The sequence below is a fragment of the Acartia tonsa genome, chromosome 6 (assembly GCF_053477335.1).
Source record: "Acartia tonsa isolate MP-2025a chromosome 6, ASM5347733v1, whole genome shotgun sequence".
In the NCBI taxonomy this organism is placed as follows: domain Eukaryota; kingdom Metazoa; phylum Arthropoda; class Copepoda; order Calanoida; family Acartiidae; genus Acartia; species Acartia tonsa.
The window spans coordinates 44172530-44316708 of NC_137265.1; the positions used below are offsets into that span (position 1 = coordinate 44172530).

General features: G+C 35.6%; 4 protein-coding genes and 1 long non-coding RNA gene across 7 annotated transcripts; 3 read left to right on the forward strand and 2 right to left on the reverse strand.

Moving 5' to 3' along the window:
- Nucleotides 1-975: 975 nt before the first annotated feature.
- Nucleotides 976-28743, reverse strand: LOC145323119 (uncharacterized). The gene is made up of 34 exons (XM_080165506.1): nucleotides 28656-28743; nucleotides 27967-28030; nucleotides 27304-27366; nucleotides 27082-27121; nucleotides 26477-26604; nucleotides 25876-25948; nucleotides 25163-25230; nucleotides 24723-24790; nucleotides 23877-23952; nucleotides 23058-23138; nucleotides 22613-22754; nucleotides 21818-21988; nucleotides 20951-21034; nucleotides 19990-20040; nucleotides 18037-18181; nucleotides 17443-17534; nucleotides 16865-17142; nucleotides 16566-16638; nucleotides 16157-16276; nucleotides 8293-8671; nucleotides 7842-7957; nucleotides 7063-7100; nucleotides 6821-6879; nucleotides 6391-6452; nucleotides 5799-5926; nucleotides 5348-5408; nucleotides 4777-4885; nucleotides 4359-4431; nucleotides 3795-3884; nucleotides 3303-3357; nucleotides 2455-2520; nucleotides 2001-2121; nucleotides 1791-1827; nucleotides 976-1554 (listed from the first exon to the last, which is right to left on the reverse strand). Exons 1-34 carry the CDS (start codon nucleotides 28720-28722, stop codon nucleotides 1440-1442), a joined length of 3393 nt encoding a protein of 1130 aa, XP_080021632.1. The 5' UTR covers nucleotides 28723-28743; the 3' UTR covers nucleotides 976-1439.
- Nucleotides 28744-45281: 16538 nt separating this feature from the next.
- Nucleotides 45282-49597, forward strand: LOC145322758 (uncharacterized). Its single transcript, XR_013880801.1, has 2 exons — nucleotides 45282-47578; nucleotides 47874-49597. It is a non-coding gene; the product is annotated as an uncharacterized LOC145322758 (long non-coding RNA).
- A 5479-nt stretch (nucleotides 49598-55076) lies between these two features.
- LOC145323394 (glucoside xylosyltransferase 1-like) lies at nucleotides 55077-90200 on the forward strand. 2 transcript variants are annotated; one of them, XM_080165816.1, is made up of 18 exons: nucleotides 55077-55286; nucleotides 56147-56245; nucleotides 63763-63897; nucleotides 65628-65731; nucleotides 65915-66005; nucleotides 75256-75305; nucleotides 78217-78298; nucleotides 78709-78792; nucleotides 79283-79366; nucleotides 79942-79980; nucleotides 83027-83088; nucleotides 85440-85500; nucleotides 87145-87258; nucleotides 87375-87398; nucleotides 88052-88129; nucleotides 88952-89059; nucleotides 89472-89511; nucleotides 90076-90200. In XM_080165816.1, exons 1-18 carry the CDS (start codon nucleotides 55245-55247, stop codon nucleotides 90135-90137), a joined length of 1359 nt encoding a protein of 452 aa, XP_080021942.1. In that variant the 5' UTR covers nucleotides 55077-55244; the 3' UTR covers nucleotides 90138-90200. The 2 variants fall into 2 exon arrangements, with proteins under 2 accessions (XP_080021942.1, XP_080021943.1); XM_080165817.1 differs by lacking the exon at nucleotides 87375-87398.
- A 513-nt stretch (nucleotides 90201-90713) lies between these two features.
- Nucleotides 90714-109335, reverse strand: LOC145322761 (uncharacterized). The gene is made up of 16 exons (XM_080165017.1): nucleotides 109137-109335; nucleotides 108560-108734; nucleotides 107618-107704; nucleotides 107186-107263; nucleotides 106620-106797; nucleotides 105631-105832; nucleotides 104442-104780; nucleotides 103941-104277; nucleotides 97621-98032; nucleotides 96743-97117; nucleotides 95592-96177; nucleotides 95115-95259; nucleotides 94303-94786; nucleotides 93795-93925; nucleotides 92904-93185; nucleotides 90714-91291 (listed from the first exon to the last, which is right to left on the reverse strand). Exons 1-15 carry the CDS (start codon nucleotides 109213-109215, stop codon nucleotides 92999-93001), a joined length of 3795 nt encoding a protein of 1264 aa, XP_080021143.1. The 5' UTR covers nucleotides 109216-109335; the 3' UTR covers nucleotides 90714-91291; nucleotides 92904-92998.
- Nucleotides 109336-117461: 8126 nt separating this feature from the next.
- Nucleotides 117462-137369, forward strand: LOC145322760 (uncharacterized). Of its 2 annotated transcripts, none has more exons than XM_080165015.1 (30): nucleotides 117462-117710; nucleotides 117909-118051; nucleotides 118423-118520; nucleotides 119233-119362; nucleotides 119655-120048; nucleotides 120352-120432; nucleotides 120862-121239; nucleotides 121504-121866; nucleotides 122407-122559; nucleotides 122970-123098; nucleotides 123693-124049; nucleotides 124504-124626; nucleotides 124881-124931; nucleotides 125155-125274; nucleotides 125456-125619; nucleotides 126043-126109; nucleotides 126423-126632; nucleotides 127254-127344; nucleotides 127500-127696; nucleotides 128035-128137; nucleotides 128434-129014; nucleotides 129224-129394; nucleotides 129699-129914; nucleotides 130273-130396; nucleotides 130703-131271; nucleotides 131539-131704; nucleotides 132079-132180; nucleotides 132416-133565; nucleotides 134537-134758; nucleotides 137145-137369. In XM_080165015.1, exons 1-28 carry the CDS (start codon nucleotides 117510-117512, stop codon nucleotides 133306-133308), a joined length of 6375 nt encoding a protein of 2124 aa, XP_080021141.1. In that variant the 5' UTR covers nucleotides 117462-117509; the 3' UTR covers nucleotides 133309-133565; nucleotides 134537-134758; nucleotides 137145-137369. The 2 variants fall into 2 exon arrangements, with proteins under 2 accessions (XP_080021141.1, XP_080021142.1); XM_080165016.1 differs by having other exon boundaries at nucleotides 132416-133560.
- Nucleotides 137370-144179: the final 6810 nt, after the last annotated feature.

A 144179-nucleotide genomic window follows, 5' to 3' on the forward strand; every position in this document is an offset into this window, starting at 1 on the left:
GAAATGAATATTGTCCATCTCAGATATGCATAATGCATGAAACAGTTATCAGGGACACATGGATAAGAATATGGAAGATAATATAATAATGCTTACAACAACTATATTAGAAAATTGTGCCTATTGTTTTTCGTTATTTTAGTAGTGATTCTTTTAATAAAATATGTCTACATCCTTATAATAAAGTAAATGGATCTCTGTCTGTCTGTCTGTGTGCACCGAAGGATCTCACAAACCACTATAACGATTTGGTTCTCCTTTACAGGAAAGTTTTTAAAAACAATTTTGGGGAAGGTACCATCACCCTCCCAAAAGAAATCACCCCTAGAAAAAAGTCCCCCCTAAAAAGTTCTTTTTTACTATTTTTTTTTAAATCTAAAATAAAAATTGGGTTGCAAAATCAACCAAGAGGCCTCTAGGGGCGTAGCCGCTAGTAGATATGTAGAGAATATAAAAGAAACTCGAAGGCATGATATAACGTTATATGATTTACCATAGATGTCATAACTCTTAATGCCTGAATTTTGTGACATAATGGCCACAATTATATCCGCCAATTAAATAAATCCGTCATTTTAATTTCATATCAGGGAGGAAAGGGAAATTGCTTTTGAATATAGCTCATATCCTTTTACAAACGTAACAGGATGTCTATCTGTTTGTCTGTCTATCTGTAGTAAAACCGATATGGTTCTTCTTTAGTTTAGAAAATGTTTATAACTATTTTGTAAAATGATACCACCACCCTTCAAAGAGAAAGATTTTTGTAAAAAATCCCCTTCAAAACATTTTTTACTTTAAAATATATGTTGTTAACAATTACATAATTACGTTACATTGGTTATTAAGAGGCAGAATTATAATATATCTTTTTAATTAAAATTACATAACTTATATTACTGAATTTAAACGCTTGAAATTAAACAGAACAAGTTTAAAATGCAAATTTTTAATTATTTATTAATTTATATTAGCTGTAAATTTATCTATTGTATTACTTTATGTATTGTTCTAAAAAAAATTATTTTCCACTCTATATTATATTTAATAAAAGATGTTTTAATTAGTCTATGGAACATAAAAATCCAGGGAAAATCAAAATCTAACTAAAACACAATTTCGCCTTTTTATAGCAATTAATCAATGTGATTTGTCTAATCCTAAAATTTAGACTTTAAAAAGAAATTTATTGTTTTCTTTTATTGGAATACCCCATCAAAACTGCATATTAATAACATAATAAAATTATCAAAACGTATTAGCATATTCTTAAAAGAAAGCTTTATGTTGATCTTTTTTGATTTTGTTATGATTGTACTTCTTTAACTTTACAATTATACATTAATACTGATATGGTTTTGTTTGTTCGACCAACACATTCATTTTGTCTTTTTGTAGATATAGGTTTTCAGAAGCTTAAGATCTTTAAATCAAATTTATTAATCGTGTTGGCTTGTAGTAGAGGGCGGCCTAGTTGCTGCAGACCCTGGTCTGGTGGCCGCTGACGAGCCAGGTCTACTCATCCAGGTCCCGTTTTCTCCCCAAATGCTGGTTCTAAAAAAAAAGTTTTTTTACTTTAAGAATGGGGTTTTTTAACCCATTGTATTACAAAGGGCTTTCCATGGATATTAAAATAAAAAAAATATGAGATTAAAACGGCTTTTATAATCATAAACTCAAACAAACAAAAGCAAGGCCTTTTATGTAAGAATCAAAGATTCAAGCTTAAAGGGAATGGGCACAAAAATGTAAAAAAAATGCTTTTTTTGGTGCTGTTTCACTTTGACTACCTGAAAGTATTGCTTGAGATATCCGTAGCTGACTGGGCCCTATTCATGAAGCAGCTTATAGTGTCTAATAAAAAATGACGTCATATAATACAAATGACCAATAATAGACCTGTATACTTTTTAACATTGGTCAATTACAATGTATATTGGCCTATTATTGGTCATTTGTATCGTATGACGTCACTTTTTATTAGGCACTATAAGCTGCTTCCCTATTCATATCTGGAGCGAAGGGAGACAGCTGGTGTTGACGAACATCAAGAGGATCTTCAGGTGATAGTTGGTCAGCTTTCCCGTCTTCAGTGTCTAACAATTCTTCATCCATTGCAGCCTAAATAAAGTAAATATTTTTGTGTGTTGCCAATGCAAAAGTTTCTAAATTGAAATCCATCAACAACTTTTGAAATGAAAACAGACAGACAAAGCCGCTAGAACGACAGAACATTTTTTCCAATTACTCTGGCCCCCAAACATTTTTAAATCAGAGTAAATAGAGCTAAGATACTATTTAACTTTTGAAAGGTCCATACAAATAACGAAAAAGCACCTATCAAAAATTAATTAAAAAGGAAAAAATCTGCCTTTTTTTTGAGCATATAAATATATTGTTAACCAGATTAATTAATATATCCCTGTAGACACTCAAGAATTAAAAAGTGATTACCTGTAGAGGATCTAAAGATTCTCTGCTCTTGTCCAAAGGATCTGGTTCCAACTTTTTCTTTCGTAACTACACATTAAAATTAGTTTTCAAAGCTTTTCTATCTTTAGGGTCGGTCCGTCGTAATTCAAAATGTTAGAATTGTCTTATCGATTTCAACTTTGCATAATGATTCCTATAAGAATTAGGTACGTTTTAGGAAGCGCAGCAACTACAGTATCCAGTATTACAGCAGATTTGCAACAAAATTACTTACAATTTTGCTTCGCTTTATTTGGATGTTGTCATCCTTGTTTAATATTTTATATTTTTTGTAGGCTTCAAAATGTTTTTAATAATAGATGTATCAAATGATATTCTACAGCTTTACAACTCACATTGTCCACAGTCACACTTTTTCAATGAGTATAGTAATATGTAATAAATTTTCTTAGCCGCTATTCAAGATCGATGTCTAAAACCTTTTTTTAAGATTAGCACTACAAAAATTAAGCTTCTACTCTAAATTACTCTAAATACTATTTCTACTTTTAACTTTTTTAACTATTCAATTTGTCTTAATAAGATTATTAGCGCCTGAGCCCATAGCATCAAGGGGCTTTGTATTAGAGTGGGTAAAAATGGGGCAGAAAAATAGCCTAAATCAACTCCAACGTTTTTATCTAAATATCAATTATCTTAAAACCATCCCGGGATCTCTGTGAATCTTCCCTAAGAAAGAGAACTTAATAGTTTCAATAGTTATTAAAATCTTCAGACAAAAACAACTTTACTACTTTATACAATAGGATTTCATACAGTTTTTAAGCTTCCCTACTTTATCATCCTTGTTTTTTAAAAATTTTATTTACCTGTGTTTCTATTATATTGGTCAGATCAGCAATTTTTGTTCCTGGAGTGGGCTTTCTAAAATATTATTATGCATTTAAAAAAAGGATATTTATAAAGTCTTAAATAATAAAAATATTTTTAAACATAGAAACACAATTCAGGGAAGAAGGTAAGTTGGACTTTAAATTATACTATTGACAAAAGTTTTATAACCACATTTTCTTATTCGTTAGCTTTAAAACTTCGTATACTTTTAATAAGTCTTAATGCAAACAAGCAGTGTACATTTTTCCAACCAATAAGTTTGATCTACAGAAGGGGTATTTTTGTTTATATTCATTGGGGAACTATCAATAGTATTATCCCATAAGATCCATAAATTTGATTATATATTGATAAAAAAAATATAAATTGCACGCTTATTATCCAGCAATGGTTGGACTGACAGACAAGCAGACAAATTGAGTTTAATAGTTGCTTTTTCTCTTAAAATGTAAAAGAGGATTCTTCACCTGAGTTTAATAACTTGTGGTTCTTGTCGGATATGAATTAAATCTGAATCAGAGTCGGAAATGTCAGAGTTATCTTCAAACCCATCTTCACTAAAATAAAAATAAAATCTTTCACTTAAATCCGTCAAAAACGGATGTACAAGTCGCAGTAATAGCTATATCTACTCCTTAATCTTACGATTTGTAGTTGAACTGCAAAACACAAAAAGATTACAACATGTATTTATTTTTTTTTTTGCGCACAGCTGTTTTAAATTCCTTCCATACATTTTTACTAATTTTTTTTTACTCTGCTAGCAACTGCATCCCTAGCATAGTGATTATTTTGTCTATATTGGAATATTCAAGAAAGGAAAATAGCCTGAAACCTCCCTAAGACTGTTAATCAATTCAGTGGTGAGCGAGTTTATAGTGGATAATTTAAAAGAATCATGCTCCTTAAAAAGTACTTAATAAGAAACATTTTTAAAAACTGTATTGGTATGTTTTTAACTTTGTTTTAATAGTCTTTTTTGTGTTATGACCGTTTGTAGTCTTGTTTTGAAAATAAACATGCATATTTACCTTTGAGTGTCCCAAGCAGATTTTTGTTCCTCTGTTTCTTGTTTCAGGTGTTCCACTTCAGTTTCACTTCGTTCTAAATCATAAAAATATAACTATTTGCTTCAAAAATATCTAAAAATTAGCCGAAAACCATCCATAGTCTTATCTAAAGCTTCTCTGATAAGTAAAACCCATTTGGACAATCAATCTCCAAGATCTTTAGCTTCAGACAAAAAACCTTAATACTTTGTATTATAGAATTACTTTTTTTTTTAATTTAATCCTAGAAAAGTCCTATCTGTGCATTCCCCCCCCCCCTCACACATTTTCAGTGTGACCTTTTCTGCAGTGGTGTGAGGAAAGGAATCAACACCATCCTTTCCCCTTATTCATACCTTCAAAAGAACATTACAGTGCAAGTCACTGATCTTATCTTTACCTGTATTGGCAGAATCATCTAGATCCTCTTCATTAGCACCTTTCTCGGTATGATCATCTTCAGAGCAACTTTCATCAAACTCTTTACCTTTGTGCTTGTCATAGTTTAACTGAATGGATATAAAATTTGAATGTTGTGCTAATATAGTCCTCGGATATTGGTCAATACGTTCCTCCATGGTCAAAGGATGGGTGGGGTAAAGTCAAAAAGGGGTAAGGGTAATAGACAGCTGAGAGAAACATTTTACAAGGGTATGCGAGAATCTCTCATCATATCCACGGTTATATATTTATTTTAAACTAGAATTGTAAGTAATTATAACGTTTAATAGAAGTAAAACTTTTGAACAAATTATTGAATTGTTGTTTCATTCTTTTAAAAGATAATCTTAAAAAAACAAAATTATAAGTTTAAGAGCAATGATGAAAAAAACCTTGTAAAATAATGAGGATTTGAAAGGTTTGGTGATTTCTTTTGTAAAATATACGTTTGTTACAACTTATACTAACGCAAAGTATGTTATAATTAGATGAAAATAGCCTAAAACCCCCATATACATTCTAAAATTAACCTTTGAACTACTTTTCCATTTGTTTGGAGGGCCATCCTTCTTGTACGGACTTTCATATTCTCTAAAAATAAATGTCTAGTTATACAACTACTCAGGGATCTAAAGGGATAAAAAAGTCAATGGCCGATAAATTGATGTAATCCTTAATATTTGTTTATCTACGTTCTAACCTTATTGTAGCCCTAGTCATAATATTATTATTCCTAGATTATTCCTTAATACATATTAACCCATACTCTAACCTTATATTAGCTCTAGTCATAATGATATTATTATACCTAGCCTAATCCTTAATATTTGTTGACCTGTGATTTACAGTAGTCATAATATCATTATTCCTAGCCTAATCCTTAAAATTAGTAACCTGTTTTCCATTCTAGTAGTCGCCCTAGTCATGATAATATTATGTTCATTATCATCTCCCCCTAGTTCGATCCTCAAAATTAGTAACCTGTTTTCCATTCTAGTAGTCGCCCTGGTCATGATGATATTATGTTCATTATCATCTCCCCCTAGTTCGATCCTTATTTCTTCCTCCAAAGCTGCTTGGCTCAAATCACTGAAGCCTTGATCGCTTCCCTAAAAAATTTTTTAAAAATTTCAGAAATTAATTTTAAAGTGAAGCTACTCTACATATATTTTGAATGTTTGAAAACAATGAAATTAGAATACGTGGATATATTGACAGAGGAAATTAGTCGTTAATTAAGGTTGCTAATATGGACCTCATTTAATGGTCAGTTTGTTCATCCAGTAGGAGAGGAGGGTATATGGTTAGGGAGGGTATCGTTATATTAGGTAGCTGGAAGTATTACTTTATTAGAGTACATGAAAATCTGATGCAACATCCAAGTAATCATATATCAATTTAGAAAAACATCCTTTACTGGTAGTGTTGTTGGAAAACTAGATTTAGTAAATTTTTTTTGTGATAATTTCCTTTAGTAAACATTTACTCTATAACTCGCTTTGTCCTTCCGAGAAATTTGCTTTATGTGATATGACTCTGAAATTTATTGTGATGATTCTCTTTTTTATCTTACCTCAAACTCTTGCTGAAGAAGGTGTTGTAGATTTGCTTCAAAGTTTTGGAATGAATCTGATGCTGCAAACAAATGTAATTATCTTATTAAATTAAAACATTGGGGATGATTTTATAAAAAAATAAAGTTAACAAAATGAATATTACCATACATATTGTGTAGCGCAGTGGCATTCTTCAAGGGGGTGTCAACTAGAAAATTATTATTTTGGATCAAGTTAAGCTGAGCATGCCAATGCACAACAAGTGAAGAAAGATATGCCAATATTTCTTTAAGAAAAGCAGAGCATGCCAAAATTTTGAGTAAAGCATATCATGCCAAAATTTAGACATGTAAAGCAAAACAGGCCAAAATCTAAACATGTAAAGCAGAGCATCCAAAACAGAACAACGGCATGCTTTACTTAACTTGATCCATTAATTTTACTTACGTTGTTCTTGTTGAAAGCTCTGGGAAGACGATATTTCTGAATCTTGTTCTTCAATATCACTAGAGGAAAGAAATGTTAGAAGCGAAGTTTCTCTTCGATGCTTAATGTCTGTCTTTATAAAAATTTGGTTGGTATGTTTCTTGTTAAATCAAGCTGACCAGTCTAGTGCCGATATATTGTCGACTGTTAATACAATTCTACATTTGCTTTGTCTGTATTTTTTGCTGAAGAAAAGTGTATACCTGTTTGAATTTGTAGATTCAGCTCTTTTTCTAATAACCTACAAAAAAATAATACAATAAAATGATATTTTCTGGCTTTTGAAGCCTATTAAATCTAATAAGCTACTTTATTATTTACTTTGTCTTTCCGTCCGTCCTACTGTAATGCTATAGGTTAAATGTGATTTTCTCGTCTGCTATTTAAGATAGACTGCTATTTTTTGTGAAGATGTCTTGTAGCTACGTAAGTTACAGTTAACCCTTCCTTGGTCTATTATTCTGTCAGTCATGCTACAAAAGAAATGAATATTTAGTATTTATAAAGTTTTTGGATTTTTATTCTCATCACATATACTCTCTCTCTCTCTCTTTTAAAACCATTCAACCCCTGTTCCATAACTTGCTATGTCCATTTGTCAATCAATATTTTTTATTCTTCTCTAATTGTTTATTTTGAATACTTGTAATCCTTGTTTATATAAATGTTGAAGTGGCTACGCCACCAAGAGGCCTCTAGGGGCACTTGATGGGGAAGGGGGAAAAATAGATCTACCAACCCCTGTTTGAATTTTAGTTTTAAAACGAAAAAGTTGAGAGAAAAAAATTGGGTGGGGGTACATTTTTTTCTAAAGGTTAATTTTCTTGAAGCGTTGTGGAACTCTCCCCCAAAATAGTAATAAACCTTCCAGGACCTATGAGAAGCTACCCTGTAAAGGAGAACCATATAGGTTCAGTGGTTAGCAAGATCATTTGGTACACACACACAGACAAAGATCCTTTTACTTTATTATAAGAATTACCTTTTGTTGAAAGGCTTCTGCTTTGTTCTTGTTTTTGTTAAGTTCTCTTTCAATAATCTTATAAACATTAGAATCTCCGTATTCATCTTCTTCATACAGATTTAGGTCATCTTTATCTACAGAGGGGCATTACTTAAATCAAGAGACGTGCAAATGAATATAATATTACTTGGATAATGCATTATATATTTTCCCTTACTCTAATAAAATGATACTTCCAGCTGGCTAATATAACCATAACCCCCTCTCTTTAATGCTTAACTCCATCCTCTTCCCTAACAATGGAGGAATGCATTGATTAATAGCTGATGACCTAAATTGTTGATAAAATTACCCTGTCACAATATCCATGTATTATATATCCATTGGATTTTAGAAAAAGTAATTAAAGTAAAGCCTATATTATGTTTAATTGAGGCCTTTTGGAATTTTAATTATTTAAGTAACGCACCCTGTGTGTTGACATCAGCATTTTGTGATTTGTAGTTTGGTTCTTCGCTCCTTGGCGTTTCATGGTAGACATTTTCAACTTTTGTTTTATTTTGAGGCCCTTCAATAATATTTCCACTTACCAGAGAATTACTTGTAGCTGTACTGCTGCGATGTTTGGGGGGTGATGGGGCTCGAACCTTTTTTAATTTTCTCTCCTTTTGCATGGGATTTTTGGGGACCTTGATGCTTTTGCGGCTAACCTTTTTTATACTGCGAAAAAGGTTCTTGCGAAATGAGGCAATTTTGTTTCTTACAGATGGTCGTTTTGATGTTGAAAAATTAGCAAGTTGGTCCACCTCATCCCGGCACTGTTCTCGTAGCTCATTCAGGTGGGTTGGCTGAAAGTAATACAATCTTAGAAAATTATTAGTAACATAAATAAGGATGATAACATCCATAAGTAGCGAAGCTCAAAAATTATGGACGGTGGATATCCGTAAAAAAAAATCAGCTATAGAGCAGTTTCATAAAAAAATATTGAACTAGAAAATCATGAAACCTTATAAGATTTATAACATGAAAATCTAGGAATCGATCTAGCACCTCAACCAATAAGCTAACCTTAATGAAACTGTATAAGGTTATGTAAACTGTGAACTTATTTAATACCTTAAAATATCAGCCGTCTATCTTGAATAGGAGTAAAGAAAATCTTGAAAATTTTAAAATCAAGGAATCGAACTAGCACCCTAACCAATAAGCGAATCATGATAAAATTTCATAAAAGTATGCAGAATATGAAAGTATTTAATCCCTGAAAACTTCAGCTGTCTATCTTGAATAGAAGTTGAGAAAATTACCAAAACTTAAAAATGTAGGAATTGATCTAGCACCCCAACCAATTGACAAATCTTAACGAAAATATGAAGAATCTTAACATAATTAATCCCTAAAATTTCAGCTCACTATCTTTTATAGGAGCCGAGAAAATCATGTTTTCCTCTTTCTGTCTCTGACAGACAGACGGACATTTCGAATTATAGAGTAGTTTTGCTACTAAAACTTATCTAATTGAGATATATTAGATTAGCTGTCAAAGCTGGAGTAGTAAAAGAACCTTAATCTCTGAGTATGAGGTTGATTAAGAGTCCCACAAATCACATCTGGGTACTAAATTTCTATCAAGAGTAAATTTTTAAAGAAATTCTTGTAACCCAAATAAACAAAGAAGTCAAAAATAACTAAAAAAAAAAATTATTAACTAAAAGATACATTAAAGAAATATTTAAACTCAATTAGAACAAAAATTAAGACTAAATATAAAAGACTTATTTTTGGATTTAACAGGCCACAATGACAACCACTTAGGATAGTAGTTTAGTTATTTCTCGTATCGTATTATAAACAGTTTTTCTCGGATTCGAATGAATACGAGAATAGTTATTTCTCATATCGTATTATAAACGGCTTTCCGCGGATATAGAATGTACAATTATAAGATTAAAACTAGTTTTTTTAGCCCCGTGGTGCCAAAGGCCAAAGGCACCGGCTAAAAAAACTAGTTTTAATCTTATGATTGTACATTTCTATATTCATAGAAAACTGGATACAATACGATGATAGACATAGTTTTTTCGTATTCATGAAAACCGGTTCCTATCCACCGGATTCAAATGAATACGAGAAAAGTATTGCCAAATCTGGCATCTACACCTTTTGATAACATTATTAAACTTAATAATACACACTGGTGTCCTGGATAGGAAACAGGTTTTTGTTGAGTTACGTATGACAAGACCTATATTTCTATGACCGGACGTGTATGACGGTTCAGCACATAACTTTCATTAAATCACAGCTGATCATTTTTGTGGATTTTTTTCAAAATTACTTTTTTATCCAGATTTTCATAGTTTTTCCCCAAAAAATCACAATGTTCTCATGTTTACAGCTTAGTTAATCTAAATTTATTCAAAGAAAAGTAAAATAGATGACAGCTGACTATGTTATTATCCATAATTAGATCTTTCAGAATCAATTAACTAATCTAAGATTTGTAGTCTAGAAGTTGGGTAAAAGTTATTTGAAGTTGTTATTTGAATTAATGTCTAAACAGTTAGACAAAACTTAAGTTTGTTTTGGTAGTCAACCCAAAACAAATACTCACTTGTTAAGTCCCTCATGCATGCCTCATGAATTGTTATATTATAGCATAGTTCCTGGCTGTAATAAGATGTCCCTCTGAGGTTCCACCAACGAAGTTTAAACTAACATGCTTCAGAATCAGCAATGATTCTGTATAAAGTTTTCCTTGTAATATTGACAAGCTTTCTTGCTTAATATTGGTTCCTTGATGACTTGATGTCTAAATAGTTCCTGTGTTATTGATTGTTCCTGCTCATCATCATTGGAAACAGTAAGTTCAGTATTGTGGCTGCCTTTAAAGGTTTTGATGGGTTGTGGTTGCAGTTGAAATGATGGTGGTTGTGTGAAATTCTTGCCAGTGTCAGACACAAACTGCACCAGATTCTTGTTTACTCTGGCCTTCAGGTATTCAGGTAAACATTGAAACCTGAAAGTATTGGGACAGGGTGGTTTTTAGGCGTTCTGGGTAATGAGTTTGGATCTACTGCAGTTCATGGTAAAATATTGCTGGTAACGAATGCTTCCTGGTTCATGATGTGACAGTAGATGGCTGTTCTCAGAGCAGCTTTTCAAGCAAACAGTAGGCTGTCCCAGCTGGCATTACTAAATATGGAACTGTATCAGGGACTGGCAAATTGCTTTTTATGTATTTACTATGGCTTACTTTTCTTTCCCTCTGGTGGAGAGAGATTAAAACATCAAAACAGTTTGTTTCTAGGCTTCTTAACAAGATTGTCACATGTAGCACCTAAGAACTTAGGATGTCTGACTTATGGTACTGTTTCAACAATGACTACAGTGCCTGCTTCATTCGAAAAGGTGGTAAAGACTATTGTAGATGATTTGGCTGAAGAAATGACTGGGTTCTGACTTTTTAACCAATCATTAAGAACTGCTAAGTAAGCTTTTATGTCCTTGAAGGATAAGTAAGGGACTTATGCTGTTGGAGTTGTCAGCAGAGGAAATTAGATGTAATTAGAATGAGGTGTTGGCATTTATGAAATTTACAGTTCAAATAGTATATGGTATAGGACCCCTCCTTGTAGGTCAGCATGTTTGGCAGATTTGTATTCATATTTAGATCCTCTGATAACAACAAATTGTTGTCTTCCTCTAAGGTATTCACATAAAAACGTTACATGTACTCATTCAAGTCTAGTGCATTAATATTATGCAGTAGAACCACATTGTTTATAGTGTCAAAAGCCTTTGAAAGATAAATGGCAACTGGCACTGCTCTGATAACTGGTTTCTTATTGTTTAGGCTGTTGTTGATTAAGGTTTTAATACTCTGTATGGCAGTGGTGGTAAACCTGCCTGTGTGAAAGCCATAATGTTGGTCTGCAAGTTGAACAGCATCATTCAGGTAGGGACGAATCATGCAGGCAGGATAAAGAAGTGAGACAGGGCAGTAGCTGGAACCCTATTTATCAAGTTTCCCTGGTATCAGTAATGAAATAATTTTACCAGTCCTCCATATGCTTGGTATCTAGAAGTGATTTACTTGTCAATACTACAATGAAAACATAGTACAAAATCATTGCTGATTCTGATTTGTTTAAACTTTTTTGGTGGAACCTCAGAGGAACCTTGTATCACATCCAAGATCTATGTTTTACCTACAAATCTTAGAATAGTCAATTGAGGTTATTGATCTTGTTATAGCTGTCATCTATTATACTTTTTTGCATGAATTTAGAATAACTAAGCTGCAAATGTGAGAATATTGTGATTTTTTGGGGGAAAAACTATGAAAATCTGGGTAAAAAAGTAATTTTCAAATAAATCCACAAAAATGATCAGCTGTGATTTAATGAAAGTTATGTGCTGAACCATCATACACGCCTGGTCATAGAAATATAGGTCTTGTCATACGTAACTCAAAATAAACCTGTTTCCTGTCCAGGACACCGGTGTACAGCCATTGGCACTATTAAAACTCATACATATGGTTTTAATCGGAAAAAATGCAGAGCCAGGGGCACCCCTTTTAAATTCCTAAGGTTTCTCAATGTGTGGAATGTTCCTCCCAACCACAATTGCATTTGCTTCTTTGGAACCATTAGAATAATGTATATTGGGGCAGATCAAGTAAAAAGGTGATTTAATTGTCTAGAGCCCAAATTTCATGTTTAAGATTTTTTCAGTAGAGAAGCTATCATATTTAGCTGTTGGGACCCTTCAAAGTGTTCCTTTGTCATTTTTAGACCTTTCATATATGCAAAGTTCTGGTTCTGAAACATTCAGAAGTCTCATCATTAGATCATAATTGCTGTTTATTAATAAGCTACTATGTATATTAAATTTTCTGATTTTATCACAACCTTTTTTCTTCATTCTTGTGCCACTTCAGAGTACATGCCTAAGGGAAAGTTAGGTGCCCTGGTTACTTGGTGGGAATGGAAAATAGTTATACAATATACATGTACTCCTTGAGGCACATCTTACCAAGGAAAGGCATTCTTTATTACAAAAAGGTTTTGAAACAGAAGTTTCACAGTTAAGTGGCTCCTGGCAAGAAATGGCAACCTATACTATTTAAAGTCTATGGATTACCTTAGGATGGAACTGTGGGTGTAGGATTTGAGCAACTTTGTCAGCATGCTTCAAAAACCTTCTCCCTGTGTTCCCTGCTTTGCTGTTGCCAGAGCCCACTTGTTTTGGTGTGTCAACTAGTATACCAAGTTTGGTAAAAAGCTCTTTTTTGTAGTTAACTTGAAATTGAAATACAAAATAAAATCTGGATCAATTTCTGACAAAAATAAAAGGAAAGATTTGTGTAAAAATTTACCAGCATTATAATCTAATGCAAAATTCTGTCAACAAAAATTGCAAGAAACAAACCTTTAGTAAACTGTAACATTTTCTCAATTTTTATCATACTTAGCGCTTTCCACTTCCATTATGGATAGGTATTCACAGCAGTATGAAGTTCTTAAGAGCACTGATGCTATTTGAAATGATTTGGAATTGCCTTGGGCCTTGTTAATTACTTCATCTCTCAGATGCATTATTTAGTCACTTGTGTCACATCACTGAAGATTTCGTCAGACATGTTCCACATGCTGATGGGATACAACTGCTCTTTTACACTGTCACAGGTGTGTGTTTCTTAAATTAATTTTTAAAATTTCAGCTGAAACACCCCTCTCAGCAGTGATGGGATGACAAAGTTTTCCATAATGCATTCCACATCTCTTGTGGTTACTAAAGCTAAGTTTATATTGCCAATTGTTTTTATCCTTCCTCGTGCGAAAGAACCCCTTTCAATCCTTACTCCCTGAGCTTGACACTCAGCCAGCATCTTAAAGTTGTAAAAAACACAAGCAGATTGAGATATTTTCAGCAAAAAGTTCATTATGATTATTGCTCGCAGAGACCTTAAGGTCCATGGCCATTGCTATCCTCTTTTCTTTATCATTAAAAGATTTTAAAACTGTAAAAATTTCAGTATAAATTGGGCAGTGCACTCTTGGTGTCCTGGTTAAAAACAGAAAAATAATGGGAGAGTTATATCTTCATATTAGCCCTAAATTATGTATAATTGAGCAAACAGTGCTGGGCAACACTTGAAGGTGCTATCTGAGAAAACTTTATTAATCTCTCTTAACTCTTTGTTCATATGCAAACATCAATACACTAGCACCATATGATATGTTCGAAACAACATAGCCAGGACATCCTTCCATAAGAATCAAAATTTTTCCATCACTTTCCATCTGTAGAAACTTCCATTTGGAATAAAATGCTCTCCTTTTAAAACTTGCTGTAGCCTTTTCCTCTAAAAGTCTCTATTCATAGCATACTTTTTCTAGCTGGAACAAAAGTGACACACTAATATCCAACCAATGATGAAACTTGGTGATTTCTGCTTGAGCAGGATTTCCATCAAACCCATAATAGATCCACCTAACACTCAATGATACTTATTTTATTGCTCTTCTACATCTTTGAGTATCAAATGGGGACTTCTAATGTTCTGTTGTAAAGCTGCTTGAGTCTTCTATTACTGCTGTAAATTCTGGTTTTCAGCAACTGCATGCAGTTTTCTGATCAAAAAGCAGAAATTCTTTATTTATTCCTAAACCTTTCATATTCAGCAACTAGATGCGACAGTAAGTAGCATAATTGGACCACAAATTCTTACCCCATAGAGCCTTGTACCATTACTAACAGTGTACATCAAACTTTGATGAAGCTATTCTAAATAAAATTCCAAAACCTAGTCAAGCCTTCTTATCATTATAGCAATTATAGTTGAGAACATCCTTGGGTGAAACGTCACATTGTTAGTTAGTAGATCCTTTAACAAGATTTGGTTGTCATACAGCAATATTAGTCATCCTTGGATTGATTTTAATTTAGGGAGGTGGTTGGTATCTCCATCTAACTTGCATTGAAACTCAGCAGATAAACATTTAGTTATTTGCTTCTCTCTTATGATAAATAAATTAAGCGTTGTCTCAACTTGCTGATGTCAAATAAGTTAAGGGTGTACTTTTCATAACACAAAGATAAGTCAAATGCATAGAATCTAATAATACATCAGTACTCAGAAATGGAATTTCCCCTGGTGCAGGCATTGGAAATCTTAATGCTCCATCTTCATATTACACCACTATCTCGCAGAGATTTAAGCTGCTTCTCCCCCTGTTATATGCTTTTTGGGCATAGTCATTTTTTATTGGCCTGTGCTTGCAACTTGCATAAGGTTCTTAGGATATAATGTCACAAGAAAGGGCCATATATCATCACATCCATTTGACAAATCAACAGCCTTATTTGTAAAGCTAAGTATCCTAATTCTGTAAGTCTTTGCATCTTCGTACAACATCTTGACTCGTGTCTTAGCATTACAGGTTGTGACATCAACTCAATCCTGATAATTGCTATTGGTGCCATCTTTGCACAGTGCCCTCGAAGGTGCTTTGACTTTAGTGTCAGAACCTAAATTGGGACATAGTGCATTTTATTACCCTAGGTTAGGTAACTTCATTTCACTTTTCAATAAAATCTAAAATGCAGCGGTTTTTGAGAAAATTAATTTAGAAAATTTCAAGTTCAATTTTCACCCACTAGGAGTTACCGCATAATCATGACAAGAAAAGCAAAGATTAATCATTTAAAATTTTGAACAACTTTGCTTTTATAAAGTTCTTCATAAAACCACTCCTGAAGTGAGTTAATTAATGGCCATTTTTATCAATTGCTTTGCTAAGGTCACGGAAATTCAGCCGTAAATAAATCATATATAGAGAGGTTTTATGACTGACTTTATAAAAGCAAAGTTGTTCAAAATTTTAAATAAGTAATCTTTGCTTTTCTTGTCATGATTATGCGGTAACTCCTAGTGGGTGAAAATTGAACTTAAAATTTTTAAATCTAATTTTCTCAAAAACCGCTTCATTTTAGATTTTATTGAAAAGTGAAATGAAGTTACCTAACCTAGGGTAATGAAATGCACTATGTCCCAATTTAGGTTCTGACACTAAAGTCAAAGCACCTTCGAAGGCACTGTGTTTGGTGTTGTGAACAAAGTCTGTGCCCTAACTGGTTAGATATGTCCATTTTTATAATTTGGAATATTTTGGCTAAACATTTTTAAATTTTCCCCTTTTATAGGCACTACGAATTGCCTTTATCAAACCCTTGTGAATACCTCCATACTACAATGGAAGTGAAAGAAGCTAAGCTTATCAAAAATTGTTTTACATCTTGCAAATTGTTAGTTTTTGTACCTGTCCTTTTCTGGAAGTTTTTATGATAGTTTTGGTAATATTAAGTTTTTCATCTGAGATAGCCGTCATTTGACTTGTTATATCAAAATTCTCTAATTCTTCCAATAATGCTTCTTCAATCTAAATAAATATTTAACATGTTTTAACAAAATCCATAAGTACATAGTGTGTTAACACAGACAAATTTTATTTTCAGATTTGAGGCAGCCTAAACAGCTGTGTATCACTGACTGCTGGCAAATTAAGTTGACTAATATATAATAGCTTTGCTAAGAGAAACTCCTTTTTTTATGGAAGCTCTAAAATTGAAGGATTTGGGTAGGGAAGTAAAAGAAAAATAGCCTAAAACCACCCAAAGACTTATATAATCTTAAAATAAAATAGCCTAAACCATATCCCTCCTGTTTACCTGTTTACGATATTTCTCAACTGTGTTAGTAGGAGTTTCTTCAACTATATTTTCTTTGCTGTTCAGCAGGCTTCTAAAATTAAAAAAATACAAAGGAAATTATTACTAATTGTCAAAGGTTTTAACATTTAAATTGACATGGCAAAATCTACTTTTAACAGATGTTACGCTGTCCTAACTTACAGGATTAAACAGATCTTAATTAAACAATCAGTGCAATCTGTTATGAATTAAAGACGCAAGTACTGACTGACTATAAATGTAAAAATGCTTTGCTTTTAAATACTTATACGGTATACCTCGGATTAGCATACAAATGCTCATAGGATGCTAAAGAATCTTCAGACATAACTTTGCGAACTTTATCAACATTCTCTTTATTCTTTGCTATTTCTGTATCATCTTTGGCATTAGCTTTGAGATTCTTAGCTGTATTTTTAATGTTCTTTCTTTCAGGTTTGAAGGATTGTTTATTGGCATTGATTTCAAGCTTTTCTTGCTTGATTACATTTTGATTATCCATTACTATTTCAGACTTTAATTCTTCGGTTATACATGAAATGTTATCATAGTTATCCTTGATATTATTATGCAATCATTTAAATTGTCCAATTATCAAAACAAAGATACATTACAATAAGAATTATTTACACCACAAGGGTAAAGCAAATTTTGTTTTGAAAAATGTTTAACCTATTAAGTGTCTTAATCTGTCTATCCCGAAGGATCTCACTAACCACTAAACCACACACACACACACACGCACTTAAATTGCCCCTAAAGGCCTTAAGGGGCGACCACTAGTCTTTAAATAATCTGAATATACTTTTTGTTTAGTGTACTTTTATTTAAAGATAAGACAATTTATATGACCAACCCTGTAATTGTTTTCCGAATCATTATTGGATAAATTTAGATTTTGATAATCTTCATCGTGATAAGATTCTCTTGTCCCATCCAACACATACTCTGAAAATACAACAGTAACAACAACATTAACAGCAAAGCTCTAAAATTAGACAGTTAGAAAAACAAACATTAACACTTGTAGCATGTCAGAACAGAATATTAATTAACAAGTCTAAACAAAATTATATACGAATTTGTTGCAAATTTGCATAAATACTGAATACTGTTTAAGGAAGATTTTACATTTTAAAGACTTGATTATAGAGATACTTTGCATAAAATAACTAGTTGTCCTAAGAATGCTTGTTCTAAAAATCAAATAGATTAATTTTATCTTTTAAGACATGGTTCTCATAAATGTTGAAATAAACATGCTATAAATATACTATCTACATTCTGGTAACAATTAAAGAGTTGCTAAGATTTATAAATCATAACTAACTGTTACAGCAATCATCATGCAAAGTTTAAAATTGATAGGACAATTCTAACATACCTAATTGCTTTACAGCTAGAAACATAAATCTATATTTCTATTTGCAAGAAATCCAAATTCATTTACCTAAACTCTCTTCTCTGCAGAATCTAGCATTAGCATTCAATTCTTCATCTTCTTTGTCAATTATGAAATCATTGGCATTATGTCTTTCATCAATAATTGAATCTAAGTCATCTTTTCCTTTAAGTTCCTGGTATTCGGGGTCAGCCTTAAAAAAAATCATATTTTTCAGTATGGCTTCCAAATTTCATAATGTCCGTAGGATTAGAACCGGTTCTCAGCCATACTGTAAAATCATTTATTGCATTGTATCAAAGACAATTTTCCACAATAAATAAAAAAATTATTTTCTTTCATTTTAATATCCGTGGAAAGCTGTCTATATTACAATGAGATATATAACTATTTATTTTTATATATGCCAATAGATTCATAACCCTAGATGGACTGTCAGACACAATAATTAGTCCAAATTAACATTTTATGCTTTATTCTAACAAAGCTTATCATAAGAAATTCAACTATTAGTATTTTTTAACAGACTTATCATACATGGATGAAATAAAAGAAAAAGCTACCCTTTTTTTACCAAAATTTTACAATTATAATAAGGCCATATTGTTCCTACATTGTGTTCTTATTGGTCAATTTACTAATTAGGGATCTAGGTTGACTATTTTAATTGTCTAAACTGACCAAGCTACATTTGCTTGATTCACTTCACTAAGAGAATATAACAGTAACTCAAATTTCCTACAAATTAGGTATTAAACCGGATTTTCATTGAAGTTTTGTGGATTTAATTTAAACTTTAAACATAGAGATAGATCAAGACTCTCTGTCTCCACAACCTGGTCCTTCAAAAAGAATGTAAGATGATGATTCGAATTTCATCCCATCACAATCCGAAACAGAATAAAGAGAAGAATTTTAAAATGAAACTTTAGAAAGATTATCCAGCATAGTCAAGTCGTGGTTGAAAGAAAGCCTTCATATTTGTTTCAAATTTGCAAATCTTGTAAAAAAAACAAATCTTGGATTCTTATATAGAAATTAAAAGGATTGGTATATACAGAGGTTTCTGCGATTTGCACAGAATGCAATTTTCCGATTAACACTACAGCATTTTTAATTATTTGTTTTAGTTCATATTGCAAATAGAAAAAGTATTGGGGAAAAAAGATTTTTTATGCCGTTTTTAGTTCTGTTTTCTGTATCTTATATTTGTATTCCTTGCAAAGTCTTGAAATTTTGATCAAAATTTATAGTGATTCTCGAAAAAGTTAAGAAATGCTCTGACTGTAGTATGGCATTTGATAATTGTCCTTATAAAAAAGTAACAGGATATTTTTCAGTGCCCGCTATTTTGGGGTAATATAGAGTGTCGATAAGGTAATGTTTTAATCTCAACCCAACACTGTGTCATAATTAAAGACATAAAAAATTATTCCTTTTGAAGTCAGAGACACTAGAGTAGGGGGGATGTCTTGGCTTAAAACCGGCTCAACTTATTATCATTCACAGTTAGGGCTTTCAGACATAGGTTGTGCAATCAAAGGGTTGATGTATGAAGGGTGTTGACCATCTATAATACAAAGTAGAACGATGTTTGTTTGTCTGTCTGTCTGTCTGTTTGTTTGTCTGTCTGTCTCATTGTTTGTAGCGAAGGATCTCGCTAACCGCTGAACCGATCGGGATCTCCTTTACAGGGTAGCTTCTTATAGGTCCCGGGAAGGTTTATAACTTTCTTCTTGGGGAGTGGGACACTCCTAATCCCCTCAAAAAATGAAAAATACCCCCCCCCAAAAAAAAAAAAAAATTCTTTGTTTTAAAATCTAAAACACAAAAAATTAGTTTGATAAAACCTCTTGGGGCAAAGCCCCTAGATGCTAGGGCTGAAACCGCTAGTGTAAACATAAAAAAAAACAAGATATGGTTCAGAGATACACTTAAATATGATCTCGTGATATTTAGTTCTTATAGTTCTGTGAAAGGTTTTAAATTATATTCAATTACCTGTAAATATTGTTCAACATTGCGCAACTTTGGAAAATTTACTGCCTGTTCCTAAAAATATTTCACAATCACATAGAACCAATCTAATAAACAAGGATGACAGCATCCATAAAAGCGAAGCACTGAAACGGTAGGACAAACGGACATTAACACTTGTATAGTGTTAGAACTTAATTATCATAATATAAATTTATAAGAGTCAAAGCAAAATTGTAAGTAAATTTGTTGAAAAACTGCTTAATACAGGAAAATTTTTATGGACATACTTACATTTTTAGGACTTGATTATAGAGTTGCTTCGCTTAATACATTATACTTTGTTGTCCTAGGAATCAATATACCAAAAATCAGATCAATCCGATGATTAGATCACATAAAAATTTGTTGTTAAAAAAGTAAAAAAATCAACATGTTTAAAATGGACGTACGGACATTTTGGTAATGATTATAGAGTTGCTACGCTTTCTAAATCGTACCTAATTACTAAAGGAATCACCATGCAAAATTTGAAATCGATAGGACAATTCTAACATGCCTAAATTAACGGAAAAAGCTATCCGTTACGGACGTACGGACGGACGGACGGACCGACCCTAATTATAGAAAAGCTTCGCTTTTAAAAAAAGTATGGTGTATGCATATTTGCTACTTAAGGCCTCTAAAATGGTTTCTCCATAGAATTGATAGTAATATTTAGTCGAGATTCGAACCCATACCCCCAGCAACAAGCAGAAGTGTTGTATTCTACAAAGGAAACTAAGAGTTACTCAGGGAGGGAGGGGACAATGGGAAATCTTACTTATACCCAAAGTTTTATAAACACGTTCTTACACTCATATAATAGAAACTAGTTAATGGTGTTCAAACTTTTAAAGCCAAAATTTTAATCTGAAGAAAGGGTATTTGTAATTTTTATCAATCTATCGCCCTTTGTCTTATCCCTTAAAATCCCTGGAGGTACCTGAATTTCTTGTGCATCATCACTAAGAACTCCATCATTTGATTGAACATCATGATTATCTTCAGAACTAGTTTCTTTCTTCCTCTGTAATATTTTAGAAATGGATTTATTATTACTTGGATGTTACATCAGATTTTCATGTTCTCAAATAAAGTGCTCGCAGCGAGCTAAAATAATGACACCCTCATCCACTCCCAGTATCCTCTACCATAATCTCATACTGGATGAACGAACTGGTAAATAAATGAGATGCATGTTAGAGTAACTTTACAAAGTATCTCAATAATCAGTCATGTGACGTCATAAAAATGAGGGAGTTGAGAGGAGGAGTTGGAAAGAAAACCCCTAAAAAAAGAGATGGATAATCCCACATCTTTATAACGTCTCATGGCTGATTTTGAGACACTTAGTAAAGTTAACATGTTAGCAACCTATATGACAATAATTTTTCCCCTTTCATAATATCCACGTATTTTATATATCCATTATTATAATTATGAAGAAGCGTAGCAACACTGTAATTGTTCTTTTGGTCTTCCAAACTTTAATTAATTTTTAGACATGAGGGTCTTTTATATACTTAATCATCCCACCACTCCTTGCATACACACAATAAAATCCTATTGTTTCTAACTGTTATTTTTATCAAAAAGATTGTGCGCTTGTTATTGCTGAATTCTTATGCATCTACGATTTGGTGGTAATTTTTGATGAGAAAAGAATAGTATGGGGTTTCCCACCTCCCTGAAATAGCTTATAACCCTCATCTAACCAGTAGGTAAGATCTCTAAAAAGCATAACCAAATCGGTTCAGTGGCTAGACGGACGGACAGACAGATACACATCGTTCTATTAATTAAAAAGTACCTTTACTTTTCTCCTTCTTTTTCTCTTTTTCTTTCTCTCTTCTCTATCCATTTTATATTGAATTTGATCAAAAATATCTTCTTTCAGAGATTCGAATCTTTGTTGAAATTCAGTTCTTTCCTGTTCTATCAGTCTTTCATAAGATTTTATTTGGCTTTTCCAGAATTTTTCCTAAAATTTAATTGTCTTTAAAAACTATCCAAATAGTTCAGATAATCTCAACCTGACAAATTCTCTACAAAAAAATGGATTTTATGTTGTGGCCCTAAACTAAAATTATTGGTTGAAAAGTTTGGACACTACTGTTCTTAAACTAACTATGCAAAATACAACAAAAGTAACAAAAAATCTTAGTTATAAAACTTTACATATATCCATTGTCCACTCCCTCACTGGGAATTAAGAGCAAAGCTAACAGAACCTTGGCTAACATTAGATCCTACAGATTCTAATGATGAACATCTAGAACTTTTGGAATTATAGAGTAGCTTCACTACTTTTTTAAAATTGGAAATTTCTTTCAAAGTGCCTTGTTAAGCAAGGACATCCCCTTATTTTTTGATAAATTAATTAAATAAAGGGGAAAAGTAATTATTGTTTTTTTGTTTCTTACATTATATTAAATTAGTTTAGTTTATTGTATACTGGATACCCTGCAGGGTTAAGGGACCGCAGGTATAGGTCCCTTATGGGTTATATATAGGGAAAAAAGCTTTATTCCTTATTTTCAATTTAATTTAAAAATAAAGAGTAAGGTTTCAGTACTCAATAATAAAAAGATTTGATTATCCCTACCTGGGCTAGAAGTTTACCCTCCAGATTCATAATTTCTGTTCGGCTGGCTGAATACTGCTGAGGCTGTGGATAATTTTGCGGTTGTTGGTAATTGCGTTGTTGTTGTGAAGTGTTGTGCGCCAGTCTAAACTCCTCTTTAATACTAAAATTGGAAGGAACTACGAAAATGTAAATCATACCACTGATATAAAAGATATTTTTGGGAGGGGGGTGTTTGGGGGGGAGAGAGAGTAATGAAAAAAATTTTACACCCAACCCTCGAAAATTAATTACCCTTCATTTGATTTTCTACTCCATCCCCCCCCCCATTCCTCCTCCATTTAAAATAGAAGTTTGGCATCCCCAACTTCAAGTAAAAGGTTCAGAGGATACACAACACATACAGACAAACTACATCTTTTTTTTACTGCGATTTCAATCATGAATTTTAAATATAATATTTTACCTTAATTTTTCTTTTAATAAAAGAATTTCAGTTGTTAAATTGCTTATTTCTTGTTGAAGGGCGGAATCTTTCGGGTTATTCCTTAAATCATTAAAAACAATATTAAATATAAAAAGTCTAGATACCCAATCTCTGTAGGAACTTTAAAGAAACGAACCTGATATAATATAATATTGATTTGATAACTTCTGATTCGATTGAGTCCTCATTTTAGGGAAGCTTAGCATAGGTCCTGGGATGATTTTAGGCTATTTTATCATTTATATTTAAGTTTCGGGATGGTTTTTAAACATATATAGATTACAATTGGGAGGTTATCTTTACAATCTTAAAATCTATAAAAGAAAATCATGAAACCTTTTTTAGTACTTCAGTTTATGGCTAGTTTTAAAACAAATCTTTAATCTCTATGCTGTAACTAGGGTGCTGCCACTTCTACCACTAGCAAAAATATAGTCACTGTGTTTTTGACACAAAGTAGGTTTATTTTGTCGATTTCTGTTTTTGCTGCATTATTTGCAATATCTTTTTAACAACTGTCAAAATTACACCTTTACTGTTCTTATAAACACAGTTTTCTTGTTGTTGTTACACCAAAATACGCATTTACTGTATTTTTGTCATGCCTTCTAAAAATGCAGGTGTAGATTTGACAAAAAAAAAACTGTGTTTATGACAGTCAGATCACTGTGTTTATGACAGTAGGTTGACTGTATTTTTGATAGTCGTAGATCCGTTACAGTTACAGAGATCTTATAATACAAACGGACAAACACACTACATCCAACTATTTTATATGGTGAATTATCTAATATCTACCTTTGTTTTGCATTGTTACATTCTTGTAGATGTTGTTGAAATTCTAAATTCATGCTGGTCAAGTTGACACTCTTTCCTATCATAAATATACTTTGTAATATGAAACATTTTTACAAAGTTTCTGTTGCTTCTTACAAATATTAATTTTAAGATGCTTTTCTTTTTTAAATTTTTTATGTTACTATAATAGTAACTAGAGGCCTCTAGGGGCACTTTGGAAGTGGGGAGTTGAATTCGAAAACACAATTAAATTTTTTTTTTTTTAGGGGTGATTTCTCTTGGTAGGGTAGTGGTACCCTCCCCTAAAATAGTTATAAAAGGTCCGGGACCTTTGAGAAGCTACCCTGTAAAGGAGAACCATGTCATTTCAGCGGTTAGCCTTCGGTACACACAGACAGAGATCATTTTACTATATTAAAAGGATTTATCGCATCTTATTATTGACAGCATTCCGCGGTTAGAAAAATAAAAATTACAATATTAATTCCAGTTTTGTAGGCCCTGAGAAACCGAAACAAAAACTCTTATTAATTCTATGATTTTTATTCTGTATAGAACTGTCTTGTCTAACACGATACGATAAATGTTTTCCATATGACTCAAAAACCTGTTAATAATAATCAATATAACCAGTTCCTAAAGTTTTATTATAACATTTTCTTATTCGTTGGCTTGAAAACTTTGGAGACTTTGATTAAAGTTTGATTGTTTGGTTGATAAGGTAAGTATCCAAACGTTTCCTCCACTAATCGTAACCTTCAGAACGACAATTTTGTGTCTCATCCTTTGGGGGTGTATTTCAATTTATCGGCCATTGTCTTATCCCTTTAGATCCCTGGAAGTTACCTTTATGTGTGGAATAAGCAAGAAACTCCCTCCATTGTGCTTCGCTCATTTTCTCAACTACTTCAGCACTTAATAATGAAGTTTTTTTATAGTGCCTTAAAAAATGACGTAATTCAGGCCTGCCATTGGTAATTTATTCTATGTATTGGCCTATTATTGGTCACACTTACCCAATGTCAATACGTACTGACGAACAGGCAAAGTGAATTATAGAGTAGCTTTGCAACTTAAACTGGAACTACTAAGTTCCAATAATAAGATTTTTTATCTATTTCAGCAAATTTTAGTTTATATTTTACATACTGACTTTCTGGTAATAACTATAAAGTTGCTACACTTATACTCAAATGTATCATTGAACAAAGATAAGAGTTATGAAACAATGGATGTAATGGCGGACAGACCGTATATTTATGATTACTAAAGAAACATATGTCTACCTGTGTCGTCTGTTGACATGACCCACAAGATAGCTGGCGTTCACAAAACTTTTGCCACAGAACAAACACTAAAATAATGGATATAGAATATGACAGGAGAATGTTTGTCATCAATTTAGGTGGCTAATATAGTCACATATTAGTCAATACGGTCCTTCGTGGCCAGGGGAGTAGATTAGTTAGTCATAATGGGGGTTGGAGGTTATGGGAGCTATTTTCTGTTAGTTTAGCCAGATGTGATAATAGTTATTTCTCGCATCGTATTATAAACGGCTTTCCGCGGATATAGAATGTACAATTATGAGATTAAAACTAGTTTTTTTAGCCCCGAGGTGACGAAGTCACCGGCTAAAAAAACTAGTTTTAATCTTATGATTGTACATTTCTATATTCGTAGAAAGCTGGGTATAATACGATGCTAGACATAGTTTTTTCGTATGATGAGAACCGGTTCCTATCCACCGGATTCGAATGAATACGAGAAACATCTTTTATGGTATGCGAGAATCTCTCACAATATCCACGGATCCAAGTATCCATTACTAAAATTAGCCTTACAATAATTCAATTTATAGTAAATTATTTAAGATAGTTTCTGCGGATAGTTATAGGAAACATTGCTGATGGCCTTTAAATTGAATGAAAGTTTCACTTTGATAGAGAACATGACAATCTGGTGTAATATCCAAGTAACAATAAATCCATTAAAGTACCTTTTGAAGTTCAGATGGTTTGACATCTTTAAGCATAGCATTCTGTTGTTCTCCAAGCATACTTCGATTTTTCCTTTAACAATACAATCAGGGATAAGGGATGGGAAACGTAGGAAAATATTATTTTAGGAATATTTCAAGCCTAGCCTAAAAAAAAGTTATGGGATGGTGCATTAGTTCGTTATCAATGCTAATGAAATAGCTGTAGCCTGTGTGTGTGTGTGTGCAGATACAGTATAGAATAAAATTCAGGTAGCAAGTCTTAAGTAAAAATATAACTTTTTTATAAACCATTATTATATTAATGGCTTTTGTTAAATACAATAACAAAGCATCTCGGGGCTAAAAAAACTGGTTTTAATCTTATAATTGTACATTCTATATCCGCGGAAAGCCGTTTATAATACGATGAAAGAAATAACTATTAATAAATATTTCAGCTTGTTATCTTCAATAGCAACCAAGAAAAATTGCATTTTCAACTTAGCATTATGGATTATATGACAGACAAGTAAAATATAGAGTAGTTTCGATACTAAAAATACTACACTGTAAAGATTCAAAATATGTTTATTGTTTATTTTCAAAATATTTTATTTACTTGATTTCTTTTCTCAGAAGTTTGTTTTCTTTAATGAATATTTTCTTTTCCCCAATAAGATTTTTATTAAACTCATGTTGTTCATTCACTCGAGTAGTTAGCTCATCTATGCTCCTCTCCAAGGCAATCTAAGAATTTAAATAAATGAAAATTGGGGAGAGGAATGGGCAAAACAAGCATAAAAGTATCAGAGTATCAGTATTTGTTGCAGAGTATTATTGACAGCTCACCGTGAATATACCGAGGGAGGGGCATGGGCTAACAAAAAACATTTTTTAATGTTATGATTATTCTTTTTCTATTTGTAGGAAAATGTCTGTAATACGATGCTATAGATATTATGGACAGGGGAAAAATTGTCGTCTATTTAGATTGCTAACATGGACATCACTTATTGGTCAGTTCGTTTATCCAGTTATAAGGGATGAGGGAAAGGGGGTGGATGAGTGGATCGTTAATTTAGCCAGCTCCAAGTTTCAATTTATTAGAGTTCTAATAATCTGTAAGATCCTAGTAATAATAAATCCATTGAAATTCAAATGTGACCTTTTATAATATAATTATTATAATTATAAATATTTTTCTATATATTAAAACTTGCATACCTGATTTTGAATTTGTTGTTGTATTATCATTTGAGATAACCTATAAACAAAAATATTTTTTATTCTTATATTGATTTTTAATCCTTTTTTATAAGTCCTGTAATGGTTTAAAACTGTTTTTCATATTAGGAGGGATAAATTATGTTGTCAATTTTAAAAATTCAACTTAGTTTCTACATAGATGCTAGGGTAGTGTTTTATAAATTAAAATTTAAATCTTACTTGAAGAGTTTGGCAATGCCAGGTAGTTTATCCAGATCCTGGGAATCAAACTCATCTTCCAGCCTGGAAAATTTACATATATTTAATTGCTTCGCCCATGGCCTCTAGGGGTGGGCGGACGAAGTCAGGAAAATACTCTAAAACCACCACATTACATTTTGAAGTCTCGCTGAAAAGTACAATCGATTCGGACCTGCAGTTTTCGAGATCTTTACCTTCAGTAAAATATAAGATAAAATCTAGTCCTATTCATCATAAGCGAAGCTACTCTAAAATTCAATATGTCTGCACGGCAGTCCGTCAGCCAGTAAGTTCGTAACGCTATGTGAGTATATAATTTTCTCAGCTGCAATTGAAGATAGACAGCTCAAATTATCAAAGATTCCTATGACATATGCGCATATAGTCTATACTTTGTTTTGTTCGTCAGTCTATCATTCATCTATAATACAAACGATACAAACAACTGAACCGATTGGGCTCTACTCTTCAGGGAATATATCTACTGGTCTTGTGATTGTTTTAAGCTATTCTCTTAGGGGTTGAGACACAAATAAGGAAAAATTAGGTTGATCAAACCTCTTGTGGCAAAGCCTCTAGGGGCGAAGCCACTAGTTCTTAAAAAGAAACAAACACTTATTTTACTATCCCCTGGAATATTACCTAAAATGAGCTATGCTGGAAATAATGGAATCAAGCTTGTCCCTACAGTCGGTCGGATCCTCAACTAAAATAATTTTAAATAGAGCACATTAATAGGATGTTTGACAGTCTAAATGTCTGTCATCACAGTGTCTGTCTGTTTTTTTGTCTGTGAGTATGTCTTTCTGTCAGTCAGAATGCTAAAGTATATATTTTTTTGTTAATGTAATAATAATGAATATGTATATCCATCCATTTATCCCTCTCCATGAGTATGTACATTCATTTATCCATATGTCTATCCATTTTTACCTCTTTTTTTTACCCTCTTTCCATCCTTTTATCCATCATTTAAGTCTGTATGTCTAATCGCCAAAAAAAAATTTCACTTCATGTTTAAAGACTGTTACCTTATTATATGTGTCATCATTATTTGACCGAAACTCAGTCAAAAATGATTACAAAATAGACCTAAGATACTCAAATAGTTTCTTTATAAGCCCAATCAATCAGTTTTGAGATATCTCCATATATATTTCAAGGAAAATTGACAAAAAGGCAAATTCGGGTGTTACCTTTTATAGGAACAGATACCATAAAATCAATAAAACAAGGATGACAACAACTTCTTTTTTAGCATTTTTGACTGAGTTGTGGCTAAATAATGATGAAACATATAATAAGATAACAGTCTTTAATATAGTCTTTACCTAAAATGTTTGGTTCTAGGGAAGCTATTTTCTTCCAATCTAATCTCTGTATATTTTCAATCAACATTTTACAGCATTTTTAATTTCTACAAAGTAAATAACAGTTATGTCCATAAGAAGCGGAGCAAGATTAAACTATAATAATTTTGTCGATTTCCCTCAAATGCCCTTGTCGAGAATTATATCCTCTTATATTTTCAAACAAAATAAATATAAGGAGGGAGGGGGGGGATTAACAAGACAGGTCAAGTTTGGTCACATTATATTGAGGAACTTGTGAAGTTGGTAGCCCCGCAGGGATGAGGCTTAGGAAAAAATATACTTCCAGACATATTCAGTTCACGTAATGTAAATGAATTTTTAAAATTGCGAAATATGATTAATTAAACTGTAAATTAACAAGGATGACAACATCCATAAAAGCGAAACACTAAAACGGTAGGACAAACGGACATTAACAATTGTTTAGTGTCAGAACTGAATAATCATAATATAAATGTATAAGAGTCAAAGCAAAATTGAGAGTAAATTTGTTGAAAAACTGCTTTATTTAGGATAATTTTTATGGACATACTTACATTTTTAGGACTTGATTATAGAGTTGCTTCGCTTATTACATTATACTTTGTTGTCCCAGGAATCAATATACCAAAAATCAGATCAATCGGATGATTAGATCACATAAAAATTTGTTGTTAAAAAAGTAAAAAAATCAACATGTTTAAAATGGACGTACGGACATTTTGGTGATGATTATAGAGTTGCTACGCTTTCTAAATCGTACCTAACTATTAAAGGAATCACCATACAAAATTTGAAATCGATAGGACAATTCTAACATGCCTAAATTAACGAAAAAAGCTATCCGTTACGGACGGACCGACCCTAATTATAGAAAAGCTTCGCTTTTAAAAAGTTAAATTAATCCCAACAATACATAGACGTACAGATAGTTTGGCATACTCTGATTGTAGAGTAGCTACAAAGTTTAAAAATCACTAGATATCCAATAAAAAGAAATAGCGTAGTACCATTAAATTTTACTCTTCCGTCGTATTGCTACTTTAAACTATGTGCTAATCTTTGCAATGCTTTATGCGGATGTATAAAAATACCGTAGTTATAGAGTAGCAGTGCTATTAAAGAATTATAATCACTATTCAGTAATAATAATAAAAATAAAAATTAAACGTAGTTCAATATCAATATTCCCCTCCGTCGTACTCTTATGTTTAAACTACCGGCTCTGACTAATCCGAGTATTTATAATACCATTCAAAATGCGGAGTAATATAGTGTTTATACAATTATACCAGTAAAAACTATGAAGAAGATAAGGTCCAACGGAATTGATGTGAACTGTCTAAATTAAGAGTGAGAGAGAGAAAGAGAGAGAATGAGGGAGAGAGAGAGAGAGAAAGAAAAGGAGAAAGGAAGAGAGAGAGAGAGAGAGAGAGAGAGAGAGAGAGAGAATAGATAATAGTTATTTCTCATATCGTATTATAAACAGGTGGCGAAGACACGGGCTAAAAACTGGTTTTAATCTTATGAATGTACATTTTCATATTCGTAGAAAGCTGGATATAATACGATGCTAGACATAGTTTTTTCGTATTGATGAGAACCGGTTCCTATTTACCGGATTCGAATGAATACGAGAAAGAAATTTAATTTAAAAAGAAAGAATATGAAGGACAGAACATAATATAGAAAAGAATTACAGAATGAAAAGAGACAAAAGGTTGGACAGACATGAAAACATTCACGTTCATTTACAGAGTAGCTTTGCTTCTAAAAAACGTCTTAAATTTGCTTATTTTAAATAAGCTTTGAAAATATATTAGTTCACCTTTTTCAGGGATAAATGTTTCTTCAATAGAAAAAAAAATAATTAATATAGATTTCTTTGTTGATAACTCTTTTAGCACTATTATATTTTATTTGAATTGTAAGGTAAAAAATATAGATTACGCCTTATAGTAGTACACTTCTTATTTAAACAACAGACTCGCTTTTCAAAGTATACTTAAGATTACTTTATTTTTGCTGTTATGAAAATTTTGCGTAATTATGTGGTATCCGCCGAGGATCAATGGCAGACACCGGAGTTCAATTAGATTACGGCAGTGTGACAGACGTGGACACCTTACTATAGAGAAGCTACGCTTCTCTAGCTTTCACTAGATAATGATCAACATCTACTTTTAGTTGTCACTTTATTGAAGGCTTAAGATATACTGGAGTTATATACAACAAACAATAATTACATGGATAGGAATAAATAATCATAACATAAAAGCATAAATAATATATGTACAATGGTCAGTTTGGGCAATAATGATTCCCCCATCCCTGGAAAGGGTGGGGGAGAATTAAGAATACAGTTAGCCATAATAAACATGACAGATTCAAATCATTAATCCTAAGCGTAGGGAGGGGGTCACTAGACCCCTTCCCCAGGACTCGGGGGAGGGCCATTGACCCTCCACCGAACCCCAGATCAGGGGTGCCATAGACATGGCTCACGGTTGCCGAATACCACAACTCTCCCCTCGGAAGGCTGGGAGATGGTTTCCCTACCAGACTTCCGACAGTGGTTGAGGCCTTCGGCCCGCTCCTTAGGGCTAAAATATATACAAACGATAATGATTCAATGGAATCCTAGTGGTGAGTATCTTCTTAGGGTTGATGGGCTCCCAATGTGGGGTAGAAGGCAGAGGCTGCCTTGGGTTGGATACGTTGGTCGGCGCCGGCAGGTATCAGGTTTGGTGGTGGCACATTGGTTGCTGGAACGGTCAGCAGTGGGACCTGCGGGTTGTTGTTGGCAGCGGCTGGGGCACTGGCTGCCAGGTTGAGTGTCTGAGCAGCGGCCTGTCCTCCTGAGGGGCCGCGGGGTCTGCCAGAGGGCGGTCCTGGTCTACCTGGGCGGTCATGCCCGCTGTCAGTGGATTTCATAGACACCATTTCCTCGGCTGCTTCCCTGCCGATGGGGATGGCATCCCAGTCCACTGAAAAGTCCCGGGACTTGGCATGGTTGAGCCTGGCTCTAGCCATCGCCTTCTTATACAAAGCTGGGTGGTACAGGAACACTTGTGATATCGCATTCAGGGCTGCCCGGACTCCTCCTTGTGCTGCTGCCAGAGAAATGATGGTGAGGTCCCCCAGCAGTTTGAGGATCAGCAGCAGCAAGCACAAGATGGCGGCGCCATCTCCCCACTCGTGGATGGCTTGTCTAAATCCTGCCCAGACATCCAGGGCTGCCTCTCCTTCCTCCGCCAGTCGGTCAATGTTGTAGGACACTATCCCATGGTCTCCTGTGGCCGAACAGCTGCCTTGCTGAACGCAGGAGCCATAGGATAGGCCGGTCAGCATGGCGCTCTTGTATGCTGGGAACGCCAGCAGCTGCTGCCAGTCGTTCAACTCAGCCTGTGAATACAGACCACCTGAACTGAAGTCATCTAAGGGGTCTGTCAACAGCTGCTTGGGCGTATCCAGCGGGGGTGGCCTCTTCTTGGGAGCAGGGGTCAACTCTATCCAGCCTTCCTCTGCGTGCACAGTCAGGGGGTAGGTGGAGGAACAGGGAATCTTGGTGGCGTGCTCACTGTATACCCGCGTCACGGCGTCTACAAAACCTGTGGGCTCCACTGGCACTTTGTCCCAACACTCCTTGTGTTCGCGGACAACATACTTGTGCCTTTGGCAGGTCAGCTGCAGCAGGATGTCTCCCCTCAGTACCGAGAACGTGCTCCCCTGGACACGCACCGGGTGGGCCGGATCTAGTTGCTGGAGCTTCCAGCAGTTGGCCGCTACTTCTTCTGCTGCAGTGCTCCTCATGCGTGTTTCCAGGGTGAATCCAATATAACCTGCATGGATCTGTGCTTGGAGGGGAACGTCAACATCCCTGGCCGACACTCGGGGCAGCGCAGTTGCGGCTGGGTCAGCTGCCACAAACAGCGCTGGATGGTTGGTGGCATGGGCCTCGAAGTCGCAGTTCACAATTGAGGTGGGGCTGGTCATGTTGATGAAAAACTGGGCCTGATGGTCAACCAGATATGCATCCCTCACCAGGCTGGGCTGGAGGCTGCGGATCAGCCTCAAGGGGCAATCTCTTCCCAGGTGGTCCCACACGTAGGTTGCTTCCCCAGTGATACAGGACAGCTCAGAATGGGGACAGTCGAGGGTCAGGTGGTCAGACTGGGACTCCACCCGTCCATCCTCCACCACATAGGTCTCCTCCTTGACCAGCAGCCGCCGCTCCTGGAGCACTAATTCATTGCGGTAGAGCTGGCCCTCAAAGTGGACGTCCTCCCCCTCGCAACCCACCCCCTCGGGGCTGTTGACGAGGGCGCCCACTACATCAACGGTGAAGAACAGGGGGTGGTTCAGCTGGAACGTCAGTGGCTGGGTCTTGCCTGGCAACGTGTATACTCGGTTCCTGGCCAGGTCTCGGCACGCTTCTGGGTCTATCTTGGTTGGCCTCATGAGGGTGGGGACCGAGGTCACCTTGAGGTGACCCCATACCCCACACCTGAATGTCCACTGGGACACGGTGAGCTGACAGCTGAACCCAGTGGTTTCCCTCACCTTGACTTGCTGCAGGACGTGGATGTCGTGGCCCAGGGGCACCTCCTGGTGTAGGGGCTCCGTGTCACACATCTTTTCTTTGTTGTAAGACGTGACATGGGTGGGGTTGGCACAGTCCCACCCCACCAGGACGTAGCTGGTTGTAGGCCACACGGCTGCCAGAAGGAGGCCCCACAGGACCATCCACCAATGGGAGAGGCTTCCAGGTAACCATCTTCCTCGGGCACGCGGCTGGGGATCTCCGGTTCTGGTCACGGCTGCTTCTTGGGGCTGGACAAGGCTGGGCTGCTCCTGGCTAGACACAAATTTCCATTGAGCGTTATCTGTATGCGGCCGAGGCACCCCGATACCCTCCCCAATGACAGACTGGCAAGCGACTGGCACTTGCCTGGGTGTCGGCTCCCCTAGCCCTAAATGCTCCCTTCCCTGGTCCAAGGCATGCCCAGTGGCATGGGGCTGAAGTGCATGTGGCACAGGCTCGCCCTTACTCAATGCCCTCCCCTGCCCTAGGAACTCAGGTGCATGTGGCACAGGCAAGCCCTTATTTTCCCAATTTTCAATCTCCCCAGCCTCAAGTGCAGGGGGCACAGGCAAGGCTGGGTATTTACAAGGTTTTGGATTCAATACATTTAACAAATTCAACTTATCCTGATGGTGAGCCGCTGGGTTCCCTTGGCTGGTAGAGGGCTCTGGATGGCATGTAGCTGGACTCTCCCTGCAGGCTGGTGGCGCTGGCTGGCATGTAGCTGGGCTCTCACTGCAGGCTGGTGGCGCTGGCTGGCTGGGGGTGACGGGTGTCACCCCTTCCTCTGGGACCGCTGGCTCGTTCCAGGACTCAGGTCTCTCGGTGGCGGCGACGGGGGTCGCCCCAGACATCAGGTTGGAGGCTGGCTCGTTCCAGGATCCAGGTATCTCGGTGGCGGCGACGGTTGTCGCCCCAAGCACACGGTGGGAGGCGCTGGATAGCACCCCCCCATCATCCCAGGTGGCGACGCCGGGTGGCGTCCCATACATCGATGCAGAGGTGCTGGCTAGCACCTCCTGCCTCTCTCGTTCAGCGGCTGCCAGGGCCTCCCCATACACCGTCTCAGGGACGCTGGGCAGCGCCCCTCCACTCTTGCTGGGTAGGCTCGGTCGGGCAGGTTCCATCATATTGAGACTGAAAGGCTGGGGCCTCAGCACCTCTGGCTCGGCTATGTTGTTGGGCTGTATCAGCTCTGGCCCCAGATGGTTCAGACTGAAGCCTAGGCCAACCCGGTTGGGCTCAGCCGCGCCGCCCAGTACGTTGATCCTAGCTGGGACAGTCCCAAACTGCGGCATCCCATCGGCTCGGTCCGCAGCTCTGGAGGCGGCTGCTTGCGGTGGTGGTGCTGGGGGCGCGCTCCCTTCCATATGGGCCACTCTGCTGGGCTTCCCTGGAGGGGCACCTTTGTCGGCGGTGCGCCTGCGGCTGGCTACCTGGGCCCAGTCAGCTCTACACTCGGCCGCCGTGTGGCCGTCATAGTGGCAACGCTCACACTTGGCAGAACGGTCACGGCGTGGCTGGGTGCGCCTCTCCTCTAGGCTAACTTCCATAGGCGTTGGACAGTCTCGAGCTCGGTGGCCTCTCCCCTGGCAGCGGTAGCAGCGGCCTGGAACCTTGTCATCTGGAGCGACCTTCCCCATCTGGTGGAGACCCGGAGCCAAGGAGCCAATCTCCATTGGCTCCGACTCGTCATATTGGGGCAACTGGATGCAGGCAGATCCAGTCAGCCCGTCGGTCGAGTCCACTAAGCACACACCCTCCTTCAGTTGCTTAGTAACCATGGTCACGGTGAACATGGCCTTGCGAGTGTACTCAGGTACACTCGCAATTTCATGGTTCATCATGAGGCGTTTTACATTGGCGTTACGAATTCCACGGTTTAATTCGTCCACCAACAATTCAAGATCCTCATGATTGTAGGCGTCCCTATACAAGGCGCACTTTGTTGATATGTACGCCTGTATAGGTTCTGTCGAGTGTTGCTTGTAGTCCCTAAACGCTTGTTTAAGCGTTTGGGACTCAAAAGCAGGACGAAATAACAATTCACACTCGGTCTTGACCTGCTCGTAGGTCAAGGCTTGGCCTGCCTCGCCAAACAGATGGGACGCCATTTCCGCCGCTTGCCCTACCAATGACAGTAGTAGGGCGTTGCGGCGGTTGAGGGAATCATGAGGTGGCACGCGGTAAGCCGCCCATGACATTTCCAGTCGGCGGATATGTGCCGACCAGGACTGCTTGGGCGGCCCTCTATACTCCGGCAGATTGCTCAACATCAGCTTGCGGTACTCGGCTGGTGCCGGCTGAGGGTCATCCTGGAGCCATCCTGGGGCTTGGTCACCTCCTGGGACTTGATGCTGGTCCATTGGGTCAACGGTGAAACGGCGGGCACAAAGTTATACAGGAATACAATGAATGGGTTGTCACTTGAGGCTTCCTAGCCTAACAGCCAACACGGTTTGTATCACTAGGTTGGGAGTTTTAGTTGCAAAGGTATAACTTAGCTGTACTTATCAATGGTTAGATGTTGAGGTAGATAGATGTTGAGGTAGATAGATGTTGAGGGTCTGAACTGCTGTCAGGAACTGATTGGGTTTTCCCTTATCACACTAGAGCTAGGAGGAAAGAAACTTGCAATTCTTTATTTGCTAAAAATACCCCTGTTAGATGCTATGGAGTAGCTCTGCTCTGGTGTGAAGGTGTGTGTGTGTGTGTGTGTGTGTGTACGTGGAATCTTCTGTCCTTGTAACGCGCGTTCGCGCCGTCAAATCCGCGCACACGGGGAAAACGCGCTCTCACCCCTCAGCTCGCTCCCTCATTGGTCCGTTTCGTCCGTTGGATTTATGATGTTTTCCGCACTTTGTTGCGCTACCCGTGAATGGCGCTCTGTATATCCGATCGCTAGCTCCACACTACAGACGGACTTGGCCTAGTGTGGGTAGGAAGGGGGAAGCGCGTGAGGGGACGGGGGTAACTCCGTCCGTTCCCACTGTGAGGGAGGGGGTAACTGTGTGTTGGTGTAATGGGGCCTCTGCTTCTTAATCTCAGGCTTATCTGTTATATAACCCTGATTGTATTTGTCTTCAAATGGAAAGGGGCCCCCTCCCCTTCCCTTGGAATAAAGGGTGTATTTGTTATTGTGCTGTGGGCTTGAAATTGTTTTGATTATATTACATCTAACTTTTATTGCTGTCCTTATCACAATTACATAACAGATTTGTTGACCAACTCTGTTCTATTTTTAGCTGTTATCACAATAAACAGTAATCCAAGCCTGTTCTATTCTTAGATTTATCACAACACAACAATTTGTTTGCCAAGCTTTGCTCATAAATCTATTGTTTGGTCATCACATTGGGGTGGTAATCCCTGCAAATGTGATATAATATCTGTCTTCTAGATGGGTGGCTGCGTTGTAGCTTCTCAGGATACTCGGGGTTGACGTAGTTTTTTCTCTGTTCTGGTGCACTACACCCGTATGTTAGCTCGCAGCTTGCAGCTATGTGGCATGTTTCAGCCTATCGGCGGCAGGGAATGTCCCGTCCTGCTAGCGCCACTGGTTCGGATCCTGCTATTTCTTGCAGTAAAGTTGGCCTATTTTCAGCCGTCTACACGTATTTGGCTTGTTTCAGCCGGTCCGCAGGCCTGTTTCAGCCCTTTTGGCGCTCAATTCTCCGTTAGATATCAGCGCTGCTCGCGGTTATTCGTCAGATTTCGCTGTTTTGCTTCCACAACTGCCGGATGCAGAGTTAAACTTTGCTGTCCAGGGTGGGTAATTCAGGTTGCTTGCGTCAGTTTTGCCAGATTCACTGCTAGGAGTACCTTAGCCTCAGATGCGCGTCTGCTCTACACTTGTGGTTCGCCGTAATCTCACACAGCTGTCACCAAAGTTGTGGTATCCGCCGAGGATCAATGGCAGACACCGGAGTTCAATTAGATTACGGCAGTGTGACAGACGTGGACACCTTACTATAGAGAAGCTACGCTTCTCTAGCTTTCACTAGATAATGATCAACATCTACTTTTAGTTGTCACTTTATTGAAGGCTTAAGATATACTGGAGTTATATACAACAAACAATAATTACATGGATAGGAATAAATAATCATAACATAAAAGCATAAATAATATATGTACAATGGTCAGTTTGGGCAATAATGATTCCCCCATCCCTGGAAAGGGTGGGGGAGAATTAAGAATACAGTTAGCCATAATAAACATGACAGATTCAAATCATTAATCCTAAGCGTAGGGAGGGGGTCACTAGACCCCTTCCCCAGGACTCGGGGGAGGGCCATTGACCCTCCACCGAACCCCAGATCAGGGGTGCCATAGACATGGCTCACGGTTGCCGAATACCACAATTATACGCATACCATATTAGAAAGGACTACGCACTATTCTATACTTTGCATGGTTTAAAAAGCGTAATTTTTACCTTTATGGCTTTCTAAATACGAATTACTACCTTTCCTTTCCATAGTTAGATCCATAAACCTATGACTATTTACTACTACAATACTGGTAAGGTAGTTTTATAGTAATAACTTTCTAAATACGAAATACAACCCTACTTAGTAAAGTTAGATACATGAACTCACTATTGTTTTCTTATATAGATACTTAGACGGTAATTTTTACCTTAAAGGTTTTCGAAATACGAATTACTACCTTAACTTTCTATAGTTAGATCCATAAACTTAAAATTATTTACTAAATGAGCTACTAGTAGGTTAATTTTATATTAGTGGCTTTCTAAATACGAAATATTACCCTACTCTGATATAGTTAGATCCATAAACTTACTACTGTTTACTAAAAGACTTACTAGTAGGGTACTTTTTACCTTAGTGGCTTTCTAAATATGAAATACCGATATCTTATATAGTTAAATCCATAAACTCAGTGAAAGATAATCTTTAGAAAACTTTTTATCTTAAAGGCTTTCTAATACTATCTCTCTCTATTATAGTTAGATCCATATAATACTGTATGGTCTAGTTGAGCTACTTGAAAGATAAATTTTATCTTAATGGCTTTCTAAATACAATTTTACTTTACTTTACTATAGTTAAATCCAAAAAAATATATTTATTCACTAACAGACAACAATTTATTTCTATACCTTATTTAAATCAGGATTTTGTTTTAAACAGTTCTAGTTTTAATATTATTACAATAAAATTTCCTTTGACCCTTAACGGTCGGGGGGGATGGTGAAGGAAGCAAAATTTGACTTTACTGACCTATAGTCGGAAATTCCTAATCATACAAAGGTCATGCACAAAAAAACTTTTAGCTTTCTACCTTTAATAGTAGCTGACATAATAGTGGGGGGGGAGGGCTCCCCTCCCCCCCCCCCCTATTGACCATTAAGTTAAGATAATTTTGATAAAGTTTTATATTAGTAGCAATGCTATTCTATGACTTACTTTGTCCGTACGTCCGTCTGCTTGTACGACTAAGCGGAAAAATGAATTTCTCGACTACTACTTACGCTCTAGAGGCCTCTAGAGGAACTTAAGGTGGTAGGCGAAAAGTCGACCCCCCCATGTTCAATTATGGTTTTTTAAAAAAGAAAAAGAAATATTTTTTAGGGACGGTGTATTTTTTTGGAGGGTGTAGATACCCTTCCCCAAAATAGTTTTTAAAAACTTTCCTGGACCTATAAAAAGCTTCATTCGAAAGGAGAACCATATAGGTTCAGTAATTAATGAAATCCTTTGCTTCAGAAAAAAAAGCTTACAAATTTATATAATAGGACTAGCGGCTACGCCCCTAGGCTCTATGGGCTTTGTATTCAAAGTGGGAATAATAGCCTAAACTCATCCATAAACTTAAATTAAGAAAAAATAGACTAAACCATCACGGAACCTATGTAAAGCAATCAATTGGTTCAATAGTTATCGAGATCCAAAAAAACCTTACAAGCATAGAAAGCTACCATTGTCAGTGTAAATCCTATGCATGTTTAATCTATATATTGTTTTGTCAGTCGTTATGTCATTAGCACTTTGAGAGTAATTTAGTATATTTTGGGGAAACTTGATTATCTTGGCTTTTATTCAAGCTATAACGCCGAAGTTTTTGGTGAAGATTTATATTTTGTAACTTGTAAGCGCATCTTTTCTTAATATTATTTTGTTCGTCTGTCGGTCTTTAGGTATATTTACAATTTATCATGTCCGTATGTACGTAAGCCAGTAATGCTACAGGGGAGCTTTGAAGGTAGTAGAAAAATATAGATTTTTTTACTTCCATGTGACTCTGAAATTATTTTGAAAAAATCTTTAATATCTACTACAGTACATAAATAACTTGATTTTTTGCTAAATGATTTTTTATAAATCAATGCTTTGCTACTTATGGATGTTGTTATCCTTGTTTGTTTATCATAACAATACCATTACAGACGGACACGCTACAAGGATAGAAAACTTTTGCTTTAAGTAAAACCAGTTAAACATTTATCGCGTAATTTCCCAAATTTCCATAGTTACCACCTAGGTGCGGTGCATGCAAATAAAAACTAGTTTAACATAACGTTTGCACATAAACTCTAATTTTTTTCTACTACAGCAATTCATATTTGCTTTAAAAAGCTTTGGAATATCAGAGAGAGAAAGAGGGGGGGGGGGAATATGTGGCTGTTTATTACACTAGTCCCCAAAGTTTTATAATATCCGTTTGCTTAACAACTTTGGGGGATTTTAATTGGTTGGTTTATTAATTTAAATCTACAGAAGGGGTAATTTTGTGTATTATCATTAGGGATGTAAATCAATTTATTGGCCATTGTTTTATCCCTATAGATCCCTATATCAGGCTGCAAACGTGGCTGCGATTTTGTTTACCTTTATTATTTACATTATCTATGTATATTTTTGGTAGTTGAAAAAATGTAACGTAATACTTTGTTATTTTGCGGTTGTCTGGAACTACCACCTATTAAGTTGATGGGAGAGAAGTGTCCACTCACGTCCGCAATTTATCACATTTTCAAAGGTCTTATTAATCGCCAAAAGATAAAATTTGAAAACCAAGGATGACAACATCCATAAGTAGCGAAGCTCAAAAATTATGAATGGATATTGGGAAAAAAATTTACTATAGAGCAGTGTCATACAATAAACATTAAACTTGATAAAATAGGGAAATAACGAAATCTTTAAAATCACGCAACCTTTAAAATCACAAAAAAAAATAAAAATCTAGGAATCTATCTAGCACCCCAAATAACAGAAAGATGGACAAAACAATGTATAGATTAGATGGACATATGTCAAAGAAATCTTCCATAAAAATTACAGCTGTCTATCTTGAATAAGAGCCGAGAAAATCACGTTTCCCCCAATTCATTCATTACGGACAGACGGACTGACAGACGGACGGATGTTATTATAGAGTAGCTTCGCTAATAAAAAAAAATAAGAGGGACAGCTTGGATTGGAGCAACGGAAGGGATGGAACAGTTTGAGATGTAGCACAATAATATTTAATAGCGGCAATGCCCCCCAGAGGCCTCTAGTGGCCAATGAGGTGAAGGGAAGGGGTGTGGAAGTTAACACACCCCCACACTTTCAATTTTAGTTTTTAAAGAAAAGGTTTTGGCACCCTTGTAGGAAGGGAAATCTGGTAAGTTATACAGTGGCACCGCCTAGCGGGATCTTAAAAATATTTTTTTGGAAGTTTTTCTCATGACCTATGAGAAGGTACCCTGTCAAGGAGAACCATAAGGGTTCAGTGGTTAGAGAGATCCTTTGGTACAGACAGCAATCCTTTTACCTTAGTACAAGTATTGTAAATTTAATGATTGTACGGAAGTGAAGTAACACAGGCAGGGCCCCTTTTTTTGGGATGGTTTAAGTTCGCAATTTTAACTAGTAAAACTAATACTGATTCATTATAAACATTTGAAAAAAAAGAAAAATAAAAGAATGAAAAAGATAGCTGAAGAAATAAAACAAGTGTTGAAAAACGGTGCAACAAAATTGACCCAATTCAAAGAAACTCTGAATTTTGCGGAGCTTCTAAAAGTTCTAAAAATGATTTTTCTTGCAACAGCAGATGTAATGCTACTTTGTAGGTTAAGATATATAAGTTTTCCGGAATTTTAAAGTTAGGGGGAGATTTGAAATCTGCATCAAATTTTGAGGATTATTTATAAAATTCGTTTTTTCTATAATGCTTTATCTAAAAGCGGAAATGCAATTTAAGTTAATTAATTTTGGCATCTGTGATTGGTGGATTTAAAAAATCTGCGCTCTGATTGGATGGCGTACATCATTTAACCAATTAGAGAGCAGGAAGTTTAAAATCCACCTATCCTATTGGTCAAAATTAATTAACTTAAAATGCATTTCCGCTTTTAGATAAAGATTTATACAAAAAACGAATTTTATAAAAAATCCTTAAAATTTGATGCAGATTTCAAATCTCCCCCTAACATTAAAATTCCAAAAAACTTATATATCTTATTGTACGTGCTCGTTTTTTCCAATATTTAGACAGCTATGGTATATTTGTCATTGTGGAGCATATTTATATTTACTTACATTTGGAAGGTAATTATTTTTTTTTTTATGTACCAGGTTGTTTTTCGTATAATTGAATTTGTTTAATCAGTCCTTTTTCATACTTTCTTACAATTTTTGTTGTCTGGTCGGATACTTTTTTTTGCTGGTATGAGACTTAAATTTCGCATATCTCATAAAAGATATGAAAATTCTATATTATAAGGTTCAAATTGTAATTGTAGTTTTGTTTAATATTCTTTCTATCTATAATACAAAGTAGCTGGATGTCTGTCCCTCTGTCTGTCCGTCCGTCTGTTCCTTAAGATCTCGGTAACCAAAGAACCGTTTGGATTCTACTCTTCAGGGAATATATTTACTGGTCCTTAAGCTATTTTCTTGGGGGGTTGGACACCCCCAACCCCCCCCCCAAAAAAAAATCCCCTCATTTATTTAGGCAGTTAATTTAAAATGTGGAAGTCGCTGCACCAGAGGTACCTTTTTTTTAAAATTACCTCTTGGTGCAGAGCCCCAAGAGGCTAGGGGCGAAACCGCTAGTCCTATATTATAAAGTAAAATGATTTTTATGTCTACAACATAAGATTTTAATAACTGCTTAACTCATTCAGTTCTTCTTTTTGGGTAGGCTTCACATAGGTCATAGGTCATGAAATGATTTCTGTCCCTGAGTTACCCCTTTGAAGTCAGAACCCCCATAATGCTAGGGGCGCATCCGCTAGTAAGTTATAAATCACGTTTATTCTTTACAGCATTGACCTTTTATACAAAATCTTTTATGTTTATAAATGTATTATGATTGGACACCTATATAAAAGTGTACAAAATTTACTTGATAAACAGAGCTGGATCTTTAAATTAAATAGATAAAATTGACAGCTCAGGTCTACAATTGAAAACAAATATTTTCTTTGTTTAGGATAATTTACTGGATTGGCTATCTTGGATTATTTTATGGAATGTTGGCCCTACAGTCTACTATACCATGGAATAGCGTGAGCATAATCTGCTATATCTATTTGGATAGCTCCACTTTTCTTCTATTAGGAAATGATTTATTAAATATTTGTAGTAGTTAAGCCACTTTTAAATTGTTCTGAGCATCCAGTATGTGATTTACTTTGACATGTCAGTTATCATACAAAATATATAAAAATCAAAAACTTAAAAATATTTGAGAAAGGTTTTATAATATTTCTCAAAGATCTATTATTGATTTCAACAAATTCTCTTTAAATCTCCTTGTTCGTATTTTTAACCATGATTTTTGTGCTTCGCTACTTTGTTTTAATGTTATTGTTCAAGATGTTCATAAGTAATGTACAATTTGCATCATTTCACTTGCTAAATCGAAGCCTTTCTCTAATTAAGGTCAGTCGTATGTAACAGATAGCTCTTATCGTTCAGGCATGTTTGAATTGTCCCATTGATTTCAAACTTTGTAGTATAAATTAGAGAACAAAATATTAATTCTGTAAGTAACAAATATCTCTTATCGCTCAGGCATGTGGGAATTGTCCCTTTGATTTCAAACTTTGTATGATGAATTAGAGGATAAAATATTTTTTTTCCATATTAAATATTTAATAAATATGCAGGAATGCAGCATCTGACTTTACAGTTGGATACAAAAACCAAAAAAGTTTTAGTATTTGGGCTCATAGAGATAACTGTTTGTCTAGCTGTTCATTTTTATGTGGAAACTCCAGGAAACATGTCTTACCTGCCAGATATATCATCAGTATAGAGTATCAAACCCGCAAATAGTGCACTATAAATGAAGTATGTCTATCTGTGTGTATGTCTACTGAATTAATATGAGTCCCCTTTTAGTCCACTTTACCTTTTTCAGTTCCAGTTAAGGTTATAAGTATTGTGGAGGGGGGGAGGAGGGAGGGGGGGGGGGGTACTTTCACCCTTCTCAGAGAGAAAACCCCAAGAATGAATTACTTCAGAAAACTTTCTTAAAACTAAAATTAGAAGCATAGCCCCTAACATTTGGCATTATCCTCTTAGAATTTTTTTTCAATTTTGAATATTTTAGTAACAATTCACTACTTTCAGTTTAAAATGTTTGGTATTATCCTCTAAGGATTTTTTTCAATTTTGAAAGTTTGAGTAACCCCTCCCTCCCCCCCCCCCCCTAAAGAAATCCTAAAGTAATAATACCAAACATTTTAAACTGAAAGTAGTGACCAGCGACTGTGATTTTTCCAAGGGAGTTATAAACCTTCACCGGTCAGCTAGGGGGGTGTAATAACCACCTAGCTGTCCACTTAAAGGGAGTGTGAATGTAAAAATTTCTCATCTGATTATCAAATCTAAACATTTTCTAAGAACCTTTCTCTATACTGATCAACCAAAAACGTTCTATTAACAAATAAAATAGGATTTAAGCCTTGATTTTGCGGCATTTTGGAAGGAAAAATGGAAAAACAAGGAAAATCTGAACGCTTTTGTTTATTATAGAGTTTCTAGGGATATTTAACTTGTCATATATAGTTTGAAACTATTTACTAACTGTTAATGATTCATTTTATGACTTAAAATTGCCAATTCATGTTTTAAAACATAGTAATTAGGAAATAAAGATACATTTTAAAGAAGCTAAGAAATCTTCTGCAAACACCTTATCCCTGCTTATATAATATATTTGAGAAATTTTTTATGTAGATTTAAAATATGAAATTGATTTTTTAAAATTTTGATTATTTTTATGTTTTTTTTAACCCATTAGTACCGAGCACCACTTTTATGGACCGATCGAGCTGAAAATTTCAGGGAAGCTTTGTTATGGTAAATACGGAATTCCAATTTTTTTTTTTTTGTTGCAAATACACCCGGCTCGGCATGAGTAAAGAAACTGTTCGGCATAGATACCTGTTTTAGGCGTTTTTTGGTGCTTTCCCCCGGCATTCAAGCCAGGTTTTGTCCTAAATATCCGGTTATTTGGCCCAAAAAATTAAAAATGTAATTTTTGAACGTCCAAAGTGAGTTGTAGAGTAGCTAATACTATGATACAATCCATAATTGAAAACTACATAACCTCATGTAATTGATAGAGCTACAAGTAAGATACTAAACGATTTATATCACATTTAGTGTTTTGGCTATAGGTGCCACCCTTTTCGGTTAAAAAAACCCCATTTTCAAGGAGTTTTAAAACTTTGATAGCTAACTGTTGACGGGTATCTTTACTCGCGCTGACCCGGAAGATAAAACTTGCAGGTATCTTTACTTGCGCCAAGGCAGACCTATATAGCACGTAAAAAAACTATACAAAAATCATATAAAAAAAAATAATTTGAATAAAAAACAATTCACAAATGGATGAAGTTGCCAATAAACTTTAAATTTTACAAAAAAAAATCAGCAACTTTACTACATAAACAAAAGTTGAAAATTTTTACATTAATTTTCAATTTACATACATGTTTTATATATCAAATTAATCACCAAGATGGGTACAGCATAGAAATTGTCTTTAAAATCACAAAAACCATGAATTACAGGGTGTCCTAACAAAAATGTCAAAACACGTTTTTGAACTTTTGACACTGGCAGGAAACGAATTTTGCCCATTTCTCGCCTTGAGAGTGGAAATCATCCATTTTAACACATATGAAGTAAATTTGGCGTGGTAACTCCATATTTGGACACCTGAGAAATTTTTGAAACACCCTGTATAAGTGAATTTTGCGTCTGTAGAGCTAAAAATTGGTCTAAATTGATTATTTTTTTCAAATTAGTCAACAAAGTATCTAAGTATGTTAGACCATATTGTTTTCTGACCAGATTAAATTTTTTTTTTTTATTCATGTCCATTTGAAATTCCTTTTGACAAAAATTGGTTAGATGCACAAAAAATTTTACTTCACATGAAATTTAGTATATTAAATTGCCTAAATAAAAGTACTTCAGAGTGATTTTGATAAATCAACGCCTTTTTACCAAAAATGCCCATTAAAACCTCTGGAATGGCAAAAAACGTCAAAAATTCTGCCTTGGGCGAAGAAAAACGGCAAAACGGTTCACGGAGGCAGTTAATGTATAAATAACAAATGATGTGCCTTAAAAAGTTATACAAAAATGAAGAAATAGTCTATTCATGGTTTTTGTGATTTTAAAGACAATTTCTATGCTGTACCCATCTGGGTGATTAATTTGATATATAAACCATGTATGTAAATTGAAAATTAATGTAAAAATTTTCAACTTGAAAATCACGAAAAAATGCCTTTTTTTCATTGTGAAAACACCACAGTGAGAAAATGCGCGAAAAATCGGACTTTAAATGGATTTAAAAGGTTAAAAATCCCCCAGCCCTTAGTTTTATGACCAAATGAAGGGGACTGGAAGTTTTTATCAAAATCTGAGACCTATTTTGAAATGACCTTGTTTTTCTTGGTTTTCAAATTTTGTTGAGCTATACCGGCAAACGGAAGTAAGCAAAACTGCCTGCTCCAGGGGGAAATGAAAACCAGGGTATTAGAGGGGGGATTCATACTGAGAATGATGCAATCAAGAAACTTGGAACCGGTTTATATGGGATTTTTTGTAACCGGGCGATAAAAGCCAGCTCGTCACTAATGGGTTAAACAAAAAATTTAATCAATATATTTTAACAATTTTTTGCTGTGAGAAAAAAAGTTAGATATTTTTTGATTAAATCAGCTGGCTTAGATATTCAGAACAATATTAGGATCAATACTAATTAAGAAGTTTATGAAATCTTTAATTAAAATTTCACAAAATTGCATTAATACTTCTTTCATTTAAATGTCTCTAAGAAAATTTTCAGAAGAGTTCCCTGGTCCTTTGTGTTACTGACATAAAAGTACCTCACTGTCTACAAAGGGTTGAATCTCAGAGGTTATTTAAGATGATAATATTCTTTTTTATTGTGTCGGACAATGCAAACCTACTTACAATATTTAGATTACACATTTATCAGACTGTTTATAAAGAAATATTGCAGCTTTATTATTGAAAAAATTGTAAATCAAAAGTGGGCGAGAGATGGGCCAACTGAAGTTACTTGGTTACTAATAAATAAACCTGTTTTTAGCTTTGTTATTTTATTTGATACCAAATAAAAAATAATGCTTGTTTTATCAATTTCTAAGTTACTATGCATTGGTTAAAGGCAAGCATTATGTTAAAAAAAGGCTTAACGGTTAGTAAAAATAGAGAATGTTAAAAATTTTAGTTTTATCTATACACAGAGAAAAAGACTATTTATTGCACATCTATATACTACCAAAAAAAATCCAATCTTGGATTTATTAAAAATTAGCAGAAATAAACGGTTTTAAGGAAACAAGAGCCCATCTGGCCCTTTCTTTAAGATTATATGAATGAGATGATGTTAAGGTTTGATAATCTTTTGAGAAATTTTTTCGTTCACATTCCCTTTAAAATAGAGGGTTGTCAAAATATTTGGGTGTGCACACCCCCAAGGCAAAACCATGTGCATGCCACTGATTAGAAACTGCACAATAATGCAATAATTTCTTGAGTGGACATGATTGATAACTCTAGGAAATGCTATCATCATTGGAATATTTTTAACATTCTACCACCATCTTGTTGCAATGTTTAATGATGGACTAAATAATTTGGTTTTCTGGTCTTTGTATGGCTTGATCTTCTCACTCACATTCACTTTGGGACTTCCACTGGCAATGGAAGAAAGTTTAAGAACAGAACATTTTATTTTCATAATTTTTAGCTGTGTCTTTCCTGTTTGGGGATTAATCATGGTGCTTTTTTGTGCTTTTCTAAGGGTTAGTTTTTTTTTATATTTTTTAAACATAATTTTTAAAACTGTTCTGTTTTGTTTCTTTTGTTATATGCTCCGCAAAAAGATTATTGATGAAAAAGTTTGGTCTTATTAGTTTGTATCAAATTAGAATTAACAAAAGTCCCCATAGTTTATGAAAGGTAATAAATGAGAGAACATGTTTACAAAACTTTGGGGACCTGCTTAATTTATAAAATAGTCAAACAGATTCACTTTAATAGTCAAAAACAGTTGCCATTTTTATCAGGAAAGTTATCTTACAAAATTCTTTTATTTAGGTTTGCTTTGACTGGATGAATCCAAAATTGGAACAAAATGGAGTTAATGTAAAATTAATCGTAGTGGATACATCCTGTGGTATTCTCCACCCGAAGCCCCTAATTGCAGAGTAACTTCGCTTCCAACTTAAGGGCGGTCCTAGTGATCTCCCCTAAGAAGGAGGTGGGGCCATTAAACCCCCCATGTATTAAAGTATTTATAGGGTGAAGGAAGTTGTTGATTTTAACTATTTTAGGATCTCTTAAAACTTGAATTACCCTCTCTCTTTATTCCTTTCCCTATTTTGTACGCCGTTCTTGAGTCTACAGGTGTTTATACAAATGTGCCAATTTAAATTTTTTTTTTTTTAATGACATCTGTTTAATTTTCCTTTGCAATTAAGCTTTTTTTTAGGTACAGGGAAGGCTTTTAGCTATTTTGGGAGAGCGTATCTCCCCCCTCCCAATTTAAAATCCCCCCCCCAAAATTTTTTTCTCAATATTTCTTATTAAAACTCAAATTAAAAAGTAGAAGGGCGGTTGACTTTTCCCCCTCCCACCTTAAGAACACCTAGAGGCTTCTTGGGGGCGTTCGTTGTCTTTCTTAAAATAAAAGCTATGTCCTGAATTTTTTCAATTAGGTGTTTGATCACGAATTTCATATGATAAAAATATTTTTCTTATTTAATTGTTATCCAAATAAGATAAAAGTTGTGCTTGAAAATTGTTTTAATAGCTATTATTATATGTTGCATTTTTAGATAAACGTGAGAATTATGATCAGAATTGGCGTATCATTTGTACTCTATTGCATAATTGCGTATTTTCAGATTTCTATTACCCTTCATCATTTATAGTTTGACAACCCTATTGTGTTTAATCTGATTTATCTTGCTATTCCCCACCCCTTGCAGGGATGGGGGATAACTATTGCCAATTATTGTTGTTGTACAGATCTATTTAACCTCTGATTTTGATTATTAATTATTCCAATCCATGTATTTAGCATTTTGTTGTATTATAGTTAGTACTTTGTGAAACTTGAATAAATCAACATCTTAACTGATATTCTAGCTGTTATTGGTGATACATAGAGAAGCACAGCTTCTCTATAACTACACTTGTCCACGTCTGTTCACACCGCCGTAATACCCGAACTCGGGCAGCAACTGATAACTGCGGCCGCTACCACAATCCCCCTAGGTGTCCACCCCCCTTTATAAGATTCTTGAACACACTAATACAGCCAAGGGGGGTGTCAAGGTAAAAAAAAGTAACAACCACCTTAAATAAGAAGTGTATTAACAATATTGGCCCGCGTCGCGCGTATGATTATCAATACAAGGTGGCTTGTTTGACTTTATTGTTATTGGTTGGACAACTACCCCCCGTTCAACCACCCTTCTTTCACTAAAAATACGCCCCTCTTTTTATCTGTAATACAACCTTCGACTTTTTTTTAAGGGGAAAGTAAATTTTTTTAGGTGCGCTTCGCACAACGCCCGGAAAAACCCTGTGCACGCCACTGTAAGTAAAGATAACATGCAAATAACTGTAAATTAAAATTAACGAATTTATCTTAAAATTATCAATAGAATTAATGTTCATGTCTTTATGCATAATTTATATTTTTATTTCAAATAATTGATTATCTTGATTATTATTTTGTTTAATTCTGTATTTCCATAGTTTTAATGATATTATTTTTACTCTTATATGTTTTCTAATAAAGAATCAAAGAATAATTTTTGTTTTCTTCTTTCAATTAAAAAGTATAGTAAGAAAAAAAAGGTTTTAATCTTATAATTGTACGTTTTATATCCGTGGAAAGCTGTTTATAATACGATGCGAGAAATAACTATTACAAAATCTATGACTTTTAAGTTTATAAATGTAGTTTTTCATGATTTGATAGTTTGACGAAACAGCAAAATAAGCCCCAGAAGAATTTGCAATGTAAAAGCTTTGCCGCAGTTAGGAGAAAGCCGCACGTTCAATTATTTTTAGTTGTTTTTACTTGGTTTTTCCTACCTTTTATAACTACAAGTGGACAAATAGGCCAAATATGACTCACTGCAGTCAGCTGTTTCAAGGTATTAAATAAATTAATATATGCTTTGTTTATGAAATTAATGTGGAAGTATAGGTGTATATTATAATCCAGACATTTACCTGGCCCAAGTGGTAGAGATCCTTTTTGGTCTGCTAGGAAATTGCTTTCTGTACTTTTGTATGGACTCGGCAGTGTTTATATTTCCGACGCTATTAGATTATTTCAAAGAACCAATACAAAATTGGGATAGGGTCCCCGCCCTGTAGACAAATCGTAACTATATTCTTTTCAGGGAGTAAGGGAGGGGACAATGGGCAATTAATTCAATTTGAGAGTTTTTGAAGAAAGGCCATGAAAACCAGAATAATCCCGAAAATATGGTGGAAATTGTAAAGTGATTGTTGATTAAACCTAGAAAACCATAAACTAAGAAAAAAGTTCCAAGAAAAAAAGCAATCATTTGAAAATAAGATTACCAGTATTACAGACTGACATAACCATTCTGTAATTAATTACTAAAAATATCTCCCTGGATCTCTTCAGATGACAGGGAAAGAGAAAAGAGATTTGGGGGCAAGTGATGTGAACACGGAAAAAAGGGGCAGGCAGGAGTGTAGCTGGATGGGCAAGTATATGACCCGCACGTCTTCCTGCCCCTTTTTATCCTGTTTATTTCCCCCACCTCCCTTCTCCATTTCCCTTTCTCGTCTACTTTTAAAAAGGAGGTGGGGATGAAGGGAGTGAAATATAGTATGGGAGGGGGGCCGTGTATTTATATTTGAACTACTTTCTGTCTGCAAAACTATATATATTCAAAACTAACATAGCGAGTCCCCAAACTCAGTCAGAAACTGCTAAATTCTTGCACATTCCCTTTAAGCCAGTCCCCAAAGTCTGAGACTCCTAAAGATTGAATATTCGATCCATTGTCCCCTCCCTTACTCCCTGTATTCTTTTACTCTAATGGTGTTGATACCGTCTCTTATATCAATTTAAATATTATATCTAATATACAAATATGTAAGTGACACTATTAATTAGTCAGATTCGCACAATCAAAGTTTTTAGAAGAAAAAATTGCGACTTTATTATATCAACATTTATGTATGTAGTCAGAGGCTTTTTTTTGTATCATCATTGGAGAAGTACAACAATTTTTTGGCAAATGTCTTATACCTATAGATTCCTGATAAACATAAATAAGGACGTGCTGAAAATAAATTGCCTATTTCTTGCATAATTTCCAAAGTTGTACAGCAGATAACTCAATTATTGCAAACGCTATTTTCAGCTACTCCGGTCAAAGGGAAAAGCGATATAATATATAAACGATTTTTACATTATACATTTTAAATTTTAATTTTTTTTGAAAGTTTGAAGCATTTTTAGCTAGTAGAAAATATTGAGATAGGACACAGAAGCTAGGTACACTTTCGGAAACTAAAATTCAGTACATCTAAATAAGGTAAAAATTACCAATATTCCTTTACTGTAAATATGAGTTACGTTCGTACGGATAAACAGCTTACAGGTGTTTTTGACTATTTCACTAATTCAAGGGTTTATGATTTACTGTAAATAATCAAATTATTTTTTCAATGCCCCCTCCCTCCCTTTTATTTGCCTGTATATTTTATTGGGGAGGTTTTTGAACAGCGAAGCTTTTCTATAAATAGTTTCGGTCCGCCTGTACGTCTGAAACGAATAGCTTATTTCATTAATTTTAGCATATTAGAATTGTCCTATTTATTTCAATCTTTGCATGGTGATCCCTGTAATAGTACTACGATTCAGAAAGCGTAGCAACTCTATAATCGTACCAGAATGTCCGTATGTAAATTTTAAACATGTGAAATCGCCCAAAGAAAAAAAAATCTTTTTGAATCTTAAATCTTAAAATTGGGCTATTAAATTTAACTTCTCAAGTGCCCCTAGAGGTCTCTTATAGTTACAAATATAACTTTTTTTGACAAAGTGACGAACATACCATAATTATACAAAATCTTCGCCTTTAATGGCATGACGTTTTCAACTGTGCTTAACTTTATTTCAAAATCAATAATTTTATTAGTTTAATACTGGACATGTGGTCCTTAATTTAATTTATTATATTTGATAAAGTTAGTGTTGATTAAGTGTTAAAATTGACATATGGAAAATTTTTCTATGATTAGGGTATGTGTCATGCCTGATCGTTGTGGAACTCAGCATTTTAGTTATACAGTGATTTGTCTTATTCTATACCTTTGAAAACAGATACTCTCAATTTTGTTCCAGGCTAGCCAGCCAGGCAGAATCTTCTACCTGGATTCTATTCTATACTTTATCTTCTTTGCAATTACCAGAAATCTAGCTACTTTAAGGTATTAAACACGAAAAAAGTAGCTCAAAAAAATTCAGACGTCATAAAAATGAGGGATGAGGAGAGTAGGAGTGGCAAAGAAAACCCCTAAAAAAGAGATTGATAATCCCTAATTTTTATGACGTCACATGCTGATTTTTTAAGCGACTTTCTTCGTCTTCTAAGGTATTTGATAGCCCTAAGTCTGTACACCTAATATCATTACGAATGTTGTCAGCCAAGTTCTGAAAGCAAAGCTTCTTTACAATTTGTGGATCGGTCCATATGTCCGTCCGTCTGGAGAGCGTTGTAATAAAATTAATGCTGTGTTAAATTTAAAATATTATTTTTTTAGACCTTCATAACATCCAGTATTTCAAATCTTAAAAATTAGGAAAAGCTATATTTTGTTGATCGTTAGTCTAAATATGAGATTTTTGCTTTGGCTATTTTTATACCTACCTCTTTAAAAGCGAAGCTTTTCTATAATTAGGTCCGGTCAGTCAGTAAATAACGGATGTTTTTTTTTCGTTAAATTAGGCATGTTAGAATTGTCCTATCGATTTCAAACTTTGCATGATGATTTCTGTAGTAGTTAGGTACGATTTATAAAAATTAAAAGCGTAGCAACTCTATAATCGTTACCAGAATGTCCGTATGTCTATTTTTAACATGTTGATTTTCAACTTTTTAAGAACAATTTTTATGAGATATAATCATCCGATTGATCTGATTTTTGCAACAAATTTACGTATAATTTTGTAAAAACTTATATATTTATATTTTGCATATTAAGTTCTTACACTCTACAAGAGTTTATGTTCGTCTGTCATACCGTTTCAGAGCTTCGCTTTATGGATGTTGTCATCATTGTTATTCATTAAATAAGTTTCTTAACAGCTGTGACATTTTAATTAGGCCAAGAAAAGTAGCAGTTAATTCCAGTTTTGACAAGTTAATATGTACGCAGGAGACATTGTAATGCTTGATTAATTAATTACTTTAAATTAAGAAGAAATACACCTCTCTAACTGCTGAAAGACTGCCACAATTAAACCAAATACCAAAAATTTTTTACATAACATGTTAAAATGCCTATTGTTTTTTTTTTGTTATTGAAGCTGGAGGCTTCAAATTTGGATATTTGAGTCTTTCAGCATTTACAGCGGTGTATTTCTTGCAGGCTTCCTTTAATTCCAAGACAGAAACATTTTTCTCGTATTCATTCGAATCCGGTGGATAGGAACCGGTTCTCATCCATACGAAAAAACTATGTCTAGCATCGTATTATATCCAGCTTTCTACGAATATAAAAATGTATAATCGTAAGATTAAAACCAGTTCTTTTAGCCCGTGCCTTCGGCACCTTGGGGCCAAAAAAACTAGTTTTAATCTTATAATTGTACATTCTATATCCGCGGAAAGCCGTTTATAATACGATGTGAGAAATAACTATTAAACATCCCCCTCCCCCCTGCCTTTATAGTTCTACAACTTTCTTTTTACTTATTTACTAAGTATATATGCGATAACTTTTATTTAATGAAATCTTCCAATTTTTAACCTGTACAAAAGGGCCTGCTTAATTGCTTCAAGATCCATGTCAGATCTATATAGGAAATAAATGTCTATAAACGAGCTCAAGTTTTCCAAGGACTATTCGTTGAAAACTCATAGTGCTCCAATAATCCATAATAAACTCTCATTGCCCAGAACGATAAGACCCATTATTTTACTTTATTAAAAACAAATTCATTTTTTTCATTTCATGTTGCTATTTACATTATAATGAAGTATTTAATTTCTAATCATAAAAAAGAAAATTTAAATTTATGATATAATAAATTTAAGAAAACTCTGTTTTAAAAGAATTCGATTGTGGCGACACTTTGTGTGTTCAAATATTGAACTAAAATTGTAATCATATAATAAACCCTTTGGTGATGGTAATGTAAAGAAAAAAATATAATTTAAAAGATCTTTTTAAGATCATTTAAATTATTAAATATTTACTTCCGTTTAAATAGTAATGCCGGGTGAGGAAAATAGATTTATTGAGAAATATATATGCATATAGAAAACTAGCCAATAGGGAGATAGTTATATCGAGCCAACTCTAGTCTTTTAATATGTAAATTAAATTGATATGATTTATGTCATATATTTAGACTGAAGAGGGTGCAATGTCCACCGAAATATATTTCAATAAATAACTAAGAAGTATTAAAGACTTTTTCACTCAGTGAATTTATCACAGAAAATAAACTTGATCCAATTTGTATTTTATTTTTGTAAATATGAAAATTATCGAGCCCAATAAGCCCACTAACATGGTTTTAATCTCTTGAGACAAGGTTTGAAATCTAAAGGACATTACTAACACATGTATAAATTAAAGAAATAAACTTTCCGTTACGGACGTATGGTTAGACCGACCCTAATTATAAAGAAAACCTTTTTTTAAAAGTGCTAGTTGAATGTTTGTTAAATATTAAATGACAAGCCAAACATGATAATGGAAATAATTCTATAAATTTTTAAATGTCAACCTGTCCAACCTAACTACAGGCAATTAGATGTCTGACAATTGTGTTCATCCCGTAGTGCATGCAGCCAGAGATCCAAAGGGATAAGACAATGGTGGATAAATTGATGTACATCCCCAATGATGATGCATAAAATTACCCTAACTATAGATTACAGTTAGTTGTTGAAATGTTTAGACACTTAACTTATTGATCCAATAATAAAAAATTCATTTATAGTCCCCAAAGTTTTTAAGCCAAAAAAAATTATATTATGTCTATTGGGGGAGTGAAGGAATTCAAAACATTTCTAAATCGGAAACCCTTTAATATTACAAACAGAAAGACAATGCAGTGTATAGAGTAGCTGCGCTGCTTTAAAAATATTTACACAAGTTAAAATTATTGTTATCCTAGTTTTAGATGTAAATGACAAAATAATATCCTCCAATAATTGTTATTAATGAAGTAAAATGGTTCCTGTCCAAGTCAACTCTGGAAGATGCTGTGGTTGGGTAAGATTACATCTTTCATTAATAATGTATTACGGACAGACTCAATTGATCGAAAAGTTGAGCTCCCTTATGTAATTAATGCTTGTTAATCATGTAATATAGTTCTGTAATATTGACCATTAAAAGTCTAATGCGTTTCTTCCTCCCTCAATAAATATAAATGAGGGAGGGCTGTTAATTTTGGTTCCCTTCGCCGCTGCCATGTACCTCAAATAACTCGACTATTAGTAGTCAAGTAATTAAAATAAAACAGAGGGGGAAAACGTTGAATAACTGAATGTCCCCCCCCCCCCAAACAAAAAACCAAACCTTTTTTTAAAGCGAAGCTTTTCTATAATTAGGGTCGGTCCGTCCGTCCGTCCGTAACGGATAGCTTTTTTCGTTAATTTAGGCATGTTAGAATTGTCCTATCCTATTTTTTACTTTTTTAACAACAAATTTTTATGTGATCTAACCATCCGATTGATCTGATTTTTAGTATATTGATTCCTTGGAAAACAAAGTATAATGTAATAAACGAAGCAACTCTATAATCAAGTCCTAAAAATGTAAGTATGTCCTTAAATATTATCCTGAATCAAGCAGTTTTTCAACAAATTTACTTACAATTTTGCTTTGACTCTTATACATTTATATTAAGATTATTCAGTTCTGACACTATACAAGTGTTAATGTCCGTTTGTCCTACCGTTTCAGTGCTTTGCTTTTACGGATGTTGCCATCCTTGTTAAAACAATAATTTAAATTGGTAGATCGACTGCTTACTCCACTTCAAGAGCCCCTAGAGGCCTCTATGGACGTAGCTGTTAGTATTATTATAATTTGCTATACTTCTAATAAATCAATTGATCTTGTTTTAGGGAAAGGCATTTGCTATGTTTTTAATAGTGATTCTGCTGACAAATTTGCTCATTGGACATCATGCTTTTATCAACATAATGGATAAATCTACTATACAGGTATAGTTATTCATCACCGTATTATAGACAGCTTTCCGCGGATATTAAAATAAAAAATTATAAAACTGGTATAAATTTTGTGATCTTTATCTAATATTCGTGAAAAATTTCTGTAAGTATCAAGTTATTTTTCAACCTTAGACTGATACTCTTATTCGCAGTGAAGCTACTCTATAATTTGTTATGTCCGTCCGTCTGTCCGTCTGAGACAGAAAGGGGGAAACGTTATTTTCTCGGCTCCTATAAAAGATAATCAGCTGAAATTTTAGGGATTAATTATGTTAACATTCTTCATATTTTCACCAAGTTTTATTAAGATTCGTCAATTGGTTGAGGTGCTAGTGTGGTATTCGGCAGCCGTGAGCCATGTTCTATGGCAACCCTGACCTTGGTTCGGAGAAGGGCCGAGGGCCCTCCCCCGAGTACTGGGGAAGGGGTCAGCCTGACCCCTCCCTATGCTTTAAAATTAATGATAGATTTTGACAGCCTTATTATGGTTAAGCTGTATTGTTTGGTTCCCCCACCCTTTCCAGGGATGGGAGATCATTATTGCCCAATCTGATTATTGTATATGTATTTATATTGATTCTGCTTTAGGATTATTTATTCCAATCTGTGTATTTATTGTTTGTTGTATATAACTTTAGTAAACCTTAGACCCTGAATAAAGGAACATCTGAATAGACTCTGTTTATTATTTAGTGATTGCTAGAGAAGCGTAGCTTCTCTATAATATATGTGTCCACGTCTGTTCGCACTGCCGTAGTCATTTGAACTCGGGTGTCTGCCATTTAACCTAGGCGGATACCACAACTTTTGGTGACAGCTGTGTGAGATTACGGCAAACCACAAGTGTAGAGCAGACGCGCAGCTGAGGCTAAGGTACTCCCAGCAGTGAAACTGGCAAAACTGACACAAGCAACCTGAATTACCCACCCTGGATAGCAAGGTCTAACTCTGTATCCGGCAGTTGTGGAAGCGAAACCTAGCGAAAGACCACGGAGAGTGGCGGAACCCGAGCTGCGGAGAGTAGCGAAATCGGACGAGAGACTGCGGAGAGCAGCGAAACTTGACGGAGAACCGCAAAGAGCGCCGAAATCTAACGGAGGATTGAGCGCTCAAGGGCTGAAACAGGCCTGCGGACGGGCTGAAACAGGCCAAATAATTGCAAACGGCTGAAAATAGGCCAACATTTACTGCAAAAGATAGCAGGATCCAAACCCACAGCGCTGCAGGACGGGACATTCCCAGCTGCCACCAACCGGATTCGGACCCACGGCGCTGCAGGACGGGACATTCCCTGCCGCCGACTGGCTGAAACAATCAAAATAGCTGCGAGCTGTGAGCGAAAATACGAGTGTAGTGTACCAAGCAGAAGGAAAACTACGTCAACTCCAAGTATCCTGAGAGGCTACAGCGCAGCCACCCATTGAGAAAAACAGATATTATATCAGATTTTATGGATTACCACCCTGGTGTGAAAGCTGAACAATAGATTTATGGGCAGGGCTTGGTAAACAAATTTGTTGTGTATTGTGATAAAGCCAAAAATAGAACCTAGATGTAAGATAACAATGCATTGGTAAACAATCTGACCCCAAACCTGCAGCACGACAAATACACCCCCTTATCCCAACGGAAGGGGAGGGGCCCACCATAAATTGAAGCAAATACAATTTAGGTGACATAAGAATAAGCCAAGGATTAAGGAAGAAGCACAATTACCTCACCACCCAGTCACCTCAACCCTGCGGCACCCCCCTCCCCATCTGGGGAAGGACGGCTTTACCCCGTCCCCTCACGCACTCCCCCTTCTCCCCACACTTGGATAAGTCCGTCCACCGTGCGGAGATAGCGACCGGGAGAACGGAGCGCAATTCACGGGTTGCGCAGCGGAGCTCGGGACGCAACAAAAATTCAACGGACAAAGGAGATAAAGCGGACCAATAAGAGAGCAGATTGAGGGATAGATGCGTGTTTTACCTGTGTGCGCAATCTGACGGCGCGTAGGCGCGTTGCAAGGAAAGGAGATTTCACGCACACACACACACACACAGGAGAGGAGCTACTCTATAGCATACAACAGAGATATTTTTAGAAAAAAAAAGACTTGCAAGCTCCTCCCTCCTATGTACAGTGTGATAAGGAAAACCAAATCAGTTCCTGACAGCAGTTCAGACCCTCAACAACTCTCTACACCTACCAGCCTACCTTAAAGCTTAGAAGCTAGTGACAAGTATCCTAGTGTACACCTATTTTAGATCTTTGTAGTTCAAACTACCAACCAAGTGATAAACGGTATTGGCTGCTAAGATAGAAGTCATAAGTGTAAACTTAAAAACTTAGTGTCCCGCCGCTGAACCTTTGACCCGATGGAGCAGCCACAAGCGCAAGGAGGCGACCAGCTCCAAGGATGGCTCCAGGACGATCCCCAGCTGGCTCCAGCCGAGTACCACAAGCTGATGTTGAGTAACCTGCCGGAGTACCGAGGACCGCCCAAGCAGTCCTGGAACTCCCACATCCGGAGGCTGGAGATGTCATGGGCGGCTTACCATGTACCCCCCCATGACACACTGAACCGCCGCAACGCCCTTTTACTATCCCTGGCGGGGCAAGCTTCGGAGATGGCCTCTCATCTGTTTGGAGAGGCAGGCCAAGCCTTGACATACGAACAAGTCAAGGCCGAGTGTGAAATGTTATTTCGTCCAGCCTATGAGTCTCAGACCCTGAAGCAAGCCTTCAGAGACTACAGGCAACACTCGACGGAGCCTATACAAGCCTACATATCCACCAAGTGTGCGCTGTACAGGGAGGCCTACAGCCACGAAGACTTGGAGTTACTCATCGATGAACTTAACCGCGGCATACAGCAGCCGAGTGCAAGGCTGACTGGGACCAGGTAGCCGGCAGGAGACGTGTAGCTGGCAAGGGCGCTCACTCAGGGAAGCCCAGCCAGGTAGCCAACATGGAAGGGAGCGCGCCCCCAGCAACACTCCAGCAAGCAGCCGCCCCCAGCGCTGTGGGCCACTCAGAAGGAATGCCGCAGTTTGGGACTATTCCAGCCAGGATCAACGTGCTGGGAGGAGCGGCTGAACCCAACCGGGTTGGCCTGGGCTTCAGCCTCAACCACTTGGGACCGGAGTTCGTGCAGCCAACCAACATTGCGGAGCCAGAAGTCCTGCGGCCTCTACCATTCAGCCTCAACATGATCGGGCCTGCCTGACCGGGCCCCCCCAGCAAGAGCGGAGGGGCGCCACCGAGACGATGTACGGGGAGGCCCTGGCGGCCGCCGAGCGGGAGAGGCGAGAGGCGCTAGCCAGCGCATCTGAGTCGATGTATGGGGCGCCATCCGGCGTTGCCACCTGGGAAGGACGAGAGGTGCAATCCCGCACCCCCAAGCTGATGTCTGGGGCGGCAACCGCCGCCGCCACCTGTGAAGACTGGGGGGTGCTATCCAGCGCCCCCACACTGGTGCCTGGGGCGACAACCGTCGCCGCCACCGAGATACCTGGACCCTGGAACGAGCCTGCAGCCCCAGAGGGAGGGGTGACATCCGTCAGCCAGCGCCACCAGCCAGCAGGGAGAGTCCAGCTGTCCCTCATCTAGAGCCCCCTGCCAGCAGAGAGAGTCCAGCTGTCTACCACCCTCAACTGAGCCAGGATAAGTTAAAATTGACAAATGCATTGTATCCAAAATATTGTAACCCTCCAGCCTTGCCTGTGCCTCCCGCACCAGAGGCTGGGGAGATTGAGATTTGGGGTTATCAGGACTTGCCTGTGCCACATGCACCTGAGTTCCTAGGGCAGGGGAGGGATGTAATACAGGGCGAGCCTGTGCCACACGCACTACAGCCCCATGCCACTGGGCATGCCATGGACGAGGGAAGGGCCACCTTGGGGCTAGGGGAGCCGACGCCCAGACAGGCGCCAGTTGCCTGTCAGTCCGTCATTGGGGAGGGTATCGGGACGCCCCGGGCGTCCAAAGATAACACTCAATGGAAATTTATATCTAGCCAGGAGCAGTCCAGCAGTGTCCAGCCCCAGGAAGCAGTTGTGGCCAGAGCCGAGGATCCCCAGATGCGCGCGCGAGGACGGTGGCTGTCTGGCAGATTCTCCCATTGGTGGATGGTTCTGTGGGGCCTATTGCTAGCAGCTGTGTGGCCTACAACTAGCTATGTCTTAGTAGGGTGGGACTGTGCCAACCCCACCCATGTCACCGCCTACAACAAAGAGCAGATGTGTAGCAAGGAGCCGCTACACCAGGAGGTGCCCTTGGGCCATGAGGTACATGTCCTGCAGCAAGTTAAGATTCGGGAGACCACGGGATATAGCTGTCAACTCACAGTGTCCCAGTGGACATTTAGGTGTGGAGTCTGGGGCCACCTGAAGGTGACCTCGGTCCCCACCCTCATGCGGCCAACCAAGATTGACCCAGAAACGTGCCGGGACCTGGCCCGGAGCCGAGTCTACACCCTGCCAGGCAAGACCAAGCCATTGACGTTCCAGCTGAACCACCCCCTGTTCTTTACCCTCGATATGGTAGGCGCATTGGTCAACAGCCCCGAGGGGGTGGGTTGTGAAGGGGAGGACGTCCATTTTGAAGGCCAGCTGTACCGAAATGAGTTAGTGCTCCAGGAGCGACGGCTGCTGGTCAAGGAAGAGACCTACGTAGTTGAGAACGGACGGGTGGAGTCCCAGTCCGACCACCTGACCCTAGAGTGTCCCCAGTCCGAGCTGTCCTGTGTCACTGGAGAGGCCACATATGTGTGGGACCACCTGGGGAGAGATTGCCCCTTGAGGCTGATCCACAGCCTCCAGCCCAGCCTGGTGATGGATGCGTTCCTGGTTGACCATCAGGCCCAATTCTTCATCAACATGACTACCCCCACCTCGATAGTGAACTGCGACTTTGAGGCCCATGCCACCAACCACCCAGCATTGTTCGTGGCAGCCGACCCGGCCGCGGCAGCGTTGCCCAGAGTATCAGCCAGGGACGTGGATGTCCCCCTCCAGGCCCAGATACACGCGGGTTACATCGGATTTACCCTGGAAACTCGAATGAGAAGCGCAGCAGCAGAAGAAGTAGCGGCCAATTGCTGGAAGCTCCAGCAGCTAGACCCAGCCCATCCGGTGCGTGTCCAGGGGAGCACGTTCTCTATTTTGAGGGGAGATGTATTGCTCCAGCTTACCTGCCAACGTAATAAGTACGTGGTAAGGGAGAGCAATGAATGTTAGGACAAGGTGCCGGTGGAGCCCACAGGATTTGTAGATGCCGTGACAAAGGTGTATAGCGGTCACGCCACCAAGATTCCCTGCTCCTCCACCTACCCCCTAACTGTACACGCCGAGGAAGGGTGGATAGAGCTAACTCCTGCACCTAAGAAGAGGCCGCCCTCGCTGGATACCCAAGCAGCTGCTGACCGAGCCCTTGGATGACTTTAGCTCGGGAGGATTGTATTCTCAGGCCGAGCTGAATGACTGGCAGCAGCTACTAGCGTTCCCGGCGTATAAGGCCGCCATGCTGACCGGCCTGTCGTATGGCTCATGCGTCCAGCAAGGCAGCTGTTCAGCCACCGGAGACCATGGGATCGTGTCCTACAATATTGACCAACTGGCGGAGGAAGGGGAGGAAACCCTGGATGTCTGGGCTGGGTTCAGACAGGCTATTCACGAGTGGGGAAATGGCGCAGTCATACTGTGTCTGTTGCTGTTGATCCTCAAGCTGCTGGGAGACTTAACCATCATCTCCCTGGCAGCTGCACAAGGAGGTGTACGAGCCGCCCTGAACGCGATGTCACAAGTATTCCTGTATCACCCAACCTTGTATCGTAAGGCCTTGGCCAGGGCCAGGCTCACCCATGCCAAGTCCTGGGACTTTTCAGTGGACTGGGATGCCATTCCTATTGGCCGGGAAGCAGCCGAGGAGATGGTATCCATGAAATCAGCCAATAGTGGGAATGACCGCCCAGGCAGGCCTGGGCCGCACTCTGGAAAGCCCCGCGGCCCCTCGGGAGGCCAGGCTGTCGCCCAGACAGTCAACCTGGTAGCCAGTGCCCCAGCCACTGCCAACACCAATCAGAATGCCCCGTTGCTGACCGGTCCAGCAGCGGCTGCGCCCCATGCCAACCTGACACCCACTGGCGCCGAGCTACGTGCCCAACAAAAGCCAGCCTCTACCTTCTACCCCACGTTGGGGGCCCATCAGCCCTGAACATCACCACTAGGATTCCATTGAATCATTATCTCTTGTACATAATAGCCCCTAATGAGCGGGCCGAAGGCCTCAACCACTGTCGGAAGTCTGGCAGGGAAACCCCCTCCCAGCCTTCCGAGGGGAGAGTTGTGGTATTCGGCAGCCGTGAGCCATGTTCTATGGCAACCCTGACCTTGGTTCGGAGAAGGGCCGAGGGCCCTCCCCCGAGTACTGGGGAAGGGGTCAGCCTGACCCCTCCCTATGCTTTAAAATTAATGATAGATTTTGACAGCCTTATTATGGTTAAGCTGTATTGTTTGGTTCCCCCACCCTTTCCAGGGATGGGAGATCATTATTGCCCAATCTGATTATTGTATATGTATTTATATTGATTCTGCTTTAGGATTATTTATTCCAATCTGTGTATTTATTGTTTGTTGTATATAACTTTAGTAAACCTTAGACCCTGAATAAAGGAACATCTGAATAGACTCTGTTTATTATTTAGTGATTGCTAGAGAAGCGTAGCTTCTCTATAATATATGTGTCCACGTCTGTTCGCACTGCCGTAGTCATTTGAACTCGGGTGTCTGCCATTTAACCTAGGCGGATACCACACTAGAACGATTTCTACATTTTTAAGTTTTCATGATTTTCTCAATTCCTTTTCCTTATAGACAGCTGAAATTTTCAGGGCTTGAATACTTTCATATTCTGCATACTTTTATAAAGTTTTATCGAGATTCACTTATTGATTGGGGTGCAAGTTCGATTCCTAGATTTTTAAGTTTTCTTGATTTTCTTTACTCCTATTCGAGATAGACGGCTGATATTTCGCTACTTTTGTATGCTGTCATCCTTGTTTTATAATAAGATTATAAACACCTGTTGATAATATGTTACTTTAAATTACAATAATCCATACATTTATCAAAAACATTTCAAATGTTTAAATGACTTTAAAATCTTGTTCTAAAAGGGGGGTGCGAAAACATAAGGGGTAAATAAAAAGGGATGACAGGTCTTCCCAATTTCAATTTTAAGGGGGATTTGACAATCCTCTAACGTAGGCCTATATTTCAAAGTCATTTTTTCCATAAGGAAATACTATAAGAGTAAAATTTTATTTTAAGCTGTTCCGGAAGCTTTTTTATAGTGCCTATGCAAATATGGCGTCACGCAATACAAATGACAAATGATAGGCCAATACACAGACCAAATAACCAATTCAGGCCAGCATACATTTCAATTGACCAATGATAGTCCAGTATGACGTCATTTTTAATAGGCACTATAAAAAGCTTCTTTAATTTAAAACTGTTCAGGCACCCATTGAGAGCATAGCATATTACATGAGCGGAGAGGCAGATGCATACAACGAACCAGTTCAATATGAAACTGGAACAGCTGACTATGAAGTGGCAGTTGGCAGCTCCACTGAAGGGCAGCCTAATTTTGAGGTAAATTTTCAAATAATAGTTATTTCTTTCATCGTATTATAAACCGCTTTCCGCGGATATAGAATGTACAATTATAAGATTAAACCCAGTTTTTAGCCCCGGTGTGCCGAAGACACGGGCTAAAAAAACTGGTTTTAATTTTATGATTGTACATTTTTATATTCGTAGAAAGCGGTTTATAATACGATGCTAGACATAGTTTTTTCGTATGGATGATAACCGGTTCCTATCCACCGGATTCGAATGAATACGAGAAATAATTTTCAGTATGACTTCGAAACAGATTAATCTGGTGGATTAGAACCGATTCTCAGCCATACTGAAATATTACGTACAGCATCGTATTATATCCAGTTTTTAGTTTTAGCACGTGCCTTCTCGGGACTAATAAAACTGGGTTTAATCCTATAATTGTACATGTTTATGTTAACAATAGAAATAGGAGAGAAGAACTATATTGTGAACCCCTTTTTCGTAAATCTGACAAAGGAACTCCTACAGCTGACAAAAAACTTAAAAATTTTTCGAGTATATAATTTCTAGAAAGCTAACTTTATATTAAGGAATTCAACAATTCATAGCTAACTTATTAAAGGATTTGTAATATGCTTTACACTACACTAGAAAATAAATTTTAACACGATATAATTTACGTGAGAAAAGCTTTATCTTAAGAAATGCGACTATTTACAGCTGACTCTTTATATGAACAAAATAAAAAAAATATGCCCTTTCTTCTTACGCATATGTGTACAGTGTATACACAGTACAATGCTAGGTCCTGTTGAAAACGTAACGAACGTACTGTTGTATTGCTATTTGTTGTTATTTTATTTTTATATAATTTATTTTGAGGTAAACATGAAACAAACTATGAATTTAAGTATTTTAAATGTTTATAATAGATACGAATTACGAATTAAAGATTATAAATCATGTACATTTGAAGTCCGAGATATTATTTTTTGTTTTAATAGAAACTCAAGAAAAAAATATGATTTTATTAACTTAAATTTATAAAAGGATTTTTATTAGTTTACAACGATTGCAATAGATGAAGCATATTTATTATTAATGCACAGATAAAACATTGATGTGAAACAACAATATGAAGGCAGTACTTCATGTGATGGACTTGATTCGAGTAAAAGTTGAAAGAACAGCTCTAATTAACTCTAATGAAAAAAACTAGAAAACTTCAGTTTAATTTAACCAATGAGATTTCATGTATGCTCCGATGCAATTCATTTATTGGCTCAATCAGACACTACCTCTCTTTCTTAGTACCTTTATTATGTTAACACTTGTAAAGTGCCAGAACTAAATAATCAGAATATAAAATATAAATTCATAAAACTCGAAAAAAAATTGTAAGTTAATTAGTTAATCAACTGCTGAAATAGAGATAATGTTTAAGACATTCTTACATTTTAGAACTTGATTATAAAATTGTACTTTGTTGTACTAAGAATCATAATTCCCAAAATCAGATCAAACGGATAATTATATCACATAAAATTTGTTGTTAAAAAGTTAACGTGCTGACATTCTGGTAACTATTATAGAGTTGCTACTCTTCTAAATTGTACCTAACTACTACAGGAATCCCTATACAAAGTTTGATATCGATAGGACAATTCGACCATGCCTAAATTAACGACAAATTCTATCCATAAATAAAGAAAAGCTTCTATTTGAAATAAAATCTAATAATTTAATAAATTCACTAGGAGGAGTTGCAATTGGATGAGAACTGGAGGGAAAACTTGTATGGACCTGAACATTTTAATTCATCTGAACTGCTACATATTGTAATTGTAGCCTGTGGCTCTTTGTAAGTTCATATTTTCAAAAATAATTATTTATATTTTTAACAGTATTTCTATCTATGAAACTTCTAGATGATTCTTTTGATTATTTACAATTTTTTGGGGGATGTTAAACTTTTCCAAAGATTTTTGGTGTGAACCTCCACCCCCTTTGGACGCCCTTGATAATTGTCAACTTTTGATTTTAGTGAAAACCGGCGGAATTCCATGCTGACAGGTGCGAAGAGACAGTTCGAACAATCCAAGGCTTTAATCAACTCTGCACTTATTTTAACAAAAGTAAGTAACTATAAACTTTTGATTTTTTTGTATTCTTCCAAACTCAAAAAAATATTCTGCACGTCCCTATAAAATTTTTTCTTGTGTAGTATCTAGTCTCGCCAGACATATGTCTACTTGAAATCTATTCAATATATCTTTGACGATGGAAATTTGAAACTCACGGGTCAATATTTCTTTAATATTCCCCCTATTTTCGAACTGTCCAAAGTCGTTTATAATAATTAGGGAAAGGGTTGAATTTGGACATGAAACATAAATATTAAAATCTTTTCTAAATTTTTACGATCCTGAAAGTTAATATTTACTGATATTTTCCAATAAATTTTGTCGTTCCGTCAAAATTTGGAAAAATAGCCAATATGGCTGTCTAGAAAGAACACGAAACCTCTACACCTAATATTTTCTCAGTGTTTTTTTTTACTTTTTATACAATTTTTTTTTAAAAATTAAATATTGATGAGTTTTTTATTTTTATAGAATGAATTATAAAAAAAATAATATTGGTTGATTGGTTTTTGTGATATCAGAACCATATTTTGTATCATTGTTGGGGATGTACATCAATTTATTGGCTATTGTCTTATCTCTTAAGATCCCTGATTTTTCTTACTTTTAATTTTTATTGCAAGATATTTTGACTTTTAGACTGACATAACCTAAAACATAAAAAGGGAGGCGGAAAAATTAATATCCAGGGAGGGAGGGGACAATGAGCTGTTGATCACACTATTCCTATGTTCAACCCCTTCCTTTCTTTCCCCCCACCCCCCATTAATTATTTATGATGATGATAATCCCATTTTATGGGGGGGGGGGGAAATGTATGACATGTATATACTCAGTCATGGAAAATTTTAGAAAGGATTACAAGATCCATAAAAGCGAAGCACTGATACAGTAGGACAAACGGATATTAACACTTGTATAGTGTCAGAAGAGTCGAAGCAAAATTGTAAGTCAATTTGTTAAAAAACTGCTTGATATCTCAAACATGCCTAAATTAACAAAAAAAGCTATCCATTTGTGACGGATGGAAGGACCAACCCTAATTATAGAAAAGCCTCGCCTTTAAAATGTCTAAGCTATGATGAACATAAGCCTCCCCCCTCCCCCCCCCCCAAAAAAAAAAACAAACAAACCTAATAATAGACTTCAGATGGACAACTCATATCATATTACCTTAGATGGGGGGGGAAGGGGTTGGAGGGGCTGTAGTCCTGTATTCTTTATATGAGATCTAAAGGGATAAGACAATGGCAGATAAATTGATTCACATCCCCAATGATCATACACAACCCCTTCTGTAAATTACAATTTTTAAAGTTTAATAATTATAAGTTTAACACATAATACATCTTAAGACAAAGATAATAAAAAAAACATGTATAGAGTCATGAAAAATTAAAAGTATATTTCTGTTTTCAATATCTATTAAAATGTTTAAGTTTTTAACCATGCATAATATTAGTAATGTTATAAGCGAAGCATCTCCCTAATCAAGTCCTAAAAATCTTATATGTCCTTATATCTATTTATATTCTGCCCTCAGTTCTAACACTCTACAACTTACAAGTAATTATAAAGTTTATTTGTCCTACCATTACAGAGGTTCGCTTTGATATATGTTGTCATTCTTGTATTAGTTCTAATTTTTCTAAATGTTAGCGCCTCTTCTTATTGTAGAAACTAGAAATCTTTCTCATTTGTATTTTGAAGCTAGGGAAATCAGAAAATTGCTTCAAAACATCCCAAGACCTAAACAATAAATTGAATTTTGATTGGTTGATTCATTTAATTTAGTGTCAAAATGTTTTAAACACCAATTGTAATCTACATTTGCCTATTGTAGAAAAGGATATATACGTGGATATTATGACAAGGGAGAAATAGTGGTCTATTTAGATTGCTAACAGTGAACTCCCTTGGTGGTTAGTTCGATAATTCATTAGGAGGGGAGGGGATGGGGTAGGGAAGGGAAGGGGAAGGGAGAAATCATTACTTAGACTGCTGCGTAATTGCAACCTAAATTCAAATTAAAAAGCTGAAATGTTATATGAGTCATTATAAAAGGCTTGAAACAAGAAGGACGTGTCTATCACCCTAAAAATTAATCTGTTATGGGCTTTATGGACAAACAAAATTATATATAGAAACAAGGATGACAACATCCACAAAAGCGAAGCACTGAAAGTGTAGGACAAACGGACATTAACACTGATATAGTGTCAGAACTGAATAATCAGAGTATAAATGTATAAGAGTAAAAGCAAAATTGTAATTAAATTTGTTGAAAAACTGTTTGATACAGGATAATGTTTATAGACATACTCAGATTTTTAGGAGGACCTCATTATAGTGTTGTTTCTCTTATAATATTGTACTTTGTTGTCCCAGGAATCATTATACCAAAAATCAGATCAATCGTATAATTAAATCACATTTGTTGTTAAAAAGTAGAAGAATTAACATGTTTGAAATGGACGTACTTACATTCTGGTAATGATTATAGAGTTTCTCAATCTTAACTAACTACTACAGAAATCACCATGCAAGAAATATATAGGACAATTCTAACATGCCTAAATTAACGGAAAAAGCTATCTGTCTCGGACAAATGGACCGATTCTAATTATAGAAAAGCTTCGCTTTTAAAAATCAACTGATGTTTAACATTATATTAAATTATATGAAAATAATTTTGTCTTTAAAGAAAATGAACAATAATAGTTATTTCTCGTATCGTATTATAAACGGCTTTCCGCGGTTATAGAATGTACAATTATAAGATTAAAACTCGGGGCTAGTTTTAATCTTATGATTGTACATTTCTATATTCGTAGAAAACTGGATATAATACGATGCTAGACATAGTTTTTTCGTATGGATGAGAACCGGTTCCTATCCACCGGATTCGAATGAATACAAGAAATTATATTAAACTAACTAAGAAGCATGGAAAAATAATCATGGTGATAACTTTAGTAGTTAGGTACGATTTAGAAAGCGTAGCAACTCTATAATCATTACCAAAATGTCCGTACGTCCATTTTAACCATGTTGATTTTTTACTTTTTTAACAACAAATTTTTATGTGATCTAATCATCTGATTGATCTGATTTTTGGTATTTTGATTTCTGATTTTGATTAATGAAAAAAGCTATCCATCTCAGACGTACGGACGGACGGACGTACGGTTCAACCCTAATTATAGAAAAGCTTCGCTTTTAAAAATTTAAACTTATAAAATCATTAGATTAATTTAATATCCCTCCCATATTTCTTTACTAATACAACAACAGGAAGTTGAGGTTTTGATATGAGCAAGGGGTCCAACCTTACTTTTTATAAAGCAGGGCTTTTCTATACTTAGGGTCGGTAGGTCTGTCCTTTTAACATTATTCTGTATTTAACAGTTTTACAAAAAAAATAACGTATAATTTTGTCAAAAATAATCCAAAAATATTATGCTTAATTTGTTCTGACACTCTACAAAAGTTAATATCAGTCATTCCATTTTAGAGCTTCGCTTTTATGGATGTTGTTATCCTTGTAATTTTCTCAAAGTAGATAGTGTAAAAAGTAATGATAAATAATTGGAGGGGGGGGGAGCAGTATTTTTAATTATCCTATTATATAAAGTAGTAAGCGTTTTTGTCTGTCCCGAAGGATCTCGCTAACCGCTGAACCGGTATTGTTCTCTTTTACAGTAAAGCTTCTTACAGGTCCTGGGAAGGTTTTAAACTTCCCCCCCAAAATATTATTTTTTTACTCTTTCAAAACTTAATATTAAAATGGGATGAGGTCGACTTTTTCCCCTTCTACCTTAAGTACCCCTAGAGGCTTCTAGGGGCGTAACCGCTAGTATATGTATATTGTAAAACTACAAAAACATGTGTTAGGTGTGATTGGGAGAAGGTTGGAACTTGCCCTGATTAGTTCTGCTTACAAAATATCACATAGGTTTTGGGGGTTGTTGATGGTGTCCCCCCCCCCCCCCCACACAATACAAATAGCCTATAACCACCACAGGACCAGTAGGTATATTCCCTGAAGAGTAGAATCCAGCAGTTACAAAGATCTTAAGGGACAGACAGACAGACATCATTCTACTTTGTATTGTAGATTGTGGGGGAGGAAAACTTTTACTTTTATTTATTATCCCTTCATTCTTCTGGGTTAGACTTAGGAGTTGACTTTCCAAACTTTCGAAGCTACTCTATATTTTGAAATGTCCTTCTGTCTTTCTATTTTTGGTGTTTATGGTCGGAATATCAAAATAAGCATAATTTAAATGTACATGTGTACATCTAAATCACATTAAATGACCCGTGTATACATGTCATTCCCCCCCCCCCCCCCCCCCCCAAATAGACGTCATATTGTAATTTGATAATTATAACATGACCTCCCCTCCCCTCCCCCATCCTTTCATGCAATAATAAAAACAAGGTTGACTAGATCCAAAATCATTGATAGAAATACATACAACAAGATTATTTGTGTATTGTAGTTTAAGTTATTTAATCTAGAGAGTGACATATTCATAGAAGGTAATTTTGTGTATCATTGTTGAGGATGTACATCAATTTATTGGCCATTGTCTTATCTCTTAAGAACCCTGATTTTTCTTAATATTGATTGCAAGATATTTTGACTTTTAGACTGACCTAACCTAGTTATAGAGCAGCTGTGCCACTAAAAAAGGGGAAAACAATTAGTGAGCAAAACTTAAAAGGATTTTGTTTCTTGTAACTAAAATTTGTTAGGGGAAGGAGGGGAAACTTTCTAACTTACTAGTAGCTTCGTCCCATGTTCCTAGGGATATCTTATATTTTATAGAGAAACTAGCTTAAAACCTGACCATTGATATTATTTATCTTCTCAATATTTCAACTACATACTACTTAACTTTTTAATAGCAAAGCTATTCTACAATTCTATAATGTATAACTCCTAACATTCGTCTATAAAAAGGTTACTATTAAAGATTTATGTCGGATTTTTTTACGAAGATTTTCATCAAATATACTTTTCAAAGTTCAAAGAGATAGGGGACAATGGGATGTTTATTACACTAATCCCAAAAGTTTTATAATATTTTCTTATTTGATGGCTTAACAACATGTTACTTGTAAGTGCAGCGCTGCATCTACAAGTTACATGATCCGAATTTTTCAATAGGAAGACAATATCATTAATGATCAGTCTACAATTTTCTGGTCTGAATTATTGCTCTATCCCTGTATCTTAGGAATGCAATCTTAGCATTTCTTGGGGGGGGGGGGGGGAGGAGTTAAATAAACACTCACTCTCTCTCACTTCATACATCCCCCCCCCCCTAATAATTCTTCCTATAGAACATGATGATTTTACTTTTTGCCAAATTTTTTATTTGTGAAATGATAACTAAAATAGACATGTTACAATTATACTATCGATTTTAAACTTTACATGATGATTCCAATAATAGTTAGGTATAATTTATGAAGTGTAGCAACTCTATAATCATTACCAGAATCACATCCATTTAAAAACATGCTGGTTCCTTTTCAAAAATTCAAACAATGTTCAATATTATAAGCGAAGCATCTGTATAATCAAGTGTTTTCTTTCTTTATCTTTTATATTCATTTTATCTCTTTTTCTCTTTTGTTGGTTCTTTTCGTTAATTTAGGCATGTTAGAATTGTCCTAATGATTTCAAACTGTGCATGATGATTCCTATGACAGTTAGGTACAATTTAGAAAGCATAGCAACACTATAATCGTTACCAGAAAGTCCGTATATCCATTTAAAACATGCTGATTTTCTTGACACTTTGACAAAACAATTTTGTATGACATAATTATCTTATTCATCTGATTTTTTAAATAATGATTCTTAGTACAACAAGGTAAAGTATTATAATCAAATCCTAAAATTGAAAGTAAATATTAGAGAAAGGGAACAATGGGCTATTTATATCACATGTCCCCAAAGTTTTATAAAAAGCATTTTCTTATTTGTTGGCTTAACAACTTTGGGGACTTTTCCTGAATTTTAATTGGTTGGGATGTACATGAATTTAACAGCCATTGTCTTATCCTTTTAGATCCCTTCCTAACCTAAAAGTATAAAAGTCTGGGACTATAAATTAATAACTGAAATATCTTTAAAATGATGTTTCTTAGTTAGGGAAATTGATGGGTGCTTTCACACAAAGTACCTGTTAAGCACAAATACACCCCCCCATCCTCCTTTACTTATCATTTCTATAAATATGAATAAGGACCTAAAGAAATTAACAAACAGACATGGGGGTTTATCATTAATACACTTTCAGTGATAAATCTATTTATATAAATCAGGGATCAGAAGGAATATGACGATGGCCTTTAAATTAACACACATCCCTAATGTAGATCACAGTTAGTGGTTGAAACGTTTTGACACAACTAAATGAACCAATCAAAATTCCCAAAGTTGTTAAGCCAACGAATAAGAAATTTAAAACCCTAGAGACTAGTGTAATAAACAGCCCAATGTCCACTTCCTCCCTGCCAAATATTTATTTGAAATTGCCGTGGTTAAAACGGTCATGAGTGTATCTTAACGGTCATTGGAATGTGTGTTAATCCCCGCCCCATATTAAAACGGACATTAATCTCCGCCCATTTATTTCCTAAAAAACGAAACGGTCAGGTATTAATCTCTATTAGAATACGGTCATAGACTATTGTCTCCGCCCATTTATTTTTATTTAATGGTTATGAGTTAATCTGTACTTGATTTTTAAAAATTGGGGTTAAACTACCCTCCCCCCCCCCTTTCTACAATCAAACCAGGAGAGGTTAAAAGCCTGCCCAGGATTTATATAATACATAATTATTTTAATAGAGATTTTGAACATTGTTGTCATAGGAATCAATATTCCAAAATTCAGATGAATATCACACAAAAAAATGTTGCAAAAAAAACGTTAAAAATCACCCTATTTTAAATGGACATTCGGATTTTCATAGAGTTGCTATGCTTTCTAAATCGTACCTAACTGTTATTGGAATCATCATGCAAAGTTTGAAAACAATAGAACAATTCTAACCCATCCAAATTACAAACTGATGACGGTGCAGACAGAATTAGAAAAAAATCTTGTCTAAAAAAAGGTTTTCAAGAAAGAAATTTAAACAGTATAATGTAATAATGGAGCATGTATGAGATCTAAAGGGATATGACAATGGCAGATATATTGATGTACAACCCCAAAGATGATACACAAAATTACCCCTTCTGTAGATTACAATTGGTGGTTGAAACGTTAAGACACTTATTGAACTAACCAACCATTATTCTTCAAAAGTCCCCAAAGTTGTTCGACAAAAAAACTTTGTGGACAAGTGTAATAAACAGCCCAATGTCGTCTCCCTCCCTGGTATAATATAATAAGGGAAGATGTATGTAGCCTTGATGTGCATAGGTCTTACAAGTTTTCACCAAAAATTTTAGCTTTCCATTTTAAATAGTAGTCAGGAAATTTATGTTTCCCCTTAGCCATACAGATGGACAGACGCACTAAGTTATTTCTAGAGTAGCTTTGCTAAAAAAAATATAACATTAAATGATATTTAAAGATTTTTTCATAACAAATTGTTATAATTTAACGAGGGCTCTAAAGGGATAAGATAATGGCAGATATATTGATGTACAACCCCAAAGATGATACACAAAATTACCCCTTCTATAGATTACAATTAGTAGTTGAAACGTTAGGACACTTATTGAACTAACCAATCATTATTCTTTGAAAGTCCCCAAAGTTTTATTTAGCGCCTATATGAATGCTCATCTCTCATTGGTTAATTTGTTTACCGCTGAAATTTTCTATTGGTTAATATAGTTTAGTGTGAGTGAGTTTCTCCGTCAAAAGTTATGCTAACTCTCTCTCTCTATCTCTCTCTCTCTCTCTCTGACTCTCTCTTTCTCTTATTATCTCTCTCTCTCTCTGTCTGTCTCTTTCTCTCTGACTCTCTCTCTATCTCTCTCTGTCTGTCTCTTTCTCTCTCTCTCTCTTACTCTCTCTCTTACTCTCTCTCTCTCTGAATCTATCTTTCTCTTATTCTCTCTCTATCTCTCTCTCTCTCTCTCTCTTTCTCTCTTTATGTTATTCTCTCTCTCTCTCTCTCTCTCTCTCTCTCTCTCTCTCTCTCTCTCTCTCTCTTTCTCTCTCTCTCTCTCTTTCTTTCTCTCTCTTTCTCTCATTCTCTCTCTTTCTCTCTTTCTCTGACTCTCTCTTTCTCTCTCTCTCTCTCTCGTTCTCTCTCATATTCTCTCTTTCTCTCTCTCTCTCTTAATTGCTTAACTACTCAATATTAAATTGTTAGGGAAGCTAAGTATTGTTGTATGGACAGGTTTCAGGCTATTTCTTTTTATTCGATTCTATCTATCTATGGGTTTATCTATCTATCTAAAAAGAACCTAAAAGTCATATTTAGTAAATTTTATTTCGGAATTGTTTAACGAACATACTTAATTTAAGATTGCGTGATTTATTTCGAAATAGAAATATAAAACGTAAAAATTTATTATTTTTCAAAATCTTCTATTTATTTACGAAGTACTTCGTAAATAAATATTAAGAAATTTGAATATTTAGAAAAATAGAAATAGGGATATATTTTTGAACGAACGGAGAGGGGAATAAATATCCTATTTTTGAAATAGAATTCTTGCACACGTAAATTAATATTCCCCAATTTCAATATTTTCATATCTCTAAATTCCCTTCCAAATTTTCTCGAAATACGATACGTTTAGGGTTTAGAATACTTAATATTTTAAATATCTAGTAGACACATCATTGGGTCTCGCTATCTAAAAATCCTCAAAAAAGGAATATAATAATATATTGACTACGCAAGATAGTGAGCTAGAGGACATTGGACTGTTAATTATAGTACTACCCAAAGTCTTATAACCACATTATCTTATTAGTGGATTCAAATTTTTTGGGTACTGTTACTGAATATGGTTGGTTAATTCAAAATCTGCAGTGTCTAAATGTTTCAACCAATATTTTAACTCTACAGAAGGGGTATTTTCATTTGGAATATATATAAATTTATCCTTCATTTTCTTATTTCTTGATAACCCTGTAATTTATAGAAAATGTTGAAAAAAGTGAGAAAGGTGGTCGCACATTTTGCTTAAGTCTAAAATGCAAAAACTATAAAGTACAAAATAAATAATCTAATTCTAAAATGATTTAAGGAGAAGCTACAATTCCACATAGTGGTTGATGCTGATGATTTATATCTAAGGTAGGAAATTTAATTGTATGTATGTGTGTATTTCATCAATTTAACTATCGATATACAATTTATGATAATAATATAGGATAAGGTATGAATAGTTTATGGTACAAGGATAGTAGAGCTTAGTACACCTCTTTTAGTACATGGCAATACTGGTAGAGGTTTTACTATTAACTCGATTATGATCTGAATTTAGGGGTGAAACCCCCCGGAGATATGATTGCAAAATTGATTGCTGGTGGTTATTATGTAGTTATATTGTAGTTATAAATGTAGTTATCTTGTAGTTATAAATGTAGTTACCTTGTAGTTATATATGTAGTTATTATTGTAGTTCTAATGAAATTTTGTAAGTAAAACAATTGTAGAAATAATGGATGTCATTTAAGAGTTCTAAAATGTATAAAATATGCTCATTTGTGTGTTTAGAAGAAAATTATGCTGATTGTATCATAAATAAAAAAATTTTATTGTGATATTTAGAAGGAAGCTACTCTATATTTAGATGTCTAAATTGTTTGAAGCTGTGATTTATTAGAATGGAGTGTGGTGGCCGTTTAGGATACGGAAATTTGGTTTGGAGAAGTTAACATTGCTGACATTTTTGTTAAATCATCTATACAATATTGACATTCCTGAAAGTTTAGGTTAAAGGGACTGTGAACGTAAATTTTTCTCATCTTAATATCAAACCTTAACATTATCTCATTCATAATATCTCACAGATAGAGCAAAACGCGCTTTTGTTTGCTTAAAAAACGACTTTTTCCGACGATTTTTATAAGGTAAAGGGAAAGGAAGAAATTCTCCGTATTATATAAAATGTGCATTAAATTGCTTTTTTCTCCCATTATAGCTAAAATTAAACTTTTTCACATAGTTCTTGACTTTTCCTAACGGTTAAGCTGACTTTTAACATAATCCTTGCTTTAAACCAATGTATAGTTACTTAGAAATTGATAAAATAAGCAATATTTTTTATTGAAAACCAAATACAATAACAAAGCTATAAACAGGTTTTTTATTAGTATCCAATTAACTTAAGATGGCCCATCTCTCGCCCACCTTTAATTACAAATTTGTAAATAATAAAGACGCAATATTTCTTTATAAACAGTCTGATAAAAGTGTAAACTAATTCTCCAAAGTGGGTTATTTATTGTCCAACACAATAAAAAAGGATATTATTATTTTAAATAACCTATGAGATTCAACCCTTTGTAGACAGTAAGGTATTTTTTTGTCAATAATACAAATTTAAAATAGGTCTTTATTACGTAATTACAACGTTATAAAAAAACTAATTGGCAATTTTATATCATAAAATAAATCCTTAACAGTAAGTAAATTGTTTCAACTATATATGACAAGTTAAATATCCCTACAAACATTAGAAGAAACAAAAACGTTCAGATTTTCCCAGTGTTTTCCTTTTTCCCTCCCAAAATACCATAAAATCAAGGCATTATTCCTGGATATTTTTGTTAATAGGACGTTTTTGGTTGATCAGTGTAGTGAAATGTGCTTAGAAAATGTTAAAATTTGATAATCAGATGAGAAATTTTTACGTTCACACTCCCTTTAATATATGTAGTCATAAATAGATAAATGCCCTTGCCCCTCATTCAATAAGCATAATCTAAAGACTTTTTTTTGGGAGACCTTTATAATAGAAAATGCTAACCCCACTACTTAGCTAGCAAAATTCTGATACTAGGCCATTGTTGTCACGTTTGTTACAGAAATGAATAATGTAAGTATAATTTTATGACTAATGTCTAGCAGATTAAGAATTGAACGTGGTGGCCGATTAGGATACATTATTTTAGGTTTGCAGTTGATGTTGGTGACATTTGCTGTTAAATCTACTTAATAAAAAACACCTCTGAAAATTTAAATTATTATATGTAGTCAATATAGATTCATGCCCCACCCCATTAAGCATAAATCTAAGGACTAATTTTTTGGAGACCTACATAAAACCAAGAAAAATGCTAACCCACACAATTAATTACAGGAATATTATAAGGATTCCCTGTAAAACACAAAGTAATGGGTCGCAACTGATGATAGTACCATTTAATGACGTCATACTGGCCTACCATTGGTCAATTTGAATATATAATACCTATCATTGATCGTTTGTATTGTGTGGCATCATTATTCACTGTCATCAGTTTCTCATGGTTCCAGTGGTTTTATGTAATTTTAATCGGGTATAGACCCTTTCGTAACATCACACCTTAAAGGGCGATTCTTCGTATTTTTCACAGTATCTTTTCTCCTATTTCTAGCCCCTGCGGGGGGCTCTAAGCCTGTGGGGCAATCACCTAACCCAATATAACCTAACCTAACCTAAAATAACCTATAAAAAGCCATTTTAAAAATACGACGAATACGAAAAGGACTATTCCCAATTAAACTACCTTTGTCTGAAGATTCTAACTGTGTATGGTGAGATGATGATCCTGTTTTGGACCAAGACAATAACAATTTATATTGCGCATCTGACATAGCACTTTTGATGTCTCCAATATTATGGGGAATAAGACTGAGATTCAAACCCATTACCTACCCGACAACGAGCGGATACGTCAATATCTACCAACTATTGTCTAACAACTATTTATAATAGTTATTTATCGCATCGTATTAAAGACAGCTTTCCACAGAAAATTAAAAATTATAAAATTAAAACCAGTTTTTGTTAGCCCTGATCGTCCGAAGGCCCAGACTAACAAAAATGGCATCAATTTTATGATTTTTATTTTAATATTTGCAGAATATTGTCAGTAATATAATGCTATACATGATTTTTTAGAATGACTTAGAACCGGTTTTAATACAGCGGATATGGGTTTCGAAGCCATACTTGAAAAATGTTTCAATACCAATCTAAATTGATTTATATATTTAGCCTGGAGCAGTATGTCAGTACTATGGCAGATGAGTATAGAAGCAAAATATTAATTACTAAACACATGGTTTGGTATCCACAAGTAAGTTTCATTTATTCAACACCTGACAGACAATCAATCCTATTCGCACATGTTCCGAAAATAAATCTAAAAATATAGATGTTTAATCTAGATCCGCATGTTGGTGACCTTTTTCGGCTGTTAACAAATTGCTTTCCGCTCTTGTGTAGCGACTTGGCTGTATTTTTATTCTCGACGCTATTGGTTAATTTTCAAAGAACCAATTGAAAGTCGGCACTGGGTCCTTGGGAAGCGGACATACAGTTATTCAATCCTTTCCTTCTTTATTGTTTTACTCTAATGTCCAGACTTTAGTAAAAAAACTGGATATAATACGATGCTGGACATAGTTTTTTCGTATGGATGAGAACCGGTTCCTATCCACCAGATTCGAATGAATACGAGAAAATATCTTATTATTATTCTTTTAGGACAGAGAAAATTTGAAAAGTTTATTTCGCAGATGCGCTACAGAGCTTATATTTCTTCCACTCATGTTTCCAGATGTTAATCAGGTAAGGTCAGGGCTAGCTATTCTAACCAACAATTCTTCAAAAAAAAATCACGAAACCTTATCTGGTATCTAGTTATATATTTTGTTTTTGTCATGTAACTAAAGATGGGTGGCGTGGGAAAGAAGGGGAGGAAAAGGGGAAGGGGTTGTGGGGAAATTTTGCTTTAGAGTTGTTTATCAGAATATCATTCCCTTGTCCCTGGGGGCAAGGTTATGTCAATGGAAGACGCGTGACCGTGGCTAAAGTAAACACGTAGCGCATCCGCTCGTCGTCGGGGAGGTGATAGGTTCGAATCTCTGCATAAATATGTTTCCTACAACTGCTATGTCAGAGGCGCGACATGAATATTTAGAGTAGGGGAAATGCCTTGGCCCAGAAACAGGCACAACTCATTACCATGCAGACTTAGAACTTCTTAGACAAAGGTCGTGCTATAAAATTTAGTATGCTACTTAAGTTAATTAATAGGTAATACTTGTTCTTATTTCAGATTGTGTATATAGACACAGATGCAGTATTTTTACGCCCACCAGAACACATTTTTCAACATTTTCATCATTTTAACAAAGACCAGGTGATAATACATCCCCAATGATGTTTATTAAAGTACCCCTTCTATAGATTAAAACATTGGTTTAGTTTGGACATTGCTAGTTTGGAACCAACCAATCAAAATTCAATAAAAGTACCCAAAGTTTTTGAATAAGATGATGTGGTTATAAAACCCTGGGTTTTTATTGTGAAATACAGTCTAATGTCCAGTTTTTCACTCTCTCGTTGCATTAATGAGAAAATATACTTTTTTTTATACAAATAACCCATACACATATTCCAAAAAGGTAGGTTTATCTATTAATTATGTTGAACTATCTTATTAGATAGGCACACCAAAATTTCATATTATTCTATATCATGCTTTGCGCGTTCCAAAAAGCATATGTTCCCTAACAACTGCCTAATAGTAACGATGGGTTTTCTAAACATTTCCATTAAATTTTATGAATCTAAAAATTATATCTTAAAAAGTCAAAAGAATAAGACTATTTTAAAAATTTGCACCTTTACCTTTAATGTTCGAAGTTTGGTATATTTTATTTTTTTTTAAAGTTTTCTTAATTGTGATATTTATGTAGTGTTTCTTATATTTAGTTTATCTCACTGACAGAAGTTGGATGGCAGTATATGACCAAGGAATCATCATTAGGATTGCATTTTTATCAGCAAATCTACTCTAAAAGAAAACTGTTGATTTTGCCTGTAACACTAACTTGACTTTTATATTAAAGGGAGTGTGAACGTAAAAATTTCTCATCTGATTATCAAATCTTAACATTTACTAAGCACATTTCACTACACTGATCAACCAAAAATGTCCTATTCACAAAAATATCCAGAAATAATGCCTTGATTTTATGGTATTTTGAGAGGGAAAAAGGAAAAAACAGGGAAAATCTGAACGTTTTTGTTTCTTATAATGTTTGTAGGGATATTTAACTTGTCATATATAGTTGAAACAATTTACTTTCTGTTAAGGATTTATTTTATGCTATAAAATTGCCAATTCGTTTTTTTATAACGTAGTAATTAGGTAATAAAGACATATTTTAAATTCGTATTATTGACAAAAAAATACCTTACTGTCTACAAAGGGTTGAATCTCATAGGTTATATAAAATAATAATATCCTTTTTTATTGTGTTGAACAATAAATAACCCACTTTGGAGAATTAGTTTACACTTTTATCAGACTGTTTATAAAGAAATATTGCGTCTTTATTATTTACAAATTTGTAATTAAAGGTGGGCGAGAGATGGGCTATTTAAAGTTAATTGGATACTAATAAAAAACCTGTTTCTGGCTTTGTTATTGTATTTGGTTTTCAATAAAAAAATATTGCTTATTTTATCAATTTCTAAGTAACTATACATTGGATTAAAGCAAGGATTATGTTAAAAGTCAGCTTAACTGTTAGGAAAAATCTAGAACTATGTGAAAAAGTTTAATTTTAGCTATAATGGGAGAAAAAAGCAATTTAATGCACATTTTATATAATACGGTAAATTTCTTCCTTTCCCCGTACCTTATAAAAATCGTCGGAAAAAGCCGTTTTTTAAGCAAACAAAAGCGCGTTTTGCTCTATCTGTGAGATATTATGAATGAGATAATGTTAATATTTGATATTAAGATGAGAAAAATTTACGTTCACAGTCCCTTTAACCTATCTTTATACAATGCACACTGATCTGAAAACGCAGTTTTGGGTCAACAATTCGTTTTTAGCCGTCTTTTGGCCGATTTTAATGCCCAATACAGCAAATTAGGGGTTTTATGGGTCAGGGAGTCCATTTATGAAAAAAAAAATACATGACCTCGAAGGTCAAAGACCATTAAAATGACCTTTAAAGTCTGATTTTTGCCGTTCCCGAGGTTTTATTGGACATTTAGGGCGGGAAGGAGTTGTCAAATCAAGAAGACTCTGAAATACTTTTTTGTAGACAATTGCATTGGCTAAATATCATGTGAAGTAAAAATTTTTGTAAGTATAACCAGTTTTTCACCATCTGCAAATTTCAAATTTGCGCGTTTTTAATTTTTAATATCTTGATTATTTTATCTAAATTTTCTTGATTTTATCCATTTAGAAAATATTTTAAATCATTGTTATTTCATCTTACTAGAGGCTAATAAAATTATGGCATATTTTTATAGGGATGCATTTGTTTGTGTGTTTGAATGTGTGTGTGTATTCTTGTTTCTCCTCACTCTACGCTACGAAATAACAAGGCGCGAATGCATACACACACACACGAAGAAACATAAAGAGTAGGCTGAAAGAATAATATCAATTATATGAATATAAAACAATAAAATTGACATTTAAAAATTTATTTTAACTAACCTACATGAAATATAACAGATTTTTATACTATTTAGCTATTTCGTATGTTTTCATTTTGTTTATTTGATATTACTCCGCAAAAATAGATCCTTCCCCCCTCTACGTGCGTCGGAATAATTCTAAATTACAACATCGATGAAATTTAATCGATCTATTAGTTTTTAAGATAATGCAAAAAACGAACAAAACCGGATGCCATATATATCGTGAAATATGAAGCTAATTGCAATACCAACAAATTCTCTTTAATAAACATGCAAAAAGCTCAGAGAGTACTCAATAAGAAAATTTTGCCAAACTTACCCTTATCTTAAAAACTAAGAAAAAAAAACACTTTTTTGCATTTTGTACCATTTTTTGTGTTATAAATAATTTTTGAACTTATATAGGACTTATTTTAGTTGGACAATTTCCAACATGCGGATATTTGATTTTATCAGATTTAAGCAAGTATAGCCAATTTAACAATGTCAATAATACGTTCTTAGATTTTAGAGTTCTGCAGCTTTGGCCCCAAATTATTTCAAAAAACATATTATCAACATGGGTTGATATTTAAAATATAGGTGGCCCAGGATGTCTTTGAAGGCTGGCAGGTCAACTTTTGTCTAAATTGATGGGTAGGAAAAATTGAATTGTTGACCCCTCCGGACCAGTGTGCAATGGGAAGTGATCTAAAGGGATAAAATTGATGTACATCCCCAAAAATATTTCACAAAATTACCCCTTCTGTAGATTAAAATTCGCTAAAGTCCCCAAAGTTATTAAGTTCACGAAAAAGAAAACGTTATCATAAAAATTTGGGGACTAGTGTAATAAACATCCCATTGTCCCTTCTCTCTCTGGATTAGACCCACCCCTAAAATTCTTTTGTTCCAAAGGACGAAGGATAAGTTGTTATTCAATAAAGTTCCAGTTGATAACTGATACATATTCCCCCCCCCCCCCTCACCCTAATTTTATAATCTAAATTGAAAAGAATATATATATGGAGGTAGTTTTCTACGTATGCCTGACCTTGATGGGCTACCTAGTACCTAATATAACCTAACTTAACCTAAAGTAATAAACTAAATAGAAACCTACCAGTAATTATAATTTAAAATAGAAAGGGGGGGGGGAGGGTTAAGTTTTTCCCATGTCCGAGACATAGCAAAATGGCACCAAAAAAATGATGTCATACGATAAAATAACCAATGAGATGCGAGTACATATTTTACCATTGGTCATTTACAATGTATACAGGCTCTCATTGGTCAACTTTATTGTATGACGTAATTTTTTTGGTGCCATTTTGCGCTGTCTCGCCATGTCCATTCTAACTGATGATAATTAAGGATATTCCAATCTACAAAAGTGGATTAAACTCAGGAGTCGTCATGATGGATATTCAAAAGTAAGTTTTCAATGTGGATTTTAATGGATAAGAAAATGATGTAACCTTCTAGTTATGATAAACAAAACACCCACTATATACACTAATATTATTTATGGAAAAGTTTAGTCATTCTTACTTAGTTAGGACAAATCATAAATACTTGGGTAGTCAATTTAATTTACAGTCCAATGTCCCCTCCCTTCCTGATTTCAATTAGTAGCCTAAGCATATAATGTAGGACATTTTAAGCAGTTTCATAAAAAGTATGTAAATTTAAGATCTACATATTGCAAAAGTTCTCCGTTTTATAAATTAGATTATATAACTTTTATCTTATAACAAAATTTGGATCATGGAAAGAAAACAAAGTCATTCCTTAATTAGGACAGAAGTCACCTTCCTAGGAAGGACATAAGTAGCTTCCCTTATGTGATAATTTGTTAGATGAAGGGCATAACTTGTCTCCCTTAACAAAGATTTTGCAAGATGAAGGACATAAGTAGCCTCCCTTCACCACACAAAACCTAGCTTTTTAATCCTTCACATAGCAAAATCTTGCATAAAATAGTTTATCTGTCCTTCACATAGCAAATTCTTGCAAAACATAGCATTTATGTCCTTCACATAGCAAATTCTTGCAAAACATAGCATTTATGTCCTTCACATAGCAAATTCTTGCAAAACATAGCAAATTCTTGCAAAACATAGCATTTATGTCCTTCACATAGCAAATTCTTGCAAAACATAGCAAATTCTTGCAAAACATAGCAAATTCTTGCAAAACATAGCATTTATGTCCTTCACATAGCAAATTCTTGCAAAACATAGCAAATTCTTGCAAAACATAGCATTTATGTCCTTCACATAGCAAATTCTTGCAAAACATAGCAAATTCTTGAAAAACTTAGCATGTGTCCATCATATGACATGGGAGGTGGTGCCATGTAGGAAAAGTGGCATTGCATTCTTGGGAATTTGGACTGCATAAAATGCTCCTCAACCTCCTTCCCATGTCATATGATGGACTGAAAAGGGGCCAGCTATGACGCCTTTTAGGCCCTAGAATGCAATGCCACTTTTCCTACATGGCACCATAGCTGGCCTCTTTTGTGTCACAACCTCCCATGTCATATGATGGACACAAAAGAGGCCAGCTATGACGCCTTTTAGGAAAAGTGGCATAGCATAGTGGAATTTAGGCTGCATAAAATGCTCCTCAACCTCCTTCCCATGTCATATGATGGACTGAAAAGGGGCCAATTGAATAATTGTTAATCTGAATGTACTATGTAAACACTCTTGTTATGTGTGTTCTGATTAAGTTCTCATATCCTGTTAGATAGAAGTTCAAACAGTACATTTAACTCAGCATAAATTATCATAATTTATGCAGGGGTAAATTTTAAATAGGGGGGGGGGGAGGGGTAATAATAATGAATTATCATAATTTATGCAGAGTTAAATGCATAATTGATAATCTTAATGTATTATGTAAAAACTCTTGTTATGTGTGTTCTGATTTAGTTCTGATCTCCTGGTAGAAAAAGGTCAGAAAAACCTATGTTTTGTGAGATTTTGCTATGTGAAGGACCAAAATGCTATGTTAAGGACAGAAATGCTAAGTTTTCCAAGAATTTGCTATGTGAAGGACAGAAATGCTATGTTTTGCAAGAATTTGCTATGTTTTGCAAGAATTTGCTATGTGAAGGACATAAATGCTATGTTTTGCAAGAATTTGCTTTGTGAAGGACATAAATGCTATGTTTTGCAAGAATTTGCTATGTTTTGCAAGAATTTGCTGTTTTGCAAGAATTTGCTATGTTTTGCAAGAATTTGCTGTTTTGCAAGAATTTGCTATGTTTTGCAAGAATTTGCTATGTTTTGCAAGAATTTGCTATGTGAAGGACAGAAATGCTATGTTTTGCAAGAATTTGCTATGTGAAGGACAGAAATGCTATGTTTTGCAAGAATTTGCTATGTTTTGCAAGAATTTGCAATGTGAAGGACAGAAATGCTATGTTTTGTGAGGTTTTGCTATGTTTTGCAAGAATTTGGTATGTGAAGGACAGAAATGCTATGTTTTGCAAGAATTTGCTATGTTTTGCAAGAATTTGCTATGTGAAGGACAGAAATGCTATGTTTTTGTGAGGTTTTGCTATGTGAAGGACAGAAAAGCTAAGTTTTGCAACATGAAGGACAAAAGCAGCCTTCCTAATGTAAGAATTTGTCAGACAAAGGACATAAGTCACCTCCCTTAAGTTAGATTTTGTTAGATGAAGGACATAAGTAGCCTTCCTTAGACCAATTTCCAGTGACTTCTGTCCTAATTAGGAATGACTTTGTTTTCTTTCCATGATCCCAAAATTTAGAATAAGACAACCAGAAGTGAATTGGCTAAATAGAACTTTAGGAATTATTGATTTTTATCAGGTAATTATTTTCTATCTGTATTTATGTATATACTAGCGGCTACGCCCCTTTTTTGGGGAGGGTGGTGGTACCCTCCCCAAAAATAGTTATAAACCTTCCCGGGACTTATGAGAAGCTGCCCTGTTAAGGAGAACCCGATCGGTTCAGCGGTTAGCGAGATCCTTCGGTACACACAAATAGACACACAGACAGACAAACGGAAATCCTGTTACTTTATTATAAGGACTAGCGGCTACGCCCCTAGAGGCCTCTAATGGCACTTTAAATGTTTTTGTTTGTTAAAGTTAATTTTTATGACGATACCTCTTTATTTGACGTTGAAGTCTCCCCTAATTTTTTTAAAATTTCGATTTTTTTGTCATTTCTCTTGGGAGGGTGGTGGTACCCTCCCCCAAAATAGTTATAAACCTTCCCGGGACTTATGAGAAGCTACCCTGTTAAGGAGAACCCGATCGGTTCAGCGGTTAGCGAGATCCTTCGGTACACACAGACAGACACACAGACACACAGACATCCTGTTACTTTAGTATAAGGATAAGTCTTTTTTTCTTCTTCAAATCTTTAGTCTTTATTTCTATCTATATATCAACATGTTTATTTACCTGTGTATTACATTTCTTAAAACAAACCATCTACCTATCTATCTAAAGAAGGCTTTAAATGTTATCTATCTACCGTAATATCTATTTATCTAATCATCAATTTATCTCTTTTTTATCTATCTATCTAAAGAAAGCTACAAATAATAGTCCAGGATATTCTAAACATATTTTTTAACTCCACCCCCCAGAATCATTAAGACCTGGCTTTTACTTGTCTCATTATATATATGTCTATTTATCTCTTCATCTATCTTATATCTATCTATCTAGAAAAAGCTACAAATGTTAGACCAGGATATTCTAAATATATTTCTGAACTCCACCCCCCAGTAACATTATGACCTACCCTGTATCTGGAACTATCTATCTATCTAGAGAAAGCTACAAATTATAGACCAGGATATTCTAAATATATTTCTGAACTCCACTCCCCCAGAATCATTATGACCTGCCCTGTACCTGGAACATCTATGTACTTATCTATTTATCTCTTTATTTATCCATCTTTATAACTCTATATCTATCTATCTAGAGAAAGCTACAAATGATAGACCAGGATATTCTAAACATATTCTTGAACTCCACCCCCCAAAATCATTATGACTTGCCCTGTACCTGGCAATATCTATATATCACTTTATCTATCTATATAGAAAAAGCTACAAATGATAGATCAGGATATTCTAAACATATTTTTGAACTCCACCCCCCAGAATCATTAAGACCTGACTTTTACCTGTCATTATCTATATATCTATTTATCTCTTTATCTATCTATCTAGAGAAAGCTACAAATGATAGATCAGGATATTCTAAACATATTTTTGAACTCCACCCCCCAGAATCAATAAGACCTGGCTTTTACCTGTCATTATCTATCTATCTATTTATCTCTTTTTTATCTATCTATCTAAAGAAAGCTACAAATAATAGTCCAGGATATTCTAAACATATTTTTAACTCCACCCCCCAAAATCATTAAGACCTGGCTTTTACCTGTCATTATCTATATATCTATTTATCTCTTTATCTATCTATCTAGAGAAAGCTACAAATGATAGACCAGGATATTTTGAACATATTTTTAAACTCCACCCCCCAGAATCATTATGACCTGCCCTGTACCTGGAACTTCCGTGGAGGAAGTTGTCAAAAGGTATAATTACAGGTTAATTTAGTTCATAAAACATTAAAGGAAATAAATTTATTAAATAAATTAAATTAATAAAACTTTAATTATCATTTCATAATCATTTAAATTTTCTATTTTAGTTTGTAAATGGAAAAAGTGTACAGGTTTTCATTTTTATTTATTTACATAATCATAACCCATGTTTTTGAAAATCATCTGTTTAGGTACATACATTTTAAAGTTCATTTTTGTTTGAATTTTAAGCTTTATTTGTATTTTATCAATATTGACAGCAATAGGAAGGACAATGCTGAGTTTAAATCATTTAGTGTTGTGCACTGCCACTGCAATTGATGCCAATAAAACATGGATCCTTAAATCAAAATGGTAGTGGTGAGCTGGGAAAAACTTTGGAAACAAAAACCGGCTCAGTAGCAGTAGTCATTTTGCAGCATTTCTGTGATTTAAAGATCCACTTCTGGATGTAATTTTTTTTACAAATCTTTCTTTTCCATTGTACTAGCTAACACAGCTTAAGAACTGCTCACAAGAAGTAAGAGAAAATTATTACCAATCCATTGTCATAGTCTAAAATATCATTAAAATTCAAATTTTTTGTTAAAACTGTTAGTAAAAACAGGCTCAAAAGGGATTTTGATATATCAAATGAAAAAACAGCATTTTCCAAGTAATAGATTAAAATTTTTGTTTGAATTTTAGAAAATTTTGCTTTGGGGTTACTCTAAACATACATGGTTGCTTTTCACAAACAGTGTTAAATAGGTGTGGTGTCGCCATTTTGTTTTAAATTGTTTAGGGCGGGAAACTAAATTGCGAGTTGGCAGCAACAGATGGAGTTGCTTTAGTTCATGGAAATATTGGAGCTTTTCTTACGGTAATTTTTATCTAATTAATGAAATTGTAAAGAATAGTAATGATAAAACGTATAAAATTAGTGTCTTTTATGATTTACAAAAAGCTTTTGATTGCTGTTTTCATAGAATCATGCTTGTTAATATCTTCTTTAAATACATTTTTAAACTTTATAACTATTTACTGAGACCTTGTTTATATTTCTATCCCTATAGGACTCTAGTTGGAGGTATTCTCAGATAAGAATAAGAAATAGTTGTTAAAAATCAAAATATAGCTATTGGGATTAATTATGTCTTTTTGGTGCATTCGCATTCTGTCATTTGTATGTCGTTACGCCCATCTAAGTAAGTTAGCAAACACTCTAACTTTGGCTATGATAGGACTAGTAGAATGGTTCTTTTTTAGGTTAGTTTTTATTAATTTAGAGGGCAATGCAATTTTGACAAGAAAAGCAAAGATTATTTATTTAAAATTTGAACAATTTTGATTTTATAAAGTTCTTCATAAAACCACTCATTAAGGGCGTTAATAAATGGCCATTTTTATCATTTGCTTTGCTAAGGTCACGGAAATTCAGCCTTAAATAAATCATATATAGAGAGGTTTTATGAAAGTCTCCATTATAATCTTTGCTTTTCATGTCATGATTATGCGGTAACTCCTAGGGGATGAAAATTAAACTTGAAATATTCAAATCTAATTTTCTAAGAAAACCCTCGTTAGAATATTTTTAAAATTTCAGGATTGATATAAATGTCTAAAACTTTTGTTTTCTTCTTATAGGGCAGACATTTTTGTTTTACATTTACACTTCAAGACAGATGTGTATGATTATTTTCAGAATGGATTTATGAAGTTGAGACAAATTTATGAAACTTATCTAAATTTCTCTATGTCCACCCAACAACCATCAGAACTGGTCACAATACTCAAACATAGTATTGAAAAGGTAAGATTTTTAACATGCAAAACTGGTTCTACTGCTAATATAATGCATTAATTGCAGCCTTTGTATATGCTAACAACTAGATGTGATACTCAAAAAAACACTTTTCAAATTTTATTCTTCTGCTGACCAGCACCAGTCTTTAAAAAAATAATAACTGTAACACGGCGGTTTTAACAATTTCTTAGCAATGTTAAGGTTTTTAGTCATTCTGAATATTTCAACTTAGAGATATAAGGCCAAAGATATGATATCCAAAAAATATTTTGTCAAAGTTTAATCTACAACTAGCGCCAGTGAAATGAGAAATTGGTTTCAAACTTAGTGAAAATGGTGGGTGGCATTTATTTTGGTTAAGTTAAAAGCTTTGCCGTTATTGGACGTGAACGTACTTTTAATTTTCACTTACATTTAGAAGCTTGACCGTGGGAGGAGCCCTTGTGGTGCTGTAAAAGGTAAATCGTTTAACTCATGGAAGGAGAAAAAATCGGGCTGTTTATTAGTCTCAAATGTTTTATAATAACACTTTCATATTCGTCGGCTCAACAACTTTGGGGACTTTAAATGAATTTTAATAGGTTATTTTTTTAGTTGGTTATCCTAACTTTTCAACCACTATATAATGGATAATTTGGTGTATAATCATTTGGGATGTAATTGTACATCAATTTATCGGCCATTGCCTTTTTCCTTTAGATAATTGGTAAATGCTAGTAATTTTGCCAATATATCATTATTATATATCTTATAAGAACGACATTTTTCTTCTAATTTGACCCGATTTCTGTTTATGAAGCTTCTGATTAATTAGTAGTTGGACAGAACCTAATCATGGATTAGCTAAGCTGCTAATATTAGGACGGTCAAATGTAAAGGTGCTTGGATATTTTTGGTTTACTTTATCTTCCTCATAATACCAATGAAGATAAACAAAATAATTCTTGAAAATATTTTGAATTAAAAACAATTTTTTTTATTTTGAGTGAAGCTAATCTACATATATTTTGTTTATTGTATAGGTTTTGTTGATATGGTTTTGAAATGGCCAATAGAAGCCCTTGGTTCAAATACAGACAATTAATTTAATCTTTATTAGTGTAATAAAACTTTCCTTTTTAAAATTATTTTTAGTAGTGATACTACTCTATGTTTTACTTTGATTGTTCGTTAGTCCATCCGCCAGTCTGTAACACAGTAGAAGAAATGGGATTTACTCAGCTGCTATTTAAGATTGATTAAACTGTTTAAGTCGAAACAAAATGGTAAGTAAATTTGTTGCAAAACTGTTTAAATACATAATACTGTTTAAGGACATACTTACATTTTCAGGAATTGATATGCTTTGCTAATAATATTGTACCTTGTAATAGAAATAAGTATTCCAAAAACAAATAAATTGTATATTATATCAAAAAGTAAAATTGTAAAAAAGTAAAAAATCAGCATGTTTTAAATGGACGTACTGACTTTCTGATACGGATTATGGAGGTGCTACACTTTCTAAATCGTACCCAACTGTTATCGGAATCATCATGCAAAGTTTGACATCAATAGGACAATTCAACATGTTTAAATTAACGAAAAGGGCTAACTGTCCCGAAAATATGGACCAACTCTTATTATAGAAAATCTTCGCTTGAAATAAAAATAGAATCTATTTACTGAAGAACATATATTTATTGTTAACAAAGTTTATTAAAATAATTAACTGTCATAGAACATAAGAATTCAGACTCATAATACCATCCATATAATATTATAAATATTAGGTAAACAATATAATCTTAATTTTATCAACTAATTTGTTAACACTAAATAAAATCCAAAATTTTAGGAAAGTTTTTTTTTATCAAAAAGAAACAAATATTTTGCTTCATCTTTTCTGTCAGTAGAAATCTTAGTGTAATTTTAGTACACTAAAATGTGGGAAAAAACTCGTTTAATAAATCCTGAGAAAAGTTTGTGGAGGCAAAATAGTTATTCTTTTTATAGAATCTCCAAATAATTTGTGCATTGCAATTTTTTTAGAAACAAAATAACAGGTTTCTTTTAAAAAAAAGTATACTAAATGTAGTTGATTAAAATTCTTTAGCATTTGTGCTAACTTTTTTTGATAAATAACAAAATTACTATAAAGTCTCAAAAAGGCTTCTTTTTTTATTTTTGCATAATTAGCCTCTTGAATTAATGAAATAATACATATAATTTAATACTTGCATATATCATAAGTAAACACTAAGCCAGAATGAAAAAGATGTTAAAGATAAAATTAACGCATAAAGGAAAGCATAATAGATCATAGTGTAGATCTTTAGAGAAATAAATGTTTATTAATATTCAGAGCAAAAAGCTACTAGTCCTATCAACTACTGACACAAAAACCACCTAAAAATTTAAATTTTAATTAGGAGGGGGGGAGGGGACAATAAAATATTTTGCAGCCGGGGAAAAAAATGAATCATGTGCAGAATATGTAATATCTTGAGCAAGATATATATTATGAGGTTGCTTTCCTTTTTAAATAACGTTTATCTTAAACTTCTTAAATATTCTAATAGTGTTTAATGTTCATAATAAGATTTAAAATCTGAGAAAAAAAACTTTGTTTAACATATTATATTAATAAATTACTATTAAGGAACAATAAAAGGGTTATCTACTTAGTAGAGAAAAAATTGCTTTTAATTATTCTTTTTTTTTTAATTAAGGATGACACACCGTTATTACTGCATTAAAACTTTTGCAATATTATTAAAGAATTTAAGTCTTTCACAATTGCCTCAGTTAATTTTAATTAAAATAAAGGGTATACCTATCCACATTTACTGTTATTGATTTAAAACTATCACCTCCCCCTCACCCTTTTTTTCACTTAAAAAAAGATAATTCTTTATTAACCAAGCAACGCAAAAGATTTTGAGATAAAATGTATACCTAAAAGATCCAAATATCTAAAGGAAAATATAACTAAATATGTTTTTAAAAAGTCTGTCTGTCTTAATGTCTTACTAAAAAAAAAGTTATTCAATTTTAGAGACTTGCAAAAACTTCATGCATCAATGAACGGCGAGATTATTATGATATTACTACCAAGGACCTGTTTCAGAAAAAAAGATTAACTCTAATCTTAATTCATTTAGGTAAAAATAAAATGTTATTTTTTGGAACATTTTAGAAAATCAGGAAGGAATATTTCATCGGAAGAAAAACTAATATGCGTTTCTGCTAACAGAGAAATATCATTGACAGCCACTATATAATTATGCATTATTGTCAGCTGCTGTTTTAGACTTACAAAAGTGTGTGCAAAATAGTTTTCCTCACGAAAAAATAATCCTTACTAGTAGTAAATACATTATTTTAGAAAAAAAAACATGCTTCTATGAATTTCGTTTAGTTTTTGTACCTAATTAGAATGATCAATATTTCATTTGTGAAAATATTGTAGGTACATTTCAGTCAATTTATACAATACAATATTATACCTAGGTACCTATACACTTAATATTTTATATAATAATGAAAATAATATTTTTGATTTAAATCTAATACCTATATATATAGAGAAAGAAAATTAAATCAAGATCAAAATAAGAAAATATTCCTTTATAAACGACTTTGACGAAAAATAACAGCAAACAGCTGACTCGACTGCAGACTATAAAACTGTTTTAATAAAAATCTAGATTGGCACAAAAAAATGCGCTAAAATATTTTAAATGATTTTTCGCGCATTTAGTGTCCGTCTGTGCTAAACGATTTTTTAAGGAATGTGGTCGAAGGCTTAGCGGATAGCCGTTTGTCTGTCAATTAGGACGAAAAAAAAGGAATGACTTCATATTTTGACCTCAATGCTAAAATGAGTATTTTTATCTACTTTTTAAGTTTGATAGAAATTTTCTTCTTAAATAAATTTGACTGTAGGAAATTGTATTTTTAATGTTAATTTGTACCGCCGCCGTTTTGCGCAGACAACCAGGCAGTTGCTGACTCATCTTCTGCACATTCACTTGGCGCGAGAATTTGTTCTGGAGGCAAACTTGATAAACTATTTGGCACAAGGTTGGTGGATGACAAGTTGGATGCGGTGTCAATATTGCTTCTTGACTGTAACGTCACGGACCGAATACTGAAATAAAGATTATAAATATGCAGGTATAGCCAAAAAACGATATAAATCTAAAATAATACTTTGGGGGGGGGGGGGGCAGATAAAAAGATAGTCAATTTTACTATGTGTTGAACCCCAACGACAGCTAAAAATCACGTATAGGTTTCGCGATTTTTAAAAATTATTGTCGTTGTTGTTATAAGCTGATAAATAGGTAGAGAATAAAGTAAAATAGCATATTATACATTATTGAAAAATGGCTACAGATATCTCATTGCAATCTCTATGTAATTTAATTTAAATTCTTGTTGTTTTTAAGCAAGATTATTGAAGAAAAAAGGAATATTAAGGAACTTATACATTTCAGTGTTATTTGATTTAAGATTAAAATTATTTTGTTGAATTTTTGTATTCTTTCTATCTATATTCATTTACTTCATTGTCATCTGTCTAGGACGTTTTCTTATTCGTTGGCTTTAGTGAATTTTCATTGATTTGTTTATTGAAGAGTGTTCAAACGTTTCAACCACTAATTTTACGCTAAAGAATGGGATTGTTTATTATCATTTGGGATGTTCATCAAATTATCGGTCATTGTCTTATCCCTTTAGATCCCTGCTTACTTACCCACTGCTAGAAGATGTCACAAAAACGTTGGATGGCAAGGAAAAGCTGCTGCTAACCGCCGATACCGCCGTTGGGTTATGCTCAAGTTCCGCCAGCGAGTTGTCCGTTGGTATGTTGGCCTGCTCCATAGCCTAAATTAAGATCTTGTGTTGGAAAAATTCCTCTTTATTGCAGTTTTTTTTATCTATTAAGTATTAATTGATTAAAGAAACTTTTAGAAACAATGTAATCTTAAGTCGTAAATGTTTATCTTAGTTTAACAAGTTTAGTTATGTCCCACTACCTTCCCTATAAATGCGCTGGGCTCTAACCCTGCGGGTCCAATTTTCTAACGCTGAGGGAAATCATTAACAATTGCCTGACCTAACCAAAAATAACCTATCAAAAGCCATATGAAAATACGACGAAACCCGCTACTACATTTTCTTTACATGATCCAAAAGCTTCAGCAGCAAATCCAGAAAAAAAATAATCAATAGATCCTGCCGTTTTAGAGATTTTTGTTTACCTGGCTAAAAATATCAGAAAAATTGTTCGCTTCCTCATCCATGACCCCAGAACTGCTACTACTGTTGTTTACAACTGAGACCAACTGCGATTGTGGCTGCAGCTGTTGCTTATTAGAAATACTAGTTACAAGTTTCCCCACCAGGGCGGCGGCAGTGCTGTTGTTGCTAACAACAACTTGCGAATTTTGAATCAGCTGATCGTTGGAGCCTAGGCTAACCTTGGGTTGCAGCCAGAAGCTTGGCGCACTTGATGTGGCAACAGAAATAGCTTTGGAGGTCAATACAGGTTTGGCATTGGTCAGTCTGTGGACAATTGGGTCCAGGTTATTTAGGGATATTGAGGTGCTGTTGTTTGAGGCAGCTGCGCTGCTAACAGCTGTTAAAGCATTGTTGCTGGTAACATTATTGGTGACATCAAGAACGTACATATTGGATGATGACGGAACGCTTGTTGTGGAAACAACAGGTGTTGCACTGGTAAGCCTAAACAAATTTTTAAGAAATATTTAGAGAGTAATGACTGTTTATTTATACACAAGTCCCCAAAGTTTTATAATGACATTTTCTTATAATTTGGCTTCGCAACTTTTACTGATTTTTGGTTCTTTAAGTTAAGTGTCTAAACGTTTTCAACCACAAATTATATTTTTTTTTTACATAAAGGGTAATTTTATTAGGGTATCATTATTGGGGTTGCACATCAAGTTATCGGCCATTGTCTTATACCTGAATATTACTTTTGATTTTTTAAAGGTATACTACAGATAATTAAAAATCATACAGGTATTTTCACTGAATCAAAAAATCCTACCTGACGGTAGAGGAGACCAGGTTGCCATTGGTGCTCAGCTGTTGTTGTTGATGTTGTCTCACAAATGTTGGTAGGGTAACAACAGAGGTTGGAAGGGTCACAACAGAACTTACTATTGGCCGGCTACCTCCAATTCTAGCTCCACCTGATATATTGACTTTTTTAGAATAAAAAAGCAGTTTTTCTTTCTTTTTGGTGTTCAGTCTGACCGTAAAAGATGGAACTGACCGTTAATGTTAGAATCGTCAATTTTCTAGATAATTCAAAAATTATGATTTTTATTAAAACTATTTTGGCACCACATTTAAAAAAAATGTATTTCCATTTGTTACTTGATGCCTTTTACGATTAAACACAATGTAATAAAAGAAGCATATCTATGATAAAAGTTTATAAATGTAAATACGTCCAAAACATTCTGGATTTAAGCAACTTTGTATCGCTTGTTAGTAAATAACCATGAAAATGATTACGAACCTGCCAATGAAACAGGAGCTCGGATAAATCCAGCGGTCGAACCGCGCACAACAATCGGCGTGGAGCCCGCTGCCGCACCTAAAGCACTTGCCGGGCCCACAGTCACAGGCTTGGATCCCTGCAGGGTTGTCACAACCTGACCCGGTTTAACAACAATGACAGATTTGCTGACAACGGCGGATGAACCGCCGCCGGGCGTCGTACGAATGTTGCGAAAAACCGTCGGCAAAATGGCGTGCGTACTGGTGGCATTTGAGACAGTCCGCAACGCTCCGCTTCCAGCGCTACACGCTGAATTTGAGGCGGCCACAAAAGCGGCGCCAACATTGGAGCCACCCGTTACAAACGCTGTGCCGCTAAAATTTTGTCCGCCGCCACTTCCTGACATGTTGACCAGCCGCGAGTTGAGCACCCTTTGGTTGGCCGCGTTTTTTACGATATACACAGGTCCTCCGTATTTGTGACTTTCAGACTTTGGCACTATCTTGGCGTTTGTTATAAGTTTGATGCCGCTTTGGCTGTTTCCGCCGCTACAACCGCCAATGGCGCTAGATGTTGATACTGTGTTGGTTACCGGTAACATGATCTAAAGAATACAACGTTTCTTCATATTTAAATTAACAAAGAATTTTATGAAATAAGGATTTAAACATTAAATTAAATCTAAATAAATCATCTTTTACATTATATTGAATTAAATGTGATTGGGTGATTTAGAATTAAAAATGACATTTCAAATTTAAAATTTGCAAAAATATTTGCTTAATCAAAATTTATTTGGTCTAGGTAGATACGCAAACTAATAACTTTTCTATATGGATTTAGGTAAAAAGTTATAATTTATAAAGTCAATTAAGAAAAACCTTAATATTTGCAAACCTATGGTGAACTTATACAAGATTCGCCCCTAGCATCTAGGTTTGATTTATTAGAAGTGGTTAAATTAGACAGCCTGAAACAATCCGAAAATGGAAAGCTCAATTGGTTCAGTAAGTGGGATCTTTACGGACAAACAAATAAATCTTACCTACCTACTTTAAAAAAATAATAGGATAAAAATAGAGAGGGGCAAAAATTATAAGGGATTGTTGTTTGATTAAATATCTGATTTAGCATACTTCTTGCTTTTTAAAGATATGAAGAAAATGTGCCTGGGTAACAATTGACGAAGCAGGCTTTACAATAGAAATTGATTGAACATTGCTCGGTGCTGAGGATATCAGGTTCGACACCTGGCTTCCCTGGCTAATACATCCAGATATATTTACTATCTTCATGTTTCCTCCATCCACTTTCAGGCCGGGATTCAAGCTAGGGCCACCAGTGAAGGTATTCTCACCTTTACCATTTAGATCATTATGGGGTTGTTGGGTCAAGGTTTGGCTGGTACACGAGGATTTGTTTGATAAATTAACGGCCTGGGTTTGATGGCTGTTAATATTGTTGTAGGCGGAGTCTCCGCGCAGCTGGTGTTCTTCTGGCTCGGCTGCCTCGGTTTGGGTTGTTGACTGGTGATTTGTAATAACCTAGTAGACAGAACTTTCATCAATAAGAAATAATAAGAAATTGTGGATCTATATTCTATCATATGCGGCAGAAAGCCGGGATCTAAAGGGATTTGACAAGGGCCGATAAATTGATTTTCATCGCCAATAATGATACACAAAATTACCCTTAAGGAAGATTACAATTAGTAGTTAAAACGTTTGGACACTTACCTTATTGAACCAACTAATCATTTAATGTAAGTCCCCAAAGTTGTCAACGAATAAGAAACCATTCTTTAAAAACTATGGGGACTAGAGTAATAACTAGCCCAATGTACCCTCCCTCCCTGGGAAATAATGGTTTATATAACAAAAATAGCTGGCTAGAACGAATTACTGTTTACGAAATAGGGTGGTTTTAGGCTATTTACAAGCTCTCTAGCAAAGCTTTTTTAAAATTTCATATGAATAGAATCAAAATAGAAATGATTATTACTTACCATTTAGACGTTGTTTATTAAAACTAAGGTTATGAAAACTACCTGTTGTTTATGAGAAGTAATGTGCTGGTACTGCACGACACTTCCTTGTTGACTACCACCATTACCGCCAGCGCCCTGCAAACTACGCACAACCGTGCCTCCCGCCGAGCTGACCACCGGGGTCAATATTGTAGCAGTTGCTCCACTGCCCTGGCTGTGGCCAGCAGCTGCTGTTCGCGCCAAATTAACAACTTTGGTGGGTGTGGTTGTTATGTAATGTGCCGCGTAGCTTATTGTATTTGTACTAGTGCTTGTAACTGTGCTCTGCGAGGCATGCTTTAACTGGTTCATCTCATCTTTGCTGGTATTGCTTACAACAGTGGAGGAAGGAGGTCGGGATATTGAGGTTTTCAATGTTGTGGCGCTAGGATACAAACTGGTTTGTTGTTGTGTTGGAGATAATATTTGTTGTCTAATGATTCAAAGAAATTTTGGTAAAAATATTTCTCTGGTAAAATAATACTTTGCTCCAAGATATAATAGGGAGTCCCCCACTACCCATATTTGTATTTGTTTACAATTTTTTTTAATAAGGGAGGAGGAGGGGGGTGTCCTTCCCCACAAGAAAGTAGCTTAAAAACAACTAAGGACCAGAAACAATATTCCCTGAAGAGTAGAGCCCAATCTGTTCAACGGTTACAGGGATTTTGAGTTTCGAACGGACAGACATCGTTCTATTTTGTATTATAGATAAAGTTACATTAAATTATGTCTTGATAAAGAGATTATACAGTATGACCCTCGAAAAAGTATTTTTTAGCATCTGCAGCCCTTATTTCTCAATGAATTATTTAAAAATGTATATGTCCTTGTTCTCTATAGATTTCCACATAAGTAGATATAAGAATTTTAATTTTTACCTCCATTAACTCCGGAGATTTTTAGAGCTAAAGTTTTGAAAAAGTGACTGAGAAAAAGAATTTTTTTTGTTTCTCATAATTTTTGGATGGTTATATTATGTTTTTCTGGCAACTGAATAATAATAAACAAAGAAAAACAAGTTAACTAGGTAACTATTTCTTTTTTATTCCACCAAAAAATATCAATTTTATATGGCAAAAAATACTACTGAATGAATTGATTATTTGCAAATTTTAGGTTATTTATTTACCCTCATTTATGAAAAGGATTAATTATGACAGTTGCTCCGCCCCCTTTTCTGACATCTGTTGTTGTTTTGGCTGCTCATAGTCAGTTTCCGGTCCGGGTAGTCATCAGTGGGGTGAGGGGGGGGGGGGCGTGGGCTTATGGTGGGGGCTCTGGAGGGGGGCGTTGGAGGGGAGGAAGGCTGGTGAAACTTGGATGGGAGGAGAGGAAGGCAGCTACATGGGTGGGATTTTGCCAGAGGTCCATAGGAGTAAGATTTGTAGGATTATTTGGGCATGAAAAGAGGTGCTGGACTGTTTCTGGGGTAGGATTAACAGGACAGGATGGGCAGTTGGGGGTAAGAGAAGCGTTGATGGAATGGAGGTAGCTTTGGAGTTTAGGACAATAGTTGGATCTTAATTGGGAGAGGATGGTTCTGTAGTGCCTGGGGAGTTGGATTTCGGAGGGGTTGATGTCAGGGGGAGCTTGATTAAGGACAGGATTAGAGGGGTAAGAATTTATGGCTTGGGTGACAGCTGAGGTGTGGAGTCTGGAGATTGTGGATTTGTAGTTTGTGGGAAGGAGGGTGTTGTCGGGGGAAAGAAAAGGTTGGAGAGTAGGAAGGAACATGGATTGAAGGGTGGATTTTTTGGATCTAGGGCCAGGGGGGGTTGTGACGTTGTGAAAGGATGGGTGGGAGGGGCGGAGGGAGGAGGCCAGGTATTGGGAACAAAGAAGGGAAAGGTGGTTCCGTACTGGTAGGATTTTGGTTTCTTGGTGGAGGTGGCTGATGGGAGATTTTTTAGTGGAACCAGTACAGATGCGGAGGGCTTGGTTTTGGAGGACTTGGAGTTTGTCAATGTTGTTTTTGGAGGTGTTAGGGAACCAAACAGGACAGGCATAGGTGGTGATGGGGCGGAGGAGGGTGTTGTAGGTGGTGAGGAGAGTCTCCTTCTGGTGGCCCCATTTGGTGCCAGCCAGACATTTGAGGATTCTAAGGCGGGAGGAAATTTTTGAGGAAATCTGGAATTTGCAAGTGTTGCCTGGTCTCCCTGGTTGGCAACAGACATAGCAGCTATTGAAAATGTTCAAGTTAAAGTAATAAATATGATCTCTGGAATGAACAATAAAAGTTACCCTGAAAAGCTAAAAGAACTAAATATTTGGAGCCTTGAGAAAAGAAGAGTTATGTTTGACATTATTCAGATGTATAAAATTACTCATAAAATAGGTGATATAAATTGCAGTGTCCAGTATACAGGTTCTAACAGGTCTGGTGTAGTTACTAGACACCAGATAGATCCTCGTAACATAGTGAAAGAAAGAAGTAACCTAGAACTAAGAAAAAATTTCTTTACTGTACGAGTAGCAGATACTTGGAACAAAATCCCAAGTGATATGAAAAACATTTTACCAGAGCACAAGTTTAAAAAGAGTCGTAAACAGTGGATGAACGATAGAGCAGACCTTACGAGAAACTGAAATCTTCGCCAGAGCCTTACACAGAGGACACTGAAGATAATATCTACAAGTATACCCAAGTAAGTAGTGGAGACATGGGAACTGAAATTGAAAAAGGTGTCAAAGGTAACTCCAAGGATTTTAGGGGTTTTCTCAAGGGGAAGGGTGGAGCCGTTGATTTGGACTTGAGGATGGAGGTTGGATTGGTGCTTGCGGTCAGAAGTGAAGAGGGTGACAGTGGATTTGTTGGGAGCTATGGAGAGGCCGTTGGTGGAGGCCCAGTCAGCGATTGAGGAGAGGTGGGAGTTGATGGATTCAACTGACTGGGGGATGTTAGGGGAGGAGTGGAAGGAGTTAAGGTCATCGGCATAGGAGGAGGTGTGGGCAGGGGGAATGTGGGGGGCATCTGCTATGTAGAAGTTGAAGAGGACTGGGGAGATAACAGAGCCTTGGGGGACGCCAGTGTGGACAATTTTAGGAGAGGCATTGGTGTTTTGATAGGAACAGAAAGCCATCCTGCCACGCAAGTAGCAGGATAGCCATCTAATGATGTTGGGATGAAGGTTGGAGGAGGAGATTTTTTGGAGAAGGAGGTGGATGGGAATGCAGTCAAATGCTTTGGAAAGGTCGATGGAGGCAACAGTTGTGCGGCTGGGGGGGAGGTTTTGATTGAAGCCATTGGCAATGGTGGTGGAAAGGTTGAGGAGGGAGGAGGTGGTGGAGTGGAGGGGTTTAAAGCCGTGTTGTGAGGGGTGGGTGGAGAGGGATTGTTTAAGGTAGGGGAGGAGTAGGCGTTCAAGGACTTTTGCTGCAGGACAGAGGAGGGAGATTGGGCGGTAGGAGGTGGAAAGGTCAGGGGGTTTACCAGGTTTGAGGAGGGCAATGATTTTGGATAGTTTCCAAATGGCAGGGATGTTGGCAGCGGAGATGGAGAGGTTGAAAAGTTTAGTGAGGTAGGAGATGCCATTTGGACCAAGGTGTTTAAGGTGAAGGATGTTAAGGTTGTCGGGGCCAAGTGCAGAGGAATTGGAGGAATTTTTAATTGCTTCAAGGACAAGGGCAGGGGTAAAAGGTTGGAAGTTTCTGTTGAGGTGGTTGCGGCGGCGGATTTTACGGATAATTTTTCTGGAGAAAGGGTTGGAAGTATGACGGGAGACAGAGGTGAATTGACTGGTGAAGGATTCGGCAATGTGGAGGTGGGAGGTGTGGACTTTGTTGTTGTTGAAGGAAATGGGTTGGTTGGAGGGAGGGGAGTTGTTTTTGCCGGAAAGGGACTTGAGGAGGGACCAGAATTTGGAAGGATTTGTTCTATGGTCGGATTTGGAAAGGGTTTCTTGCCATTTTTTGTTGGAATGTTGGTTTACTATTGAGGAGATTTGGTCATTAAGGATTTGAATTTGAGGATCATGGGGGTTGGTTTCTCTTAAGGAGTCTCTTTGCTGGATAAGGGGTTTAGCAGACTGAGGGAGGGTAGGGTTGGAATTTTTGATGAAGCCAGCAGGAACAGTGTGTTTGGAGGCAGTTTGGAGGTTTGGCGGAAAGTGGCTTCACCTTGGGAGCAGGAGGAAGGGTCAGGAAGGTCTTCAAAAAGGGTTTCAGTTTCTAGGGTAAAGGTGTCCCAGTCTGCTTTATGGAAGTTGTGGAAGGTTTTGACAGGGCGGGGGGTTCTGGTGATTTCGGGAATGGAGAGGAGAATGGGAAGGTGATCAGAACGGAGGGTGGTAAGGGTGTGCCAGGAGAAATCAAGGGCAAGGTGGGCAGAGCATAAGGAAAGGTCAGGGGAGGTAGGTTGGCCATTGGGGGGAAGGCGGGTAGGGGAATCCTCGTTGAGGAGGCAAAGGCTGCTCTCATTGAGAGCTTCCAGCAGAGCCTCCCCACGATTCATGGCAGATTGGTCAAGGGTAATGGAGTTCCAGGCAGGGTTGTGGGCATTGAAGTCACCGACTAGGATAAGGTCATTTGGATTTTCAAAAAGGAGGTTAAAGTCAGGGGTGTATTGTGGGGGGCAGGAGGAGTGTGGGGGGAGGTAAAGGTTGATGATTTGTAGAGGGGAGCCATTGCGGGAAATTTGGATGCCATCAACCTCAAGGGGGCCATTGGAGAGGTGGTTGAGGTTAAGGTGTGTGAAGGGGATGTCTTCGGCAATGAGGAAGGCTATTCCTCCACCAGGTCGGTCTTGTCGATCCTTCCTGATGAAGTTATAGCCAGGGAGGGGTTTAGGATTGGATTTGCAGGAGAGTTTAGTTTCTTGGAGGCAGGTAATTGGGATGTTAAGGGTTGAAATAAGGTTGTGGAGTTCATCTTGGGTGGTAAGGGGACCGTTACAGTTGAATTGGAGGATGAAAGGTTTACCAGGAGGTTTGCGGGGGGCAGGGGTGGGGGGAGGAGGGGACGGGGGTGATTGTGGGTGTGGTGGTGATGGAGGTGCTGTTGGGGAAGGTGGGGGAGACGGGGAGTTGGGTGTGGAGGGTGAGGGAGGGGGGGAATTTTGGGGGGAACAGGAGGGGCATATCCAGAAGGGGGAGTAGTGGGTGGAGGATGGAAGGAGGGAACATTTGGGGTGGACCCATTGGAGGCAGGAGTTACATTGGAAGGAGCCAGTGGATTTTGTAACACCTAAGGAACAGATAGGGCATGGAAATTTGGGGCCACGGGATTTAGGTGGGGGTGTTGATTGTTGGGGGGAAATGGGTGAGAAGGGGGTAGGGGAGGCAGAGATGCAGGGTGGACAGGACCAGTTAGAATTGTATTCGGATTTGGATGAGAGGAGGGAACATTTGGGATGAACCCAAAGTTGGCAGGAGTTACAGAGGAAGGCACCAGAGGAGCGGGTTATGTTGCGGGAGCAGGTAGAGCAAGGGTATTTGGGACCAGGATTTGGATGGATGTCGCCAGAGAGGATGAGGGGAGGAGGGGGGGTGATGTTGGATGTGGTTATGGAGGGTTGGAGTTGAAAGGCCTCCAAGGCCTCCAGAGCTGACAGGGGCTGACTTAAAAGCCCTTTAGGCCAGCCCCGTGGGGGAAACCCGGACGGGAGACATGGCTGTCAGAACAGGTGGTTTGGTGCAGGTTTGCCCGGGGGTGTACATCTTCTTCTCCTCCTCCCCGGATAGGTCCACTGCGGAAAAGCTTGCACCCTCGGACATCTCAATCATTTAATAGGGGGTTAATTAAGTTTTTTAGACTAAAAAATCTTAAGTTCTAATTTTATTTTCTTTATAACTTTTTTGTTATTAAAGTTAGGATTATGAAACAAAAACAATTTTCCTGCTATATTCATAAAGATTTATTTGGTTTTTTAATCTAAAACAAATTTGCCTAATAAGTAAGTTTTTCAAAATATCAGTAAACTAAAAAGACTCAAAAAATATGTGTAAAAAAATGCTTTTTACTCAAAGCCTAAATTTTTTATTTAATTTTTGTATAAAGTTTCTGCTAGTAACAAAAATAAAAGGACTTCTACCTTAATTTTGCAAAAAAAGTCGTTTCATGTGAAAAGTTATCTTTTCCTCAGTCACTTTTTCAAAACTTTAGCTCTAAAAATCTCCGGTGTTAATGGAGGTAAAAAAAATATTTTTATATCTACTTATGTGGAAATCTATACCTAGAGAACAAGGACATATACATTTTTTAATAATTCATTGAGAAATAAGGGCTGCAGATGCTAAAAAAGAATAAATGGCAATTAAAACGAACGGTTTCACACATTATAAAAGCTTGACAATTTGTTCTATTGTACACTAAATGTTTTCAGGTTTACAAAAGTTCTTTGCCTGGAAGCGTTTTGTGGTTGTTGTTGTGTATAAACAAACTGCTGCGGACTGCCACCTGATGAGGCAGCAGCCACAATCGTCCGCTGCTGCAAGCTATTCTGCGGCGAAACTGTCGGCTGTTGCAACCTTGTTGGGGTAGCAGCCAATATTTGTTGTTGCGCATTTAATATCTGTTGTGTAACAGCTGCGGCAGCTGAATTTATCGCGGCGGCAGCAGCACCGCGTCCTCTGCTTCTGGATCCCCTTGTGCCGCGGGGAGCACGAGTACCGCGAGTCCTAAGACCGCCAAGTCCACGTGGAGAGGGAGCCCCGGGGGGTCGTCCTGGCCCACGTTTACCTATAACAATAAATGTTAGAATTTTAGAAACCTAGTTACTACTTTTACCTACAAGTCACAAAATACATAAAAATGTATCACAGTTTTCATTACATTGAGGCATAAAGTATTATCTTAAAATTCTTAATACAATAACTAATTTTGAAAAGGATTTAATTTTTTACCTGTCTTAGGTGTTTGTGCAAGATCTAACGGCACTTGTTGTTGCCCAACCGCCGTTGCAGAATTTAAATACTGTTGTCCAACCGCTGAATTCATGTATTCTTGAATCATATGTTGAGGTAGAGAAGAGGGGTGTGGATAACTGTCCGGGCCTGCCACGGATGGTGTTACGGGGGGCGGCGGTCGGGCGTAGCCGTGGCCCGCCTGGTGGACAGGACTTAGAGGTGAGCTGAATTTTCGTGGAGGGGAACTAGTTGAGCTACGTCGCCCTCCGCTTGCAGTAGTAGATTTTCGATAATTTGATGCGTTATTAGTATTTGGAGTGCTGCTTACTGGTACACCTAAATTAAAACAAAAAAGATGGGATCTTGGAAAGAAAACGAAGAAGCGGATTTCGTCGTATTTACACAGTAGCTTTGTTGGTTACTTGAGGTTAGGTAAATGTTATTTACTGCTCCGCAGGGTTAGAGCCTCCAGCAGGGGCTAGAAATAGGAAAAATTCGACGAAACCCACTACTTCGTTTTCTTGCCATGATCCAAAAAATGTTAAAATGGAGGACAATATTACATTAGTTTACTTCAATAAAACTTTGAATCTACAAATATTACAGGGGTGTATATTCTGCACAAGATTTATTTTTTTTCCCCGGCGACAAATTTTTTTATTTTTTTCCCCCCCTTGTTTTTTCTCACCTAGTAGGGGGGAAAATGGAAAAATATTTAAAAGAACTCTATATTTTATTTATTTTTTCCCTCCTACCACACATTTTTTTAGGTTTTTTTTCACCAAGGAGGGGGGAAATGGAAAAAATGTTTTCAGTTTTCTTAAATTTTACATTTTTTTTCCCTCCAACCACTTATTTTTTATTTTTTTTCCCCCCCCCTGAGCCGGGGATCCCATGTAGAATATATACCCCTGAAATATTATTGAATCGGTCAGGCGATCCAAATATCCTGCAGGTACATTTTGAAACATCAAAGATTAAATTATTTTAAATAGATCATATTTTTAAGGAGTACAAGCGACATTTCTTTTAAAATTTGAGATGAAAAAATTGTTTTGTTTTTATATTAAGCAAAATACGAATGTTACGAAATTTGATTAGTTAATATACTTAATCATTATCATTGAGAGTTGTGAATTAAATCGCTCTTATTTTCCAAATTAAATAAAAAATATGTAAAAAATACCTTTAGGAAAGACTTCAATCGACCGGGAAACGGACCGTTTTCTTTTGCCCGACCCAGCACTTTTTCTGCCGCCACTTGTAGCTCCCCCGCTCGTGGAATTACCCGTCCCAGTTGAAGGTTTCTCAGTCTCGCTAAGTCTAATGGCCATACCGCTGGGTAGGAACACCATTCCAGTTTCCTCCACCTCAGAAAGGGATTCCTCCTTTAAATATGACTTTTTAATAATTTATTGTTTATTTAAAAGTAAAAAAAGATATTTGAATTAATCCTAGTCAAATAAAGGATTAAAACCTCAGTATATTAATCATATAAATTGAGCGTGCGGGTAGATTAAGGGGGGGAAAAGATAGGTATATTAATCATCATTAATCCGTTAATTTTTCCGAATTAAAGGCTAAAACAAAATTTATACCTATACATTGCAATACTTAAAAAGAAGTGATAATTCTACCTTCTGTTTAGATAACATTATAGGACCTACCTAGACTAGAAAAAAACTCTTGTTATGTTGTTATAATAGCAACTAAACAATTGAGTAGGTAAATGTTATTTAATTAAAACGTATGACGTAAATTCTTGTAAATTATGATAACAAAACTTTTACTAAAATTGTAACTGTAACAATCACAAAGTACAACTTTTATGTTCTTGAAAATATTTTGCAAGTGATATTGGGTTATCTTAAAAAAATTAACGCCGATCTTAGAAAATATTTATAGTATGACTTCGTAACAGATTAATTTCCGGTGGATAAGAACCGGTTTTCAGCTACACTGAAAAATCATGTATCGTATCGTATTATATCTAGTTTTCTACGAATGTAAAATTGTACAATCATAATATTAAAACCAGTTTTGTTAACCTGTGCTCTCGGCATCTCATGGTAACAAAGCTGGTTTTAATCTTATAATTGTACATTTTTACATCCGCGGAAAACTGTTTATAATACGATATGACAAATAACTATTATTATTAAAAAGTGGTCCTGCCTTGATCTCAGTCTTAATTTTATCAGGGCTACACGTACTGCCGACACTGCCATTCAAAGATTGATCGGCCGCCGTGGACAAAGGTTCAGGTTTTACAAAAACGCCGCCGGAAGTCGTTTCGTCTTCTAAATCCGGCGATTTAATATCTCTTTGTAACGGTGGTAAAGGGAAGACAGATCTATAAATTGACGCGATACTTCAATAAAAATTTGAATTTGTTCCAGCTTTTCTAAAAGACGCCCGTTTTTTTTAGAAGTGTCAAAGGGTTAGGAAAGCAGAAACAAGACTTAAAAAGTAAAAAAATAAGTACCTATCCTAAAACAATCCTAGTACTTAATCTTAATGTGAAGCTTCCATAAAATTGCAACACATTTGGTTCAGTAGGTATCGAAATCTTAAGCTTCAGACAAAACATTCTACTTTATATTATAGGATAATATTCATATTTTGTATAACAATTCCAATAAAATTTTGGAAAATAACATGCAGAAATATTGCCTCAATTATCTGCATTAAGTTTGAGTTTATGTCTATCAGAGAATTATTGTTTTTTCAGGTATGCGTCCCTGGTGTCCCATGGTGGAGGCAATTCAAAATTAAGTGATTCAATATCTTTCTTTGCTTTGGCAGCTATAGCAGTATAGCCTAGTATCATATACATAATAATTGAATTGCCGTATACTAGTATTATATTAGAAGAGTATTTAGTAGGTATCTTTTATAATATTTCTTACAAAAAGTTTCGGCGATTTCTCTCCAAGAGTCGCATCGAGCAATTACAGGAACCCCCGATCTAATTAAATTTAAAAATAAGGGTGTGGAGGTTTGGCTTCTATACTCCCCCTCCCCCATATAAAAATTTTAAAAATGAGATGAGGCCTTTTAAAAATTGTTTCATGGGAAAGCATAACATTTCTTTTAGAGGTAGTTATAATTGCCCATAAATAATAAATATATTTTTAAACTAAGTATATTAAGTAACTATTATTATGTAAATTCCTGTGATAGGCGCTGCTCTAGGAAGCAGGGGTATGATCCTGCGTCCCTCCAACCTCCAGGCATCCAATGTGTCAGGTCCATTTAATCTAAAGTTATCATAGAAACATTATTGGTAGATAGTAAAAAGCTTTAATCCACATTCACATATATTTTGATCTTTTGAAAGGAAGGAAAAATATTTCATTTACTTTGATTTTTTAACTAAAATCTAGTTGTAGAATAAAATTAGCGTTACTAGTATCATCATAAATGTGTACAGGGAGAAACTTTATTTATTTACCTATCTACAGTAATAAAACATCTAGATTTAAAGTTTAAACTAGGGATGGCAATCCGTTAAAATTTTGGACAAGAATCCGTCCAAAAAATGGCTTCTCCGCGGATTCCGGATTCCGATTCTAGCAAAATTTTAAAAGTCTTTTTTAAAAAAATAAAAAATGTAAGTGCTACATATGTCCTAAAAATTAATGTTCTTGGTGTTGTCTACAATTTACTTCTGAGAATCGAACCAGATTTTAAAAGATATTATATATAATGATGATAATGACAAGTATTAAAAAACTCAAAACTCTAATTTTAGCCTACCAATTAAGAATTCGAATCTGTTATTAAAAACGGATTCCGGATTCGGATTCCAAAATTGGCCAAAATTTGGGCGGATTCAGGATTCAGATTGCCAACCCTAGTTTAAAACTAGTCAAAACAAGACATTAAAAAACTAACACAAGCTAAACTCTTTACAATGGCGATTCATTCGACATTTATCAAATAGTGGTTAGATATATTTTTATGGAACAATTTGTATATGTGTACAATTACAACGTACATAGTATTGGTTAATTCTATCTTTTTTCTTACTACCTACAAAATTCTGGAAACTAAATTTTTATAAATCCTTAATAAGTGCATTTAGGTAGGTAGCTAAGCGAAAAACTACTTACTTTTCACAGACAGTGTTGAGAATCTCAGAGTTAATTGCCCGGCGTACTTCAGCTTTGTGTCTGTCTTCAGATATGCTAAATGTTTTTCTCAGGTCGGCAAGAAGATTGGATTTCCGGGGGGTGAGCACGCCCCCGGCCCGCAGAGCATCCAATACGCCAGAGTAGGCTTTCAGCTCTAAATAAAAATATTAGGGTTTAAGGAGTGGGAGTTAAAAATATAATTTTCTTTTTTATCTTTGATAACAAATAATTATGATAAAAACATTAAATAAGTAATAATAATTCACTAACAAAAAGTATGTATATCTTTATATAAGATGGTTGTACAAAAAATGAAGGGGAAGCGGTCAATATGATGTGAATTTAAAAAGGGAAAAAGGAAAGTTTGAATTCTTAAGAAGTTAGTCCATTTTCTAGGGAAATACCGACCAAAGGAATGAGAACTATCAGTTGCATTGCATATTTTTAACCTATTCTGGGTGATAAATATCTAAGAACTGAATAAAAATTACATAATCATATTTTTTTTCAACTATTATCATTTAGACTGTTTAAAAATAGGAATGAAAATACTCACCTAATCCTCTTAATAAGCCAACACATTCTGGCTTCGAATAATCCAAACTTCTGGGCCACATACCACCACGAGAATTCATTTTTTCCTCATTTTAGTAGTTTTAAAAACATAAAATAATTCTTACATTTATTTATAATGATAATTGTTGTCAATTATTTGTTTAAAGAAAAATATTTTCTTTAACATGTCATGACATTTTAAACCTGAAAAATAATATAAAGAATAATCTTTGATTAATTTAAATTACATTCTCAGATGGTTAAATAGTTAGTGGGGGGATGCCTTATTCCAAAGCAGGCGAAACTCATTACCCTGTACTGTCCAAACTTCCAGACAAAGATCGTGCAATCAAGACTTGGTTGTCTGTTACTTTACTTTATGCCCCGGTTGTTGGACAGAAAAGAAAAACAGAAAGACTCCCCTTTAATTGCTAGACCAGAGGTGGATTCTTAAAAAAAATTTGCCCCACTAATCGCTTAGTAGGGCAAAATTGTTTTCGTGAAAAATCCACTAAAATCACATTAAAAATCTACAAAAATTAAACAAAATCATAGAAGGGTTATTAACATAAGATTTTATTTAATTTTTGTAGATTTTTTATGTGATTTTGGAGGATTTTTCACGGAAACAATTTTGCCCCACTAAGCGATTAGTGGGGCAAATATTTTTTAAGAATCCACCTCTGGCGTTTTTAGGACAGCAGCCTCATATAAATAAAATCAATAATAATGTAAACATAGTTAGACCCACCAATTAGGCTGGATGTTCTTTGGTAAAAGTTTCTTCGCAAATAAATCACCCCATGCTATCTATTATAATATAAGACAATCATATTTCTCTGTATAGCTTTACAGACAGACGGACATATCAAGTATATAATATGAATATAGTATAACTTAGGTACTAATAACAGAAATCAAATATCTCTAAACATAATGTAAAGTTGAAGCATTTTCACCAACATCATGGAGTCAAGCAAACAAAGAAACCTTTATGATCTTAAAAAATATATATATATATTTATAATGTCTTAATAAAATTAAATTTAACGCTTCCGAGGTTTTGTATATTTCACATTATTTAGGTTCTTATGAATTACAACAATTTACTCCAAAATCATAGTAAATAAATTCTAAATTAAAATCGACCTTTAAATTCTATTTCAAAACTTAATGTAATAAATAACCTAAAACAAAGAAATGTTAACTATAAAAATAATAAATTATATAACAAATATAAAACAGAAATTTCATTATTTGATAATTTATTAAATATTAGATAGTAAATGGGGCGAAAAAGAGAAATTAAGTTAAATTTCTTTCTTTAAATTCTATTCGTTGCCATATTTTCCAATGCTACGGTTGCCGACTATAAAACTTGTTTTGATTTCTTCATTAAATTAAAAAATAATTTTAAACAAGCTTCATTTATGAAATAGTCCATAGGTTTTATCTTAGACCGATTAATATTTCATATAACTATGTATTAGATTAGGCTAGGTTAAGTTTTTGTGGTGCCCCGCAGTGTTTTAGGGATAGGAAGAAATTTTATTGTAGATATTCGTACAGTAGGCTGAAATCAGTAAACATTTCAAGAAAAAATGATTTTTTAAAATTTTCATAAACTATTAAGAAAATAGCAAGAATTGTTTTTTAGAAAAAAAAGATAAAAACGGCGCGAAAACTAAATTTCGGCAACTTGGTCATCTAAAAGTCAAAATCACGTGACCTCTGACCGACCAATCAATGATCAGAATTTTTGTTGAACCCATAAAAATTAGTAAAATCAACTTTTTGGGCTGTAAAAATATATGCTTAGGTTAATATCATCACAGCAAACAATTCATATTTTACCTATTTTCTTTGGGAAGAGTTTTAGAATAATTTAAAATTTTTATTTTTGTTTTTATTGACCAATCAGAATTTAGTTTGGACGATCAAGGAAATTGCCGCGTTACACTTTGTATTGGAGTAAGGTTTTTCAAGGATTTGAATAGGTCAATGATAGGTAAATGGTTTAGAATATATTCAAGTGCTTTTAAAGATATCTAAAAGCTTGTACAGAATTGCTGCTATGTTTTTAGGTAAGCTATATGATTGTCTTGATATATACTGATAAAACATAATAAAGAATAATTATATATGCAACTATTATTGTTTTTTTTTCTTCTCATGCTTTGCGTGTAATTTTTTTTTTATATCAAACAGATAAGAATACTTGATTATTATTGTGAAATTTTAAGTTCTATAATATAATAACTTCTAATTTCTTATTAATATTGAATTGAAACACTACTTTATATCATAGGAGAAACTAACGTAAAAGACGACAATCTTAGATTGGGCAGGTAGGGGCAAATCTTGGAACATTTAAGTATAGAGTATTTTTGTGATAATATTGTCCAGTTCCGATTTTATATGTAAGAGTGGATTTATATAAAATAGTCGGAGGAATATTTGTCGTCAATTTAGGTTGCTAATACAGACCTCATTTTATTGGTCAGTTTGTTCATCCAGTAGGAGGGAAGGGGATGGGGTATAAGGGGTGGAATTATATATGTAATTCGATATTTTTCCATCAGTCAGATTAATTCACATGTTCTTTCCTGTGAGGCTTTGTCTGTGTTTAAAAGACATTATCTGCATTATAAATAAATTTTCTTGTCAGACCAAGTGTACAATTTTAATATACTTATACTCCTGCATTCTAGCAGTTGGGAATGATATGACTAAAGACTGGATAATGGGACAGAAAAGTGCATACATTTCTAATGACACTTTCAATGACTGATTAAATCAGTTCAAATGGGTACCAGGATCAACCCTTCCTTCAGAAAATATTCTGTAAAAGGTAAATTTAGAGGCTAAGCTACTGAGAGTAGATAAAGAGCTCTTTGCTGATGATACATCTGTGATCTGAGAAAAGAAAGAGCTGTGAGGAGGACTACTGATCATACTGGTCATATACTACTTCAGTTATTAAATTGGAGAAATGTGTGATTTCTGCTTTTGCTAATTTCTCTTAAAAAAATAGAAATGATTATTATTTTGCCATAAATATAATAAACAATTAGAGACAGCTTCTTTACACTTTAAAGCAGTAAGTTGCAGGAGGTAGAGGATATTGGATATCACACTAGTCCCCAAAGTTTTCTTATTCAGTGGCTGAACAACTTTGGGGACTGTTATTGAATTTTGATTAGAATGCATGAAGTTGAATGGTCAAACGTTTCAATCACTAATTGTAATCTACAGAAGGGTGGGTTTGTGTGTCATCATTAGGGAGGAACCTTAATCTCTTAGCCATTGTCGTATCCTTTAGATCCCTATGTGTAGTAATGGGGGAAGGAAGAACAGACCTAATACCAAGCACGCTTTGCTCCTTTGCCCACGCCCTTTCTGATAACAAAGATTCACCCCTATCACCATAAACCCAAGGAAATTGACCACCAAGCCTTAACTTTTGTTACCTGTTAAATGTCATGTATAGCTGTCGGCAGATTAACAAGCCTCTGCCTCCTACCAACCCTAGTAGAAGTAAAGTAATAAAAACCACAGAGTTGTTTTATGACTCTAAAGGCCATAAGAAGAGAATACTTGGTGGTATCTAGCTAGAACAAGAAGATGACTTAAAACAATAACAAAAATAAGACAGAAGCAGCATGGATAAAGATTAAGAAGCAACGATCAGGTCAAGGTTATCCCAAAAGTGCCAGGCCCGGATAACACTGTTGGAAATGCAAAAACTGAGCTGGGCATAAAATCTATCAGGTAAATCAGGTAAAAAATGTCTTGGCCACCTGATGAGATTGAAGACAAAAGAATAGTAAAGATATAAATTTTTGGATGGATGAAAGGATTGGAGGAAGTGGCTAAGGTGCCAGGTAAGAGAAAGAATGTTCTTTACTGCTAAAAGAAGCTAATCTTAACTAGATCAAGGTTAGAGATGAAGAATAAGATGGTTGTGATAAGGGGCCATCACACCCTATGTATGTTGAAGTGGTAAAGGTTGGTGTTTTTGGGCTGTTGGTCAAACAACTCTGCACAATGTAGATAACTGTGGATGGGGGGGGGGGGGGGAGTGGGAGAACTATTGGTTGTTAAATAGAAAAGATTCTTAACAAAATAACAATATATTATTATTTACATAAAAGAACTAAAAGAAAAAAAGAAGAAAAGATTCACTTTAAGAAACATTGCTTTAAGAAACTTCTTTGCTTGTTACTGTTTGTTTTAATGTAATAAGGAAAAACACAGAACTGTACTTGGTAGGCTGAATAACAATTTATTTGGACCTTTTATCAAAATACATTCAAGGCAAAATACTCATATAACGTGGTTTTTTACATTCAAGGAACAACCCTTATACTGGGCCTTTATTATATGGGTTATCAACATTTGAAATGGTCTTAAGAAAAAGTATATTGTTCAACTTATAAAAAGTGACTCAGTCGTACGTCCCATTTCTGGGTCATACATGAAAAAAATAAGTTTTATTGTACTGCTTTATCTACATTATACAGTTTTATCATCACATAACAAAAGTGTTTCACTGACTGCCTGTATATTATTTTCAAATGGTTCTCCTTGCCTCTGTGAGTGTTCGTTTCATATAACAAAAACCAATTTTTATACATAAATTACATATTTTTATACAAAAATGTTATGACTTATATAAGAAAATATACAAAAGAATATACATATTTTTACAATTTATTATTGTTTTGTTTAAGTTTTGTACAATTTAAGTTGATTGACTTGCTTTGCATGGTTGTGTTTCTTTGTTTGAAGCTGAAGATTTGGTGTTGGCTGAAACATAAGAAGGGTATAGAAAAGTAACAGGATGATTAAGTGTATGAAATGACATACAGTCTTTTTAGATAATGTTGTTATATTGTGTAAAGGGCTAATATCTGTATGTAGTGAGTCTCTATATAAGGTGGGACATAACAGTCTCCTGTAGTGAGTCTCTATATAAGGTGGGACATAACAATATTTCAGTACAGCAACTCTTAATAATAGATGTTTGGTTTCATGCAGTTAAAATAGTATAGTATAAAAGATATGTGTTTTTTTTTTGATTTAACAGGTCTATTATATATCTAGACAGAAAATAATCTTAAAGATAGATGTAATCAAGTCTTCCATACAAAAAGCTGTAGTGGAGCTGCATCAGAGATTCCAAGCCAAACAAAATCTTGCTTTTCTGGTGCAAATATATAGGAGATTGGGAAGGGAATAAGTCACATAACTAAGTTTGGCCCTTTCACTTATTGTGTATGATTATTAGCACTGACAAACATGGCCATACAACACAAAAATTGCTAAATGAGAGTGAAAGCGGAGATTGACCAAGCTGAAACTTTATTAGAGATTGAGTTGTAGTGTGACTCACCATTTACATTTATATGTGCATATGATGTTGTTTTGTGTTTTTCTTTATCCTATTTGTTATGCAGAAGGGTTTCTTGTAATAAGATCTCAGTGTAACTGAATGTGCAGATAAGGATTATCAGCCACTGACCCATCCCTGAAGCCTAATCCTTGTCTGCCGCATGACCAACCAGCATTTTCATTAGGTAACTGTTTTCTACCTTGAATGTTTCTCTTTTCTTGTAATTTAACCTTGAGACATCTAAACGTCTAAATATTCTATGGCGGGTCCTGTGTGCCGCGCTATACACTGGAGAAGATTTAAAGAATTATTTTCTCTGACATAAAACTTGCTCTTTTTTTCTTTAATTTCGTGTACTTCTTAAAATGTAGTTTATGTTAGAAACATTAATATTTTATTTATAAATTGTAAAATTTTAAGTTTGTCGTAGTATCAAAGATAAAAATGTTAATTTAGGGCTATAATTTGAGGTTTTTGTGGGGAAAATTTATCAAGTAAGTTTTGCCCCCTGCGCCTTTTCCACACTCACACACACACACACACACACTACAAAATCAAATCATGGCTGAAGTATAGAACCAAAGAACGGATAAAATATCGCCAAAATTCATCGTCTTTAACGGCCGCCGAAACCGCGGCTGCAACACGCCGTGATACATGACGTTATTCTGTACAAAGTGAACTACAATTTTGAGTGATACATTTACTAGAAGCTGAGTTATTAATGAGTGAAAAACACGTTTTAAGTTATTTGTTTACCCCCTAAAGTTATGTATATACTCTACAGCTGTATAAATCAGCTGTAAGGGGAGCATTTTTATAATTTTATTATTGTTTTTATTATGTTTTTGCTTCAAAATAGGCTTTTTAAACAAAAACCACTTTAAATTTACAAAATTAAAGAAATACTTGAGTAAAATTGTATTAAACATGCTTTTTAATCTAAATTCATGTGCATTCTTTTTCTGTATAATTTTTAGCCGCTTTTGGGAAGATGATAAATTTTTGGGGGACAAAGCTCAAAAATAGTATGTTGATTAAGAAAATAATCCTTTTTTGAACAATGAGTAGTAAAGCTTCTATTTTAATCACTCGTCGGTTCGTCCGTTCTATTTGATCGAGAAATGTTATATATTTATAACTCGGCTGCTATCGTAGATAAACTGCACAATTTTTCTGTTAACTTATCTAAAATTTTGTAGTTTTTAAGTATTAACATCAATGGCATTCACACCTGCTTTTAGAGGCAGCTTTTAATATTCATTTCTATTTAGATAGATCTTTGGTCCGGCCAAATTATAAGTTGTCAAGGGGTATTCTGTCGGATTTTTGTATCCCTGGACAACTTAGAAATGTTTAGCTTAATTATTATTTTATTTTTTTGCACATTTTAGCAGGGTTGGTCTATTGCTATTATTATAATTTCTGTATTTTGAAATTCTGAGAGACTAAACTCTGATCGATGTTTAATTGTCATCTACGTACTCTCTATGTTACTTTCTATATATTTTCTTTTGAGACAAGAGATCGGCGAAATATTATGGGCTCCGCTACTTACTCATCATGGATGTTGTTATTCTTGTTATTATATATTAATTTAAACAGCTTTTTGAAAAACCTTCTGAAAAGGGGGAGGTCATTTTCTAGTAAATTCCGTAAAGGTGTGTGTGTTATAAGGCCTAAAAATAGTAGTAGAACGATAAGGTGCTCTATATATTTGTATTCCCTATTGAATAGAACAATAGGGAGCACCTTATCGTTCTACTACTATTTTTAGGCCTTATAACACACACACCTTTACGGAATTTGCTAGAAAATGACCTCCCCCTTTTAAAACGGGAAAGTCCATGTACTGCATGGTGTTTTGCAAGTTGGTACTCCGATTTCTACTTAATTCTTTAAAATTACAACCTTAGAAACTAGGGTTGGCAATCCGCCCAATTTTTGGGGTCGGAATCGGATTCTTACAAAAATCCGCCCCTAAAAAAGCGGATTGATCCGCTTTTTTTCTGCCACATTTTAAATGAAAATCTTTTTAAGTGCTACAAAAGTCATGAAAATTAACAATTCGAATCCTCAATGTCAATTGCAGATGGCGGATTCGAATTCTGGATCCAAAACGGATTAGGATTGTCAACCCTATATAAAAATACAAATTTTCATCATTTATGTTAAAATATGTCGAAATATCTATTTATTGCAACAAGACTAGAAATAATATTTTTCAGTTTTAAAAGTTTCTTCAAGTAAACATTAAATGTTTATTTCTAAAAGTTAGAATGAAGTATTTTTTAATATACAATATATTCTACTTATATTGCTAATCGCAGGTCAAGTCACTAGCAACGACTAAATTCTCAAAAGATGTACCTTAAATGTTAAAGTTGTATCCCTTAAATTTTGCTGTATGCTTTTGTTGGTCATTTTTTTATTGCAAAATATCCTGCTGTAAAAATTTTGGCGAATTTTGGGAAGCTTCACACATGTTCCGGTCTGGTTTCAGGCCATATTATTTTAGAAATAGGTCTTGGTTGGTTTTAGGCTAATTTTCTGGCCTTTCTCTTGAACATAAAGCCCTTAGATGCTAGAGACTCAACCGTCAGTTTGAATTATATTTTTTGTATGGCCGATGGGCTCTGGTCTGTGATTAAGCACCAATGAAGGATTCTAGTATAACCTCAAATAGATATAAAAAAAATTAATTTTATGAAATATTTTAAATCTTACATTGACTGTGTGTGATCCTCAACACCATTGTGTTAAAAGAGTCGTGACAGTGCTATTTCAGAAGCGTGATTAAAATGTTAAGTTAAATAGGGGAATGCCTTGTTGTAGTTGCAGCTTTAATATCGTCTATTTAGATTTAAACCTTGTAGTTTAATATGACGTTAACTTGAAGTTTTTTTAGTAAAACCAACGACATCTTTTTTCAGAACTAAACTGTAGCTATGTATATTTACAAAAATCTCCTAGTGTATAATGAATAGGTTGAAATATGGGGGGCGGGTGCCCCCCGTACCCCTCCCCCCGGCCCCACCAGATTATGGGGACGGGGCTGGCCTTGAGCCGCCTGACACTGGCGCCAGTAGCTCGTCGTGGTGGTGGCAGCGGCTGGAAGGCTTGAGCGCCCATGCAGACAACCTTCTTCTCACCTCAGAATTTGATACCTCAGCTGCACAGGTAGGAAGAGATATTTTATAAACATATTTAACATTTGATGGTAGAAAGTAATGATTCATATTTTTTGCTGCTATTGTGCTTGTAATTATGTTCTAAATATTTATGTTATACCCTTGCAAACTAGTAGCTACTGTGAAAATACGAGACGGAACCCGCTACTTCGTTTTCTTTTCATTATTCTAATTTTTCTGTTATTAGTCCCAGACATGTGTGCAGTGTCGGGCAGAGGGGGAGAGTGAAGATTCTGTGTGTCCGCACAACCCTCCCTCAGCCGCTCAACCCTCTCTTCCAACAGCTATCAATAAATTATACTCGGCTGCTACCAAACAAGAGGGCAAAATGTAAGTGTTTTAATATCATAATTTTCTGTCATAAAATTAAAAAGGGATCTTAAGGGATAAGACAATTGGCGACAAAGATGTTAACAAAATAAGAAGAAAATCATTGGATGATAAGATTAGACACATAAAGTTGAACCAATCAATAACAAAGTTTAAAGTCAACAAATGGGTTTAAGTTTATTTTAAAAACTTCAAATTGAACTCAATGTTTTTTAAACATAAATAAAATGTAATGTTTTGAATTTAAATAGAACTAAAGAAATTAATTTATATAGGTTTATTAATTTGGTTCCCTTGTCAAAATGTGGAAAAGTGCAATTTGACGCATTTTGCTACCTTATGAACACTAAAAATGATTGTTTTTTTTTTAGATCTAACCTAAAGTTGAGCTCTAATCTTGTTGACAAATATGTTGACTCAAGTGTGGGTGTTGGACCTGCCAGGCTTGTGGTTAGTCTTCAGTCACAAGGTAGGCAACCATTACATACCCGCGACAGTGGCTCAACACGTAGCGCATCCGCAGGTCGTAGGGGAGGGGTTCGAATCTCGGCCCGACACCGCGTCGTAGCTAAAGACGTTTAAAAATGGTTCCTACTGATGTTATGGCAGGTGCGCAACATAAATAGTACGAGTATGGAGAATGCCTTGGCCAAAAAACAGGTGCAACTCATTACCATGCACAGTTTGGACTTCTTAGACAAAGGTCGTGCAATCAGAGGGTTGGTTGTCTGTTGGTTGTTACTTAACCTAATATCTTTGGGTGTTAGAGTATCGCATCTAAGTACAGCGGATGATGCTTTGAGTTCTCTAGATAATCACTTAAAAATCGAAGGAGAATCCTGCCCTTACGGGGTAAGGTAGGGCAGGCCATAATGCTAGAAGCGTATCTATTCTTTCAAATATTTTGACTGTTTTGCTTCTGTACTTTATGGATGTGATTGATATGTTCAAATTTTTAATGTATTATCTTCAGCCAAAGATTCTTGCTTTGCTTGTTATTAATTCACTCCAATTAGAAGAATGTATCTTATTTACTAACATGAGATCGATATTTTCTACATGAAAAATTTACCATATACTAGAATATAAAACTTGCCTGAAAGCCTACTATTGTATGTATAGACTAGGTAGCAGGATTAACCGTGTTCACGGTATCATCTCATTCCTATACAATGTTTCAGGTTACACCTTAGGTGCACTGGACTCCGGGTGTATGTACACGGAGGTGGCCATGTTCACGTACGAGGACAAGTACCTGCTTGACTCTATAGATACTGAGACATTACCAGTGATTTGGATAGATCTTCTACAAGGAACATAATATAGTATTTATCGTAAAATAGCACAAAACAATCAGCTTTAGCTTTTAGAGTTGAGTGGGACTGCTATAGGTTGGGCTTCGAGTCCGTCATATACCTTGTCGTCAAACTAATGATTTTGTAGTATGGTAGAATTTATTGGATAACCGTTTTAAAACATTTAACTACACATCAGTTACTCTCATACGCAGTACGTGTAATCTAAGACTTATTGCTTTTTCTGTATTACACTTTCATATTGTTTTGGATCTCAACAAAATATTTAATACTATTAAATGCTCTACAGAACTAAACCCGGACTTATTCCATGACGGAAATGTGATATGCGAAATCCGGGACTACCGGGGAAACGGCGGTGAAAACGGCGGCGGCGGCCGGCATAGACACGTCCTGCTCCGCCCCTCCACACTCAGCATTATCTGTGATAGCCTACGGTTGGGCGAAGAGGCGTTGATGCGCGCACAAGAGAGCATCGCCTCGGGCGGACCGCGCCTGCAAGACTTTACGGATAGTAGTAGCAGGGCGGGCGGCGGCGGGGGTGGCGCGTCAGATTCCAGTTTGGCGGGGCCAGGGCCAAGTGGTAGTGGGGCAGGGGGTGCGGAAACGTCGCCTGGGGGGAAAGATTCTCTACAACTACTTAAATTGTCTTCGGAGGAGAGAAGTAACATTGAAAGCCAGGTAATGTCAGGCACAGACTTGAAAAATTAAATTCGGATCATTATTTTCTTATTTTAGGATTTTTTCTTTATGAATTTATATTCTATTATTACCCTTATATTAAAGTAACAGGATATCTGTCTGTACTAAAGGATCTCACTTACCGCTGACCCAATATGGTTCTCCTTAACAGTAAACTTCTTATATGAAGAAGGTTTGGAGAAGGTGACCCTCCCAAGAGAAATAGTCTCTTTATCAGAATCCATAATTATGTAGGTAACTAACTATTCTTCAAAACAATTTTATTTTTGTTTTTTATTTTAGCTATTGCTGGCTATGGAGCCGACTCTCTGCCTGGACCCGAACCCTGTAGTGGGAGTCATTGCTCATAAGACCAATCATTCTAGGAATGTTTTATACTATTTTGAAAAGAACTTACAAAGGTTCATTTTGTAATTGCTTTTATGTAGGGGTAGTTGCACAAAGTTCATTTAAACTTGAATTTAGTTGGTAAACTGTATATTATTTCAGTTTGAATTATATCTATATGACATATATTTGAAACAATTTCAATTTTCTACCTGATAGTTTGAAAAATATCAAGACTTTAAAATCATATTTTTTTTTATACATGCAACATAAATGATTGTCCTGTTTTCCCAAAACCATTTTGGTGGTTGACTGCTATTTATTGTAATACAAAATTATATATGTTAGATGGTCTTCTTGTAACTTGTGCTTGCAATCAAACTTGTTAAATGCACTTCATGCAATTATCCCTTTTCTTATTTTAGGTGTTTTAAAGTAATATTTATGTAAAACATACAAAACTGCAGGTTGAAATTTAGCACGCCACGGTTACGGCGGCATGTACATAAGCACTACTCTCACGCCGGCCAAAACCGGAAACGGAAACTGGAAAGCCTGCCCGCTCCGCCGGAAATCAAAATTTACGATTTCATTCAGAACCTTAACAGTACCCGGTATTCGGCGGCGGCAGCCAACAGTTCTGGTGGGAGTAGTAGCCAACAGCCATCGGCGGCTAAGCGGCGGATCACCCCTGTGGAGAGCTTAAAGGAAGAGCAGGAGCGTAGCGCCTCTTTGCTTCGCAATGCTGAGGATGTGCTGCAAGGTAACTGTCCACCTCCTTCCCATGTGACTGGTAGTCTACATCTGGCCTCTCCACACATTCGCCTAGCACCCCCTTCCCAGGTAGGACTAGAGATAAATACACGTTACTAAAATATAAAAGAAACACTATTTGATATCTAACCTTGAAGAGTACGTAGTTTTATGTACCTATTATGTATTTCGCAATCGTATTTATGTAAAGAGCTATACATAGCTTTTTTTTAGAGCATTTGTAGTCACGCTTCTTATAGACAATTGTCCTTATTACATAAAATGACATATCTAGATATGTCTTGGACTTTTATACTTATTTCTTACATGTTAAAATATTTTTTGATATTCTAGGTTGACGTTGAAAGGTTCGCCCGAACTTTGCCTCGTCGAGCCGAAGGTAACGCCGATATGAGCGCGCAAGTCCTTGAAGAATACATCCTTGAAACTGCGGAGCGGAGTCAGGTGCCCGCGGGTGCCAGCGGTCAGGCCGCGCCCGCAAGAGTCTACCACACGCGGCTTACCATCCTCCAAAGACAGGCCACCGAAGAGTACATTGGAGAACTGTATGTTGAACGTGATTTTAAGGATGAGGAACGGAAAGGATCAACGTGCAGATTTCCGCTGGGAACTAAAACTGATGCTCTGAAATATATAAATCAATTTACAGAAATATTTACAGAGGAGGGAAGGAAGTCTGTGGAAATCACTCATAAGGTATAGTTGCCAGATAGATATAATAATGGCTGTGCACTCTCGAGGAACCTTTTCTTTAATAATAGCTCAACCTATGTAATGCTGTCCTGAAATGAAGAATTCAATTAGTACAGTTGGTAGCAAGATCTTCTAAATGCATCACTTGCATCTAGAGAAGTGAGGACAGTAAGTACCATAAAATAATCCCAATTTAAAAAAAGAACCTTAAACCATCCCGCGACCTATGTGAAGCTTCTCTAGAATGGGGGAAGAAAAAGAACCTACTATTTTTTCTTGGAAAGACAGTCAGATAGCTAGCAACCCTAAAATAGAAAGTTGGCATAATTAATAGCTGCCTTTAACCTATTTATCTTCCTCACAAGTAGTTGGATGATTGAATGTCTATTTGTTGTCAATATCCTAATTGGTCTATTTAAATCGTTCTATCAACGACCACGTATTAGATGCATAGTATTGAAAGTATTAGAAAAGAACACACAAAGTTTTGTTTCAATCATTTGAAAACTTAACTTGATCTAAAATAATAATTTTTGTTTGAAGGTTCCTGGACAACAGCCAAGAGTGACGTACACACCTGGTCTCAAGGCTGTAATGGCCCAGCAGGCAGCTGCAGCCGCCGCTGCTCAAAATGCGGCTGCTGCAGCCGCTCAAACGGCAGCCGCGACTGCTGCGGCTCAGTCGAATGCTAGCAAGGTAAGATTAATCTATAGTTTTCACATAAAATTTTAATTTTTTCGTATATTTACATTTTTGTTTCATCTATAGGTCTTGTTTTTAGAGAGAGAGAGAGGGGACAATGGGCTATTTATTTATTTCACTAGTCCCTAAGTTTTATAATATAGTTTTCTTATTCGTTGGCTTTACAACTTCGGGGACTGAAGTGGATTTTGATAGGTTGTTTTATTAAGTTGAGTGTTCAAACGTTTCAACCTCTAATTTTAATCTACAGAAGTGGTAATTTTGTGTATTATTATTGGGGATGTATATCAATTTATCGGCCATTGAATTATCCCTTAAGATCCCTGTCTTGTTATTTATTTAGTTTTGAATTATTTCTTCCAAAAGCTTTGTTGCAATTTGCCGTAATTGTTCTTGTTATCCAGGTTATCCATGGCTCCGGAGAGCAGAGTATATCACTTGTGCAACAACTAAATACTCCAAACGGTGGAGGTGGGGTGACCAAGGTTGTTTCAGAACCCCAAAGAATCACCCAGACAACCCTAACCACTCAGGTACAGTTGCCATTATTTTTTGGGTTAGGTTATATGCCTTTGCGAACAATCTTAAATAGGTGAAAACCCGTATTTAGGTACCTTTATTTAGAGACCTTAGTCTCTGTGTCTACGCGCATAATATTATTTGTAATTAAAATAAATTATATTTTCTTTGATTGCATATCAATAGAAACATCATAAAGATAGATATAAAATAAAACAAACATATATTAAATCATTATTAGTAGTGTTTGTAGGCGGGGTTAATATAAACAGAGATCAGGATTAACATCTAGTATAAATTAGCCATATGCAGGGATCTAAAGTAATAAGACAATTGTCGATAGATTGATCTACAACCCTAATGAAGAAAAATACCCCTTCTATGGCGTAAAATTAGTGGTTGAAAGGTTTGAACAGTAACACTCAACTTAATAAACTGACCAATCTAAATTCACTAAAGTCCCTAAAGTTGGTAAGCCAACGAATAAGAAAAAGTTATTATAAAACTTAGGGGACTAATGTGATAAACAGCCCATTGTACAATCTCTCTCTGAGACAGATGACATTTAATCCTTTAAAACTTTGACCTAAAAAAACATTTATTTTTAGGCCTCTTCACAGCCTCAGCTAATCCTCTCTAAAAGTTCGGATGGAAAATTTATAATCTCTCAAAGTATAATACAAAACTCGGACTTCCCTCAGCCGCAGCTAGTGTCGACCAATCCGCAGCTGAAAGGTCAGCAGCACATTCTCTTGTCGCCAAATCATCATCCCAACGCTGTGGTCACTCAGCCACAGCGGATTATTACAACACAATTCCAGGGTCAACCGCAACAGCTGCAAATCAACAGCTCAACGGCGCAGCTGATAAACAGCTCAACTGCACAGCTGATTAACAGCTCAACTGCGCAGCTGGTCAACACCTCAACTGGCCAGCTGTTGCCACAAACGCTGATTGTTTCTCAGGCAAAGAAAATACAATAAATATTTATTTATTTCCAACAAGAATATTGATTGTTGGATGTACAAAATAACTTACTCCGATAGATTTTTAAAAAAATATTTGGTCTCTCAGGAAAATAAAATATTCATATGGGTTTAATGACAATTCTTGTTAAAAATTGACTGATCTTTCTTATTTCATTTAAAATATTGCTGGCTTAAGTAAGAACACTATCGCATCAGGGATCTAAAGGGATAAGACAATTGCTAATATATTGATGTTCATCCCTTATAGTTATACACAAAATTATCCCTATTGAAGATTACAATTTGTGGTTGAAGCTTTATTACACTGAACTTATTATGCCAACGACTAAGAAATTGTTATTTTAAAACATTGGGGACTACTAATAAACAATAAACATCCATGCATTGCAAACACATGCTAGTTGTTTATTCATTTTCTTTATGCCATCAGGCTGGTGGACGAACCATTACCACAAACTCTGTCACCGGTCACCACATCCTGACAACACCCAGCGGTCAGATTGTTGTGTCCCAGTCCCCACAGGTGTTGATGGCACAGCAACAACCAACTCAGGTATAAAAAAAAAACAGAATAAAATCATTTTTTCGCAGGTCGCGTTACTTTTGTTTCCTAAAATATAATCGCCAGTTCAGTTTTATGATTTAACTTTTTCATTTAAAATATGAAAATGAGTGAGGGGGGATGGCAGGCTTTCCCCAACCCCACCAAGGGCCCATAGAAGCCTCTAGGGGCGTAGCCGCTAATATAATATATTGTTAAGATAGGTCAGCGTATGATAAAAAATATTAACAAAAGTTTTTGTCTAGGTTCTTGTTACCACTGGAGGACAGCCACAATTGAGTAGTGGAACAACTCAGGTAGGGTTTCTGTTTTGTCGTTGTTTGTAAAATAAAAAACAAGAAATAAGTGAGAGGGAGAAAAATGGATAAAATAATGAGTACCTATTGAAAACATTTTTCCTTTTTTTCTTTTTTCTTAGGAGAAAAAAATAAAGTTAAATATTTTGCAGCTGAGGGAAAAAAATAAATTTTGTGTACAATATACACCCCTGAAATGTGATTTCATGACAAATCTTATTAGGTTCTGGTGGCAACCGGGGGTCAACCGCAGCACACCTCCCAAGTGTTGGTGCAGACACAACAACAGCAACAACAACCTTCACCTCAACTTCTTGTGACAGCACAGCAACCATCTCCACAGGTACGGTTACTTTATGCCCCTTTATGGTTTATATATAAATTTTGTCATTCGCCAACAAAACATTATTTGCTTCATTAGCGAAATATTCTGAACGTGCTCTAATTACCTAGATAATAATGAGTAAAAAAATTTGTTTTTAACCTCAATTTACTTATATTTCTAACAAAACTTATGCTACTAGGTGCTGGTCCAACCGCAACAGTCGCCGCGCGGCCAACAGCTGCGCAGCCCCCAACAGCCACAGCACATTGTTCTCTCTCCCAACCACCAAATAACAGTACAACAACAACAGACTAGCAGCAAGTCTCCGGGCAAAATGACCGCCGCAGAATTTGCCCAGCAGCAGCAGGAAATTATTTTACTATAAATGCATGATTAAAGCAGCTGTTAATCTAACAAAACCTTGCACTTAAATTCAGTTAATTTAGCTAATAGTAGCGGATATGCCCCTAGAGGCGTCCAGGCACAAATAAGTGAAGGGAAAGAAGGTAGGGTTAAGTCGAAACTCAACCTTAAATTTTTATAAAGAAAAAATATGTTTTTAAATTTATGGAGTTGGCCGGGATCCTTTTTATCCTGGGACGGTGGTGGTTTTACCCTCTTGCAAAATAGTTATAAACCTGCTGTAGGCGTAAGGTACATACATACAGACAGACAGACAAATACCTTGTTACTTTTTGAAGAATTTTTTCTATCTTTAATGAAAACGAAAAAGATTCCTAGAAAAAAATCTGTCTTTTCAATGCATTTTTGATAAAAGAAAATTGTGCAGGAACTGATAGCGGCCAGCCCTGGACCACGGGATCAAGTTCAGTCACCAGCACATCATCATCAGGTATACAGGAATACAGATATAGAACAAATGACTACCTAAAAATTAATATTTACAAATTCTTTCTTTGCTGTATTTGGATATTAGAAAAAAGCCCCCCCCCCCCCCCCCTCCCAAAAGAATTTGATATTTCTCCCCTATAAAAACATGTACTTTTTAACACTCAAATTGAAATTGGAAGTTTGCCCTTAGGCTTCTAGGGGGCGAAGCCGCTAGTTATACCTAATATGATATAACACTCATTGTAATTAATTTTATGTTTTATTGCATTTATTTTTGATAACGAAAATACACATTTTATTTCTTATTATTACAGGTTCAATCTCCCTTGCATCACCATCATCAAGTCCAATCTCCCGCCCACCCGCAGCACCATCAAGTCCAGTCCCCGGCCCATCACCAGGTCCAGAGCCCGGCAGGCCACCATCCCCAACACCATCAGGTCCAGAGTCCGGCAGGCCATCAGACAATCATTTCATCGCAGAATTTGATTGCCAACTCGCCACAGCAGATAGTTCTCACACAGGTATAGCTACATTGTACAGAATAAAGGAGGACCGGCGGAGTGTTTTTATTTTATTTTGTAAAACTCCTTAAATCATACTGCCGGCCCTTGTTTAGGATTTTGCAGAAAGGAATACATCCCTGAAAGATTTAAGTTTAATATAAGATTATTTGTAGAGTTATCACAAAAGGAAGAAATAAATATTCGTCGTTGTTTGTTTCGTTCCGTTGTTGTGTTCTAATCACATTAAAGCATTGTCAAATATACCTACTTTATTATTGTTTATATAAGGGATATACAGGGGATTAATAGACAACAAATGATACTAGTTCCAAAAGTTTATAATCACGTTTACTTATTCTTCAGCTCAAAAACTTTCGGTAGGTATAGCTAATTTTGATGGGTCTTTTCCAAACTAGTAATTTTCAATCAATATTTTATCTAAATTTTGTTTATCATAATTGGGTATGTATATCAATTTATTGTCTATTGTCTTACCCCTTGTCAATGTCAATTGTCAAATGTCTTACCCCTTAAGAAGTTTTATGTACAAATACCCTAATTTTAAAATGCTACTCTTGTTTTAGTGTTAAAATTACAAATGAAAAAAAAATATTTTCTTACAATATTTTTAATTCCTAGGGTCAGTTGGGTGGTAGTAACCTTGTAAGTGTATCAGCGGCCAACAGGATGGCTCCTCCAAGTGCCAGCCCTCAACACATCATACTTTCAGGTACCTACACATTATATTTGATTGAAATAAAACTTTGGTAGACCTCTAATTCCACGATCTTTTGATATTAATTGTGCGTGGAAGAATTACCCCTTGATCTCAAAATTATAAATCGCCTTAAAAAATTATTTTTGAATAATTCATATTTTGTTCAGCTCAATCTCCCAACTCCGGCAGCGATATGTCGGGCAGTAAGAAGCCGACACAACAACAAATAAACGCGGCAAAAGTGGCCCGGCAGCTAGTGCAGACAAACAGCCAGGGCCAAATTGTCCAGCAGCAGATTCGTCCGCGGCTGGTGACGACCACGGCCCAGCCGCGGCAGCAGCTAATTAAGCCACAACATTCACAGGCAGATTTAATCAAATACAATAAATTCTTAGTAACCAATTTTCCATTATGTTAATTCGAATTTCTCAAAAGTATCAAAACCATTTTTAGACATGAGAAAAAAGGTCTAACCTTGCGGGAGCTTCTTACCCGAAAATCCCACAAAGGTTATAAGACAACCAATAGATGTTTGATATATTTTGGTTTTCAAAACTTTGATTTCATATAGATATCACAAATGTGCCAGAAAATGAGTTGTGTTTGTTTACAGGCCTAGGCCCTTCTCCCCATTCTTACCGCTATCAATGTCAGGCGTCTGACTTAGCAGCAGTAGGTTACATATTTGATTATCTCCGCCAGGTTACCCTTGTTCAACAACATCCCCAACCCCAGTCAATTCTGCAACAACAGTTGGGCGGTGGGTCACCACAACATTTTACCAGTATGACTGCCACTTCGCCAGGTATATTGAAATAATTTGACCCCCGCGTGGGTTTGCTTTGCTTACCCTGCTTAACCAAACTATGACTTAATAAATCCGCACTCCCCTTATTCTAGAGAAACATGAATGATTCGTTCCAATATTTCATTGTAAATCAATTAATAAAATGAACAAAATTAATTATGAATCCCAATTTTAAAAGTCTTGAATTCATAAATGAACTACAAATATTACCCATTTATTTAATTCATTATCTGTATACCTAATGCATTTCTCTTTCGATTAATATTTATTTCCTCAATCCCATTTGTCTGCAGGACGTGCTGTTCTCTCTGTCTCCCCCGCCTCCTCAACTACCAGCACCTCCTCGAACCCACAAGGCTCACTTGCAGATACCGCCGTTCTAGGCGGATCCGGCCAGCAGCCGCAGTCGCAGCAGCAACCGGTTAACGGGACAGAAAACCAGCAGGAGGCTATTTCGGCCATCGTGCAGATGTTTAAGTCGGCCGAGGCGGAGTTTGAGCAGAAAACCCTTTTAAAAGACAAGCATCCACCTCACAGCGGCGGAGGGGGTCAGGCGTTGCAGCTTCATCAAATTCCCTCGCCGCTGACGCCACAAAGTAGTAGTGATATACAACCTCATCAGACTGAAAGCGTAGCAATAGTTTGCAGCAGTAGTAATAGCTCACACCACAGCAGCATCGTAGCTTCCGTCGGCGGTAACAACAATAATCTAGACGTAGCCGCCGGCAGCCAGCTGCTGCCCACTGTACCTGTCCCACCCTCTAGTCTTCTTAACCGCCAAATGCCGGCGGCGGTTGGCGGCAGAGTCACCCTTAACCTGAAACCTAATTTATCTGGACTTCAAGAATCAACACAACAACAACAGTTAGTTAAGGTAATTGAATTTTATATATTTTAGGGTTTTATTGATGCATTGTGTTATTATATCAATACAGATATCATCAATTGGATAGATTCTCAGACTTAGTGCAGTGTAGAAATCCCTATTTGGAATACTTTAAGTATTCTTCTAAGGCACTCTTATTATTTTCTCACTTGTGACATACTAGAGGTAGGCATTAATTTTAACGCCTTTTAATTAAGGTGACACTCTCGCAGTTGGCGGCTCAATTAGCTAGGCCTGTGACTGTGTCGTCAACGGCCAGCGGTCTGACATCCAGCAATAATCTGCCACCCAGCTACAGCCAAGCCATTGCCAACCAGTTCAACTCTGCCCTACAGACAAACAGCTTCAAGGGCCCTGTGTCCGTTCAGGTAAAAAATAAAATGTGCTTGTTTTAAGAAAGGCTTAAAAACTGATTTCTATGTTGCCTGGAACACAGAAACAAAATTTCACACCTGATAATAATATGCAATTATAAACAAGATAACCAGCCATTTAATAAAAAAACTATAGTCAAGTCCTCATTTTATGCCTGTTAACGTGTCAAGGTATTCCTAGTACAGTAAACTGATAAATAATGACATGTCTAACACCCCTTTATCTAACTTGGGACATACCCAAACCTACCAATTAACGGACCTATTAAACTTCATATTAATACTGTACTTATTGCAGACAAGTCCTGCTGTGTCAACAACCCTGAGTCTGCACGAGCTCTTGTCAGAGGAACGGTCCTCCAACTCCTCCGTCGTGTCGTCAGCCAACATCTCTGTGAGTAGTGGCAACAGCGGGCTGTTGGAGAGACTGATGGCGGGCAATAGTTCCAGTTCTAATGGCAGTACTACTCAGCTCACCTCTGGAACTGCTAATCTTAATCCTCTGGCTGGACAGGTAAGAAACCATTTTCAGATATTCTTAGATAGAGAGGGAACAATAGAGTGTAAATGTTCTCATTTGTCTTATCCCCGAGTTCCTGGATTGGATATTCTAAGATATACGTTGGCTAGTTGGATAGGTTTATTTGAAATAAATAAATGTATAGGCCTCTAAGCTTTAGATGAAAAAGGGTGGCTACAAAAAAAAACTTATAAAACAGAAATTGAATTTATCAAAAAAACAAAGGATAATTAACCTTAAACCCACGAGTTACCAATGCATAAAAATACCTTACACTACTTTTTTTATGAAATATATCTGGTTTGATATCTTCCCAATATATGCTTGCTCATGCTCTTTGCTTTAATCGTAGGTACCTACTGTTGTTGCCGCACAACAGCAGCAACAACAAGTTGTTGTGGGCGGTGGAAACTTGAACGGTGGCCAAGCCACATCCTCAGATGATATCACTCTCGCGGGTCTACTTTCAAATCCAGGTTTTATATATTTTCAGCTATTTAACAATTTTCATGTATTTCTTATATTTTTATGATAGGAATCAAATTTTGAGTAGACTTTTTTCTTCAAATTTCCAATTTTAAAAGCTTTACCTACCTATCTTAAATTTTGTTATTGTATTCCATGTGATGTTCAATATCTGATACAATAATCTTGTTATTCTTATTATATTTTGTACTTAAAAAAATATTTACTACCTACCTACATTACATTTGTGACAATATTTACTTATGATTTAGTATTTTTCCTTTAATTACTATTTCTTACAATTGTTTCTTATGTAGGAAAATCTGTGGTAATACCCGCAAGTTCGAGTCCTACCAAAATGTCTCCATTATTACAACAGTTGCAGCTGCCAGTCCAACCGCTCCAGCCGCGTCAATATCCCCTCACCCCCTCTCCAAAACAGCCACCAACCCCATCCTCCCCCCGAACAAGCATGACCTCCCCTGGCCGGGGTAACGCGCGTTCCCCGCGCCCCGGAGTTGCCAACAGCCCTAGACAAGTTGTCCAAAGTGGGGGCGCCTCGACCCTGCAGCAACAATTAATGCAACCACCCTCCATCAAATACCCCCAGTCTATTGTGACTGTGTCCCAGGGTGGTGGGGCCTCCCCACGCTACTCTGTCCCCATCGTCACCACAACTCAGTCAATTTTATCTGCTCAACTGTCGCAGCCGCCGCGAAGCTCTTCCATATCTCTGACCCGCACGCCAAACAACCCCATTGTTGTGTCCTCCCCTGATATTGTGCAGGTGTCCCAGGCACAGGGTGGCTACATCCAGGTGTCACAGGGTGGGCAGATCCTGCAGGTAGCTCCACAGTCACTTATCCAACAACATAACCAGTCACAGGCATGTGTAACTATAGATAATGTAATTACCTAATACCTTTCCTTGCAAAAAGTCAAATTTTTGTAAATGAAAGTTTTTTTTCAAAGTTTATCTAAAGCAATACAAACCAGTAGAATAACTTCATTGTCTAGATTGCACATTTTATTTCATTTGTGTAAAGTAGTACCTTTGGTACCTAATGATATTGGAGTCGGAAGATTAATTTAGTCGCCATTGTCCATTTGCTAAAGTACCTGAACACGTATCTATAGTTATCAATGTCACCAGGATGGAGGTAATCAACTGCAGCTGTCCAACGTGCAGGGTCAGCCACTGCAGCTGCAAGGTTTGTCAGCCGGTGGTCAGAATATTCAGCTGCAGGGTGGCAGCATTGTTCAGCAGCAACAGTCAGGCGGACAGTCTAATCTTGTCTCCATGAACATTGTACCTTCAGGTAACTTCGTTGTATATCTTTATTATTAAATAATACAAAATAAAGACGTTTGTATAAAAATACTTCCATATGTCTCAAAAAACTTATTTTGAAAATAAAGAAAGATTTAAATCTTTGCCACGATAAATGAAAATTAAACTGATCACTTAAATCATTAAATACCAAAGGTAAACATACAATTGCCCACTCAGAAGGACTATTTTTAAAAAAGACCTAATATAAAATTCGTCCAGTAATAAACATTGGTTTTGAATATTCTTAAACAAAAAAGTTATCAAAAATAATATTTTTGCAGGTCCTAGGAATAAAGTCAGATAATTTTGTGAAGATTTTTAAAATTTATATGGCATAACATATTTAATCTTGTTATATAGGTGGCAACAATCAGCTAAACGGACAGAGCGGTCAAATCCTTACCCTTGGACAGGTTCAGCTGATAAATAATCAGTCCATTCCAGTTCAGCTCTCCATTCCAGGCAGGATGAAAGGAATCATTTAGTGAATAGGGATGACTTACGAAAATCTCTTTATATTTTTCAATAGAGTATATATAAGAAATGATATTTCATCACATAAATACTTTTTAACAGTTAAATACAATTACAGCTCCTAGAAGCTTATTTCAAATAGTGTTTACAGATAAAATTTCACTACATAGCTATCTTCATTTATTGTTAGCATTAAATTAATTCCTTTCATTTATTGGTCAAGGACACAACCAACCTTACACCATCTCTGTGAGCCTACCTGAGGGTGGCGACCAACAAACCTTGTCCAACGGCACGCTGTCAGAAATAAAATCAGTTGTGAGCCAGGGTAACTCTACGTTTAGCAGAATACTGAACGGGCCAAGTGTTAGCGGTGGAGGGGTTGTCCTGCAGAGCTCAACGGGAAATATATTCCACCTTCCCAGTTCTAGTGTCACAATGACGCAGGATTCTTCCGGCCAACATCAAGCAATAACAGCTGCTAGCATCAAGCAAGGGTTAAAGCAGCAGCAGCAACAAGTGCTTGTACGTCCCGCTGGCGGCGTAAGCTCGGCGCCTGGTGGCAGTCAAACTAACTCTGTGCTTGTCCAAATGCCGGCTGGAAGTGTTGGCAATCAAACGCCGATTAGGATAGTAAGATCGTTGCCCGTTCACCACACAACACAACATCAACAGTTAAACAGCGCCAATACGTTGATACACGGAGGTTTAACGGGACAGGTTAAAACAGTGGCGGGCCCGATTCCGTCGCCACAAGGCGGCCCAGCTACTCCACAAACGCCGGGTGTCCCATCTCCGGCGGCCTCAGTTACATCGCCTGGCGGCGGTATGATGACGCCGGAATCGCCGTTGTATGTCCAATTACAGGCGGCGGCTAACCATGGCGGTGTTGTGGCCACCGGTGGCGGCGGCGGGGACCAACCGCAACAACATTTTGTGCAGTTAAATCAAAAGCAAGTGAATCTAGTTAATCAGGGTGGAGGAGTCGCTGTTGGGGGAGCACCTACTCTTGCCCTGGGGGGCGCACCCAACCCCGCTCAACTTATCAACAATCAATCCTTGATGAACCAAACCCACCTCAAAATTAGACCGCAAAGAAAGCAAAGCCTAAAATAGTTTTCAATGTTAAATAAAAAATCAAATAGATAAGCCTAAAAATTGATTATAGCTAAAAATACTAAACCTGATATTAATGGGTTATAAAACAAACAGATAGAGAAAATTAAGAATAATTGTTAAATAAAAAAGATTTTATCCCTTTTTGTGCCAGTGTTTAAGGCCTTTGTCTTGATATTTAGTAAAATAATTAAAGTTAAATGTTGACACCATATCAAATATATTTTTGGTAGCAGGATGTAAAAAAACTAGGTAGGGTGAGGCGGGGCATTACCGGTAATTTTTTCGGTTTTTTGAAAAAAAAATGGGGTAAATATTAATATTTTTAAATGGGACCAAGACCATCAGAAAGCTTACGGAAAGGACTATCAGGTCCTAATAGGACGTTATCCTAGGACTTTTAGAAGTTTGTCATAACTGGACTCAAAGAAATTACCGATAAATGCCCCATGGTGGGGCATTGTGGGTAACGTCTTTTCAACCTAAAAAAAATCGATGAAAAACGGCCAAACGGCCAGTCAAACATAAATAATCATAATTAGTATAGGTTATAGGGATTATACACAAAAATTTTCATAAAGATCGGACTATTACTTCTATGTCAAAAATCATTTTTTTTAAAAGACGAGAAATTTCGAATTTTTTTTTCACAAAAATTTTCTTTCAAAATAAAATTTAAATTTTTTTATATAAAAAAATCTGTTCTATTCACTTTTTGGCCTAATTCTTAAAAAGCCCATATTGAATTTTAGATTTTACCAAAGAAAACCTGAAAATTGATCTTAAAAATCGAATTTGAATTTTTTTTTCGACGTTACCGAAAAATACCCCGCGCGAACTTTGGTCATTTTTGAAAAAAATATTAACTCTACATTTAAGCTCTCAACGGATTTGGAAAGAGCGGACAATTCTTAGTTCAAAAGGTTTTTACGGATCAGTTCTAGGTCTTACCAATTTTTGTGTAGGTCGATCTTTATACACATAGGTGAAAAAATTTTTGAAAAAAAAATTTTTTCGGCCGACTTTGAGACCCCAAAAGTACCCTTAAAATTTATCTCACAAAAATTTCATATTATACTTTTTTGTAGGCAATTTAATAAGGAACAAATTTGCTTTTATGTTTTTTTCTGTCAGTCGATTAAAACATGGAGAAAAATGTTATTTTCTGAAGGTGGGTAAAAAATTACCGGTAATGCCCCTTACCGGTTAATGCCCCGCTTGACCCTAGACGTTTTCAATACATAAAACTTATAGTTTCCAAATTCATAGAAAATTGTTCCCGCCCACTCTCCCCAATTTAACTGGGGTTTTCTACATATGATATATTTAAAGTTTTTTATTATTTATATGTAATTAATTGCTTATTATTAATTATGAATCCCTCCCCCTTTTTTAAAGATAATTATTTTTGCATGGAGATTGTGTCAAATTGGATGTTTCACTACTACAAGCAAAGTTTCAACTTGTTTTCATTATTTGAGGAGTAGGGCATTTTAAGCTAATGTGCAATTTTTCAATGGTGTATATTCTGCACAAGATTCATTTTTTTCCCCGGCTGCAAAATATTTCAATTCCCCCGCCCTAGTGTTTTTCTCCGAGGAGGGGGGCAAAATTCGAAAAAATTTCAGTTTTTAATTTATTTCTCCCACACAATATATTTTTTATTCCCCCTTACCCACTAGCCAGGGACCCACGCAGAATATTCACCCCTGCAATTTTTTATATTGTTTTCTCAAAGCAGAATTTTTCCCCTTTTTAGTTAGTTTGAGGAATGGTGGGGGGGAGGGGTGATAAAAGGAAGGTTTATTGGGTTTTATTCAACATTGTTTTAGCACATTTAGTTCAAAATACCCACCTTCCCAAAATATAATATAACTTTACCTCATATGTTCAATTTAAGCGATTAGTATTTTAGAAAACAAATAAAGGGAGACATTTTTTAAGTGTACTTTCCGTAAGGGTGTGTGTCTTAAATCCACGTTATACCCCGTTAAAGCAACTGCCAAGCCACACACTCCCTTTGTACCAGAATAAAGCTCCAAGAAGAAAAGAATTAATTAAAAACGGGATTCATTGTAAATGTTTTCTAAATACTTTTCCCATAATTATTTCTGGTGGATGGAAATTAATAATATTATAATGTTTTTTTAAATGATAAGTCAGGGGTGTATTTTCTGCATGGGATCCCTTGCTAAAGGGGGGTGGGAGAATAAACAATATGTTGGAGGGGGGAAAAAATAAAGAGTAGGTATTGACGACATTTTTTCTTTTGAACTAGATAAATTTGTTGAGAAGGTAAAAATGAATGAAATTAAGAGTACTGAGAAAAAAATTTTCCTCCTCCTTGGGGGAAGAAACTAAGGAGGGGGGGAAGGGGTAATAAGATATTTTGCAGCCGAGGAAAAAAGGAATTTTGTGCAGAATATACACCCCTGTGATAAGTTTGATTTTAGTATTAACAAGATAATAACAATACCTACTTAAGTACCTTGCTTTTTTTCAGAATATTCAGTAAAAACCTTTATTTTGTCAGTGGTATACCCATAATGTCCCTCCCCACCCCTGCAGGTTTTTGCATAGGGATTCAGTGGGAGTGGTGGTATGGTTGTATCGTTTAAAACCGTGAATGTTATTAATCAGAAACCTAAACTGCATAACATAGTAAATTAAAAGTTGGTCTGAAGATATTTCCTTAATATTTTGCTAGAAACATTTCTTTAAAAAAAATAGTATATGTTCAATATTCATCTTTTTAAATATTACCATAAATGAAAATACTTTTTTTAAAGTTTTTAAACCAAGGCAAAACATGAATCTCACATTTCTAATAATACTTATATAAAAATCTATACTTATTATTACATCACCTGTTAATGTTAGATATATGATTTTTAGCCAATTTAAAGCCTTTTTGATGTTTTGTTTTTTGTTACCTTCCTGTTAGAAAATAAAATTAACCATATTCAACTCATATTTTGAATTTTAAATAAGACTGAATGATCATGAATTTGTTACATATTTTAAATGTCATAAAATAAGCTTCACTATTAAGGGAAGGGGGATCCACTTAAAATTTCCATAAAACCAAGTTTTTTTGATAACTTTTTAAATTAATTGTTTTCTTTGCCGCCTATTTAACCTATTTAAAGGGGCACTCATTTAGGTAGTCCCATTTTTTTTAGCTTTTTCTGATGTATCTGGATGTACTGAAACTTAGTTTTACGGTTTCTCTTAAGTAACTCCCCCCCCCCCCCCTTTTGTTCATCAAATACTGCATGATTAAAGACAGAACTAAAAAGTAATTTGAAAAGAAACTGGGGTGTATATTCTGCATGGCGCCCCCTGCTAAGAGGAGGGGGGGGGGGGGGGGAATAAGTGCACTGAAGATATCAGCTAATACTAATATCCTCAAAAAAAAATTTAAATCTGACCAAAAACACCAATGATATGGGGAAATATTTGAAAAGTGAACTAAAAGCTACTTGTCCTCTCATCTACAGAGACAAAAAATTCCTTTTATTGATGGTAAAAAAAAAATTTTAACTAGGGATGGGGCGGGGGGTGAAATTCTTTGCAGGAGGGATAAAAATTATCTTGTGTAGAATATACACCTCTGAAGAGAAAGAAAACTTCTCTTGTATATCAATGGCTAGAAATTGAAAGCATAAACTAAGGGGTGGCTTCTCGAAATAAGTGATCACCCCTTTTTGCTCACTTATTACGAGATCGCAATATAACCCCCGTTATCCCTATAATATATCCACCTATTACATAAAGTGATTTAGTACAAATTTTTAATTAATTTTATTTCAAACAAGTTTAAACTTTGCTTGTAGAAATTTACTAAAAGAAATAATAATTATCTCATTCTTTTTACATTCAGTGGAATTAAATTAATATTATTATTAAATCTTTATTATATTTAGTTAATTATGTTTTACTTAATGAAATGTTATTATAATGTTGATTGTATTTAAAAGAAAAAATCTGATGGTAAAATAAAAATTTACTTGTAATATTGTGAATATGAATTTATGTTAAATAAAGAATATTTACAATTAGTTATGTCTTTTCTACTCTGACCGCCAGAATATTTCCTTCTATTTTTAAAAGCGAAGCTTTTCTATAATTAGGGTCGGTCCGTACATTCGTCCGTCCGAAATTAATAGCTTTTATTCGTTAATTTAGGCATGTTAGAATTGTCCTATCGATTTCAAACTTTGCATGATGATTCCTGTTGTAGTTAGGTACGATTTAGAAAGCGTAGCAACTCTATAATCAACCAGAATGTCCGTATGTCCATTTTAAACATGTTGATTTTTCTACTTTTTTAACAACAAATTTTTATGTGATCTAATTATCCGTTTGATCTGATTTTGGTATATTGATTCCTGGGACAACAAAGATCAATATTATAAGCGAAGCAACTCTATAATCAAGCCCTAAAACGTAAGTATGTCCATAAACATTATCCTGTATCAAGCAGTTTTTCAACAAATTTACTTACAATTTTGCTTCGACTCTTATACTTTTATACTCTGATGATTCAGTTTAGACACTAAACAAGTGTTAATGTCCGTTTGTCCTACCGTTTCAGTGCTTCGCTTTTATGGATGTTGCCATCCTTGTTTTTTTGTGGCTATCGAACAATGTTTCCTCATTCTCTAAAAGTTGACCTGATCGTTGTAGTCCACGGGGGCTCAAAACCCCCTTAAAAATGGATCTATACACCTAACCCTAATTTTCTCAGAATCCACTTAAACACAGTGTTTCGGATCCGCATTGATTTTTTGCGGATCCGGATCGTCCAAATTTGGTCAGTGCGGATCCGGTTCCGGATCCTTGACAATAAAAATAAAATCACCAAATTTTTCAAAAATATTTATTCTTTAATTCGAAGTAAAAAATACTTATAATTTTCAAGTCTGAACCTAAACCTTAAAGATTGGCTCTCATCAAGAGAATGTCTGAAATTTTATATAAATTTAGGTAGATTTTTCCATTTCTTCCGCATTTTTTTGAGTCCAAAGATCCGGATCCGCATTTTTTTGCGGATCCGGATCCGAAACTCTGCTTAAACAACACAGCAGATTTTTTGGCTTAAGAGAGCAGAGTTAAAATTCAGCAAGATTAAGAAGCAATACGTCTGGCTTCACCCACCCCATAGCCCTCCGGGGGTTCTAAACACCCTAAAAATTTACCTAGCCTTAATTTTCTCAGTAACAACTTGCACGTTTTGTATAATATGTACACCTTTTACATTATTGTGCGTTAAATGCATGCATTTACATAGTTCCGGAGATCCCCTGTTATTATGGACGTACATAAGGGCTTTCCATAGTTATAGAGTAGCAACGCTACTAAAAATAGCCTAATCAAATAAGAACCCAACAATTTAAAGTCGATTAAAGCTTAGTTTACTGTGGTCAAAAATAACATAAAAAATTTAATGATTGCTCTCAATTTTCAGGGGTAGGAATTGAGATTCTCAAAAAATTTATTTTTGCACAACTCAAGCTTGTACAGAGGATTGTTTAAAGCACTTGCCATTGACAGAAAGGACTACAATATAGATTGAATCTACAATCCTAACTTCCCCCAGAAAATTGATGTCCTTTATGTAAATATTTATAGTTTTGCATAAAATGAATTTGATACAATTCTAAGTATTTTTCCATCCAAGTCTTTACAGGTGTCCTATTATATTTGCGTAAAAAAAACTTTAGTAGCAAAGCTACTTTTAAAGCAATTCATGTTTGACAGACCTTAATTACAGACCGTCTTTATTATTTATAACTTGATGGCAATTATTATCCTTTTTGTTCTTCAAATGCTGTGCTGATATGAAGGCATACAACTGGAATTATTTTAAGTAGTAAGGATTTTGTCTAAAGTATAAGATCTTAGTAACTACTGAACCGATAAGGTTCGCGTTTTTATGAAAGTTTCACATAGATCCTGTGATGGATTTAGGCTATCGTATTTTCATATTTAAGTTGTGGGATGGTTTTATTCTATTTTTCTAGCCCCTGCTAAGATTTCTAAGATAGATACCTAGATGATAGGGGCTTAGCTGCTAGTATTTTATAAAATAGGTTTTTTTTTATTTTCGATTGCAAAGCTACCTAATGTTAGGGACACTGTAGCTAGTAAAGTTAAAACTGTTGCAACGTAGGGACACCACTGAATTTGATTGTTCACGTATTTGTAACTGGTAATGATTGATAATAGTCACTCTCCTCTGATAGGTGTTCCATTAATTGCGCAAAATTTTGATTCTGTATAAATAATACTAGTTCAATACAAAGAAGGAGGGGACATTGGGCTGTTTAATACATTAGTCCCCAAAGTTTTACAATAACGTTTTCTTATTTGTTGGCTTAACAATTTTGGGGTCCTCTGTTGAATTTTGATTGGTTGTTTCATTAAGTTGAGTGTCCAAACGTTTCAACCACTAATTTTAATCTACAAAGAAATAATTTGTGTATCATCATTGGGGATTTTCAATTTATCGGTCATTGTCTTATCCCTTCAGATCTGTGAGTTCAATACCTCTGGTGATGGTTGATAATAACATAAAGCCAGATCTTTATTGTAGGTCCCAATGCACTAACTTCTCAATAAAAATGAAGACAATCAACCCTTTGATTGCACTATCATATCAGCTTTATGTACAACTTTTAACGTCTCTAACATAAAACGGTTAGCCAAGATTCAAACCCACCACCTTCCTATAACAAGCTCTAATATAAAATTTACTTTTTTTGTTGGTAAGATTAAGTCTTAGGCATTTTAGTTTAAGAAATCAGAAGTATTTTTAGCTTCCCAACTGACAATCATTGCTTTATCGTGCTATGATAATTAACATATTTAAACTAAAAATGATCGCATTAACTTTTAGTGTGTGTTCATATTTATGAAACGGAAGGGAAAAGACAATGTATGATAAGTTGATTAAAAACCTAGTGATGATAAACAAAATTGCCCCTTTTGTTGATTAAGATTTAGTAAGTTAGTTTTCTGTGTTATACATCTATACTTATAACATTTTTTCTAGTGGTTAGGGTTATGTCGAGTTCAAGACTGCGTTAGACAAGATACTTCAATTATTGATGCATGTAAAAAAGCTCTAAATTGACATATAATCCACATTAATGATATTATGACATTATGACTACTATATACTACAATAAATGTATAAGTATAGATGTATAACCCAGATAACTACCTGGTTCCAATAGTGATAACCTTTCTTGTCTTCTAGCAAATTGCTTTCTGCTCTTTTGTAGCGACTTGGCTGTGTTCATATTTTCAACACTAGTGGATGATATTAAAAGACCCAATTGAAAGTCGGCACAGGGTCCCCCCCCCCCTCCCGTGAACATACAATTATTTTAGCCCTTCCCCTCAATTCTTTTACTTAAATCTACATACTTGTGTTGATAAATATGTTTGTAACCCTTTTAAGACCCTCACCCCCCCACCTCCCACACAAAATTTGTATGCACGCACCTAATTCGATTACATACTTTGATACTATTAATTTAAAGCATTAAACAAATAATTTACTTTAATAACATTAATTTTAGAGCCATCAAAGTCATTATTATTATGCCAAGTAATTGTATGCGTGTGTACGAAGCTCCCATGTTACTCCAGTGCAGGTTTAAAGCTATTCTTCGAGTTTGTGTTTCAATTTTTCCCATAAAAATAGGACTAAAAATTTTCCTCTGAAAAATATTTTATTAGTAATTAGATTATTACAATTTTTATGATGTATGAGTAAAATAGCAGTGTATTTAGAACAAATGTTAGTAAGTATGCTTTTAAGAACAGTTCCTTAGGCCTGGTTGGGTCTAAAGGGATAAGCAAATGGCCGATTAATTAATGTACATCCCCATTGATGACTTACAAAATTACCCTTCTATAGATTTTAATTAGTGATTGAAACATTTGGACACTCAACTTTATGAACCAACCAATCAAAATCCAATAAAGTTACTAAAGTAGTTAGGTTAACGAATTTCAAAACGTTATTCATGTAATAAACAGCCTAATGTCCCCTTTCTCCCTGAATTAAAGGACAAATACGTTCGCAAAGATGAACAGCATGGAAACTGTTTTCTTGTTGAAAAATAATTAAGAAATCGTAAAACGAACATGCCATTGTTATAGAGTAGCTTCGCTACGAGTATACACCTAAAAATATACTCTTTTCTAACTCTATAAGTAGTGCACACTGGACGGACGCCTAAATAAGTGTTTCTTTACTTCCGCCCACAAAACAAATCATCAAACGCAGCATATATATTAGGAACAACACAAGAGAGAGAGAAGACAATGGGCTGTTTATTACACTAGTTCCCTATTTTTTATAATAACAATTTATTATTCGTTGGATTAACAACTTTGGTGACTTTAGTGAATTTATATAGTTAAATGTTCAAAAGTTTAACCACTAATATTAATCTACAGAAAGGGTAATTTTGTTTATCATCATTGGGGATGTACATCAATTTATCGGCCATTGTCTTATCCAATTAGATCCTTAAAATGTCCATCTCTATTTGTTTCACTCTCGAGCCTCCTATCTATTTGCTATTGTAAAGCAGAGGAGTATAAAACTTACGTTTGTGATATTTTGCGGTATTGAAGTCACACCGCCTAAGAGAAATGAATTCTAATGCCCGAAGATATAAAAATAATATAATCAAAATCAAATTAGCATTATTTAAACAAAAACGGTGCAATATCTTTTTCTTCGGGTTATTAAAACCCCTAATCCACCCCCCAATGTTATTGTTATTTAATTGTTTTATGAGTAAATCTACTTTACAAGTCAATCCTTTCTGTCAGTCGACAGGTTTATGTTCTGGTCCTGTAATGTCATACAAGCCAAGAACTCTTTTATTTAATCATTAATGTTTAATGTATTCGACATATACTATTAAAAGTTGATGTTGACAAAACAGTTACTTGGGGTAAGCATGCAACTAGTTTTAATAGATTTAGTCCCCAAAGTTTTACATATAATAACATTTTCTTATTCGTTGACTAACCAACTTTGGAGACTTTCATTAAATTTTGATTGGTTGGTTCATTACTATGAGTGTTAAACATTTCAACCACTAATTGTAATCTACAGAAGTGGTTATTTCGCTTATCATCATTTGGGATGAACACCAATTTATCGGCCATTGTCTTGTCCCTTTAGATCTCTGCTATTTTATAGTTTTTAAATAAAATTTAAAAAGACTCGATGGGAAATTGGCCCATTATGAAATAAAAAAGGTTTGATAGCATAAGAGTTGATTGATTACATTTTTCGGTTATTTGCCAACTTAGCGTAATGATTTTAGAAGATTAGGGTGCTACTGCTGGTATGTCAGGTACTTTTTGTTTTAAACAAAAAGAATAAGCCCCCATGAGCCATGCACAAATTAGAATACTAAGAGGGGGCTACGGTAGTAGGAGTTCGAGTTCAATTCTCCATTTGTTGACTCAAATTTCTCATATGCAATAATAAACACGCAACTTCCCCTGGTTGTGTAAGAAGGGAATTATTGAGTAAGTTTTGGTACTCAATAGTCACGTACAAAATATCAGTACTACCTCTATCCTAAGCTCCTCTGTGGAGAGCGTCATTCAATACGGTGACTTAATTTGGGACACCTGCCATACTCTGCGAGGATCTGGGGTAATTATGAGAAGCTCTCACGAGACAGCGCGGCGGGTCAAATCATAATGTACTTGAACGTGGAGCTTGATAGCCCTAGTGGCTATACAAAGTGTCTCAGCCTACTCCATGACCATTTTGGTCCAAATCCTAAGAAACTATGTCAAATCAATCAATCAATCAAAAATAGAATACTAAGTATTGTTTTGTCAAAGATAATTTGTCTAAATATAAGCTAAAAAGTTTAAATCCTATAATTGGGTAAGGATTTAGCTTCTTGCAAAATTTTATTTGTAATTTGCATATTGATTATCGATAATGTGAAGGTTTTACGTTAATAATAGATCAAATTTTGCGCTACATTCTAAGTGAAGTTGAGAAAAGGTCAACTAAATATACTTTTAATGTTATGGTATGTGGTTTAGGTCAATCTAAGGTTGGCTTTTCCCTGCAGGGTTGGAACTGAAAGGTCTTATTTCCAACTGTAATTTATATAATTATCAAACTTACACTTCTGTTAAAGATTTAAATCAACCTCGCGAAACAGCTAAAATTTTTCATTTGGTTGATGATCTTAATTGGATAATTATATCAAAAAAATGCTTAGACCATCATAAACAATTTAGCAGAAAAAAAACAATAAATTAATATAAATTCACTATATTACATACAAGGAGAGAAACTATCGGGTCTAGACTGCGTATGGACTGTATACTTATAGCCTCTTTTACGGACAGTCAAGTCTAAGCAAAATAATTACCAAATATATTCCAACAAACTGAGTTATAGAGCAGCTCTACTGTTAAAAGTTATGCGACAATGGAAGCACACCCTTTCTGTGATAGACATGTGCAATTTATGGAATTTTGCGTAATCTAGAAATAATTATACGTTGGGGGATGGATACACACCCAATTTACTATTACAATAACCATGTTGATAATTCGTGTTATTGATATATCAACAACCACCTGTTAAAAAATGAGTTATCATTATGTCAACAAGTATGTGTTGTCATATGTCATCTATGACCACTTCATCAACAGAAATATTGTGCAAACTTACTTAAAGAATAGCATATACCTATGTCAGCCAAAACTACTTTTTTTCAAGTAAAGAAACACTCAATTACACACCCAGCTATTATGCATGGTAATGTTTAGCAACTTCAATGTTTTGGGCCAAGGAATTCTCT

Excerpts from the sequence above, each read along its gene's own strand:
- LOC145322761 (XM_080165017.1), bottom strand. The coding sequence starts at position 109,215 with ATGAATTCTCGTGGTGGTATGTGGCCCAGAAGTTTGGATTATTCGAAG. Across the intron at positions 104,781-105,630 it reads GATTGAAGTCTTTCCTAAAG|GTGTACCAGTAAGCAGCACT; the intron begins GTATTTTTTACA and ends GTTTTAATTTAG. Across the intron at positions 94,787-95,114 it reads CTGGTCTCCTCTACCGTCAG|GCTTACCAGTGCAACACCTG; the intron begins GTAGGATTTTTT and ends AAATTTGTTTAG.
- LOC145322760 (XM_080165015.1), top strand. The coding sequence starts at position 117,510 with ATGAATAGGTTGAAATATGGGGGGCGGGTGCCCCCCGTACCCCTCCCC. Across the intron at positions 117,711-117,908 it reads TTGATACCTCAGCTGCACAG|TCCCAGACATGTGTGCAGTG; the intron begins GTAGGAAGAGAT and ends TTCTGTTATTAG. Across the intron at positions 125,275-125,455 it reads CACAGCAACCATCTCCACAG|GTGCTGGTCCAACCGCAACA; the intron begins GTACGGTTACTT and ends TTATGCTACTAG.
- LOC145323394 (XM_080165816.1), top strand. The coding sequence starts at position 55,245 with ATGGTTCCTGTCCAAGTCAACTCTGGAAGATGCTGTGGTTGG. Across the intron at positions 66,006-75,255 it reads CTGCACTTATTTTAACAAAA|GAGAAGCTACAATTCCACAT; the intron begins GTAAGTAACTAT and ends AAATGATTTAAG. Across the intron at positions 87,259-87,374 it reads GTGGAGGAAGTTGTCAAAAG|TTTGTAAATGGAAAAAGTGT; the intron begins GTATAATTACAG and ends TTTCTATTTTAG.
- LOC145323119 (XM_080165506.1), bottom strand. The coding sequence starts at position 28,722 with ATGTTGATTGAAAATATACAGAGATTAGATTGGAAGAAAATAGCTTCC. Across the intron at positions 27,122-27,303 it reads GGCATTGCCAAACTCTTCAA|GTTATCTCAAATGATAATAC; the intron begins GTAAGATTTAAA and ends TTTTGTTTATAG. Across the intron at positions 2,521-3,302 it reads CCAATATAATAGAAACACAG|TTACGAAAGAAAAAGTTGGA; the intron begins GTAAATAAAATT and ends TTTAATGTGTAG.